General features: G+C 36.2%; 1 protein-coding gene, 1 long non-coding RNA gene and 1 other non-coding gene across 6 annotated transcripts in view; 1 reads left to right on the forward strand and 2 right to left on the reverse strand.

The window, feature by feature from the left end:
• The window catches only part of LOC116420651, a 13,832-nt gene extending 6,009 nt beyond the window's left edge, over window positions 1-7,823 (reverse strand). Inside the window, exons 1-3 of one of the 2 annotated variants that reach the window (XR_004231037.1) lie at window positions 7,789-7,823; window positions 2,939-3,031; window positions 2,149-2,352 (exon numbers count right to left, since the gene is read on the reverse strand). This is a non-coding gene — a long non-coding RNA (uncharacterized LOC116420651). Of the gene's footprint in view, window positions 1-2,148; window positions 2,353-2,938; window positions 3,032-5,678; window positions 6,216-7,788 lie in introns of those variants that run through there. The other variant, XR_004231038.1, reaches the window with a different exon arrangement.
• Window positions 7,824-37,378: 29,555 nt separating this feature from the next.
• On the forward strand, window positions 37,379-91,039 carry PXDC1 (PX domain containing 1). 3 transcript variants are annotated; one of them, XM_012541689.3, is made up of 6 exons: window positions 37,379-37,482; window positions 38,586-38,904; window positions 70,534-70,625; window positions 71,808-71,925; window positions 84,462-84,573; window positions 89,672-91,039. In XM_012541689.3, exons 2-6 carry the CDS (start codon window positions 38,649-38,651, stop codon window positions 89,787-89,789), a joined length of 696 nt encoding a protein of 231 aa, XP_012397143.1. In that variant the 5' UTR covers window positions 37,379-37,482; window positions 38,586-38,648; the 3' UTR covers window positions 89,790-91,039. The 3 variants fall into 3 exon arrangements, with proteins under 3 accessions (XP_012397143.1, XP_012397144.1, XP_003760264.1); XM_012541690.3 differs by lacking the exon at window positions 37,379-37,482 and adding an exon at window positions 37,607-37,876; XM_003760216.4 differs by lacking the exon at window positions 37,379-37,482 and having other exon boundaries at window positions 37,887-38,904.
• Window positions 85,695-85,798, reverse strand: LOC111719108. The gene has a single exon (XR_002769398.1). It is a non-coding gene; the product is annotated as a U6 spliceosomal RNA (small nuclear RNA).
• Window positions 91,040-144,179: the final 53,140 nt, after the last annotated feature.

Consider the following 144,179-nt stretch of genomic DNA (forward strand, 5'->3'; position numbering starts at 1 on the left):
AAACTGAGAGAGGAAGAAAACATGCCAATTTCATCAACAGCAGGATGAAGCTTGGGGAAAAATCATCAAATATATGCTTCCTAATAAATGCCTAGCATTGCCCCTTCCATTAATATCTCCTGGAGAGTAGAGTTGGGGGGTTGGTGGCTATAAAATTGGAGGTGCTGAAGGTAAACACTATGATACAAATGCATATAAAACTGAACCATTGAGAAAACATAGTAATAAGCCATCTGCTATTGCCAGTAGTGGGGAGAGGAAGCTCATTATAGTGATTACTCTTTCTTGGTTAATTGCACAAAACTTTTCTCATTTTTAGTACCACATTTTTCTCTAAAGATCACAGCAAGCTAGTTAGTTACATTACCAACTAAGATGAGAAGTGAGAGCAGTGTGATAGAATGAATTTGAGGTTGGAAGTCATAGAGCGTAGATTTAAATACTGCCTGCTTCTTCCTATTCATATAAATTTAGACAAATCACAACTTTTCAGGTCATCAATTTCCATGACTGGGAAATAAAGGGGTATGAATTGATGATTTCCACGTTTCCTTTTAGCCCTAAGTTGAACTAATTTTTTATGTTGCAGTTCGAGAGGTGCTGTGACCATCTCTGAAACCTAATAAGTACCAAGTACTGTCAATTAAAAGGGCAGCAAAGTGGTGCAAGGAAGACTCATCTTCTTGAGTTCAAATCTGGCCTCAAAACATGTATTATCTGTGTGACCCTGAGCAAGTCACTTAACTCTGTTTGCCTCAGTTTCCTCATCTGTAAAGTGAGCTGGAGAAAGAAATATCAAACCACTCCAGTATTTTTGACAACAAACTCCAAATGAGATCACAGTCAGACAAGACTGAAACAATGGAACAACAATGACTAAATGGGACAACTGAAGCAGACCAAAATTCCAGATTTATTTCTTGAAGTTTCAAGGTCTATAAAGAGTTGAGGGGAACAGGATGAAGGAGACCTTCATTTCTTGGACATAATCAGAAAAAAAGACTGTCCCTATCCAGTAATTTTAAAGACATAGACCCTTCCAGTTGCACAGCTAATGGAAAGAAATTTTTTCCATCCTTTGGTAGAGGAACACAGAGCATCTTCTGGAGGCATGTCCCAAGCATCTCCCACATAGTTGCTTCCATCTTAGACATGAGACCAATTAAATAATACCAATGTGCCCAACATGGGCATTGCCCCTCTCAAACTATAGAGTTCTCTTAAAACTAAGCAGCAACTTCTCCATCTGGCAGGCAAGCTCTGACCATACCAACTCCCCTTACAGCTGCTTAAAAGCCCTGACACCTTTTTCTACTCACAGTAAAAATCTCTGAGTGGGTCCAGGTCCACTGTTTTGGAATGGTAGAGGAATTCAATGTATTTCTGGTGGTTTTTCTTAAAGGTTGTCTGCTCTACAGGCAGACTGAATTTAATGGTTAGTAGCACAGTAGAAAAAGTCAGGAACTCCCAACTTCAAATCTGGCCTCCAACATTTACTAGCTGTATGAGTCTTGGCAAGTTGCTTAACTTCTGTATGCCTTGGTTTCTTCAAATATTAAATGGTGATAATAATAATAACACCTACCTTCCAGAGATGTTGTGATGGTAAAATGAGATAATAATTGTAAAGTGCATTGTTTGGTATGTAGTAGGTGCTTAATAAATGCTTATTCCCTCTTTCTCTTACTCTTTGTTATTCCAGTGGTTACTGTCTCCAGGTTTTTTTCAGTGGCCCTCATTTAGTTGAGCCTCTGATTTTCTCACTCCAACAAATGTAAGATAAGGGAATTTTCCCTTTCAGCACATGATGGCAATCTTTAGTCCTGTCCAAAGAGCCCAAGAGGAATTTCCCCATCTCCTTCTTCACATTCCAGATTAATGATCCTAGGAAGTGAAAGATTCTTTCTCTAGCATGAACACTGTTCTTATCCTTTAGTCAGACACACAGTTATAGCAATCCGGTGATCACTGAGATCAGGCATTAACCCAAATATTGCCAAAGACAGAGGCAATGAAGAACAGATTTTTCTTTTACTGTTGGTCTGGATTTCTGATTTCATCTCTGTGGGGTGTTAACACCATTGTAGAAATTCCTCCTACTTATATAGATTAGTAACTTGTCTGTAATTTAAAATATTAAAGAATTACCTGGAATAACTTGGCTACCTGGAGAGAGGTTAAGTGACTTGACCATTGTTACACAGGCTCAAAGACAAGATTTAGACTCAGGTGTTGACTCCAGGGCTGACCTTTTATTCACTATGCCACTTTGCCTCTCATAGAAACAAAAACACTCATTGCTCCTTCGTGGTAAGTATTGCCACTGACATGATATTGCCATTTTGGAAAATCCTAGAAAGAGGAACATCTGTGAGAAAATGGATTTATGCTAAACAATAATTTGAAAGCAGAAAAGAAACAAAGGTTTTATATGGTGATGAGAAGAAAAAAATACCCTCTTGAAAACTGCAACAAAGGCACCCACCAGGAAAGATCATTTCAATCCTCCAATTTATATATACGTGAACCCTAAGGATAACCTTAGAGAGTAATCTAGTGCTTGTAAACATAAATGATGAACAAAGCACAGGGCAGAGCTCACTATGCACTGATATGTGTAAGACATCTCAGCCATGTCAAAAGCTACTGAGCAGGGATGAACTTTTAACATCTCAAGTCACCTACTAGTTCACATTAAAACTGTCCTTGAAAAACAGCAGCCAATGAACACTAAATGAGAGACATATTTTATAGCATCAGACAATAGAAAGAAAATTGTCAGAGAAGTAGAAATCAACACATGTGTTTGATTACTGAGACATTCCCTTCTGCTCAGAATGTTTTAAACAACAAAAAAATTGCACTAGGAAGGCTTTAAACAAAATGCTCAAATCAGCTTCAAAATTAGTCAGGAAGAGAGAGGGAGTGAAGGCACTACCTTTTTAATGCAGATGGGACTTGATCCTTTCAGAGTGTCCAGTTGCCCAGACCTTTAAATCAATTCTGACTTGCTCTGGCTGGAGTCATCGAACTACAGAGATGCAGAATTACAGTATCTTAGGCTTGTAAGAGACTTTAAAGGTGATTTATTCCAATCTTTCAACTTCTATAGGAAATTGCCTTAGATCATCAATCAATCAATTTATTAATGTTCATTTATTAAATAACTTCTATATGTCAGATCCTATACTAGGCATGGAATATACAAAGATATAAATGAAATGGTTCAAAAGGAGCTTATATTCTATACATTCTACATCATTCCTGACCATTGGTATTTCAACTTGTTTTAAGACTTCTGGTAATAGGAACTCACTTTGACAAAGCAGATTAAAATATTTTTTTCTTTATTATGGTGCTCCTCTGACATATACCCCAAATTTACAATATCTTTTTATTATTGAATTTTTTTAGGAAAATTTCTAGACATCTTTTTTAGACATGCTTTACTCAGCCAAAATTTGCTTCTCTACAATTTCTACCTTTAAGAACTTTAACAACTAAGTTTAAGTTCTATTTCCCCATGCATCTCTTACAGATAATAAATTAGAAGATCATAGAATTTCAGAATTAGAACTGACCATGTATGAGAAGGAACATTCTCAGCAAGTGGCTTTACAGACTTTGCTTAAATTTCTCCAGTAATGACAAAATCACTATTTTCCAAAGTAGTTTACTCAACTTTGAGACTTAAAAATTGGCACATATTTTGGGCCTTAGTGTAGTACTAAATCATATATGATATGATATAAAGAATCATGCTATGATAATTATTGAAATATATAGAGAGGAATTGCACATGTTTAACATATATTGGATTACTTGCTCTCTAGGGGAGAGGGTTGGAGGAAGGCAGGGAGAAAAAATTTGGAACACAAGGTTTTCCAAGGGTAAATGTTGAAAACTATCTTTGCATATGTTTTGAAAATAAAAAGCTATTTTTTTTAAAAGGAAGCATGCTAATTGCTTCTAAATGATGGAGCTGAACATCCTGATATACCATATATTAAAATGACATATAACTAATTAAAACTACTGAGTTGTCTATGGAATTGATTTCAGGATCATTGAATATGTTAATGTTATGGATTGTTATCCAGAATTATTTTTTAAATATATAAAACCTCATATATTATTAGTAAACTTTGAGATTTGTAAAAAGAACTTTCCCACAACAACGCAGAATGAGGGCATTACTAACCCCATTTTACAGATGTAGACACTAAGGCTCAAAGAGATTAAGTGACTTGGGATCTTTCATTCAGTCATCATCAAGAAGAACATAGACCTAGAGACGTGTGCAATAGATAAAGCATTGGGATTGGAATCAGAAAGATTTATTGTCAGGGGTTTAAATCCAGCCTCCTACACTTACTAGCCATGTGATCCTGGGCAAGTCACTTAACCATGTTTGCCTCCATTTCATCATCCATAAAATGAGCTAGAGAAGAAAATGGCAAACCATTTTTACAAATGAGGAAACTGAGGCTCAGGGAAGTTGTTTAAGGTTGCAAAAGTGGCAAACCATTTTTACAAATGAGGAAACTGAGGCTCAGGGAAGTTGTTTAAGGTTGCAAAAGTAGAAAATTTGAACCCATATCTTCTGTCTTTGGAACCAGAGGTTTTTTCCAATGTATTATATCACTTTCTAGTTTATATTCTACTGGAGGAGGACACAATATGAATGACAGTGAATTTGAAGAAGGCCTGAGGCCATTCCTTGCCACTGACAGAGGTAGTATTTTTTTTTTTTCTGAGGCAATTGGAGTTAAATGACTTGCCCAGGGTAGGAAGTCTTGAATGTCTAAAGCCAGATTTGAACTCGAACTCGGGAATTCCTGACTTCAGGGCTGGTGCTCTAGCCACTGTGCCACCTAGCTGCCCCAGAAGTAGTATTAAATTTGGGATTGAACCTATGTTTTCTGACCCTGGAATCAATATGCTTTCCAAGACGGCTTTAAAGGAAATTAATAAACCTGAGGAACTCTTTGCTCAACTGTTCCATGAAACTCAGTACTTTCAATTTAATGTACCTTAATTCACAAATATTGGAAGAAGGTTATGAAGAATATTGTCCAAAGGAAATTTGCAGGTTTCTGAATGGAACTCACTTCATAGCTCATTTTCTTAGCTTTATACTGCACCCTGAGCATCCACACTGGCTGAGTCTTGGTGCCAGGCTTAGAATGCCAATGATGACAGACCGTGGGTTAGTTTTCTGTAGAATATGGAAACACTTAGATCTCATAAATCATGGGAATGGTAGATAAGTGGGAAGCCAGAAATAACCACATGCTCAGAAAATCTAAGCTCTGATTTCGTCACAGAGCACATTTAAAAGAAGAATAAACATAAAGAGGTTTAATACCAGATGGAGTTGAGTTTTGAAATCTCCAGGAAAATAAAAAGCCTGACAGCATGTGTTTCATCACTAAGATATGTGGGATAGACCACCAATGGTGCAGCATCAGTTGTTATTCCAGTTTATTAGAAATTAGAAATCTAGAGCTGCAAATGATATGAATAGCACATCACGGTAGAGAGGAGAGATGAGAGAAAGCAGTTTAATAAAAGCTCTCAATTAGTTGGCAGGAATAGTGGGGTGGAAGATTAGGTAGGAAATAAATGCACACACTCAGGGCTTACTAGGACATGTCACTGATGATTCTGTACCATACCTCCTTCATACTCTTCCAGTATCTTTTAATGTATTCGTGTGGGCCAACATTCACAAGCAACCAGTTAGCAAACACCCCTTCCTCTGAATCAGGGATGGATATATTTCAAGAAGCAGGTCTGGGGATAGAGTAGAAGAAAATTTTCTAATTTTCTGCTCTCATTAGGTCTAGATGTTACGCTCTGTGGAGGAAGGCATAGAGAATCGGGTGAAAGATGTATTATATTAGAAATGTTTAAATCCTAGGATAAATCTTATGTCTTGATCAGTTAACCCAGGAATACAGGATAAATGAGGCCACATTCATAATTTGATCCCATTGTGAGCCAGTGACCTCTACTGTGGAGTGAGCCCTGAGAAAAAGTCGACCAGAGAAAGGGAGGGCTAGTACTCTTATATATACATACATACACATATATAAACATATATATGTACATGTGTGAGTGTTCCCCTAAACTCTATCAGCCATTATCCTGCAAGTGGTCGGTTAAGGGGAAACAGATGAAAAAAGTATAATCAAATCTGTGAAAACCTCTCACTATCATTAGAAAACTAACTTAAACCATATATTTACTACTAGTGAATAAATATTTTCTCTATGTAATGAGAAAGAAAGGAAGTTAGTTAAGACATGGTTCTAAAGAAGCTTATAATCAAATAAGAGTACCAGACAACTATAATATATAATATTTACAATTTGAGTTATAAAAGAAAGTTCTATGTAAAGTCTGAGGGAATAGATCTTTACAAGGAAGAATTAGTTGGTCTTTGTGGAGGGTAGATTTTTAAAGGATGGAAAGAAATTTTTAAAAAAAAAGATGAAGGAGGTCATTCTAGGAAATTAAGTTTAACAGGAATTTATTAACTTTTTATGTACAAGGCAATGTGCTAGTCACATTATGTGTGTATTTGTGTAATATGCATATATGCACATGTCTGTATATACAGAGGTATTCATGTACATACATATAGCATATGTATAGCAATTACCTTAAAAGGAGCTTTATTTTGAATGGGGAGAAGAGAGAAAGAAATGTAACATTTGCTCAGATAAACATTTGCTCATTTTGAGAGTACAGAATACAAACAATTAGATAGATCAGGAAAAATCTGATGTACTAAGGGGTCTCAGAAACAGAAATAAATCAGTCAATAAAAATTTATGAAGTACTTATTCTAGGCACTTGTACTAAGCAGTGAGAATACAAAGAATACAAAGAAACAGACAATCTCTGTTCTTAAGAAGCTCACAGTCTAATGGGGAGGAAAATGGAACAGTTATGTACAAACTCTATACAAGAAAGTGGGAAGTAATTAGCAGGGTGAAGGCACCAGAATTAAGCCTATAGAAGGTGGGATTTTAACCGGTAAGGAAGGAGAGTATTACAGATTACAGAATCATTGCTTTAGACCTAGAATCTTAAAGAACATCACATCTCATTTTTCTCCTGCCCTCCCCCATTTTATAGTTGAAGAAACCAAGGCATAAAAAATTTAAGGACAGACTCATGGTCATATAACTAGGAAATGTCCAAGGAAAATTTGAACACAGATCTTCCTGACTCCGAGTCCAGTGTTTTATCAATCCACTGCATCATATTGCCTTTAAGGTATGGGGGGGGGGGGGGTTAGTCTGTACAAAGATGTATGAGGTAGGAAATGGAACATTCTCTAACAGTGACAGAAGGCAGGCTGGTTTAGCTAGAAAATTGAGTGTGTAAGGGCAAATGAAAGGGTATGTTCAAAAAGGTAGGCTGGAACTAGGTTGTGATGATCTTTAAATATAGAAGAGAGGTAATAGGGAGTCATTAAGTTTCTTGAGTAGAAGAGTGGCATATTTATTTATTTGTTTGTTTTTTTTTAGATAGTATTGCATTTTTCCAAATATATTCAAAAATAATTTTCAACATCTTTGCAAAATCTTGCATTCCAAATTTTTTTTCTCTCTCCTCCTCAAGATAGCAAGCAATTCTATATAAGTTAAATATATGCTTTTCTTCTAAACATATTTATATATTTGCCATGCTGCACAAGAAAAATCAGATCAAAAGAGAAAAAACATGAGAAAGAAAAAAAAGGCAAATAACAATAACAAAAGGTGAAAATAGTACCCTCTGATCCATATTCAGTCTTCACAATTCTCTCTCTGGATTCAGATGTACTTTCCATCACAAGTCTATTGGAATTGCCTTGAATCACCCCATTGTTGAATAGAGCCAAGTCCATCACAGTTGATCATCGCATAATGTTGTTACTTTATTCAATGTTCTCTTGGTTCTGGAAAGCACCATATTTAAACTTGTACTTTCTGAATATCAGTTTGGGATATCTAGATTAAAGAGGGGTGATGCTTAAAAAAAAAACGAAAAGAAAAGAAAGGAAATCAGGTGGGGGAACATTATAATAGCCCAGGACAGAGATTGTGAAAGCCTAAATGAGTTGACTGAACAAAGTGGAAAAGAAAAGGTAAGGAACAGTGTGGACCAAGGGATGGGAGGACAAAGTGGAGACTCAAATTTGGCTCAAACAATTACTAGCTGTATGACTGTGGACAAGTCATTTAATGCTGTTTCTTTCAATCCATTGGAGAAGAAAATAGCAAACTACTACCGTATCTTTATCAAGAATTATGGTCACAAAAACCAGACATACCTGTTCTTTCTTAATAACAGCTGACATTTACTTTAAAGGTTAATAAAGTATTCTACGTACAATGGTCCATTTGATTCTCACAACAACCCTAAGAGACAGCTATCAGAGGTATTTCTATACCTTTTTTACTGATAAGAAAACTGAAAATCAGACCTTGTATGAAGAAAGATCTTTGCAAGTCATAAAGTCCTATGTGATTGTGCATGATTACAAAGTGATTTGTCCATGCTAGCACATGTCAAGGGCAGGATTTAAACCCAGGTTTTTAACCTGATTCCAGATCAAACATTCTTTCCATTATGCCACACTGCTCCTCCCTACTTTTGCTGGAACTTTCAGTCGGTGTCAGGTTTATTTTCCACTCATTCAAAGAGACTGAGGGAAAATAGCTAATGGAAAACTTGGGAGGTAAAAGACAATTAAGTGCCTACTCTCAGTATTTGCTGTTCTGGTTTTGTGCTGAGACAAGGCTGAATTTAAGACTTGTAAAAAATGCCCTTTTCTAATGTTCACAAATACGGCCAGTGGCCTAGTCTACCACATGATGGGCAAAATGCTGAGTTGGGGCAATTAAATGAGGAACAATTTTTCTAGCCGTCTGTTGAGCTGTTTGGGGATTTCTTAGGTCAAATCTTAGGACCAGCTGGGGAAATGAACAATTTGCAGACAGACAAGGAGATTGCAAGAGTAATTGCAAAATTAAATGACCAAGACGCATCCATCGGCACTATTTCTGCAGTTGGTGAAGAAAGTCAAATGGTTGGAGTGATTGATATATCTTACAGACAAAAAGATAAGGTGGAATAAGTTTTGGAAATATGTTACTTGACCTTGGGCAATTAACTCTCTCTGGGTCTCAGTTCCTCATCCATAAAATAAGGGAATTGGGCTGGACTCAGTGGACTCTGAGGTCCCCTGTAGCTCAAAATCTCTGCTCCTATGATCCTATGATGTTTATATGACTCCTTACTGAAGGATTTTGGTTCTAGCAGATGAAACAGCAGCATGTTGGCTTATGTTTGACCTCACATTTTCCTCTGGGATTGTCTTTAGTCTTCTAAGTATTCCTTTATTTTTTTTTTTACTTCCTTAATAATTAAACATTGATTTTTTTCTCCATTCCTCTTTCCCTAAGCCACAAAAAAAAGAAAAAAATAGAAATGTGAAACTTGTATATCACAGAAGCACAGAGAAGCAAAATGTATTTATTTTTTGTATTAGTCATGTCCCCAACTCATTTTCTATTCTGCATATTAGCCTTCATCTCTCTGTCATGTTTGCTATTTCCTTCTCCAGTGTATTAAGGCAAATAGAGTTAAGTGACTTGCCCAGGTTTACTAGCAAGCTAAAAAGCATCTGAGGGCAGCTTTAAACTCAGATCTTTTTGGTTCCAGGAGCAAAGTTCTATCCACTGAGGCACCTAGCACAATCCTATATGAGAACAAAGAATAGACGAGTCAGGAGATGGTCAGCACTTTTTGTCAGTCCTCAGAAATTATGGTTGAAGGGAGAAGCTAGGCTAGAGCACCAGTCCTGAAGTCAGAAGGACTTAAGTTCAATTTTGTCTCCAACACATATTAATTGTGTGACTCTGGGCAAGTCACTTAATCCCAATTGCTTCTAAAGAAGAGACAGAGACAGACAATCAGACAGACACACACACAGAAACAGAAAAGAGAGAGAGAGAAGAAAGAAAGAAAGAAAGAAAGAAAGAAAGAAAGAAAGAAAGAAAGAAAGAAAGAAAGAAAGAAAAAAAGAAAGAAAGAAAGATAGAAAGGAAGGAAGGAAAGAAGGAGGGAGGAAGGAAGGAAGGAAGGAAGGAAGAAAGGAAGGAAGGAAGGAAGGAAGGAAGGATCATTTAACTGATTAGTATTGTCTTTCAAAATGTTTTCTTTTTAAAATAATATTAATATAATCTAAGATATGTATACATATTATAATATCAACTGTTTTAATTCTCTCACTTTACTCTATCAGTTCACACAGATTTCTTCCATTTCTCTTTGAATTTGACTTTTTCCTCTTTTCTTATAGCACAATGGTACTGCATTACATTCTTATGCCACCATAATTTATTGAGCCACTCCCTAATTAATAGGCAATACCTTAGTTTCCAGGGCTCATTTCTCCCTCTGAGTATTCCTTGTGAGAGTTACCAGTGACATTGCATGTCATTCAACTCCCAAAGGGAGTTGACCCTCCAAAGATCAATGAATCTCTCAGGCTGTATTACTATGATCCGGGGTCTTTTTGAAAAAGTTCTAAGAGGAGCAGAAGGTGCCAGTTGAAAGCATTTTACTTTGTTAGTTGTAACAAGTAGAAGCAAAAATTAAAAAAAATATATCAAAAGTGATGGTAGTATAAAAAAGGTGCCTAGCTTTTCTTGTTCCAGGCTATTTCAGCTCTAAACATACCTCCCTTTCCTCCTTTTCTGGAATCTCCTTCTTTGACTAGAGCTTTCCATGGTAGAAACTTCAATCTCTGATGCAACTTCATTAGAGTGTCACCCTACCATAATAACAGAGGTGGGAAGCTAACTGGGTAGAACTAACATGATGGATAAAATCCGAACTAACTGCAAGATTCTAAGCATATAGATTTATCAAGCAATGAATACCAATTATATAACAAATCAGGTGCAGTGCTCCTCAGTTTGACATTGGACCTCAAATGCAGGGGGAGACAGATTTTTGTGCATTAAAAGATAAGAATAAGCAGGATACAAAAATTGGTGCGTAATTAGAGAAATCTGATTTTTAATTGGAGGAAATATTAGGAGCTTTCTGATTTGGGAGGCAGAGAGAGAATATGTGCGATTCTCTGAAGTCAGAAAAAGAGATGTCCTACATCCCCTAAATATCTATATTTAATACATAATAACATAAAAATAATATAACAAGGAAACAGTAACTAATTGACCAGTACAGAGTCAGGTTTCAGATAAAACATAAAGGTTGCTTGAGATATATCATTATAAGAAAACTGCATCAATCATTCAATATGATTGGTTTCTGGTTAACATAACCTTAGTTAAATCTCTAAGCGATGAATAGGGGTGGTCCACCTTCCCAGCCATGCAAGGCTAGAAACAATGCGGTTATATTTTCTCACAATTCCCATAATTAAATAAAGTTTTCTCACCAGACAGAAATTGCACTAGATTCATAATTGAATAGAAAGGGAGTTAGCTCCAGAATTGAGTCACAAGATGGAATAAGTGTGGTTCACTCAGTTCTCATAATTTCCACATTCAGTTCTTTTTATATATACCCTATTCCTTTTCATTATTCCTGAGCTGAACAGATACACGGGTTGGAGCCAGGAATGTGCTGGACAAGTCAGTTAATCCCAATTTTTTTCTAAAGGAAAAAGAGAGAGAGAGATGGAGAGAGAGAAATCGATAGAAGGAGACTCCAATTGTCTCAAGAGACCTGATTGTTAAGTTTTCAGTGGGAGCTCTTACATTTTGGAAATCAGCAAATGCTTTAATCTAGGAGCGATCTATCGTCTTGTTGATTATCTAGATTTAAGAAAGTGACGGAGAAAAACGTTAATAATGCAGATTAAATCTAAAAGTGTGTTGTGAGTATTTTCTTCCCCTCCCTAAAAGTCAACATTTTCTAGGATACTCCTGATAGGACCTTCTATCTATTATGAACATATAGTAATTTTCACATTAGAATAAGACAGAACGCTGCATTTTTGTCTCTTTTATATTTCCAATTTGTGTCTTTAGCACTTAATACAGTAGCTGGCACATAGCAATTGCTTACTAAATGTTTGTTGACTTACTGACCCAGAATGGTCACTCTCTAATGTTGAAGGCATGATAAAAGTCTGGTATCAGAGTGCACTGTGGCCTTGGCATATGTTCTCAAAGGACTTCGTCTTCTTTCCATAGCCTAAAGATCACAGCAGAGTTTTTGATTCCTGGTTATGTTCCTTTTCTCCCTTTTCTGTCCCATTTTTGGAAAAGTCTGCAGGCTGCAGTGTTGTGGGGGTGGGGATAGGGTGGAGGTTTATTGCTGTCAAGATTCAAGTCCAGGACCTCTGATTCCATATCCAATTCTCTCCCCATTAAACACAAAGCCCATATTTCATCCGGAGCTTACAAATGTTCTTCCATTATGACATCTACCCAAGAACAAGAACATCATGATGAGTCCATGATAAAGGGAAAGATAGAGAGAATGTATGACTAGGATTGGCACCAAGTTATAATTTAATAGATTTAGAACTGAAAAGGACCTTAGAGACAATGTAGCCCAAGACCCTCATTTTTATTTATTTATTTTTATTAAAGCTTTTTATTTTCGAAATATATGCATGGAAAATTTTCAACATTTACCCTTACAAAACTTTATGCTCCAATTTTTTCCCTCCCTTTCCCCCATCCCCTCCCCAAGATGGCAAATAATCCAATATATATTAAACATGTGCTATTCTTCTATACATATTCCCACAAATATCATGTTGCACAAGAAAAATCAGATCAAAAAAAAAAAAAAAAAAAAAAAGAGAGAAAAAAACAAACAAAAAGCAACAACAAAAAAAAGTGAAAATACTATGTTGTGATCCACCCTCAGCTCCTTCAGTCTTCTCTCTGGGTAAAGATGGCTCTCTTCCTCACATGATCACTGGAACTAGCTTAAACCATCTCATTGTTGAAGAGAGCCACATTCATCAGAATTGATCATCGTATCATCTTGCTCTTACTTCTAACACCCTTACTTTATAAATGATGATGGGGGGGGGGGGAAGTTGGGCTGGGGAAAGCTGAGTACCTTTCCAGAGTTATCAGGGTGATAAGTAACAGAACTTGTTCTTTCCAGAAAAAATTTGGAGGTGGAATTGGAGAGTTGGTGTTTGGGTCCCTTCCTCCTACAAACTCCTTCAGTATATCAAGTCACATATGCTTTTAAAATGGAATCAAACATAGCTGAAATTTTCATCAAATACAGTCAACATTGCAACACATGAAATAAAAACTGGCATTCAAAGAGTGCTTCAAGGTATGTGAAGTTCTTTATATTTGCATATTATCTCATTTAATCCTCAGAATAGCCAGTGAGTGAAGGGCTTTAGCTATTCTTGTGTTCATTTTAAAGATGAAGAAACTGAAGTTGATGGAAGTCAGATGAATTGGGCACACACATTACCTCTGTGTCTTCTCCTGTTCTCTTCACATTTGGAATTTTGTTCATCCTAGCCTTCAGCTCTTAGAACTCTATTTCTCTTTATTCCTTTTTTTTTTTTTTTTTTTTTTAAAGGCAATGAGGAGGTCAGATTTGAATTCATATATTGTAATACCAAGTGTTCTATCCATTGTACCACCTAGCTCCAAGTAATATTTTTAGTGCTATTCCCTTCCTTGGAAATCCCTTTTTTATTTATTTAGTGGATTATAATCTCCTAATGGATTGCTTTTTATTTATTTTTGTATTATATAAGTGTCCTGGCAGGGGTTGTTTTGCTGTCTCTGGATCTTTGGCACACAAACCCTTGCCCGGTGCACAGCAGGAACTTAAGAAATAGTCACTGAGTTCAAATAATGAGGTAGAATATGAGCCCCAGATTTTTCTACCTCCAAGAGTAAAACTCTTCATACTATAATAGAGGGAGTTAAACTGTAGCTAATAACCAGACAAATAGAAGGGATGGGGGGAGGAGAAGTCCTTGATGACTCCCTATAATTATAATAAATGCATAGGTTACAAGCAAAACAGAAACCAAGTGAGCCTTTTGCTTAAGCTCTACCACTGGGGTAGACGGTGGTTCACTATACAATTACACTGTGCAGACACCATGAATGGCTGGGGCTGGTTTCGACATGCAGGGCTCCTAACAGCAAGCATCATAGGGCATCTAGAAGGGAGGCTGTGGGATTAGCTATGACATGAGTCACAGCAATTTTTCAGATGCTGCAATATTGACTTTGGGGCTAATTTTTAAAGGGGAGAGAGAAAGGGCCAAGGGTTAGTTTTTTGTATCCTATAGCTATGGGGATGGGGAAAGGAATACTTACACAGCTCAGGGGTCATCTCCACAGGCAACAGAAATATTCATACCTCGGTTTAGAATCAGTTTTCCCAAATCTGGGTCTGCATCTGTGGAGGTCTTTTGTCCTTACAGTGCCCACCTCTGTGAAAGGTCTATATGATCAGAACTCTCAGTCTAATTCATAGGAGGACTTTGCTAGCTACCAGTAGACAAACAAACAAACAAACAAAAAAAGAGAGAGAGAGAGAGAGAGAGAGAGAGAGAGAGAGAGAGAGAGAGAGAGAGAGAGAGAAAGAGAGAGAGAGAGACACTTTGAGAGATAGGGCCAAAAACTCTCCTGATGGACTTTATTAATAAAGGCACATATACCAAGAAAGTTGCTGTCACCGTGCATTCAAGAGTGGTTGCAAAGTCTATACAGGAATAAGGGGACAAGAATGAAAACTAACTTGAGTATATAAAAAGCTGATTGACTGAAATTCATGTGGTTCTCTGGTTTAAATGAGTAAATAAACAAAAAGGCCTTGCATGTTTGGTTTTTTTTAAAGTATTCAATATATATTTATTGACTGATAGACACTGGAACATTAAAGTATGTCACATTGCCCAATTAAAGAAAATGAAAAAGAAACAAATGTAATAGAATCTGGAAAACAAAAGTGGATCAGAAATTCTAGATTCCCATTAATAATTAAAAGTAAAGGTCAAAAATGTTAAGACAAAGCAAAGAACAAAAATATTCAGTATCAACCAAAAGCTTTACTTTAGGCTCTGTAAAAACACATTAAGCATCTCCTTCTCGTGAAAACTTTCTCCAATGATATCAGAATGTCATTGGGACTCAAAAGGTATAATTTTTTTTTAAATAATAGCTTTTTATTTTCAAAATATATGCAAAGATAGTTTTCACATGTTTTTGTTCTAAATGTGCTCTCTTAGCTGGGATGTGCTTTGACTTTGGCCAAAGTGTATCCAGCTTTTAGCCATGCGTGTAGCTGCAGATCTCTGCAAATTCTCCTGGCAAGAACAAGAAGCTGCTGCACGAGATACACTCCAGCAATGGAAAAAACAAAGCACACAGTCAAAAAAAGCTTTCTGACTGGCTTCCCATTGGGGGAAAGCTCTCCTGTGGGAGGCTGAAAACCAGTACTGCCTTCTTTGCTGGCAATAGTCACTTATTGATCTATTTATTTTGAAGAAAAAAGACCCAGAGGAGAAAGATATTGGCTGAATCCCTTCAGCTTCCTTTGGGATTCAAGCACCCTCCCAGCAAGAGGCAAAATTCCATTAAGAGAATTCCGCCAGGCCATTCAAGGCCTATTCAAACCGACCACCCTACAGACTCATGAAAAAAAAATTCCAACTGCCAAGTCCTTTAATCCAGGGCAGCAATTCACCAAAAGGGAAGACCTTGTCATAGGCACAATTCAGCCTGGCCTAAACTCACAGCCCCCCAACCATCATTTGCATATGTCCCATAGGGAGCTCACAATAATGAACTGTTCAAGGAAGGCACTGGTCCACACTGCTTGCAGGTGTTCTCAGGAACCCAAGGCTTAGGGTGAAACTCATTATTCTCTTTTTATGGCTTCTTATCACTCCAAAAAAAAAAAAAAAAAAAAAGAGTTTTACACTCAAACATAGTCCAATGTATGAGGGATAAAGGTATTTGATTGCTGGGGAAGAAGGCCATGTAAAATTCTCTGTTCCCTTCCCCCTCCTTTCTCCTCAGTCCCACACTGTTAATGAGCACAACTGGGGAAATTTGGGATTGGCAATTAAGCCTCAAGTGAATGTGTTGGCTCTCCCACCCTGTCCTGTCTGAGTCTGTGGCTTCATTAAAAAAAAAAAAATTACTTCTTATTAAAGTGATATAGTCCCCTCATTAATATATATGTATATGTTGATATATTGATATGTGTTATATGTATATATCACATGTTATACTACATATATTGTTACATATATATTATATAAGTACATAAATACAAATATTTATATTTATATGCATTTGTCATATTATGTAAATTATATATGAAATCATATCATATTATAAAATTATATATTAATGTTGTTGTTATTCAGTCATGTTCAACTCACTGTGATCCCATTTGGGTTGTTGTTGTTGTTTTTAACAAAGATATAGGAGTGGTTTGCCATTTTCTTTTCCAATTTATTTTGCAGATGAGGAAACTGAGGCAAACAGGATTAAGTTTCTTGCCCAGGATCACATGCTTAGAAAATGTCTGAGGTCACATTTGAACTCATATCTTCCTGACTCTAGGCCAGGTGCTTTACTTATGCATATATAGGTGTCATATTTGTATATGAACATATAATATATAATTAATCAATTGAAATACTTTTATTTATAATATATAATTTAGGGCAGCCAAGTAGTATATGACCTGGAGTTAAGAAGACTCATTTTCTGAGTTCAAATTCTGATCTCATGTATTTACTAACTGTGTGACCTTGGGCAAATCACTTAACTCTGTTTGCCTCAGTTTCCTCATCTGTAAAATGAGCTTGAGAAGGAAAAGGCAACCCAGTGTAGCCTCTTTGGCAAAAAAAAAAAAAAAAAAAAATCCAAATGGGGTCATGAGGAGTCAGACATGACTGAAAAACAAACAAACAAAATTATATGTAATATACTACATACACACATAAATAGAACTATTTTTGTTTTCACAACACCCTCATTTTAAAATCTATTCCTGCCCCAAGGATTGATATCAACCCAAGAACTCCCAACCCAAGAACTATCCTTTACAGCAAAGAATAAAAAAGAATGAATTATAGATTTTAAAAGTGGGGAGGATTCTAAGAAGATGGAAGAGTAGGTTGGTAAATTTCAAGCTCTACCGATTTCCCCCACAAATAGAACAAATTTGCACCTCAGGGCAAACATAGACTGATGTTGGGGGAACTGGGGTCTTCCAGATACATCTGAGAAGATCTGAAGAAAGGCCTGGGGCTGGGAATTAACTTGTCTGAAGGGCAAACCTCCTGGCTACTTCACAGAAACTCCAAGCGAGGAACCCTACAGTGAACTAGTTGTGGCTGGAGCCTCAGCAGGAACCACAGAGACTTTCACCTCCCAGACTATGGAGTCGGGGGTCTGAGTTTGGGAAGATGAAGTGAACTTTACCTGATTGGGAATGCCAATCCCAGCTGCACTGTTGAGACCGGCCCTGGGAGAGAAGGAACTTAAGGAACTTACCCAGTAAGTGCAGGGGAAGTGGGACTGGGATGCTGCTGGCTATGGACACTTGTAGGAAGGCGAAGTTCTTGGTTTAGGGTTCCTGATCAGAGTGGAAAATTGAAGGGAAACTTGAGGCACCATCCCATATCCCACAAATAGAGGTGCGTAAAGTAATATCTCTTATTTAAAAAAAAAATGAACTGGCAAAGAAGAAAGAACTTTATCATTGAAACATTATGGAAATGGGGAAGATGAGGGTTCGTTTTGAGAGAACACTGAAATAAAAAAAGCTTCTACCCCAAAGAGTAACATGAAATTTATAGAACTCAAAAATGAATTTAAAAATCAAATGAGAAACATGGAGGAAAAACTAAAATAAATAAATGAAAATCAACCAAGAAAAACAAAATTATGAAAAAAAAGTTAACCAATTAGAAAAGAAGGTACAGTCTCAAAGGTGAAAATAATTCTTTGAAAATTAGAATTGGGCAAGGGGAAGCCAGTGAAGCTATGAAAGACCAAGAAATAACAAAACATTGTAAAGAATGAGAAAAAGAAAACCAACAGATCTGGAGAACAGATCAAGAAGAGAAAATATAAGAATTGGACTGCCAGAAAGTTGTGACCAAAAAAAGAACTTTGACACAATAATGCAGGAAATAATCCTAGAAAAGTGTCTGGGATGAAAGAAGTTGAGGGGAAAGTAGAAATAGAAAAAAATACACTAGTTACTACCTCAAAGAGATCTTTTGTAGAAAACACATAGGAATATTATTGCCAAAATTTAAAACTCCCAAATAAAAGAGAAAATTTTGCAAGAAACAGGAAAAAAATTCAAATATGCTGGAGCTACAATTAGAATTGTACAAGACTTATCAGCATCTACAATAAAAGACCATAGATCCTGAAATCATATCAACTGACAATCAAAAGAACAAGGTCTGTGGCCAAAAGTATCATATCCAGTAAAATTATCTATAATTCTGAATGAGAAAAAATGGACCTTCAACTAACTTGCAGATTTTCAGGACTTTCTATCAACTAAACCCAAACTTAACAGAAAAATTTAACATATAAGAGCCAATATCAAAGATCAATTTTAAGGAATTCAACAAGAACAAACTGCTTAAACATGGACAAATTGTTTATGTTATTATTAGATGAGTAATGTATATTATACATTTAAGATTCACATCAACATTAGGGTAGCTCAAAAGAAAGATTGTCAGAGTTAAGGTAAAAATAATAATCATTTTGTACAAATCAGATGCAGAGGAAGAATCGGCACAGAAGCTTTGTCGGGGAGAGAGTTGTAGCTAAAAATCTACTCACACAAGGAATGGGTTCAATAGGCAGCATTACATATATACCATGAAGGGTACAGCATCCTCCAAAACCTATAAAGAAAGAAGGGGGAGAGGTATGGGTAGATGGGGATGCAGAGGATGAGGGAAGAAGACAAGGGAGGGATCTTTGGGTGGGGGGAGATTAAGTTATAATTAGGCAAATTAGGGAGCAGAATTTAATTAAAGAGTCCCCAGAGTGGGGCAGCTAGTGGGGTAGTGGATAGAACACCAGCCCTGAAGTCAGGAAGAACTGAGTTCAAATTTAACCTCAGACTCTTAACACTTCCTAACTGTGTGACCCTGGACAAGTCACCTCAGGAAAAAAAAAAAAAAAGAGTTGGCAGGGATAGGAAAGACATGTGTGTATATATCTTTTCTTAACTAACTTGTTTGGGGGTGGTAGGAGGAATGAAAGGGGAAAAAGAATAAAGTAAATAAGGTACCCAATAGAGAAACAAAGAACAATTTACAAGGAAGTAAATAAAAAATGGATATTCATGAATATAATTTCTTCTACTAATTTATATATACTTTTCTGATCTGGTAATTTGTTGTTATATATTATCCTCCCTAATGTCCTGCTGGGCATATAGCAATATTCTCTTTTGTTTTGCTTTATTTTGTTTTGTATTCCTTTTCTGTTTTTCTGTTCTTTCTTTTTTTTTTTTTTTTTTTACTGTTTTTTCAAATTAAAAAAAAATTTTAAAGCAGTTGTACAAAATCAACCAATAAATCAATTGTGATAATACAAACTGCACATATCTCCATGATACCCCCCTCTGCAAAGAAAGGAGATAAAATTAAAAAACATTTCTTGTTTGGAATGAAGCTTTGGTTCCTACATTTTAAAGATAAAGAATCTGAGCACAATCTCATTGCCTGGGTTACAAAAGGAGTCAATTTTTTAAGGAAAGGGAGTGGAGGGCTGAGGTGATGGAGTAGGGAGAGGAGATGAGTGGGATGGATAATTTCTGAAATGGTCTTTCTTTAGTGATTATATGAAGCCATGTCAATGGGAAGGATCCATCATACAGAACAAAGATTCCCAACATTTTTCCATGTGAAGGGGAACTTCATTTTTCTTTAAAACTTTGAGATTATAGAATAACAGGCTAAGAGAGTCAGAACCTTGCAGATAGAAGAAATTTTAAAGATCATGGAGTCAAATCTTTACCTGAACAGGGATCTTATCAACATCCTTAGAAAATGATGATTCTGGTTTTTTGTAGAGATAGTGAATACAAGTTGAAGGTGAATAGGTGGGTGGGAAGTTCAATATAACCAGAGATAAGCTATTTCCTTCTGGGACAGCTCTAATTATTAGGAAGTTTATGCTTATGTTTGAGCTAAAATATCTGCTTCTCTGTATCTTCCACCCATTATTTCTACTTCCTTATGGATCAAGCAGACTCAATCTAATCCTTTTTCTTTATAATATGCTATTCAAGTTTTTGAAGATAGCCTGTCCTAAAAAGAGAGCTGAGAAAAGGCACCTCCCTCCATTCACTGCAGAAGTGGAGGACTGGGTGCGGTTGCACATACTGTCATATTCTGGTAATGTTGGTTAATTTTGCTGAATTGCTTTTTTTTCTCTTAAAAATATAAAGGATAGGCAGAGGAGAGAGTTATAAATCCAATAATAACAGTATGAAAACAAAATAAACTATAAAAACTTTTAAATTTTATGAAATGTAAAAAGATCCAAAGCAACCATCATGCTCATTAATATTACCTCATTAATTAATTAATATTATCCCTCATTAATATTACCCATTTTTTCTAAGTTAAACATCCTTCATTCCTTCGGCAAATACGTATATAACATGGTGTCTAATTCCTTCACCATTGAGGTTGTGCTCATCTGGACTTATCTAAGCACCTCAGAAAATGAAGTGCCTAGAACTGCAATACCTTAGGGATGGTATGATCAATATAAAATACAACAGGACTATGACCTGCGCTGATCTGTCCAGCAATTTGTGATTAGATAGTTTCAAGGAATGGTGAGCCTTACTGACAATCTTTCTGGCTCCAAATCCAAATGTTAAAACACTTCACCATGTGAAAGGGGAATTAAATCAAAGCTGATGACCAGACAGTAGAAGGGGGAAGGGAAATCATGATGAATCCCTAAAATTATGATAAATGTATATTTTCCTTCCCTCCATTTTTCTTTCTAGCCTTCCCCTCCCTCCCACCTTCCTTTCTCCCTTCTTCCTCTCTTCCTCCATTATTTCCTTCCTTTCCCCCTCTTTGCCACCCTCTCTCCTTCCCTCCCTCTTCCCTGCCTTCCTCTCTTCCTTCCCTCCTTTCCTTTCCTTCCTTCCCTCCTTCCCTCCCTCTTCCGTTCCTTCTTTCCTTCCTTCCTTCCTTCCTTCCTTCCTTCCTTCCTTCCTTCCTTCCTTCCTTCCTTTCTTCCTCCCTTCCTCTCTTCCTCCCTTCCTTTTTTCCTTTCTTCCTTCTTCTGTCCAATATGGTACACAATGTCCTCACTTTGATATTTTCTTCCAATTTTTAACCCTCCTCAAGGAAGCAGTTTCAGGTGTAGTGTGGAGTGTAGAGACTTGAGTTCAGCATTTAAATCTGAAATTCACTAATTTGTTTTATTGTAGTCAAGTTACTTCCCCTCTCTGAATTAGGGTTTCTTGCTTCTTTTGGAGTTTGACACTACTGACTTAGAGGTTATCTAACTTGTTGTTTTGCCCTCTGTTCTCAAAGAGGACCAATGACAACACAAAGGTGGATTAAGTGAGGTAGGGCTATGCAGAATCACCAATCTCACCTCTCCTCCAGAGTCATCAGAATCCAGTAGCAAGACATAGATCAGGATAACTGACAATGGACCTTACACAGTGGGGAGAACCTTCATTTTATAGATGAAGACACTGGAGTCCCAAAAGGTATATGATAAGTTGAACTTCCCAGAGTTAAAAAATAGAAGAGAAAGGATTTGAATCCAGGTCCTTTTATTCCAAATGCAGTTATCTTTTTACTATACCATGTCATCTTAATAGTGAGAATTATACTTCATCTTGTCTTGCCTTTTCATCTTCTCTATGTCCACCCATCATTCTTCCACAAAGGATACACTCAGTGTTCCAGTGGATGGAGGGGGTGAGGAGGAGACAGGAGAGGCTTATCTATACCTACAATCTCTATATAACATCTAGATTCAAATAGAGAGCCGAGCTGTTCACCATCGTTCACTTTCATTCCAGAATTGATTCCTTTCCCTGTCATACCTCTCTCTGATGAGGCTTTTTCCACTTCTCTGTCTTGATGTATGTTGTTTCACCATTTCCCCATTTTTCAACTTAATCAAGTTTTAAAAATGAGTTAGGTTTACAATTGTCAAAGGTGAATCTTCTCATTTTTATTATTCCTTCTAATTTGGTATTGGTTTAAATCTTACCTGATTTGGAAATAGAAAATACTCTTATAATCATTTCCCTTTTTGTGTCTACAGTAAGGTGAGAAAGATGGGTTGGGGCAAAATGCCTTCCATCTGTTTTTATGTATTATGAGTTGTCTCCCTCATTAAATTGTAAGCTACTTGAGGACAAAGATTTGTCTGTCTTTTGCCTCTTTTTGTATCCCTAGCACTTAGCACAGTCATAGGCATTTAATAAAAATTTATTGAATTGAATTGAAATTGGTGTTTGCCACATCTAATATTTATCAATTCTCTTCTACAAAACAATATTCTTGATATATAGATAGGAAACTTCTGCCTAATTCCATACACCTTATGTCTCTCTAGTTTTTTTTAAATTCTTAAACAATACTTTCCAGAATCTTTTGTCATCTTTCTCAATATATTAAATATATGTTGGTTTAATTTAGAGAGTCTTTTTAAATTTTCCATCAAATTTCTCTACCTTCTCTTTTTTTTTTTTTTGCAACAGATGTTGATACATAAGCCACAGTTAACTTTTTTTTTTTTGGTCTTTTTGCATATATTTATTAGGGTTGTTATGTGGATCAAATTAGACAGCATTTGTAAAGTGCTATATAAGTACTAGCTATTTTTATCTAAACAAACAAAATTGCAAATGATAATAATTAACATATATACATAGTGTATATATATACATATAGTTTGTATATATAAAACTTTTTATATTAAATTAAATTATTATTAAACTAAATGTTTATTATCTCATTTGATTCACGTTAACCTTGGAAGTTATGGGATATTATCATTCCCATTTTAAAGATGGTGAAACTGAGACAAACAAAGATCAAAGTTCAGTAACTTACCCAGAGTCATGCAGATAGAAAGTATCTGAACCCAAATTTGAAGTCAACTCTTCCTGCCTCCAGACCCAGAGCTGTATCCACTTTGCCACTTAAAGGATCAAAAGGATAGTTTAAAGATTTATGGTAAGTGTAAATAGGCTTGTCTTGCTCATAAAAATGGAATAAGTGACATCATCAAAGACATGTATGAATGGAAAAGTAAGTGGTCTAATCATGTAGTAAGACTGAAGAATGATCAATGAATAGCTCTAAATGTTGCACAGATATCTATGGAATATTAAAGGATGCAGAGGAAGCAGTGGGTTCTCTATGAAAGATTTATTAAGGACATGGACAGGAACCAAACAGAATGAGGACAAAACAACATATTATAATGTGTGTCATGACAGGACATGTTCATCCCAGAGAGATCATGGTTCATCCCAGAGAGATCATGGATTCATGGAAACATTAAATTGTAACATGATCAGGTTGTTAGATTCTTGGTAAATCGTGTTTCATTACGAGTAGGTTAAGTTTTATGAAGGTAGATGAGTATTATTCAGAAAGGAGGTCTTTATATTTTTTTAATTGTGGGGGAGGGATATATATACAATCTTTGTTACAGATCCTGACACAAAGAAATGGCTTCAGGCTTGGGGACTCAAGATAATATCTATGACTTGTTTCTCCACTGAGAACATCAGCATTTACCTCAAAGGTCCCTCAACTTCTACACAAACTCTAGAGCTAGGATCTGAACCAAGTTACAGAGCAAGTATATTAAAACAGAGGGGAAAGAGAGAATGTAAAGGGCAGGAGAGCCACCATGAAGGTCTCTATCTTGAAGTCTGTCCGAGTCCGAGAGCTTGAGCTCCAGCCTCCAGTCCTTTGTCTTCTCTCTCCCTGGGTGAGTTTGTCCCAGTTTATATACTCTATTACAATTACATCATTACAGTATACTGAGTATAAACCAATCATTATATCACTAGGGAACCATTATTTGTTGTAAGATTAAATCAATCATACTGAACTAGAGAACTATTAATCACCTGCTAACCTAGATGACCATTGTCTCATCAATTCCACTGAGTTAACAACTTGTAGGATTAAATCAGTCGTACTAAGTTTTAAGTATATTTCTCCAAAGTTCCTGTCTTTTACAAGAGAGAAAGAACCGAGACAGGGAGAGACAGAAAGGGGGGGAGAGAGAGAGGGAAGGAGAGAGAGGGACGGAGAAAAAAGAGACAAAGGCAGAGAGACAGAGAGCTATGTATCAGACCTTTAGCAAAGCACTTGGGAAAGTCTCTACTGGTGAGCTACATTTTCCCCCCAGACATTAAGCTCACTATTGCTTGCAAACTCACAGCACCAAATATTCCCTGCCTTGAAAGTAGAATTCTACACTTTAGACATGGCCCAAACCAGGATTTGCTTTGTTTAACCATACATAATTGTTACAAGAGTTCTTTTCCTTTTTTCAATTTGGGGAGAGAGTCCACTAGAAAGAGGTGGGAAGAAGTGAAAATAATGCTTTTTATTTGAAAAAGAAAAAAAAAACAATAAATCTTTTTTTAAAGAAGAAAATCCATTTGTGGCCTTGTACACATTCAGCACCTCTCCTTCACCTCTGCTGGGGGAGACCCCCTCTCTGGGGGTCACAGTCTTACAGAATGACACTGACATGCAGAAACTCTCTCGCTCTCTGCACACCTGGCCTCCCTCCTGGGCTCTTTCTCAGCTCAGCTTTCCATCTGCTTTGCAGGTGCCCCACCTCTCTTGTGTGGCCTCTCCAGCTGCTTCCCTCCTGCATGGTCACTGACCCAGAGGCTCCTGCTGGAGGCTTTCTCTGCACGTACCCATTCATCCCTGGGAAGGAGGGGAAAGGACTGGTACGATGCCTATCAATGTGTGCCTACTGTATGTGCATTAAGATTTTTATTTAATCCTTGTGGCAAAGTAATGAAGATAGAATTATTAGCCTGCTTCCATATTGGAGACCCAAAATATGAAGACTATGAAATAAATCAATGAAAGGAGATAGTGAAGCTGATAATTATAGCTAACATTTGTATAGCACCTATTATGTGCCAGGCACTGTGCTAAGTGTTTTACAATTATTGTCTCATTTGATCTCAAAACAATCCTGTGAGGTAGGTGCTATTATTATCTCCATTTTATAGATGAAGTAACTATCTGAGGTCAGATTTGAATTAGCTCTTCCTGATTCAAAGCCCAGAGCTCTAATTACTAAACTACCTAACTTTTCCCATATTAAGGAATATGGAATATGACTGACAAGATTTGAAGTTTTCAGATTTTACACAGAATAAAATACATATTCAAATGTTACTTTTACCTTCTACAGAACTGGATTGGGGAATAAATTTATTTTCCCATTTTCAAAAGGGAAATATCTTACCAACTTTCTTTTCTGTAAATATATTTTATACATTTCTTCAGGAAAGAAGTGAAAATGGAAAGGTATTTAATATAGCCCTCTCCTTTCTTTAAAGAAAAAGGAATTAAAGGTTCTTGATTGCTACTCAAGAAGACAACTTTTTTCTAAATCTCTGGCTGTTTTTAATATAAATTGTTGTCTCAAGAAGCCAAGAAAATGCAACCAATTCCTTTTCCATCATCTCTACTTAACAGAAAGATGCGAATACAATTCTAACAAAAGGGGAAAGTGAGGGAGAAAAGATGAAATTATTATTTTCATCTGTATCCCTTATGGTTAGACATGATTGCTTAAAGTTCATTGCTAGAGTTGACTGTGCTGTCAAAAATCTTTTTCATACACAACATTCTTTTGTGGTAGCAACCTAATTGTTTTTGTTTTGGTTGTTTTTGGTTGTTTTGTTTGTTTTTTGCTGAACATATTTCAGTAGAAATGTCTAAGTTGGAAACTTGACATATCATTATTTCTTTTTCAGACAGGAATAAGAATTAAAGTTTGTATAGTTGAAGAAACTGAGGCAAACAGATTAAATGGTTTGCCCTAGAGGACACGGCACCTAAACAATTGAAGTCATATTTGAAATTAAGTTTTCCTGACTCGTCCTAGAAGTCTCTTCATCCCATCACCAATTTCCTCTAATGACACACATTCCTAAGTTTCATCATGTTTTGAAAACACTGCACTGTTTAAAATTATCCCATGGATTTGTCTTAGCATGTAACTTGTGATCACCTGAGTATTTAGCACTAGAGTTAATAATCTTCCTGATTCCTGGAAAAACTCAGCAAATAGGGTAAATTGTAGAAATAGAGATATAAATTTCAAAGGCTATTATATATTTCTTACTAAGTTTCTCTTCTACTTAAAGATACAGGCAGAATTCAAAATTAATATATAGATAACAAAAATAATAGACTTCCAGAGTCTTATATTTCTTCTGTAGAATACCACTTCAGGGACAGCATTCATTCCCATTAGGCAATTAATTTAAATTGAAAAAGGTAAATGTACACAAGTAAGGACTTATTCATTCTTAAATTTCAAAGTATTGATAAAGACAAAGGCATATAAGAATCTTTAGCCCCTAAGTGGTCTAGTTTTCACTTATTCTGTCCTCTTTGGGAAGATAGAAAAAGCTTTTGCATGGATAAAGATAAGAATTGGATGGATAAGCATTACCAAATGGGTTTGCACACAAAAAAAGAACTGAAGGAATAAAAGTGTTTAGTTGAAGAAAAAAATAAAGTTCAGGCACCTGGATTTATAACTTTCAAATTAAAAAAAATTAAAGTATGCCAACTCCCTAAAAATAACTATGAAACTAACAGTGGCATTCAGAGACTTCATTTCCTTGGGATGGATGTTGTCATAGAAACTGGCATAAAAAAAGCATCCTAGTCATCTTCTTAGGGTTTTGTTGTCACATTGGAGAAATTGGGAGACCACCATGTACTGGAATTACAAAAGCTTTGCCCTTCCCCCTTCTTTTTTTTCCTAAGAACAAAAAGAACTCTGTTAAGTTCTTCCTTTGATACAAAGGTTCTTGTCAATCCCCTTTTCTTGAAAACACACTGAATATTCCCTCACAGCTAATAACCAACATAGAGGAAAAATCTAGCTGGACACGTGTATAATAAATCTTATGTAGTAAAGATGGAAAGGATGAGGAAGGAGGGTAGCAAATGCATATGCTTCTTGAATTGTAGTGTATACATTTTGAATATGCTATGTTATTTTGTTGTTTCTTCCATTTTTCTTTCATTGAGATGTCGGATCATGAATAATTTGGAGAGCACTGAGCCTAAGCCACATGCTCAAGGCTGTTTTCCTGTATATTCTTCTATGGTTCAGATAAAGATATTTCCAGGGAGATGGAAATCCCTCTTGCATCATTACTGTTTGCCATTTCAACTAGTTTTACTTTACAGTAATGTCAAACACTGATAGAGAAACCAAGTCATTTTAAAAAAAAATGTACCGTGAGAAGTCATACTCTAGAGGAAAACACTTTAAATTGTGAGAAGACTATTTTAGATTTCAAACAATTTTGGGGGAAAAACTTATAAAAATTACTTTTAAAGAAGGCAAAAGTCAAAAATTGTTCTAAAGATAAGATGCAGTTTGTATTTTATCCATAATGCTTTGCCAGGGCCTCTGAGGTCTAAAAAACATTTCATTGTCAGCCAGAGTTTAACTACATGGCATGTAGCTTCCAGTATAAAATATATGTATGTCATGAAAGTCTGTGCTGTCCAAAGCATACCCATAATCTCCCTTGGCAGACCTTCCATTTCATGGGGTGATGGTAAAGAGAAGAATCTTAAGATGTGGTTTTAAATGGAGCCTAAATGAACTAAACTATCCTCCGAGCCTGCGCTGTCCTTGGAAGGGCGTTGAACAAAGAGAACATTTTAAACTCACCATCTGGCAGGGCTTTTGCTGATTGAGTGTCCCAAACTCCTTAACCAAATACCATATCATATACAAGAGCTATCTCAGGCCACTGAAATTTAAAACAAGTCATTAACAAAAGCAAAAACAAAAAACCAACCAAACAAAAAAAAACTTGTCCAAGTAGCCTGCTTACTCAATTTCTGAGCCAGTTTTCTAACCTAACCCAGGTAAAAAGGCAGCAGCTACTGTTGACTGGACTCAAGAGAGTAGAGAACTCTGAATGGAAAACAGAAAGATGCAATCTTTCCCTAAAACATACACAAACATAAATAAAGCATGTCCAATCTCTTTCTTCTATTCTACTGTCAAGGCCCAATATGGCTAGCAATTTTCCGTTACTTGAAAAAAAATTGAATTTACCCTCTTTACAACCCTTCAATTTCTCTTCAAGTCATAGCCCAAATTGGAGGTTGTTTGAAATCCATACTGTCTCTCTGATCTTTTCAGGATTCCAAATGAGATACTCTTCTTGCCAAGCTTTAGTATACCAGTCTTTTTGAGGCTTAGGCAGAAACCAATTTTTTTTTTTTTAGATTTTGTTTGTTTGTGTGAGACCTCCACGAAGAAAAGTCCAATTTCTTCCCTCCTTCAAGATAGCTGTCAAAATAATTCATGTTGATACTGGAGGCAAAGTGTTAACAGTGTTACAAAAGCCACCTCTGTAGATGCTGACACTTACCTGGTGCTTTGCCCTGGGCTTTTTTCTTTTAGATGAACAAACACATGATGTTTGGATGAATTGAGCCTTACAGGTTAGGCCCTCACAACCAATGAGGGTGTACCTCTGTCTTCACATCCCACAAATTGTGCCTAATTGGAACCAAAATGGAATAATCCTAGTTTCTGCTCAGCAGAAAAGCATTTTCAGACTAGAATGAAAGAAACGGGGAGAAAGCAAGAGAAGTTTTTACTCATTTATGGGGTCCTAGATTCCTACTGGACAAGACCTCAAGGGTGACTTTGCAGAGAAAGAAGCTGAAGCCGTAAGAGGTTAAGTGACTTGCCCATAGTCCTTCATATATCTTATATCATATTATAGACAAGATTTGAATGCAGGCCTTTTGACTCCTGAGCTAAGTTGTATGATGCTTACTTCCATTTAGTTATATCATGTGTTTTCAGCAAATTTGATATAGGAAAATTTAGATTTAAAAGTAGATATATTAGAAAAAGAATGATTATTTGTTCTGTAAAGGAAATTACCAACTTAATTCCTTTAAAATTGTTAGTTATTGAAGTTCTCATAATTTTTTTCCATAAAGATAACAAGAACTCAAACTCCATTTATGTCCACCATCTTGTTTACTTAATACAAAACTTTCTGTTATCAGATCATTTATACAAGATGAAAAGATAAGAGAATTACCTACAAACATTTTAAAACATAAGAAACTGTTCAAGTCTTCCAATTTGACACCTATTGGAAGATAAACAACAGAATTAAATATCCCATAGATTTCTTTATTTATCTATTCATCTAATTGATTCATCAAACATCAACTGAGGCTGACTCTGTATGATGCACTACACTAAGTAATAGCAGGAGAATATAATATTTAAGATATTATCCTTGTCCTTAGGGACATGTAGTAATCAGCCAACAAGCATTTACTCAGCTCTTACTATGTGCTAAGCAATAATGATAAACACAATACAAATGCTAGCAATAAGAAAAAAGTCTCTGCCCTCAAGTTTACATTCTAGGGGGAAGATAATAAATTAAAAGGATGCTGAAAGGGGAGTTTGGAGGAAGGGGATCCAGTGGGGAAGTGATGGAGAAATATAGGGAAATATAGTTTGGTGGAAAAATGAAAAGATATACGACCTGGGCATTCTCTTTAAAAGAGGTTCTATGAGGAACTCTCCACTCTCCAGGTGAAGACTCTTTCAAGAGAAAGGACTCCAGAGAGTATTTCCCATGTGTGAGTAGAAGCATACACAATTATTTCATTACTTTAAGCACTCTTCATTTCATCCACATAGGTACTCCTACCAACTAAGAGATGACAATCTCTTCATGTTTGAGCTGTGGTTCTATTCTAGGTAAACTAAGAAATGCTATAGGTTCTTGAGGCTTTTTTTTTTCTTGTATGTTACTTCATACAAGGTAAAATTAGTGCTATGGTAGCATAAAAAGAAAATTCAAATGGTCATTCTGTGTATACTGAAAGAAGTGCATTTAGGGAAAGACCTGAGTCCTGGCTCCCCTTCTTACTACACATATGGCCACTGTCCAAGTGACCATGAATAAGGCATTTGACTTTTCTGATGCTCATTTACCCAGCTGTAAAATAAATATAACAGATTTTGTACCAGCTATCCCACAGAGTTGTTCTGAGAATAGCACTTTACAAAGTGTAAAGAATGAGACAAAAAAGAGAATGATAATTATTTTATTAATAGGTTACCAAGAAAGGCAATATGACATAGGAGATGGAGAGTTGGTGTTGGAGTGAAGATTCAAGCCCCATCTCTGATTCACAGTGCTTATGTGACCCTGGGCAGATCATTTGTCTTCTCAGGGTACCTAGTAAACTCTCTAGCACTATAAATTATAGAAAAGTTGGTATTGGAAAAAGGACTTTCCTCACATGGCTCTTCCTATACTCATGAAATCTTAATCAATTCTGCAAGCAATCAAGAGAAAGACCATTACTTACAAAGAAAAGGATATCCAAATAATACAATTCTATTCCTTAGGAGGAATACATGGAATATTATGGTAATGTAAGAAATAGAATTATCAATAAAAATTTATTTTAAAAAAACAAACTGATCCTGAACCCAAAGCCACCCTACAAATCAAATTTCTTGAGTTCATCTCCCATTCAGAGTTTACTTCAGAATTTACTTTAGCTTGTATTTCTTCACAGCTGGAAGGAAAAACTCCCTAGCTCCCAATATTGGCTCTGGGACTAACTGTATTTTATCACATAGAAAATACAAAAATACAAAGGAAGCACTGCAGCCCATAAACAGATAATAAAATTTCCAGTCTAAACTTGATGTTCTGATGAGTTTCCCCCTTTACTCCAGGGGATTAGTTAGGCAGACCTATCATCATACACTATTGCCCCTGGTACTCCCCCTTGGAAAGGAAACAAACTTGGGTGTTGTTAGAGTGTCAGTCCCACTTCAAGTAGACCTTCACTAGCTAAAGGAGTCCAGGTAATGTCAGAGCATTAAAATCAAGGTTTTTATTCCCTTCTATTCTGGTTCTCTCCTTTATTGCTGCTCTAGCTCCAGAGTCCCATGCTAATTCCTGTCTAGGAACTCTTGGAACACTAAAACACAATGTGGGAATTTGTTTTGATTAGCTATACATATTTGCTACAAAGTCTTCTCTCTCTCTCTCCCTTTCCCTCTTTCTCTTAGATGGAATAAGATAAGGGAAAGAAAGGAAAGAAGGAAGGAAGGAAAGAAAGAAGGAAGGAAGAAGGAAGAAAAGAAAGAAGAAAATAGGAAAGAAAAAGAGAGAAATAAAGGAGCAGGGAAGAAGAGAGAAGGGAGGAAGGAGGGAAGAATAGAGAGAAGAAAGGAAAGAAAAAAGGCAAGAAAGAAAGAAAGGAAGAAAAATGGGTATTGGAACATTTTTAATGTGGAAAAGAGAATAATAGATTAGAAAGAATAGTATGTATAGAAAGCTACATGTTGAATTTATTAAATTTGTAATAAATATTAAGTTTATAATAAACAATTTATTAATCTAATCCTCTTCAAATAGTCTACTATGTTTATAGAAACCTCAATTTTACTCGGTATTTGTTAAGTTCAGTATCTGGGTGTTGCTGGTTTTGAGTCAGGAATTCAACTCTCTATTCATAGGCCAGTAGTATCAAACTCAAATAAAAACAGAGGCCATTAATCCAGACATATGGAGCCCTAAGACCTGCATAATGACTTAGTTTTAAAATGTAATATTATCTGTGATTTGTTGCAATTTTATACATTTTACTGAATATTTTCAAATTACATTTTATTCTGGCTGGGGAGACACTTGGGAATGTTGTAGGCTGACAAGAATGTTGTGCTGACAAGAGTAGTGAATTTGATTTTTAATTCATGATCCATAAACCTCTAAGGTATCAGTAAATCTAAATGGGAAAAAAATCACAATTATCTCTAATTTTTATTTTCCTTTGTATATATTTATGCAAATCCTAGGGACAACTAGTTGGTAAAGTGGATTGAGTGCCAGGCCTGAAGCCTAGAAGAATCATCTTTCCTGAGTCCAAATCTGACCTCAAACACTTAACTAGCTATATATATGATCCTGGGCAAGTCAATTATCCTGATTACCTCAGTTTCCTCTTCTGTAAAATAAGCTAGAGAAAGAAATGGCTAATCACTCCCAGATCTTTAGGATCCAAACCCCAGGGAGATCACAAATAATGGGACATGATTGAAACAACAAAAATTGTCCTTATAAGTTGAACCCATAAAGTATTTACTATTGAGAAATATGATCGATATAAGAAAAAACTTCTCCCCTTGGTGAGGAATTGGAAAGTCTAGAATGATAAGCACCCCCCCACCCCCGCAATCCTAATCACTTTTATGGAATCATATGTGGGAAACTATGACCAAGAGGAAATGTAGCTCTGGGGAGAGTGACTACTAATAATTCTATTTTCTTTTATCCTCTGCTGGTGTGGGGATTGGGTAGGTGGGTAAGAAATTATTTATATTGGATCTCCCTCTAAACAAAAACCAAACCACATAGAGGCCCTGGATTTCTAGGCTCTTTACTGGTTCATTTACTAGATGGATTAGGTTTCAAAAGCTATTACCTCCAATGGAGAAGCCTTCTTAAGTACACCTTTGAAATTCTAAACCGGGGTTTGAATGATAAACTTGAGAGCTCGGCTTTGTTCTCAGTTTTCACTTTCTATTGTGCAGCCTTGGGCATTTGACTAATAAAACTAATTAAGTACATGAATATTCCAGTCCACACATCCCTATCCCAAATCCATTTTGTTTAGGGTGATAATCATTTATATAGCATACTTCTCTTCTTAGTGGTTTACTATGCCATCTCTAAAATAGTACCATGTGATTTGTCCTAATAATAGTGTTTGGTCTTTTTAACCCTATTATATAGAAAGAAAACCTGAGGAACTGAGAGAATAGAAATTTTGTCTGAGCGAAAACAGCTAGTGAATTGTGGAGCCTTGAATGACATCCAGGCTTCCTAATTTCTAATTCAGAGTTTCTTATATATTTCAGTCTTGTGGCTAATTTGAAAATACTAAACTTCTTATGCTTGAGCTTCATTCTCTCTCACAGAAGAAAAAGCCTTGCTATAGAAAAAAAATGTCACAGAGGTACTTAGAAAAGAATAGGGTAAGGAATGACCTAGTTACTCTCAAGATTACTTTACAAAGAAAAGGAATCTTAGAATCATCTCCCTAGAAAACTGGATCAATAAAACTGGATGATTTTAGCAGAAATGTTCTTAGTTGGGCAGTGTTAGGAGGAAGCTGTGAGGTGAGGAAAGAATGGAATGTGATTGATACCAATTCTGTCCACTAGAATGATAAAATTGATACTGTCTTTGCCTCAAAGTAGCTTACTTTTCTTTTCACTGGGATATTCCAATTCTGAAAAGGATACAAATAAGCAAATAAAGGGTTCTGAGAGTACCAAGAGATCAAATGAGATAATAACTTCAAGCACATTGTTATTGTTTGGTTGTTCTAGTCAAGTCCAACTCTTCAAGACTCCATTTAGAGTTTTCTTGGCAAAGATACTTGAGTAGTTGGTCTTTTCTTTCTCCAGATCATTTTGTTGATAAGGTAAGGGAGTGAAGTGACACAGCTAGTAAGTGTCTGAGGATGAATTTAAACTCAAAAAGATGAGTTTTCCTGACTTTGAGCTGGTACTCTGTATCTACTAGGATACCTAGTTGTCCTACCAAGCTATAGTAGATACTTAAATCCTAGTTTTCTCTCTTCTTTCTGATCCTCCCTCCCAACTTCTAAGTGAATTAAGGAAGTACTTGAGCTTTGAAAAAATAAGGTTACTGAAGGGCTGAAGTAAGAAATATGTTTCAAGCTTGGAAGTAGGATGGAGTATTCAGTTTGTTGAATAGGTAGTCCAAGCTGTAACAGGGAATGCATCAATGAGACATGAAATAAGGCTGGAGCCAGATTGTGGATGGTCTTAAATGCCAGGTGGTAGAGTTTGTGAAAATTCTGAAAAGGAACAGGAATCAACGATCATGAATAAGACAAACCTATCATCTTTCCCCAAAAAATCCACTCTCTTTTTTTCCTAATTTTCTCTGGTTTGCTGAGGCCACCTGGTCACCCAGGTTTGCAAACTAAGAGCTGTTTTAAGTGACTTAACTTTCTGAAACAACATTTAAAATCACTTCATGTCATATTTCCAGGATTAAGGTGTTAGAAGTTTATGACCTCATTTGAAGTTTTCTTGACAAAGATACTGAAGCAGTTTGCCATATCCTTCTCCAGTTCATTTTCAAAATAAGCTAAGTAGGTTTTTTGAGCTCTTTTGAGCCTCCTTACTGTGGTGACTACTTTCTGTTGGTGAAATTTGTGTGGGAAATTATGTTAATCAAGTCCAGTAGCACAGTTCCTAGAACATAATAAATGCTGATTAAATGATTTTTTATTTATTTAATATCTTTAGCATCTTTCATTTGTGACTTTGTGATGTCAACATTATGCTTGGATAGATCAGATTAAAGTTACACTAGATTGTAAACTCTTTGGGAACAGGAATTCTCTTTTGCTCCTTTCTGTATCCCCAGCATTTATCACAGAGCTGACACATAATGACTAATTGACTTGAAAAAGGTTAGGTTATAGATTTAATTGTATGGGGTCAAAGCTCAGAACTCCCTCATGACCCCTATATTTCAGTACTTTTGTGATATCCATTAAACATTTTTGTTACTATAAATGGTTAATAGCTGTCATCTCTTCTTCCTTCTGCCCACAATTCCCTAAAGCACCAAGCTATAAAGTGTGTTAAGTGGGTACCATGATGTTTCTGGGACTAACTCCCAAATTATGAAGTAATCACTCGGAATTATCTTCCAATTACTTTCAGCATGGAGCTTTGGAGGGAGGGGTGAAGTAGGAAAGGAGGAGCAAAATACAAGTTATTGTGACCCAGAACTGTGTAAGTTTTCAGTTTGGACAATTTTCTTCATTTTTACTTGTTTCCTGATTTTCTTCCTACCAGATGATTTTACCTTTTCAGTCTTTGTTGCACAATCATCATTCATGCCACCTAGGTGAGTGACAGAGGATTAGAGTGATGGACCTCATGGATAAAAACCAGATTTCAAATCCTGTTACTAGTTATTTGAGCTTGAACATTCAATCTTCTGTTTCTTCAACTCTAAAATGGGTTGATAATAACACCTATCTCATAGAGTTGTTATGGAGGAAATGATGTTTGTAATCTTTGCAAAAAGAGCTATGTTTTTATAAATAAAAGTCAATAGTGTTTATTTACATAATGATTTTTAAAAAAATTTACAGAGTATTCATTTATTAGAGGGCAGTTAGGTTTGAAGTAGATACAGCACCAGACCTGGAATCAGGAATATTTAAGTTCAAATCCAGAACTTCATTACCTACTAGCTGTGTGACTGGACAAATCACTTAATCCTGTTTGCCTAAATTTCCTCATCTGTAAAATAAGCTGGAGCAGGAAGTGCCAAATAACCTCAGTATCTTTGCCAAGGAAACCCCAAATAGAATCACAAAAAGTATGAAATGACTGAACAATAACATTACTATATGCTAAGTACTTTGTGATGAGCAAACTAAGGCAAATGACATTCAAGTGATTTGCCCAAGTTTTCACAGATAATAAGTATGTAAGGCCAGTTTTGAACTTCAGGCCCAAGGATCTATCCATTGGATCAAGTAGCTATTATTGTTGTTATAACTCATAAGCTCAGTAAACCTTAAGGCTCTTTAATGTGTGCAGGTTGTTTTCTCAGGCAGTATTCCCTTAATAATTGCTTATTGAATTGAATCCTACAATTCCTTGCCAGCTCATTTGGGGAATGTGTGTGTGTGTGTGTGTGTGTGTGTGTGTGTATACTTAAAGACAAAAAAAATTTAATTTTCAAATCAAACTTTTTATTAAGTATGCCTGAGAACACAAGGACAAAAACAGTCCTTGCTTCTAAGGTACTTTTGGCTACTAGGGAATCCATGCACAAAGACAGACAGATAGAAAGAAGGGAGGGAGAGAGGGAGTGAGGAAAGAAGAAGGAAAGGAGGGAGAAAAGAAGGAAGAAAAGGAGAGAAGAAGGAAGGAAGGGAGTAAGGAAGGGACAAAAGAAGGAAGGGAGGAAGAAAAAAGAAGGAAGAAAAGAAGAGAGGAAAGAAGGAAGGAAGAAAAGAAGGAAGGGAGGGAGGGAAGAAAGGAGGTCACTTGAGAAAGAGTCATTAGGCCCCTGCCTAATTTTAGTTTTGAGAAGTGGCACTTGAGCTGAACCTTGAAGGATTGAGAAAAGTGAAGAGATGAGAAGAGAGCAAATTCATGTCTCTGGGAAGATGAGTGCTAGTAAGAAGCAGTTGCACTGCTTAATGTGGGGAAATTCGCAGGTCATCTTGGCAGCCAATTACAATTAGTGAAGGTAGGAAGATAATTTGGAGCCATATTGTAGAATTTTTTAAAAAGTAGTCTTAGAAATTTATTGTTTCCCTTTCCCCCAATTTGTCCTTCTGTAATAGTTCTTAATTTGCCAAGAAAATTGTTTGTTTGGACATTACTGAATCCTAAATTCTGTTCGGCTGGGAAGCTTGTTCCTGATGTAAAAACTACTTCGGCCACACCCACAAGCCCCAGTCATTGTTATTATTTGGGTTATTCCGGGTGGCTTTGTCCAAGGAATTAAAGCATGATCGGAATGTGCCACAACAGAAGCCACGAGCCATCCTTACCAAGTACCGGGGCAGGGACACACGCAGCCTATTCATCTCCGCAGGTCAGGAGAGGTGACAAGTTGCTTCTGCTCGCTTTCTTGGCTCTTCTCACCTTCTCTGTCTCGGGCGCTGGATCCACGTGAACCCTACCTGGCATTATTTTTCCTCCGGGTCTTATTTCTTGCTGATGTACCTTATCAGTAGAAGGCTCGGGTTAGTGCCTTTGGTGTTTTAACTGTAGACTAGAGGAAAAGAAGCTAAGGAGTAAAAAAAAAAAAAAAAACAAACCCTGCAGGCGTTTGCAATGTGTTCCAAACTCCTCCTCTCCCGGAGGATCGGGAGGAATTCTTGGCACTCGAGGCAGCAGAATTTTTTTTTCCAAAGGGGGGAAAAATAAAACTCTATTTTCCCTCCCTACCGAGACTCCCGCCCACCCTTACTTCACCCCCATACGACGCACAGTCTGTCCCAGAAGGAGCCAGAGACTGGAGCCCCCTCCTAAGGGGCGGAGGTCTAAGGAGGGTAGAAAGAAAAAAGTAAGATTTGCAATGTCTTGTGAAGTCTAGCGAGTGGCGGGCGCGCCTCCCACCGAAGTCTCGGTTACTTCCTAGATTTCAAAAAGAAAAAGAGAAGGGGTGTATGAAATGGGGTGGGGATGGGGGGTGTCTCCTTCCTCAGGACTCTTCTTCCTTGCTGGCCCAATCACCATCTCGGCCAGGAGGGACGGGACCCGGAGGCTAAAGGCATGAGACTGGAGGGAGAGGGAGGTGGTCTAAGGGGAAGGCTTGTAGCTTAACCAGTGCATGCATCAGCTGGGAGGGCGGTAGCAGCATCAGCCCACTAGCCCAGAGGAGGAGGAGGAGGAGGAAAAGGAAAAGGAGGAGTGTGTTCTCGTTGCACCCCTAGTTTGGCACTTCCCGCGGAGTCTAGGTAGACCGGGGGAATTCAGGTTTTGCGCAGGCTTCTCCCACTCCCCACACATTCGGGGAAGAGAGGAGTTCGGCTAGACTTTATTCAGTTGCTTCAGCTCGCCTCTCCCGAAGCGCGGGGGTGGGACGGCGGGGCGGTGGGGCGGTCCCTCCCCGGGAGTCTCGGGGCGAAGGGGCAGAGGCTACGGCGCCGACTGCTGCTTCCCGGAGCCCAGGGATTTACCCTCAGGAAACTCCTCTACTTAAGCGGAGGCGGGGGCCAGGGGGAATCCCGGCACCCCGGATCTTGCCACCTCGGCTTTTAGAGGTACAGGGCGAGTGGGCGTCAACTGCTGAGGCGAGTCTGGAGCCAGAACTAACCCTTGAACCCCTAGGCTAACTTTTCCCTAGGCCACTCGAAAGCGGGAGGTAGTTTGCGGAGCCTTGCAGGCAGTCTAACCTCCCCAAAGCCACTTCCTCTGCGGCCGGGGGGCCGGGAACGGTCTGCCAGAAGAGAAGAGGGGGAAGGGCTTCCCTCACACCCGGCAACGTAGACGTAGACAACAGCAACCCGTGATGAAAAGTTTCCTTAAAAGCCAGCGTCTTTGAGCGAGCGCAGAAGGAAGCAACCGCCGTTTCTCCTGTTGGGATCCTGGGAGCTCCAGGACCCAGCCCGAGGCGCAGTGTCCTCAAGCAAGCCCACTCCTCATCCCCTTCTGTTTCTCCTCCAGCTCTCGGGGCGCGGCTAGACGGGGCGCCCTCCCGCGTCCGGGGCATGTGCGGGCATTGCGGGCATGGCATCTGCGGTATTTGAGGGCACGTCGCTAGTGAACATGTTCGTGCGGGGCTGCTGGGTGAATGGCATCCGGAGACTGATCATCAACCGGCGGGGCGACGAGGAGGAGTTCTTCGAGATCCGTACTGAGTGGTCGGACCGTAACGTCCTGTATTTGCATCGAAGCTATTCGGACCTGGGACGCCTTTTCCAACGGCTCCGGGACTCCTTTCCAGAAGACCGACCCGAGCTGTCACGGTCCCCGCTCCTGCAAGGTTGGTTGGAGACACCTCCCTTTCTCCCCTTTTCTGTCCTCCTATACCCTTTGTGGCTTGTCCACTTGGCATATTTGGGAGGAGGGAAGAATCAATTGAAGGACATGATTAAGTGAAGAACTTGCGAGATAATTTTGAATAATGAAGTGCCTGGAACTGGAAGGCACTTAATAAATGCTTATTGACTCAGTTTGAAGTAAGGGGTCTGGAGGGAAAGAGGAAAGGTGAAGAAATTCCTGAAGCCCTAAATATTATGTCTCTTCCTCTTTTGCTAAGGGACCAAGAGAGAAAAAAAAAAAAAAAAAAAAAGGAAACGTCCGTTTCATGCTCTGCTATGTCCACTGGGGCTGGCCTTATGCAGATGGGGGTGGGGGGGGGGGAGGAAAGGAGATATAAATTAAGACTACCCACTGTTTAGTTGGAACTTGGAAGTGAACTTGGCCACACGTTGTCACCGCCTATTTCCTAATATTAGACATCAAGAGAGAAGGGTTAAGGAGATTTAAGGATAATTGATGTGGAGCTAGAAGGTTCCTCACAAGCCATGAAGTCTAGTTCCTTCATTTTACAAATTAGGAAATTGAGGCCCAGAGGTTGATCTTACAGATTGTTAGGTCAGTCAGGAAAGGGAATTGAGGAAAATCCTGGGAGGAGAAAGTTGACAGTTTAATGATAAGGAAAATTTTGAGATTTTCCCATGAGACAGAGCATGAAGATTAGGTAGGTAACATGTTTCTATTTGTTGGTTACATCGCCACACAGTTTGAAGATTTACCTGTTTTAAGGTATCGAGGGCGATGCTGCTCTACTTACCCTCCCCCCCCCCAGGGAAAAAAACCCACCACCACCACCAAGAACCACTAATTCTACCAACATCTACCATCCCATAGAAGAAGATAAATAAGTGCTTGGTGACATCGCTGGCTTGGTGGATAAAGCATCGGTTTCTGTCCTTTGAAACAATTTCATTTACGCTATCCCTCCATCTCTATCCCTGTCCCACCCCAATACTTGCAACTCTATTAAAGAGAAGGGAAAAAGAGGGATGGGGTCTAGCTGGAGAAAACAAGTACATGGTTTTAGAAACATCAGAGTGACTACTGGCAAGGATGGAGATAAGGCGTCTTTGAACTGGTTTTTTTTTTTTTTTTTTTTTGGTTTTTGTTTTGGTTTGTTTTGATTTGGTTTGGTTTTTCTTGCGGTTCTTCAGACTCGCGGTAGGAGATAATGAGGACAAAATAAATACCGTAAAGTTATCTGGAGAAATCTGTCATTTCTTCTGCTGCTTTGTGAAATAGTTCCCCAGAGAGACTTGGTTCATTGGCAGAGGACTTTGGCTTCTCTCGATCAATCGATGACAAAACTCGTGATGCAAGATGCCACGCAGTCCTTTAGTAATTCAGCCCTGTGGGGAGTGGAGGGAGGAGGGTTGGCTTCGACTTTCTTCCCAGTGCCGTGTAGTAGCATATGTCCTGCCCCCAGCTCCTTGTCAAAACATGTGGATTTTATTAACCATGCCACCTCTTTCTCTTGAACCCGTGACTGATGATCCTGGCTCCCTGGGAAGCCTTCTTATGCTTAGAAAAATAGTTATTTTTTCCGTCGTAACCACCTCGTTTGTGCCCTTTCTCACACTATTGGGGTCAGGAGAGTGGGTAGAAGAAAAGAAAGAGAGAATGGAGAAAAGGGGCAGGAGAAAGAAATAGAAAGAAGGAAAAAAATGGAGGAAACATGGGAGAAGAGAAGGAGGAGTTAAGCTGAGAAAAATGAAGGGGAAGCTGAGAAAAATGAAAAGGCTTGAATAGGAAAGACAGGAAAGAGAAGAGAAGCTCAAAAGAAGGAAAGATAAAAATCAAGAGAAAAAAAAAGGGAGAACTATGAACCAGAATCGGAAACCAGTCCTAAGATAGCTAGAGGGCATGACTTTTTGTAGCCCTAGGGAATGAAAGATTCATGATCTGCCAAAATCAGTGAAATGGGGAGGGGCACCCCCCAATCATCTCTTGCTCTCCTTCTACAGAGAATGCTGTAGCAGATAGCACCCATCCTGTGCCAGGCACTGTGCTAAGGTCTTTACTTAGAAATTTTGATCTTAAAAAAAAGTTTTCTGAATAATATTTAACTTGAAGGGCTCAGACACATGTGACAAGACAAAGTGAATTTGATGCAGAAAGTCATTGTCTTGGGACAAACTTCCCTTCATGATAAAGTTTTTATTTGTTTGAAGTTATCCAGATAATTGAGGCAGACAGATGTCTTAAACCTTTTCCACTTATGACCTCTTTTCACTGGAGAAATTTTCATGTATATAAAATAGGCATACAAATCAAACATTAACTGATCATAAATCATTTTGAGATCCCTATATTCAGTTAGGAGACCTCCTTTGGGGTTCTGAACCACAGTTTAAGAAACTATGATATAATCAACCTTTTTGCCTCAGTTTCTTCATCCATAAAGTGGGGGAAATAATAGGAGCTACCTACTAGGGCTGTTATGAGGCTCAAAGAAAATAATATTTGTAAAGAGCTATATAAAAGTTATTATTATTATTAGTCAGAGATTTATTCTGGCTTTATAGATGCATCCTGACAAATGGAATCATTTGGGATCATCCCAGAAAGCTTCCCTTGCCTTGATGGTTAAGCCTGGTTCTCTGATGAAAGTTCTGATGATAGTTTCAGATTATTTCTTTTTTAATTTAATTTTTTTTCTTGGTATTCTACACTGTCTCTCCAAATATTTTGGATTATATAGAACATAGAATATTTTCATGTGTTTTATAGGCTTAAGGTTTTCAAAGGCTATGTGTATATATACATATATATAGATGAAAGTATATTTTAATTGAGTCTTTTTCTTTTCTTTTTTTTCTCAATAGTATTTTATTTTTCCAAGCACATGCAAAGATAGATTTTTCTCCTTCTCCCCCTTACTTGCCCCTTCCCCAAGGCAGTAATCAATCAGATTATATCTTGATAATTTTTCTTGGATTTCCTTTTTGGATATGTTTTCTTTTTTATCTTGATAAATTAATGTCTAAGTGAGAAAATTTCAGATGAAGGAAAAATCAGATTACAGCAGATCACTGATATGAAGAACTCCAAGGGAATGGAATTTTTCTAACCTATTTTGAACTCAGGAAGGTGGTGACCAAGAACCATGGCTGAAAGATAAACTCATTTACCCCTAGCTAACACAATTTGGTTGACAAGTTGTATTGTTTCATTAACCTTGGGTTATAATAATAATAATAACTAGTATTTATGTTGTACTTACTATGTGTCAGATGCCTTATAAATATTATCTCCTTTAATCCTCATTGCAAATCTTAAGAAATATGTGCTATACTCCCCATTTTACAATTGGCCAAATTCATAACAAGGAAATTGGCCAAGGTCACAGAGTTGGTGTCTTGCAACTGGGCTTGAATTCAAGTCTTCCTGATTCCAGGCCCAGCATTTACCTATTATACTTTTTAGCTGGGCCTCTTGTTCCAGAACAGAAAAGAGGTGGTGGTAAGGATGTCAAATTTGTTGATCATGTGACCTTTATCCTGCTGCCTTCAGTCATTGTCTGGTGTACAGATGCCTGTGTTTGCCTATATTATGTCCACAGTCAGTCCTTTCTATGAAGACTCTCTAAAAAAAGCAATCTGGTAATGATCTTCTTGAGGGCAGACACTATTTCTTATTAATCTCTGACTCCCAATAAATTGCCCAGTTTATGGATTACATGAGAGAAGAAATATATTATAATCTGTATATTTATAATCTCTTTATGTGCTAGCTGTTATCACTATTATTACTAGATGCTTAATAAACACATGTTGACTGATAAGTAAATATGCCAGGTTCCCAAAAGAATTCTGATCCTTGTAAAATAAAGAGAAGGGTCAGCACAGTGACTATCAGGAAGACGAGTTCAATAGTGTGGCTCTGGGCAAATCATTTAAACCCGATTGCCTTCCCTCTCCCCAAAAAAGGGGGAAAGATATTTTCCTCTGTTGTAACTTTAAATTAGTGAAGAATAATATCAAAATGTTAGAAAAAGATTTCATTTTCTCCTTCTGATTTAATACTTCAAAAATTTTCAATCCACCAACATAAGTACCCCTGCTACAACAGATTTAGCAGACAATCTGGTGGGTGATGAACCTCTCCCAGCCTTACATAGGCTAATCCTAAATGACCAACATATATACGTTTAGTCTATTGCTAAGCAGCTTTTCCAAGTTTGGTAGGACCTGCCAAAGCTGGGCTCTGCTAGAGAGCCTAGGGTTTCCTCAAAGCTACAAAGTATCAGAGTAAGGGAATAAAAATTGTTGCTGAAAAGAAAGATTTTACTCATTTCTATGTAACCTAATCTTGATCTAACACAGGTGTCTAGCTATAGATTTGATTCGAAGGAACTTCTGATAGAAACTAATTAGACCCCTGTTTTTACAGATGAGGAAACTGAGGCACAGGGAATCGGTGCGCTTAAGTTCACAAAGCTATTTAGTGGCAGTTAGGTTCCTGTTGCAGAACTTCTTGTTCTGTGCAACATGGGCTGTCTAGCCAAACTGTAACACACAAAAGATATGTGTGTTTAATGAAAATACATGTTTGTTTTCAGTCATGTTTTTCATCACAGACTTAATTTTATTGAAATAATTTCTGTAATGTTATATTTGCCCTCTGATATAATGAAAACTCTTCAAAGCTTTAGGAGAAAAACAGATTGCTTGGTTTCAGAATTGAAATTGGCAGCAGGTTGTAAATTTCTAGAAATGTGTGATTGAACCCCCTCAGAACAGTGTGATCACCTTGGCTCCTCACGTTTTAAAATTTACATAAAATTAAAGGGCTGTGGAGTCTAATTCAGTCCCCTAGAGTACTGGGGCTGAAGCAAGGAAGAGAATGTTTATATAGGAACTGGAAGAGAATGCTGTCTATCCCCTTGTCTACACTCTGGAGTTATTCTTGGCTGCCATGAAATTCTTTGTGTCTGGCAGGGAGTATAAAGGCACATAGAGTTCACAAGACCCAGGGTGGCCATGGATGTAGGCTTTGACAGAGGAGTCAGGAATCCATAGTCTTTAAGAAGTATGACCATTTGGGGAGAACCACTAAACTCTGACCTCATGAGGACTTTTTGGTATTGTTCTCATTTTCTCCCTTTTTTGATTTGTTGTCTTATTCTGTCATTCTAACTCATTTATGTTATCTAAGCTAGGAAAGTGACAATTTGACTTTTCCCTATCTAGTCTTCACTTTGGTAAAATATTCTCTCCTCAGAGATCATTTTAAAAATACCTTTCTGATTTTATCCTCAGTCTTCCTTGTCATTGCTTGATGGATTGACACTTTGGTTAGGGTTTAATTGACTTAAACAGGCTAGCCTTGGTTCTTAATTTCACAACTCTCTGTGTATATATCCCATTTTACTCTTTGCTCATAGATCATATATTCTTTTTTTGACAAATCAATGCAACAACAATTCATAATTTTCATGATAACTAGGTAGTATAGTGGACAGCGTTCTGGCCTTGGAGTCAAAAAGACAAGAATTTGAGTCCTATTCCACACAAGTTGCTACTTGTGTGGCTGTAAGAGTGTGGGCAAGTATAGACTTGGGTAGACAAGTCACTTACTTTCCTTTAACTTTGGGTTCCTTATTTGCAAAATGGGTTTATTGTAAAGAACAAATGAGATTCTTTTATACAAGATATATGTTATACTATAGCACATTATATTACATTATATTTTATTTAGAGAAATGTGGTATTCTCTTCTTTTTTATAATATATGATCGTTCTCTGTGGGAGCAGGTTTCTTGGGGAGGTTTTCTGGAGGCAGCCTTAGTTTCAGTTCCGAGTAATAATCACCTCAAATGCAGCCAGCTGTTAAAATCCAAACGTTTATTTTCTCCTTCTAAGTCTTGTCTCTTTCCTTGAGCCCGGGTAGCTTTCTTAGAGGCCTATCTCTCTCCTTGGTTCCAAGAGCTCTTGCAGCTTGTCTTTTAACTCTTCCAGCTTCTGCCTCTAGGTCAATTCTGACTTGTGGCTTCTCAATCTCCAACTGATGCTCCCCTCTCCATCTTTTCAACTCAACGCTCCTGATTGAGCTCAGCTGTTTTTATGCTCTTTTAGAGGTGTAAACTCAAAGATTGACTCCTCCTCTGAGAGTGGGATTATGGGAGGTGTGAATTTGGATATCTCATACTGAACCCTGAAATCTTCCAAACATGTGAACTAATGTGTGAGCTAATGTGTGAACTCTCAAAGGTGTTAACTTAAGCATTGTTTCTATCAATTCCATTATCACCTTGTTTCAAGTTCTGGCTCATAACAGAGAAAGCATTTTGCCAACCTTGAAATGCACATAAATAATAGCTGTTATAAGTATTGTTATAAGGTATATGTTATAGTGATATATTATAAGGGATATAGTATAGTGACATAAATATTTACAAGTATATATAAGTTTTAGGTAGATATTATGTAAGTATATATAAGTATTATGGGTTTATATCAATATACCATTAATCACTTGATAGGAATTAACCTATTACAAAAATCAGTGAAATCACTATCCTGAATTTAAGATATGACTTGAGGTCCAACTTGTAATTAGGAAATTCAAGTGCATCCTTCAGACAGGTACTTGCTATATGGCACTGGGCAAGTTGTTTAATCTGTTGGTATCCAAGGCATTTCTTTGAGTTGTGGATTTTTACATTGGTTTCCCAGACCATAATCATTGAGGCTAGGCAATCAGTCAATCAAGAGTTTTATTAATCACCTACTCTGTGCCATGAATTGGGAATATGAATAGAAAAATGAGACAGTCTTTTTGTTGGTGGTTTTACCCTTTGTCTAGGGGAATACATTATGTTTACAGGTAGATGGACAGTAGTACCCAGTTACTAGAGGAATTAAGAAAAATCTCTTGAAAGAAATAGTCTTCGTACTTAGCCTTGAAGGGAGTGAACGAGACTATTGTAGAAATCAGCAAAGGCATAGAAGATGGAAGATGAAGAGAAGCAAATAGGCCAGTTTGAAAAACATAGTATTCCTGAGGACAGGAAATATTGTGTGATCAGCCTGGACTAGATAATCTGTAGCCAGATTATGAAGGGCTTTAAATGCCAAATAGAAGTTCCTATGTTATCATAAGGCATGGAGAGTGGAGGATGAATTGGAGGGTTATGAGAGGGGACACTGGTTACAAGGAGACCGATTAGTAAGCTATTGCAATAGTCCATGCCAGTGATGGAAAGGAGCTTGAATTAGAGTAATTGTGATATGAGTAAAAGAGAAGGGGATATCATCAGATATTGAAAAGAATAGGGAATGATGGATTTGGAAAGGGAAGACAAATTGTGTGTGTGTGTGTGTGTGTGTGTGTGTGTGTGTTATGTGTATGTGTATGTGTATGTGTATGTGGCAATTGGATTAAATGATTTGCCCAGGGTCACACAGCTAGTAAGCATTAAGTTTCCGATTTGAACTCAGGTCCTCCTGACTCCAGGGTCAGTACTCTATCCTCTGTGCCATCTAGCTCCTTCATGGAAAAATAAGTTCCTATTGGATGTCTTGTCCTTGAGGTGCTTATGGGACATTCAGGTGGAGATGTCAAGCAGACAGTTGGAAATTAAGGACTGGAGTTTAGGAGAGCGATAAGAACCAATAATAAATAAGAGAGAGCCAGAAAGGATGGTTGAATTACAAAACAGATCAACATACATTTTTAAGATGGTAATATATGTCAAAAGTTGTGAGTTTTTTGGTTTTCTGTTAATGGGGACTGCATCTCATTTATGTTAAGGAGGGAAAAGGATGTGTGTGGAAGAGATGGGATTTTGTTATTTCCTCATTATTGAAGAGGGGAAAAAAAATCTGACCAAGACAGCAGATTCCTAGCCATAGTAGTCAGTTCCCTCTTGGTGCAAGTGGCTGAAAAAGGGGCAAAATCATATTTAATTACTCGTTATAGCTCCCCAGGTAGAGGCCCGAAGAATTATCAGAACTAGTTTTATTCAACCTCATCAGTTTACAGTAAGGATTGATGACTATGTTGTGCTTTAAGGTTTACAAACATTTTTACATACTGTTTCATTTGATTTGTCAGTGTCTCTGGTGGAGCCATAACTGGTCTTATTTTACAGGAAAATAGAGACTCAATGAAGTTAAATGATCAAACTCAATGGTGTCTATGGATATTTAGTTAGTATATATCAAAGATGGGATTTTAATCTAGCCCTCCTCTTATTCCAGAGTCAGTGTTTCCATTACCTCAAAGTGCCTCTCAGAGCAGTTTCATGTTTAGATATTTACAGGATGTCCTGGGGCATAATGATGTTGCCTTCTGCCCTTCCCCCCCCCCCCCCCCCCCTTCCTATCTTGTCCTTAGCTTTTGGGATATATAACTGTTTTATTTATTTATTTTCATAATTATAACTTTTTATTGACAGAACCCATGCCTGGTAATTTTTTTTTTTTTTTACAACATTATCCCTTGCACTCACTTCTGTTCCAACTTTTCCCCTCCTTCCCTCTACCCCCTCTCCCAGATGGCAAGCAGTCCTATACATATTAAATAGATTACAGTATATCCTAGATACAATATATGTGTGCAGAACCGAATAGTTCTCTTGTTGCACAGGAAGAATTGGATTCAGAAAGTAAAAACAACCCAGGAAGAAAAACAAAAATGCAAACAGTTTACATTCATTTTCTAGAGTTCTTTCTTTGGGTGTAGCTGCTTCTGTCCATCATTGATCAATTGAAACTGAGTTATAGCTCTTTGTTGAAGAAATCCACTTCCACCAGAATATATCTTCCTACAGTATCGCTGTTGAGGTATATAATGATCTCCTGGTTTTGCTCATTTCACTTAGCATCAGTTCATGTAAGTCTCTCCAAGCCTCTCTGTATTCATCCTGCTGGTCATTTCTTACAGAACAATAATATTCCATAATATTCATATACCACAATTTACCCAACCATTCTCCAATTGATGGGCATCCATTCATTTTCCAATTTCTGGCCACTACAAACAGGGCTGCCACAAACATTCTTGCACATACAGGTCCCTTTCCCTTCTTTAGTATCTCTTTGGCGTATAAGCCCAGTAGTAGCGCTGCTGGATCAAAGGGTATGCACAGTTTGATAACTTTTTGGGCATAGTTCCAAATTGCTCTCCAGAATGGCTGGATGTATTCACAATTCCACCAACAGTGTATAAGTGTCCCTGTTTCCCCACATCCCCTCCAACATTCTGCATTATCTTTCCCTGTCATTCTAGCCAGTCTGACAGGTGTGTAGGGGAATCTCAGAGCTGTCTTAATTTGCATTTCTCTGATTAATAATGATTTGGAACATCTTTTCATATGGCTAGAAATAGTTTCAATTTCTTCATCTGAGAATTGTCTGTTCATATCCTTTGACCATTTATCAATTGGAGAATGGCTTGATTTCTTATAAATTAGAGTCAATTCTCTATATATTTTGGAAATGAGGCCTTTATCAGAACCTTTAACTGTAAAAATGTTTTCCCAGTTTATTGCTTCCCTTCTAATCTTGTCTGCGGGATATATAACTCTTAACCAGTAACCAACATTTACTTAAATTTTAAAAGTTTTCAAGACGTTTTGCAATATTATTGCAAATATATTGTATATATTTGATCCTCAGATAACCTTGTGAAGTAAGTGTTATCATCTCTATTTTACCATTGAGAAAACAGGCTGTTTTATTCGCTCAAGGTGACAGTAAGTGTCTGGAGTTGGAATCTGAGTTTAGATTTTCCTGATTTCAAGTCACTCAGTCCATTATTCCTTGGATTGTAAATGCGTGAGAACCAGATTCAGTTTTTGCTTTTAATAAACATTCTACCTTTCATTCTGCTCAGAATTTATAATGATTTAATTATGGTCACCTATTGGTTTTATTTTTTTTTCCCTAGCAGTTCTTGAATATATTCCATATTTCCACAAAAGTTCTTTGCTTGTTGGCTGAACTAGCAACTCTTAATGCTTGTCACTCAAGTGACATAGGGACATTACTTTCTTTCTTTTTTATTTACAAGATATATGCATGGGTGATTTTACAGCATTGGCAATTGCCAAACGTTTTGTTCCAATTTTTCCCCTCCTCCCCACCCCCTCCCCAAGATGGCAGGTTGACCAATACATGTTAAATATGCTAAAGTATAAATTAATGCAATATAAAATATACATGTCCAAACAGTTATTTTGATGTACAAAAAGAGTTGGACTTTGAAATAGTGTACTATTAGCCTGTGAAGGAAATCAAAAATGCAGGTGGACAAAAATATAGGGATTGGGAATTCTATGTAATGGTTCATAGTCATCTTCCAGAGTTCTTTTGCTGAGTGTAGCTGGTTCAGTTCATTACTGCTCTATTGGAACTGATTTGGTTCATCTCATTGTTGAAGAGGGCCACGTCCATCAGAATTGATCATCATATAGTATTCTTGTTGAAGTAAGTAATGATCTCCTGGTCCTGCTCATTTCACTCAGCATCAGTACAGAGACATTACTTTCAATGTCTTCTTTTGTTCAGGGTTACCTTTCTAGAATCAGCATGTTCAAATCCTTGGAAGTAATCTATTCTGAACGATTGTGCCCAATAAAACTAACTGCCATGCTCCTTTCTTTCCATTTTCTTTAATCTCTTCTCTTGTCCTTGATTTCCTTTAATCACTTCCTCTATATCTTTTTCTGTGCTGTCTTCCTCTATATTAAGTTTATTTCTCCTCTGCCCTATCCAGCTGAAAGTAATCTGTCCTTTCCCTTAATTTCTTGTAGAACATTTTGCTTATTTCTTTTTACCTTTTCCCTTGTATCGTATTTATATTCTGGTTAAATCCCCACATTCGATTGTAAACTCTTTGAGGGCTATGAGGATGTCCCATCCTCTATCTAGTTCCTAATCCTAGCAGAGAGCTTTCACAGAGTAGTGAGTTTTTTCTTTTTTGCATTCCTGAAGCTCATACCTGAATTTATAACCAACTAAAGCTGACCCATTAGATATTCCAGGACACCCTTTGGAGCAGAACATAAATTTAAATTTCAGATTAATGAAGTGGCCCTAGAGGGAATGGATTAAGAAATTTGCATAAGACTACCCCGAAGGCTTCAGATTAGTCCTACTTCTTTAAAACAGAGATAATGGTAATACTTCAGGGAGCTGTCAAGAGGATCAGATAAGTTGTTTGTAAAGTTCTTAGCATACCTTAAAGGAGCTCATAAAAAGCCATCTCTCATTGTCACCATTGTTATGATTATTATTATGACTCAGGGTTGGGCTTTGGCTATTGCTAGGACTGTTGTCAGAAGAATCCATTTTTTTTGTTTCTGTCTGTTGAGTCTCATTTAACCACATCTCCACATAGGTGATTTTTTTTTTTTTAAATATGATGTTAGGTACAGATAGAAATTAGTCAAATCAAAAAACATTTATTAAATATCTTCTGTGTGTAGGGTACTTTTCTAAGTGCTGGGTATATAAAGGGGACCTGTCCTCAAGATCACATCTCATGGGAAAACCCATAGCATGCAGACAACATGCAAACTACTTTATAAATATATAGGATAAATTTTAGATACTCTTTTTTTTTAAAAAAAATTATATTTTCTGTTGCTCAGGTAGCTTTTATTTCCTTCTCTCTGAAATGAATAGTATTTTTCCATTTGTAAAGAGAGTTTTCAACATTTATTTATTTTTATTAAATCTTTTTATTTTCAAAACATGCGTGATAATTTTCAAATTCACTCCTGCAAAATCTCGTGTTCTAAATTTTTTCCTTCTCTTCTCTCCTCTACTTCCTCCCTTAGATGGCAAGTAATCCATGTTAAATATGTGCAATTCTATATTTATTTCCACAAATATCATCATTTACTTTTATAAGATTTTGATTTCAATTTTTTTCTCCCTTCCCTGCCTTCTCTCCAGGACAGCAATCAATCTGATAAGTTATATATGTACAGTCATATTAAGCATTTCCACCTTAGCCATGTGAAAGAAGAATCAGAATAATGGGAAAAACCACAAGAAAAAAAAAAGGAAAAAGTGATCTACATGCAGCCTATGAAGTCTCTGGATGTGGATAGTATTTTCCATCATGAGTCTTGAAATTGCTTTAGGTCATTGTACTGCTGAAAAGAGCAGTGTATCAATGTTGATCATCAGTGTTGCTGTTACTGTGTACAATGTTATACTGATTCTGCTCACTTCACTCAGCATCTGTTCGAATAAGTCTTTCCAACTTTTTCTGAAATCTCCCTGTTCACCATTTCTTATAGAACTGTAGTATTCTATTATATTCATATACCACAATTTTTTTCAGCTATTTTCCATTTGGTGGACTTCTATCTGATTTAATTGTTTGCCATCACAAAGAGAACTGTTATAAACATTTGTGTACACATGGATTCTTTTCCCTTTTTGAGGATTAGATATACTCTCTGAGGGAAGACACTAGCATTGAGAGGAGGATAGGGAAGGATTTATTGTTGTAGAGTTGTTTTAGTTATGTCTGACTCTTTATGACCCTATTTTGGGATTTTCTTGGCAAACGATACTGCAGTGATTTGCCATTTTTTCTCCAACTCATTTTATAGATGAAGAAACTGAGGTAAACTAAGGGTTATTGATTTACCTTCTAGGTAAGACTTGAAGGAATTAAAGAGAAGCCAAAAGATTGAGATGAAGAGAAATAGCATTCTATGCATGGGATATGGATTGTCTTATGGAAAGAACAGTAAAGGGGCCAGTATCCCCCATCAGAGTACATGATGATGAATCATATGTAGGTGTAAGGTGTAGGAAGACTGGATAAGTAGGAATGGGACCAAGTTTTGAAGAACTTTAGAAGCCAAACTGGATTTTATATATTTTATGTAATATATGTTTTTTGTAATATATATATTATATACATTTTTAAAGGAATTTATTGAATAGCAGTGTGACATGGTCAGGCTTGACCTTTTGGAAGATTGCTTCCTTAGCTAAGTGTATAGTGAATTGTAGCAGTTTGGGGACATTTAAAACTAATGGCATCAAAACAAATAAAACAAATGATTTTATAATTTCTCCATGACTTTCATCTCAGAATTTAGTAAATACATATAAAATTGCTCTTAAGAGGATATGGGATAGGCAGACGGTAGGCTACAGCCTCTTGGCTTGCACGCTGTCATCAATAATCGACATCCTTGTGTTCTTCTCATAAAGCCAGAAGGGAGTTGGTTTTTGTTCAGGGCTTTCTGTGGGAGCCGCAGCTGTCCCTGTGCTGGGAAGACACCAATAAATACACTGCTTCCTTTGTGCCTCTTCTCATTGTTGACAATGTCAACAGTTCATTAATGGGAGGTTGCCTGAGCATCTGGGAGACAATGAGCACAGCTCTTCATTATCTGTCATTCAGCCCTGTTATCTAACCAAAATCATAGTTTTTATTTGTCTTTGTATTTATCTTTGACTTCCTACCAGGAGCCCCTTTTTTTCATTTCAGAATTGTTGCCTCTGCCCTCCCCCAATTATTTGGTCCTTTTAGTCAAGCTCTTTCATTGATAATATTGCTGTTCTGTGAAACAAACTGAGTCAAAGAGACTCTTACTTTCATCCATTCTTTTCTGTACTGGCTGGAGGCTGCATTAATCACAATGTCAGTTTAGATTGAGCGGAAATGTCACTTCCAAGCAAATGAGCCATGTGCTTGTTATAATTTTCTGTAGAATAGACAACTTCCCTTCCATCCTTTCATTTTTCATCCCCCTCCTTTCAAATAGATGGCGGCTGACAGGGCTCCCATATCAATTATAGTGGTTTGGGCCACCCATTTCTACTCTAATCTAGGTTTCCTTTAAGCAAAATAAGTGCTTTTGATGGTTTGTTTGATACAATACAGTTATTTCTGGACATATTACTTATATTGTTCCCCAATTCCCAACCATTGATCTCTCCTAACCAAAATAGAAAGACCAGAGAAGTTTCAATATTTGTCTTCACTTCTGATCCGTACAGAATTTTTAATAGCTGAATTTCCTTTTGGTGATCTTTTCATTCATGCTATGGTCTTTGTGTATATGTTTCTCTGAATTACTCAAATTCATCATTTCCTAATGTACCATGATATCCTTTACATTTATATGCAATTATCCTGCTATTCTTTCAGTCCTTACTTTTGTTTCCAGTTCTTTGCTGCTACAGAAAGAGATGCTGGGAATGTTTCTGTTATGTATTGGACCTTTCTTTTCATTTCTGACCTCCTTGAGATACTTGCCTAGGAGATTTTTATAGTTTCTTATATAAGGTTTTCCTTTTATTTCCAAATTGTTTTCCAGAATGATTGGACTAATTTGCATTAAGAGATATGGTGCCTTTTTTGTCTCCTTACAGGCTAGTTTTAAATCTATTAAGCTCTTATTATATTTTGGAATAACATTGATGTGTTTCCTAGGTATCTAAGATTCTGAGATCTTCACCATGGTATCTTAATATCATAAAATATCATAGTGATATAATAGTAAGCCCTGATTATGTGTCAGCGATGTGTTCCTTTGATTCAGGGCATCAGTCTAAGGTGTTAAGATTCTGGCAGCAGAGCAGTAAGGATAGAAAAGTTCTTCCAAAATGAATCCATTCTAGAATCGGATTCAGAATAGTAGAAATATTAAGAGTGTTAAAAGTCAGGAAGACCTGGGTTCACATGTACACTTTAACATTTACTAGCTGTATGATCTTGGACACTTATTCTGATCTTCATTTTCCTCTGTGGAATGAGAGGGTTGGACTCTGGCTCCTAAGGTCCTTAAGGATTTTAGATCTAAGACTAACTTCTCTAAAGTGATTCTTTAAGCACTATGTGAGACTAGATGCCTGTTGTCTGAAGCAGAAATGATAAATAAGTGTACTCTAAGGGATCTCTGTCCCTAGAAACATAGGTTGCTGGCAGTATAGAGTAACAAGAAGGTGATAATTTAAGAGGATTTTTAGCTGTCTGTCTAAATCAGAGTGCATATATCTTGAATCCCTAACATTTATTATTGTTTGTTTTATTAGCTTTTTTTTAGTTTGTCTGACTCTTTGTGACTCCATTTTGGGGTTTTCTTGGCAAAGATACTGAAGTGGTTTGCCATTTCCTTCTCAAAGTCTTTTTTCTTTTTTGAACATAGCATATGTTGATTTTTAAAAATAACCTTTTATTTTCAAAATATATGCAAAGATCGTTTTCAACATTCACCCATGCAAACCTTCTTTCATTTTTCTCCTTCCCTTTCCTCCACCCCCCCTCCTAGACAGCAATATATTCCAACTCATTTTATAGATGAAGAAACTGAGGTGAACTGAGGGCTTAGTGACTTGCCTAGGGTCACACAGCTAGTAAGTATTTGAGACCAGATTTGAACTTGGGAAGTGGGTCCTTCAACATATTTCAATATTTCCTGTGTGTGATGACATGAGCAGTTCCTTCCTAGAAATTATAAATCAAAGGATAAATGTTGTTGGATGTCAGAATAATGAGTTCTATGAGAAATTGGAAATAGAGAAAACCACTTTGGGCTGGGGGTACTCACCAGCAAGACTCTTTGGATCTAATGAAGTTAAGTCTTCCATCTTTCAAGTCTAACATAAAGTTATACATTTGGTTCTTTCAGTATAATTCTTTTATGACAGAGAGATGAAATCCTCCTTAGGTACTTGAATCTCTTGAATATGACCCCTTTCTCCTCTGATACTGCTACCATCTCAGTATAAACTCTCACTTCACATCTTATTATTTCCATGCCTGCTGGTGAATCTGTCTGCCTCAAATCTATCCTCCGTTGAGCCCCAAAGTGACTTTTCTACAGGACAGACTTGACCATGTCATTCTCTTATTCAGTAAACTCTAGTGGCTCCTTATCCCCTGTAGTGTCAAATATAAGCCTCCTTCCTGTCTTCTTATACTTACTTTATTCTTCAATGCAGTGGCACTGGCCTCCTGGCTGTTTCATGAACAAGACACTCTCTCTCAATTCTGGGAATGTTCTCTGACCGTCTCTCAATCATGGAATGATTTTCCTCCTCATTTCTACTTACTGCCTTCCCTACCTTCCTTTAAGTCCAAACTAAAATCCTATCCTGTACAAGAAGCTTTTCCTAATCCTTCTTAATACAGGACCTTTTCTTAATTACTACCCATTTTCTCCTGCATATAGCTTGTACAAATTTATTTGCTTCTCTGCTCCATTAGATTGCGAGTTCCTTATGGGCAGGAACTGCTTTTTGCCATTTTTTCCCGGAGTGCTTACAGTGCCTAGCACATATTAGGTGCTTAAAAAATATTTATTGACAGTCCTACTGACAGATTTATCTAGGTATATATATAATTTGTCTTTAATATACCTATGTAAATATGTCTTTGTTTTGCTTTTACCCAGTAAGTGAATTTTCTTCACTTTAGCTGCCCCTAAGCATAAGCTGTTAGTGTTCCAGGTCCTTGGAAGGAGAGAATTAGGCTGATTATTAGGTAATTTTCTTTTTCTTTTTTAGAATAACAATAGCTTTTTATTTTTCAAATACATGCAAAGATAATTTTCAATATTTACTCTTGAAAAATCTTGTGTTTCAAGTTTTTTTCTCATTTTCTGGTTTCACATCCCTTCCCCACCCTCACCCAGCAAGCAATTCAATATAGTATAACATGTGCAATTCTTCTAAATATATTTCCACATTTATCATGCAAGAAAAATCATATCAAAAGGGGAAGAAAATGAGAAAGGAAAAAACAAGCAAGCAAATAATACAAACAACAAAAAAGGTGAAAATACTATGTATAATCCACACTCAGTCCTTATACTCTTTTTTCCCCCTGAGGCAATTGGGGTCAAATGACTTGCCCAGGATCACATGGCTAGGAAGTTAAGTGTCTGAGATCAGATTTGAACTCCGGTCCTCCCAACTTCAGGGCTGGTGCTCTATCAGTCCCTATACTCTTGCTGGACTCTTGTCTGGACACAGATGGCTCTTTCCATTGGAATTGGCCTGAATCATCATTTTTGAAAAGAGTCCATCACAATTGATCATCACATAATCTTGTTGCAATATTCTCTTGGTTCTACTTACCTTCACTTAGCATCAGTTCATGTAAGTCTCTCACTTACATGTCAGCTAATTATCTTTAAAATTTTGTACTTCTAATACTATATTGTCTTTTAAAAATTTAACTAATGATGCTCAGATCAATTTCTTTCTGATTTACCTTTAATATCAGAGGCCAGTGAACTTAATTTCCTTATCACTTTGCAAAATGTTCTTTTGTCTAGTTAGATTTATTGCATAATAGGCTATTGCATAAACTTATCTTGGTGTAATTAATTTATTCTAGGTTGAACAAAATAGTGAAGCTATTTAATAAAATATATTTTTAGTCATTAGTTGTCTTTTGAAAGAAGCAAAGACTCATAATGTTTTGACAAGATCTAAGTGAAAGCCAAAAATAGGGTTGTCTAGGATGGCCAGTGAATACCTAGCATTACTTTAAAGTGAAGACTAATCTATTTTAATGATATTCCTAAGTGTTTAATGCTTATCTTTAGTTCTCTTTTGTTTCATAGAGAATTCAAAAGTGAAAAAATGGGAGTTTTAGTAGGGGATACTGGAGAGAAAAATCCAGAATCATGAAATAAAAGTAGAATGAGTATTGGATTTGGAGGGGGAAGATCTGCCTGCCTTCAAGTCCACTCAGATTCCAAGTATGTTTTCTTCATCTATAAAACAAAGTGGTTCAACTAGATGTCTTTTGAGGTTCCTTCTACACCTGAATACTACATATTTGACTTTTTTTTTTTTTTTCATTTTAGAGTTTTCTCATCTGGAACAAAGGGAGTAAACCTGTATTTTTTTTTTTTATTGGTTTATTGTTGTTGTTCAATCATTTTCAATCTTGTCTGATTCTTTGTGACCCCATTTGTGATTTTCTTGGCCAAGCTTGGCTCTATCCATTGTACTACCTAATTGCCCAATAGCATAGATTTTTTAAAAAGATTTTTATTTTCAAAACATGCATAAGATGGTTGTTAACATTTACCCTTGCAAAACCTTATGTTTCAAATTTTTTTCCCTCCCTTCTTCCCACCTCCCCCCTTAAATAGCAAATAATTCAATATATATTAAATGTGCAATTCTTCCATACATATTTCCACAGTTATCATGCTGTACAAGAAAAATCAGGTCAAAAAGGAAAAAAATGAGAAAGAAAACAAAAAGCAAGCAAACAACAGCAATAAAAGTGAAAATACTATGTTGTGATCCACACTCAGTCCCCATAGTACTCTTTCTGGGTACAAATGGCTCTTTCTATGACAAGTCTATTGGAATTACTCTCAATTACCTCACTGTTGGAAAAGAGCTAACCATCAGAACTGAAGATCATATAATCTTGTTGTTGAGATGTACAATGTTCTCTTGTTTCTACTCACTTCACTCAGCATCAGTTCTCTCTCTAGGCTTCTCTGAAATCATCTTATTGATTGTTTATTATAGAACAATAATATTCCATTACATTCATATACCATAACTTATTTAGCCATTTCCCAACTAAAGGACATCTACTCAGTTTTCAGCCATTTCCTAACTGAAGGACAGCTGCAAACATTTTGTTTACGTAGATCCTTTTCCCTTTTTTATGGTCTTTTTGGGATACAGACTCAGTAGAGACAATGGGTGGATCAAAGGTCATCTTTAATTCTTTAGAAATTACCAAAAAACCTTCAAAAATGGAGGTGACTATGATTGTTATTATGCAAGAGTTATTATTAACTGGATCAATATAGTATATATTATTTTTGTTCAGTTATGTCTCTTTCCTGATCCTATTTGGGGTTTTCTTAGCAAAAATACTAGTCATTTGTTATTTCCTTCTCCAGCTCATTTTACAGATGAGCAAACTAAGGCATAAATGTTTTGCTTGGAGTCACACAGTTAGTAAATGTCTGGTGATTTGAACTCAAGAATAGTCTTCCTAACTGCCTAACTCTAGTTACAGCACTCTATCCACTGCATCACCTAGCAATCCATACAGATGCTAGCTATTAATGTGTTGGTGGTAGGTCTTGGACCCAGGTCTTCACAAAGCTTAGCACAGTACCTGGCATGCTGGTCCAGACTTGATTCTATGCCTCCAAGACCAAACCGCTATGAAGTAAGCCATACTTCCACCTCTGAACAAATTTTCCTAAGCAACAGAACTTTACTTGTATGTGGGGAGTGTTCCCAATTCTTCTTCCACTTCTGTGAAAGATTGCCTAATTGTGCCAGTATGGATTCCAGCTCCCTGCCAAGTATTACAGCCAGTGTTTCTTGGGGAGTTAGCCTTTAGTGGGAAGTTTGACTGTAACTAACACAGAACAAAAGCAAAGGGAGCTAGCTGTGCCTGGATTTGTTACCCAGGCACTCCAGAGCTAAGATTGATTTTGTTTGAGTAAATTGGTTTCCAAGCTATAAGACTGCTTGCTCCCAAACCTGTCATTATTCCCTTCACTTCCTAAAACCCAAACAATACAAATAGGTATAGCCTGGATTTATAAACAGAAAAATTAGGTGATTATCACTGTGAATCTAAAAGAGGATATGTTTGTGCGTTAATCCCACACCATTCTCCTTGCACCCAAACTAAATGCCCCTCCTTCTCCACTCAACCCTATATGACCAGAAATCAATGAAGGAAAACCACCTAAAAGAATGATTGAGACTGATTTATTCATGACCCTTTTCTATTTCTGTAGTTAATTGTTGTTCACTGTATTTGACCTGAGTTTGATAGACTTTATTTAAATTATCATAATTATTGCATATATCATTCTTTTGGTCTTTCTTTACCCTTCATCACCTTATATCAATCTGCCTTTGATGCTTCACTTCAAATTTCAGATACTTACTAGCTGTATGATCTTGTTTAATCTGTTTGCCTCAGTTTCCTCTTCTGTAAAACGAGCTGGAGAAGAAAATGACAAATCATTCCAATATCTTTGCTAAGAATATTCCAAATGGGTCATGAAGAGTTGAACACAATTTAACAATACACATTTGACTCAGTGGTTCCCCGGTGATGGGTATAAAGTTTGCTTCCAACGTTTTATTGTGACACATTGTGCTTCTATGGAGATGATTGTACATGTGGGTCTTTTATAGCTATTTTTAATTGACCTGGTGTATAAATGCAATGCCTTTTATACATCATGAATTATAATCTCCTTTCTTCCTATTCTCTGGACTTCAGGCTTTCTTTAATAGTTTCAAATTAAGCCAAATCGAATTAACAAACATTAAATAAATACCAAGTATGTTCAAGTTAGTTGGAGCAATGATCCAAGTTGAAATCTTGCCCCAAATACTTATTAGCTCAGTGATCCTGGGCAAGTCACTTAAACTGCTTCTTCACATGTAAAATGGGACATAATAATGGTACCTACCTCCTAAGTTTGTTATGAAAACCAAATGAAATAATTGTAAAGCACTTAGCAGAGTGCCTGACATACAAGAGGTACTTAAACAATGGGTAGCTGGGGTTTTGGAAAGAGTAGTCTTCCTGAGTTCAAATCTGGCCTCTGCATTCTTATTAGCTTTTGCCTCCAGGCAAGTCAATTAACCATGTTTGCCTCAGTTTCCTTCTCTGTAAAAAGAGCTGGAGAAGGAAATAGCAAATGACTTAGGATCTTTGCCAAGAAAACTCCCAAAATTGGGTCACAAAGAATTGGACACAACTGTAACAGCTCAATAACAATAAATGCAATGGTGGTGTGGGTGGAGTGCTGGCCCCAGAGTCAGGAAAACTAAATTGAAATCCAGCTTCTGACACTTAATTTCTGTGTGAACCTGGACAAATCACTTAAACCTTGTTTACTTCAGTTTCTATATCTATAAAGTGGAGATAATAATAATACCTCCCAGGGTTGTTATAAGAATCAGATGAGATAATGATTGTAAAATGCTTAGTATAATGTCTGGCACTTAGTGAGTGGTATATAAATGTTAGCTATTATTATTGTTGTACCCTTTCCTTCGTTTGTCTGTGACTTATAGTATATTTGTAGTAAAAGTGTTAAAATTTGTATAAAAGTATATTTGTAATAGAAAATCCAAAAATGGAGATAATTATAGCAAAAAATTAGATTTATTAAGCAGCTAGGAATATAAAGAGGCAAAAATAGTCCCTATCCTCAAAGAGGTTACATTCTAATGAGAGAGACATTATGCAAACAACTATGGACATACAACATATAAATGGAGCAAACTGGAGGCAGTCTCAGCAGGAATGCACACCTTAGTGGAGGAGAGAGGGGAGATTTTAACTAAAGCCTAAAAGAAACCTGGGAAGCCTAAAGACAGAGCTGGGAGGAGAGGATCGGGGACATATAGTGTAGGGGCATGTGGAAAGGAGATGCAGTAATAGTGGGAGCAGAGAAGAAGATGTAACTACTAATGTTTACTAGACCTTAAGATTGAGGAAACTTAATCTGTCACTGCTGCTGAATATACAATTTATAAGTTTAGAGAGTTGACGCCAATATTTAAAGATTAAGTGACTTATTTAGGATCCAGTAGCCAGAATATGCAAAGAGACTGGAGTTCTTCCAGACTCTATAGCTCAGTGATGTTAAATTCATATATTTGAGTCAGAATTCCTGAGGGCTGCATATTGAATTAATTTTAAGATGTAATATTAACCACATTTTATTGCATTTTTAGGCTTGGTGGATAGGACATCAGGACTTGTAGTGAGGAAGATTCACCTGAGTTCAAATCCGACCTCAAACAATTACTAGTTGTGACCCTGGACAAGTCACTTGACCCATTTTGCCCCAGTTTCCTCTTCTGTAAAATTAATGGGAGAAGGAAATAGCAAACCACTTCAGGATCTTTTGCTCCCTCCTCCCCTGCCCCCAACCCCAAATGGAGGCATGGAGAATAAATGTGACAGAACATTGCATTTTTATTTATTTTGTCAAATATTTTCCAATTTTAATCTGGTTTTGTTATGCTAAGGGCCACATACAGACCATGTGTTTGACATCTCAGCTATCACTGGCTAGCTCTCTGAAAATTATTTGTCTTCTCTAGCAATTCACTAAAGACATCATCATTTGGTTATATTAGGATATGTTAAGACTTAGTCACACAAAACAGGTTTCTGAATGTAGAAGGTGGAGGGGTAATAATCTGCTTAATTTATGTCTCAAATCTCTTCTGAAACCCTGTACAGATCCTTCAACATTGACTTGAGGTGATATCCTGAATTTTCTTTCTTTTTTTTTTTTTTGCTGAGGCAATTGGGGGGTTAAGTGACTTGCCCAGGGTCACACAGCCAGGAAAGTGTTAAATGCCTAAGACTAGGTTTGAACTCAGGTCCTCCTGACTTCAGGGCAGGTGCTCTATCCACTGTGCTACCTAGCTATCCTGATACCCTGGATTTTTAAAGGCTTTATCCCCTCCCAAATACAAGTTCTGGCTAGCCTAAGAAACTAAGTAAGGCTTCAAGTATAGGTGTGTCTGTAATCCTAGGATTGTGGATCATCCAATGTGGCTCATTTGAGAGAGACTTACCAAAAGGGATGAGGATGCAAAAGGAAATTAAATGTCTCATTGAATAGCGTCCTAGGCCTGAAGTCAAGAAGATTCATCTTCCTAATTCAGTTCTAGGATCAGACACTTAATAGCTATATGATTTTGGGCAAGTCACTTAATCTTGTTTGCTTTAATTTCCCTATCTGTAAAATGATTTGGAGAGAGAAATGGCAAGCCACTCCAATATTTTTATCTAGAAAACCCCAATGAGGTCACAAAGAGTCAGATATAACTGAAAAGTGACTAAACATAGTGATAATCAAAGAACAGGGTTTTTTTCCTTTTCCTTTTTTGCCACAGCAGCTCATGAAGGCAGGGAGGCATCTCAAACCACAGGCAGTGAAGGATCCTTGTCAATGAGAGAGTTAGAAGGAGCTCTAAAGTTTCCCTCCATCTGTAAATCTTCAAGATCATTTCCAATCCTGAAATTTTAGGGAGTGATAACTCATCTTCAGTGATTCTTATGTTTTCCTAAAGTCATCTATTTTGGTCCACAGAATTAAATCAAGCACTTGCATGTGCATAAAGAAATTTAACAGGAAATTAACTGCAAAACAGATTCTTTATGAGTAGATTTCAGGGATGGAGCCAGTTTAGGAGAGAAGAGCACTCACTGCTCATGGCAATTCATTCCCCATAAGAGTGTGGAATTGGCAACCTGCTGTGAAGAGGGTATTATCGCCAAGTTTCTATTTCTAACTTCCAGATGCTTGGAGCAAAGATGAATACAACCCTTTGTACCACCAGTGTATATGATGTAAAATTGAAAGTCAAATAGATGCTAAGTGAATGTATTTGAGCAGAAATTAGGGAAATTGCCAGGGCATGCACTATTTTCTGTATCAGTTCCCTGAGAGCAATTCTTTAATGAGGCTGTTGGACTTCTTTCCAAGTGAGATCTTTGCCTTCTAATAGAAAGAACCTTTGATGCACACATGGAATGTTAGGGCCCCCTTCTGCTCAGTCTCCAGAATGGCAGTCCATCTTTTTTGAGTCCTGTTCTCTAAGCTAGTATTCTGCAACCTTTTTGGTCTCAGGATCCCTTGACAATCCTAAAAGTTGAGGATTCCTTTGTTTTATGTAGGTTATATCTGTTGATATTTATCATTAAAAATGGATATATTTAAAATATTTAAAAAAATAACTATTAATCCATTACATGTTAAGATAAATAACATTTTATAAATGAAAAGTTGTATTTTCAAAAAAAAGGAGCACAATTATTTTTAGCATTTTTTTTAATGTCCTCATTATCAAAACTTCAAAATTATCTGGGTGATCAATTCTTCTACATTCAACTTGCTGTGGCTTGCTGTTTTAGTTGAAGTATATGAAGAAAATCCAGTCTCAGAGAGAGGGCAGCTTGAAAAGGAGGAATATTTTAATAGGTAAATAACATTTTAATATTAGGAAAATAGTTTGTGAAGTCTTGTTAGATTGTTAACTCTTTAGGGGCAGGGGCTGTCCTTTGGCTCCTTTTTGTATCCCCAGCACTTAGCACAGTGCTTGGCACATAATTAGGCACTTAATAAATGTTAATTTACTGATCTTGTAGACATCCTGAGGGATGCAGAATGCATTTTGAGAACTTTTGCTATAAGGTTTTGTTTTGGAGTGATAGAACATTTTTCTTTGTGTTCTGCCATTGTAGACATGAACATAAATCTCACTAATGCAAAACTTTATCCTCTCATCATCAGGCATCAGAAAAATAAGTAAATGAAGCAAAAATCCTTGTCCAGGTACCATCTTGTCTTGATTGTTTATATGACCTTTTTACCTCTTAAGCTCTGGGCTCTCTATAAAATGAGGGGCTTGGACTATTTGGTCTCTTAAGGCCCCTTGGATCTGTGATTTTCAAATTCACTTCTAAACAAGTAGGCAGGCAGATTTTTTTAAAAAGGCTAAACTAATCATTTAATTAGTAGGTGAGTCTTGAAAAAGCAATGATAAGAAATTATAAAATTGAAGAGGAACATGTGTGGACAATTAAGCTCTTGGATAAGCTGTGCTTTTTGGATATGCTTATTAAATCTATTCCTCCTGGACCAGAACATAAAATTTCACAATTCAAATGGACCTCAGTGACCATGTAGTTTAATTCTATACAAGAACAGAATATTTCTATTACAGTATACTTACTTTAAAATGATTAATAATGCTGTTGTGAAGATTTTTGTTGTTTTTTTTCTCACCAGCCTTTTTTTTTTGAGTCTTGCCCAGACTAGAAATATATTGAATGCTTATAAATCAAAGCCCATCAGTGACTGACATGGAAACTTTAACTTGCTCCATTTTCAGCCCATTCTTTGGCAGCTTGGTCTCCCTGTGTCTGGGAGCTTACCATATATGTCAGATTTAGTGGGGATATTGGACCTGCTTTAAGTCAAGGAAACTCAGAACTCTAGAGCTCAAGTAACCAAACTCAACCTCTCCAATATCAGTGCTATATCATTTAAGTTTTGCAAAGTGCTTTATATTAACTCACTAGATTCTCACCACAATCCTGGGAGATAGATGCTATTGTTATCTCCTATTTTACAATTGAGGAAATTGAGGCAATTTCATACTGCCAGTGTCATTCTTTTCTTATGGTATTTAACAAAATTCTTTAGAATATAGTCTCAAATGTAATGCCTGGATCAAAAGAGATGAACAATAATTGTTTAAATCATGTCTAAGTTCCACTTCCCAGGAAACACATATGTAATCAAAATGTTATTTTTCTACTTAAGGGAGACAGTATGGAATAGGGCAAAGAGGCTTTTTCCTCTGAATTTAGGAGATCTGTTTAGATGTCAATAATAAAGCCATTTGTAGCATAACGAATATTTGTTGAATTAGATGAAACGTGGGCAGATCTGTACCTTAACTTTCTTGTCTTGGGCTAGAGTTTTCTGAAGTAAGTTCTAAAATAACTGGAATTCTGCTGAGAAATGGAGATTCATATTTGAAGCTCTGAGCTTTGTATTTCCTTTCAGTAGGATACAACTTCTTAGATATTAACACCCTGGATAGCCTAATTTTGAGACTGAGGTTGAGTTGGCTGACAAAGAATCAAGTTGGTACCTAGGATTCTGAATATGATCCCATTCACTTATTAGCTGTATGACACTAGCTGCATGAAACTGCCTCAGTTTTCTCAACTGTAAAGTGGAGATAATAATAGCATCTATCTTCCAGGATTGTGGTGAGGATCTAATGAGTTAATATAAAGCACTTTGTAAAACTTAAAACACTCTGATCATCTAGTCTAATCCTTTCTCAAAGTGTTTTTTTGTTTTGTTTTGTTTTGTTTTTTAAATAATTATAACTTTTTATTGACGGAACCCATGCCTGGGTAATTTTTTACAACATTACTTGCACTCACTTCTGTTCCGACTTTTCCCCTCCCTACCTCCACCCCCTCCCCCAAATGGTAAGCAGTCCTATACATGTTAAATATGTCACAGTATATCCTAGGTACAATATATGTGTCTCACAGAGTTTTAGTAGAAATAACTCTGTTCTTTTTTTTTTTTTCAGTGCTGGAGATTGAGCATTTCCTCTCTTTTCTTGTCAAGCCTCATCCCTGTTTCCCTTCCTTTTTTTTTCTTGGAATACATTGAAGAACAAAGGAAGTATGTCCAATGACTTGAATATCGTAGCTACTTACCAAGTACTTATTGAGTGGATGACTGTCTATAAAGCATTCTTCTGTTCACAGGATTATATATTTAGAGCTGGGAGAGATTGAAAAATTATTCAGACCATTTCCTTCATTTTATAGATAAGGAAATTGAGGCAATTTCATAATCTAGTGTCACACAATTAGTGATTGAGATGACATTTGAGCTCAGGACTTTCAGGATTTCAAATTGAGAACCCTAGGCAATACCTGTATGTCTTACTTGCTCACATAGGTAGTATCAAAGGCAGGATTTGAACCCAGACTCTCTGATTCTGGAGCTTTCCCAATTGATACAACTTTCAGGCTTTGATGGAGTCTCTTCCCTTCTATTCAGCAAATAGAAAAACACTGAAATGGAGAACTAGATTTAGATTCTGTACATTTCCATGTACACAATACACAAAACAGTTAGCCAGCTGGCTGTTCTCACTGCATTAAATGTCTCCCCACTCCATTATCCTTCACCCAGCTGTTGAATTGATCCCTCTAAAATGGAAGTCTGACTGTATCATCCTCCTATTTGATAAATTCTCATGATGCCCTGTTACCTTAAGGAGCAAATATAAAATCCTCTGGCTTCCAAAACCTTTTGTACTCTGGCTTCTTCCTCCTAACTCCAGCACTTGCAATTCAGTTACAGTGGCTTCTCTCTGTTCCCCACACATGACACTCCATCTCTCTGGACATTTTCACTGATTATCCCTCGGTCTCTACTTCTGACTTTCCTGACTTCCTTCAAATCTAAGCTAAAGTCTTACCTTTTTCAAGAAGTCCCCCTCAGTCCTTCTCAATCTTCATGCCTTCCCTATGAGACTACCCCTAATTTATCTTGTAAATAAACACTTTGTACTGAGTTATTTGTGCCTTGTCCCTTCTCTTAGAATGTAAGCTCCTTAAGGGCAGGGACTGATTTTGTTCCTTTTTGATTTTCTTTGAATCCCCAGTAGGTAGCATAGTGCCTAGCATTTAGTAAGCATTTAATAAATACTTCTTAACTGACTAAGCTTGACACAAAGAGGAAGACACAAGAATCAGGAAGGGAAGTGTCATTAATTAATAGAGCCCTGAACTTGTGCTACATTAAACTCCCAGTTTTAATATTTAACATCACCACCTTGACTTTTCGGGTTCGCATCTGTTAAATGGGGATGCTAAGAGCAATTACAGTGTCTGCTTGGCTTGTGTAGTTGTCCTGAATATTATGCGAGACAGTGATGAGATTCACTTGCTAATAGTGAAGTGCATTAAGACTCCTTGTCAGCTCTTATCATCCACAATAATGACTCACAGTGACTCAATGGAAGTCAAATGGACTTGGTGGGTCAGACCTTCTCCCTGTGATCGGAAGCAACTGACACTTATTTACTGAGGAGTGCTCACAATGTCTGGAAGACATGGTCACTGGCAGGGCCAAGTATGATGCCCCAAAGGAGATCACAGGTGCCTGTTCTCAGTTAGACAAGGCATAAACACATAAAAAGACAATAGTGTGATAAATGAGACATTATGGGAAAGCAGGAAACGTTCCTGGGCTTGGAGACAAGCCTAGATCTGACATTTGTCAGCTTTGTGTACCGGAGGGGTGACTCTGGACTCAATCATAGCAGCTAAGAAGCAGCTTTAGGGACCATGCAGACCAATGACTACATCTCAGAGTCATAACGAGATTTTCTTCTCATCGGGAACCTTTCCTCCTCCTCCTAAGGCTTGTCCCCACTATAGAGATAACAAGATAACTTGTTTTAGCTCTGGGATGTTCTGTCCCTGCTGGAAGACATTCTGTGAGGAGGAACCTGCTACCATCTAGTGGTGAATATGGGAAGATGTTAGAGAAAGTAAAAACAGAATTATTGCAAAGTCAATGGAAAGATTAAGGAGAGATGCTTTAATTGAAAAAGAAACACTTGAATTGTGCTTTAGTTAGGATAATAATTCATCAGACAAAGAGAAAGAAGGAAGACAGGACAGTAAAGAGAACAGAATGAATAATGGCTGGGGTGGGGGAGCCCAGGTATGTATATTCAGGAGACAGTTTGGTTTGGGTTATACATGTGGGGGAATATTAAGAGAAAATGTGGAAAATGGAATATAGGATTAATTTTGGAAGGTGAAACTTGGAGGTGGGTGGGGGAAAGTAGAGAAGAGAAGAGTAAATCAAACAGGAGCTTTTCTACTTCCGATGCTTAACATAATGTCTGGCGCATAATAGGCATTAAATAAATGTTGATTTATTGATTGACTGATTTTGTTTTGGCCTTGACCTATTAGGAGAAAACCATAAAAATTCCCATAATGCACATGTTCAAAGAAATGAGCATTTCTTTTCTGAAATAAAACTGGGGTGAGGGCATCCTGTTATTGAATGATAGTTCATAATATTTTTTATAATGACTTTTTAAAAGTCATTATTAATTAAATCATTAAATAATAATTTTTTAAAGCATCTATTTAAATACTTACTAAGTTCACTTTGCTAAGCAGTGGAAATTCAAACAGAAAAGCAAGACAGTCCTTGCTCTATGGAGGTCACTTTTTCATAGAGAGAGACAACACATTGATAGCAAGTTAGATAGAAAGTCCCTGTGGTCTTTGGGATATATCAGCAAAGCAGAGGTTGCTAATGCATCTTCTAAAATGACATATCCATTGATAAAACCACATTCATTTCTTATATTGAAACATGTGATCTCTGGCAAGGACTTAAGAACTGTCTTTTCCAGGTCTTCACTAGGTAGCTCAAGGCAGGTTTGTTTTGAATCTAAGAAATATGTCAGAAATATAGGAGCCAACTGAATCTTTCAGTTTTTAGGGAAAGGAATATGGGTAGTTTGTTCCTGAGCTCATTGGTTTCCATCAAGTCTGTACTCAAATTAAGATAGTTTAAAGGGACTACGGAAAGATCTTGACAGAACTGGAAAATAGCAAAGGGAGGCAATGGGGAAGAGGGCAAAAAATAATAGCTCTGGACTCATAGGACCTCTCTAATGCCTGTGACTTTTATGTTCTTAGGCAATCAAACTATACAGACCATGTCTGTATAGTGAGATAGTTAAGCTTAATGGTCTCCGAGGTCCTTTCTACTTCTAGATTCTGTGATCTTGGAGAGCTGAGCATTTCAGGCCAGAATTCTTCAGCCATGGGAAGGGTAGGTAGAATCCCCAGTGAGTGCCTCCTACCAATCCTGTACCTTCCATATCCCCATTCCCCATGCATCGTGGGACTGGTACCCAAATCAAGACAAGGTACATTGACAGCTGAAACAGGCTATGGGATTCCCTAAGGAGTCCCAATGCTGTTTTCATCTCGTGACCTTGTCTGGTGCTGTGGGTGTCTCCTTGAGTTAATGGGAGTCTAATGAGAAGTGGAGTATACTTCTGTGGTTTCATCTAAGCAGCCACTGAAAGTACCAGGTGCTGTGATGGGATTCCTGAGCATCATGAGCCTTGCAAAACAAATCTGGATTTTCTGGCGCCCTGATACAGTCACAGCTCCCTTATTTACATTGGGGGAAACTAAGGCAAAGAGTGATTTTTTTTTGCTCTGGCCAAGCACTAGAATCCAGATTGTGGCTTTTGTAATACAGTACAGTTCTGGATAAATCTAGGTTCTGTTCCCATGTTTCCCACTTCCACTCCCTCATTTTCCTCATCTGTAAAAAGGGGAATCATGAATATAGGATCATAGACACAATCAGGAGTACGCTATAATATTGCCCTGAATGCTGCAGAGACACTGGTGTAAAAAAGACAGCTAGTGGGATTGGAGTCAGAGCCCAAATCAGAACCCAGCTACCTGCAAGTTATTCCATCATCTTTGCCAAGAAAACCCCAATGGGGTCATGAAGAGTCAGGGCACTACTGAAAAATGAATTGACAACAACAATAGTTATATAGTTTGTGATTTTGTGATTTGTGACAACAGTTCTTGTATGGAGAAGTTTCTAATATACATAGGAGTCTTCTTTTCTTACTTGAGAAAATTGATTTCTAGGTGCTTTAGAATAGTGAGTGGTATCAAACTCAAAAAGAAATAGTCACTAAATCATAGGCAAATATCCCTCTGGGCCATATGTTAACTTAGAAAACTACATATTGACACTATCTCTATTATTGTATTTTTATTTACTTTGTTAAATACCTCCAATTCCATTTTAATCTGCTTTAGCAGAAGTACTGTGGGCCTGCAAACCTGCTATTTTAAGCAGTTCTCTTAAGAGCTTAAGTTGAGAAAGCCAATAAGTTGTAGAGGCCAGCTTTATTCTAGGAAGTTACTCACTGGGAGTTCCCTATAATTCAACTAAAATTACAGGTCCGGTTGCTCTGCAGTCATAATTATTTAAGTAAAGTCACTGAACACAAATCAATAGAATTTTCAGATACTCATGAGTTTTGAGTTGAGTTTATTATAACTCTTTCTTACATAGAAACTTTAGAATTTCTGGTCACTGCTACAGAGAGATAGTTCAAGTAGTTCTTGGAAAGATCCTATGACTCATATCCAATTTAGTTTTCTTAGAGCAAAGTGGAATCATTTCCCCTCTAAATTCAGTATTTAAATAAATGTTTAATACAAGCTTTTTCCAACAGGATCTGTGGATTGATGAAGATCTGAGGCCCTCTAGTGACAGGCTACTATAGCTACATAATTAGGAAGAAAGCTTTGTGGGTGAATTAGATTTGAAGTTTTTTCTCATCTTCCCCTGCAGCCCATCTCAGCTGAGGGATGCTTAAGCACGGTTAGTAATATTCTAGAGTTGAGCTTTGTAGTTCTGGCTCCTTCCTGCCCTGGGTCTGTGGGTCTTAATCCAGATTTTTCAGAAAAAGCAAAGATTTTATCCTGCTATTGGCTTCACTTTTCTTGTGAAAAGTTCATTGTGTCCAATTCATGATCCTGTGACCCAAAGTGTGCCAGGCCAATCTCTTGAAGACTCTCCAAGTTTATATTCATTGTTTCTGTGACACTATCCATCTCATCCTCTGCCAACTTTTTTTCCTTTTGCCTTCAATCTTTTCCAATATCAGGAAATCCCATCTTGTAATAATATGGCTTCACTTTTCCCCATCATCAAATAACTCTTCTTCCAAAGGTAGCCAAGCTACTCAAAGCAGTTCACTATGTCATCAGTGGGAATAGTAAAAGCTGAGATCAAGGGTTTCTGAAATTCTATTATAAATTTCTAGGATTAAGTGTTCAGTATAAACATTAGAAATGGTAAAATATGCCCTTTCTGTACATTTCAGGACAATGTTACAAGTTTTAGTAGGACAACCATTGTCTTTGTTTGAAAAGTCTCCTTTCCTGGGATTTTTCTTTTAACAGGATTTTCTGTCTTCATTCCTAGGGCTAATTGCAATAAAGGATGCTCATGATATAGAAGCCAGACTTAATGAAGTGGAGAAACTCCTAAAAACTATTATTAGCATGCCGTGCAAAGTAAGTATCATTATCTTTGCATTTTAGTTGATAGAAAAAGAGTGATATCAGGGTGGCAGGATGAAGAAAAAAAAGAAAGAAGAAAAGGGGGGGGAGGAAGAGAGGGAAGTCCACTTTATTGTAAGTGGACTTATTTGGCACCGGGTAGGGAATGACAGCAAAGCTAAATAAAAACAGTCAAATCAATTCTTAGGTTGAAATGTGCCCTGGCAGCAAAGGAATCTGAAGTTGGTCAGTTCCTTTTATGTTAAATTAATTTTGGTGGGATATGTGGGCACTTTGATTTTGGGTAATCTTTAGATAATTTAGCTCAAATGAAATGGATTGAATGAGTGCAATCTTGTCAGAGCCTAGCCTTTTTTTTTTTTTTTTTAAATTCCTGGAATTATCCATAACTTCCTTATGCCCTTTAATATTATAAATGTGACACAGAAGGAAATGGAAACTCAGATGAAGTGTATTTCTCCAAGGTCACGCAAATAGCAAGGTGCAGAGGTAGGATGCAAACCCAGTTGATGAATTAAATCAGTTTGCCACCATAGCACACAAAACATCAGTGTTGGCTAGGTTTCTTTATTTTTTTGTTGGTTTTTCTTAAGTAAGCCTGGATTCTAATTCATCCATTTATCCTTAACTAGTTATGACATTGGACAGGTCTCCTAGTAATGACTCATTCATAAAGAGTTTTCAAAATATTTTCTCCAACAACCCTTTGAGAGGGCAGCTGGAGATACAGTGAATAAAGGATGGACCCTAGAGTGAGGAGAACCTGAGTTAAAATTCAGTTGCTTTGGGCCAAGGCAAGTCACTTAACTTGATTGCTTCCAAAGCAGAAAAATAACAACAGCCATTTGAAGTACAGAGTACAAGTATCTCCATTTTGCAGCTGAGAAAACCAAGGTTCAGGGTGAAGTGATTTACTTAGATCATTCAGCTATAGAGTCAGAGGTTGGATTTGAATGTGTAAGCCTTATTTCTATCATTCATTCTATACTCTGGACTTTAGTTCCCTTAGCTATAAAATTAAAAAGGTTGAATTTAATGATGTCCAAATGCTAACATTTTGAGATTCTAGAGTCCTTTTTCCAGTCTGAAATTCTATGAAATTCTGAAAACACCCAAAACTATGGGAAAATTAAAGAAAATTAAAATAAGCCTGAATTCTATCCTCTTTCTTTCCAGTATTCTAGGTCAGAAGTGGTGCTTACCTTCTTTGAAAGATCCCCTTTAGATCAAGTATTAAAGAATGATAATGTACATAAAATTCAACCAAGTTTTCAGAGTCCAGTCAAAATATCAGGTAAGAAAAAAACACATTCATTTTGATTGCTCATACTCTTAAAAACATTCTTCTTTGTTGAACTCAGAAGGAAAAAAGGTGAGGAAAGGATTTTGGAGTGGTCACTTATTCTATTCGCTCCCACTTAGCCCTGAGAAAAAAATTTACTGGAATTAAGTAGAAAGAATGGCATAGGTGTCATCAAAGAGATGTAACATTTCATTTTTATTAAAAAAAAATTACATACTAATTGATTTGGGATTTATACCCTTACAGTTCTAAAGGATTTGAGGCAATTTAGTAAATTGACCATAATGCAAAATGAAACTTTGGGGTTTGAGTTGGTTTCTTTTAAAAGGAGCATGGAGAGTAGAGATTATCAAGATGACAACTCCAAATGCTTACTTGATATCTCCCTTCTTTGGAATTCCCCTTTAAGTTGCCAAGAAAAAAAGCCTCTAAAAGATTAAACTGGGTCACATAGTTTTAATCATTTGTTAGTCAACAAAAGAAAGTATTTGCATATATAGGGGATATTATTTTTTGTCCCCCTAGAACTAAACAAAGAAAAATTCAGTTTTTTTCAGTTTAATTGTTGAACTGGTCAGTGGATAAATTGCACTGGGAAAAATACTTCCATTATGATTTGGGAGAAGCTGCAGGTGCATTCAGACAGCTATTTTCGGTATTGAGCCTCTTAAAAGCCTGAGGGCATAATAATGAATTGTAAGTTAGTGAAGGCATTTTTGCAGGGGACTGACTGGGTTAATGTGGTTTAAATAGTTTGTTTTCTAATTAACTGGGAATAAAATCTGAAAAATTTAGAATAGTAGAGTGGTTTTTCCACTGTTACTTTCATATTTTAGGTATCTTAAATTTAAAAAACTCTGGAAAGAACTGGATCATAGTTGATTAATGATTAAGTCTTTGTTGCTGATTAAAATGAAGATCACATACTTTAGCTAGTAGGCTTTGTGTTTGTTTATGTGTGTAGAAGTTTTAAGAATCAGATTGTGGTTTTGCTCAGAGAGAGGGCCAGCACAGTTTTTTATGGACGTGGGCATTGGTTAAATGGAGCCAAAGTTTGCCTTCCAAAAGAGCACTGGATATTTTAAAGTACTTGGACAAGTACTTTTTCAGATGCCAAAGTTCAAAAGTCAAATGATCATATTTGTTTTAAATAACGACACGACATGTGCTTGAATTTTTTTCCCCTCAGTCACGTCAATCAATAAATTGATAATGCTATCAGAATAATAGGACTATAATACTATAACGACATACCCCATTTGGGGTTTTCCTGGCAAAGATACTGGAGTGCTTTTCCATTTCCTTCTCCAGCTCATTTTACAAATGAGAAAATTGAGGCAAACAGGTCACATAGCTAATAAGTATCAGGCTAGATGTGAATTTACAAAGATGAGCCTTTTTGTTTCTAGATCCCACACTCTCACCTACTTTGCCAACTGGCTGCTCCTAATAGGTACTTAATTAAAGCTTAGTCCCTTTATATCATGCAGTATCATAGCTAAGGTAATTTATTTTTGCTTGAAAAGTATAAGTCAGGTCTGATTAGTTGATCTCTCCCTATATCAATTTAAAGCAGTGGTTCTCAAACTTTTGTTTTCAGTATCTTTATCCTATTAAAAATTGTTGAGGATCTCTCCAAAACATTTTTGTTTATCTGGATTATCTTTATAGACATTTGCCATATTGGAAATAAAAACTATTTTTGAATTTGTAGACCCTCTAAAAGGATTTCAGAGATCCCCAGATTCTCTAGACCATACTTTGAGAACCACTGAGAACCACTGGATTCTGAAAGGAGAATAGAATTGGAACTAAAAGAAACTCTTTAGTCATCCAATTCTTATTTTTACAGACAGGAAAACTGAAACCCAGAGGAATGAAGTGACTTGCCCAATTGTGCATAGATAATAAGTCACCAAGATTAAAAATAAGGTGTATGGTCCCTAGTTCACCACTCTTCCCACTGCACTGAACTACCTCTCACCCTCATTAGAATCATTTGACTGCCAAATGTATTTCCCCAAGACAGCGAATGAATTGTTCTTGGATGGAGTTATCGAAGACTCACTGTGTAAATGCTGGTTAATGGCCACTAAATGCACCATTTCTGAGTTCTGATATAATTGATGTTCAGTTGGCAGTAATTAAGTATCCATGCACTTCTTCATGATTCTTGGTCAAATATGATTACTATATCAGCACCAAGGCTTGGCTTCTTTTTTTGCATAAATACACTTAATTGTATTAAGGAAATAAGATAAACAATGTTATTTCTGTTGAAGGCTATGCCATTAAAATATTATCTTTTTGTAAGAAATTATACAGTGGGACAGTGGGGCTGGTGTACATCTTCTGCCTCAATTAAATCCAGTTCGCTTGAAAGTTAAGATGTCCCTTTCTTGATATAGCTGATCTTCTTCCAGAACAAAGGACAGACAATGATTTGTAAATAGTAGTAGCTGTCCCCAAGTTCCAGTTAGACAACTTCTTTCCTTCCTTCTGTCCTTCCTTCCTCTCTCTCTCTCTCTCTCTCTCTTCCTTCCTTCCTTCTTTTCTTCCTCCCTTCCTTCTTCCCTTCCTTCCTCCCTTCTCTCCTCCCTTCCCTCCTTCCTTCTGTCCTTGCTTTCTATCTTCTGTCCTTTCTTCCTTCCTTCCTTCCTTCTCTGACCACACAAGGAATACTACCTTACCTGAATGTACTGTGCCAAAAGAATATAAAATGACTGAACCTCTTAAGATATCTTGGGGTTTATGGGCTATATTTATTTTTTAAGGACCATGCCTTAAATCCAAATCCCTCTTTATTAATAAATTGATAATGTTATCAGAGTAATAGGACTATAATACTATAATGACATACCAAAGACATTTCATTTAAATGAAAGTATGGCTCTTAGATTCTTCTCTAAAAGGCAAATAAAATCGATGGTGAAAATGATTTCATTGTATCCCCCAAGGCAATAAAAAAATGTCATTTCAGAAACACTTAGAGAACTCTTTGTGCTTATAGTAATTTAATTTTTTACATTTCATTAAATAAAATTAGCTGTTTATGATTTGATGTTCGTCAGTCCCCAAACTCATAATCCTGAACCATTAATTCATATTAATAACAGGTAAATTAAAAATAATTAATTTACATAAAATGATTTTAAATAAAATGAATTTTGAAAATTATTTGTAAATTTATAGAAGAATCTGGATTTGGTTGGTTTCAGCTGACTCCCTTTTGTGGTGTTATTGTAATTTTGTTAGATCCTTTCCTTTTCCTTTTCCTTTCTTTCATTTCTTCTCTTCTCCCCTCTCTTTCTTCCTTTCTTCTCTCCTTCCTTCTTCCTTTCCCTTTCTCTACCATTTCTTCATTTTTTTCTCCCTTCCTTCCCTCCCTCCTTCTCTCCCTCATACCAATTTTCTTACTAGCCCAAAGACAGTAAAATCTGGATTAAGGATTTCAATATGCTATCTGCTGATATGCCATTAAGGAGAAATTGTCTCTCGGAAGATAGGAAAAGTCAAATTCTACACAATGTTTAGACTTCTGGAGGTTAATCAAAGAACGGGATGAGAATTCATTCCTTATATCTTCATCACCCAATTCTCTAAAAATAGATGGAGGAGGGTAATACAGAATATGTAAATAAGTCCAAGGGAAAAGAATACATTTTCCACATTATCTAAATATATATAGGTCAAGATAAATTTCAATCTAGGGTTAGAGGGAGAACTGATTGACCTAACACCTTATTTAGAGAAGTGTATATAATTAGACTTGGTGATTATCAGAGAACTGTGAGCTCAGCATCTAGAGTTATGCAGCTGAAGGGAATTCAAAAGAATTTAAAGATATCTATTAGATATGGCTGGATAGAATATGTATGTATATGAATAAATAGGTAGAGAACTCTGTCACACTTATTTCATCAAGCTTACTGTGGTCCAATGCCTACACATATATGTTCGTAATATGTTATATATTATATAATTATATACACACACACACACACACACATATATATATTTATTATGTGTAGCCAAATATTTCCAGTTACATTAAAAAATTTGATATTCATTTAGGTGCCATTATTATCCCCATTTTACAGCTGACAGAACTGAGGCAGGCAGAGGTTATGTCTAAGATCACGTAGCTAGTAAGTGTCAAAGGCTGGATTTGAACTCAGTTCTTCCTATTTCCAACACTATTCACTGTACCACTGAGTTGCCTGCCTCCTAGTTTTGTCAATTGCTCATTCCACTAATATCCAGACCCAGATATGAGTATAGGCAAGAACAATGACAAGCAACTCATAAATTTTACTTTGTGAATCTAACGATACTATAGAAAATATCAATTAATATTTGGGGGAGAGGCGTGTGAAAGACAATTAGCAACAATGAAATAATGTCAAAGATGTGACTATGATGGAGCTTTCAGACTTCAGAAAATCATTTCATCTGTAGTCCTCAGGTCTGTTTTTAATTCAGTAAATAATAATTATAATGAGGGGAAAGAAATAATCATTTATATAGCACCTATGTTTTACTGAATTGAGATAAACATACTGGGAGGTTGGCACATTGTTTGGCATTTATTCATTAAGCAGCCAGGCTTATTTTGACTAGAATTGTCATTAATTTGCTAGCTTTCCATGATTAGTATAGCTGGGTTCTGTACAAAAAAATTTGAGTGAACAATAGTAGGTCCACTAGGTGGTGCTAATTGTTAATTTGTGAAAAATAGCTTACACTGGGAGAATTGTTATAAAATTTTAGGACAATAATTTAGGACAGTGTCAAGGACAAATGGAATAAATACTGTAGCATCCCAGGTTGATGTCTGCCATGTTTGTATTTAGTGATTCCTTACTAAAATAAATTCTGAGAAGAAAACCCTTTAAGTGGAAACGGTCTTGGAGTTTCAAGGCATGGGTTCAAATCCCACTTTTGACAAATCCATGTGACTTTGATTAAGTCACTTATCTCCTTCTGTTTCTGATTCCTTATCTGTAGATGAAGGGGATGATAATATATATATATATATATATAACCAGGAGTTAATTTTTATTAAACCTTTTTATTAAAGTTTAAAATATAGCACAAAATAAATGATAATTATCTACATAATATATATATATATATATAATACACACACACACACACACACACACATATATATAATGATATATATAGAGGATATATGATCCTGTAACAAATAGAAGAGTGCCCAGTTGTTAGCATTGTGCTTATCCTTCTAAACCTCAGAGAGAAATGAAGATAATCATTTACCTGATTGATTATTGTAGAGTGTAGACTACTACTCTCCTGAATGTTCATATATACTTCTGTTAAATTATGTAGATAATTATCATTTATTTTGTGCTATATTTTAAACTTTAATAAAAAGGTTTAATAAAAATTAACTCCTGGTTAATAGAGTAATTCCAAACTGAAGTTCATATGTGAAACTGGGCATAGTAAAATGAGAATCTGGAAAAGGCAATTTTAAGCAAAAGTATTTTCAAATCATTTCAAAAACTTCTGGAAATACAAAGACAAAAGCAGAAAAGTAATCTTTACTCTCAGGACTTTAAATAGGAGTAGAGAGAAGGGTTGCAACATAGTCAAGTAACTAGAAGATAATTTGAGAAAGGAAAGAGGGTTTACACCTGGAGAGTTCCAGAAAGACTGCCTGTAGGAAGAGGCAAGTGAATTAAGGTGGAGGTGACTGGCATCTACAAAAAGGTACAGAGATGGAGTCTCACATTGAGGAATTAGCAAAGAATTCAGCTTGCCTGGAATGTGTTAGGAAGCAGTAATGTGGGTAAGTCTGACAAGGTAGATGATGAAACAAGACTTTTTTGGTTGAGATTATTTTTATATTTGTATTATATTTATTTTATATATATATATATTATATTATTATTATAATATATATATTATATATGATATATAATATATTATATTATTATATATATCTATTTATATTATATACAAATGTCAATAGCTTGAAAATCCAAATGCATTTTAAATCAGTCCTTTTTCTGCACTAAGAAAAATCATAGCTACCTATTTCAAAAAAGGAAGTTTTTACTTTTCCTCTTCAAATTGTGTTTTTGAAAGCAGATATTTAGATTGAGATGACTGCCCAATTTAGCCAATTTGATTTGATTGATTTTAGCCCCAATAAACCAACCATATTTTCAATTAAAAGATGAATCTGAATAACTGAAAAACCACTGAAGGTCTTGAAGAATTGATAATGAAACATGAATCAATAAAGATTCTTCTTCATGACAAAGAGGTGACAAAATATTATTTGCTTAACTAAATATATTGGGTATTTTTGCTTTGTTATTTGTCTTTGTCACAAAGGAAGATACACTTTGAAGGGGTTAGGAAATGACTCTAAAGACAATCACCTATTTTTAAAAAAAAAAAAGTTTTAAAAATATAGGCTGACTCAAAAAAATACTAGTATTGGGACAAATCCTGGGTGAACTGGAGGACCATTCTCTCATGTCTTTACAAGAAGGACATGAATACATTTGCTCTATGATTCTGAACCTAGATAGAATCTAAAACCTTACCTGCTATAAGGATTCCTATTTGTGGCACTTTCTTCACAATTCTCTGAAGGAGGTAGCTCAAACACCTCCATTTTATAAATAAGGAAACTCAGGCTCAAAGATGTCAGATAAAAAGCAGCACATGCACACAGGTCTTTTGATTCTAAAATCAAGGTTGGTCATTTATTACATTTATTTAGTGACTATTATATGTAAGGCCCTATCCTGGGAATACAAAGATGAAAAATGTTTCCATTTATAAAATAATTGTGGGGCTACAACATGCTCATGAGACACGAATGCCTCAGGACAAAATGCAATAAGGGCCAAGGAGAGCCCTAAGTGATGTGCTGTGAGAAATTTGAGGAGAGAAGAGAACGCTTCACCTGGAGATATCAGGAGAGAACAATTTCAAAAAGTGGGGGTGTGAAGAGAGAATGTTACAGGCCAGTCTGTGGGTGTTCAGAATGGGAGAGGATGAGATCACGGATTAGAGGGCTGGGCTAGAGACTAGATGAAAGAGTATGAAATAAGCTTGAATAAGTTGCAATCAGATTTTAGACGAACTCTAGATTTCCAGTTTGATTTTATTGTGTATACATTGGAAAATCCTGGAGGCTTAAGAATAAGAGACTGATTTGATTTAAGGAATGGTCTGAAAAGGTAATTTAGGTAGCATTGGCAGGGATGAATTGGTTAAGGGAGAAGTTCCAGGAAGGAAGACCCAATTAGAAGTTCATTAGAATAGTCTTATTGAGAGCATCCAAGAGATGTACTAAGAAGAAAAGTTAGGCAACAATGAGAAGGATAAATGGGCGAAGGGAAAGGCTTAAAGCAGAAAGATCAATCACAAGTCCATTAAAATAGTACCCCTAAGAAGAAGTTTTATTAGGGCTTGAATTAGAGACTGAGTTGGAATAGAAATATGGATTCAATAGATACTGTGGGGGCAGAAACAACAGAATTTGAGTTATTTGTCAGAGAAAAGCAAGGATCAAATATGACTGAGGTTTTATGTCTCCATGGCTGAGAGGCTTGTGGTATCCTCAGCATAAATAGGGAAGTTTGGGAGTGATTTGGGTTTAGGAAAGAGAATGATGAGCTCAGTTTTGGATCTGTTGAGCTGGAAATGACGATGTGATCAAGATGAAAGGTTAAATAGGATGTGGGAAATGAAAGGGAAGCTTGGGGATAGAGATTTGGACTTGGGTGAGAGATTTGAGACTCATTTGACATAAGATTGATCCTTGGAGGAAAAAGAAAGCTGAGAATAGAGCTTTGGGGGACACCTTCCATAAGAGGAAGAGATGAACCAGAACCTGGCTCAGTTTCTCCAGTTTTAATGAGCATCCACATCCTTTAATTAGCCTTACTTTCATTTCAGTCAGGTTAGTGTAAATATCCTGAAAAAATTAAGATAGTTGATATGCTGTCTTCCATGTCTTTATTGGTAGTGATAACAATAATAGCTGAGATTTATGTAATACTTTAAGGTTTACAAAAATCTTAATATATTATCTCATTTGAGTCTCACAACAATCTTGTGAGGGAAGTGCTATCATTTTCCTCATTTTACAGATGAGGAAACAGGTTGAGTGACATGCTCTGTTTTTCAGGGTTATACAGCTAAACAGTATAATATAAAAATTTTTTTAACCTGAGGTTCCAGCCAGGTATTGATATCTCCTTTTTGTGTATACATTAAATTCATTTTTAGAAGATTTAGAAAATTTGCCTCAATTTAAATTTATTTGTGGGAAGGATTGCATTTTTCTAGAGTTGTTTTAAGAAAAATCTTTTTCAGGTTTTTCAGCTAGGTGGCAGAGTACCAGCCCTATTAGGAGGACCTGAGTTCAAATATGACCTCAGACACTTAACACTTCCTAGCCGTGTGACCCCTGGGCAAGTCACTTAATCCCAATAGCCTCAGCAAAAAAATAAAATAAAATAAAAATAAAAAACCTACCTTTTCAGATGTTTACTCAGGAGCATTGTGTAGTGATGGTTTTTGTCACTTGTTAATTTTTTTTTTTAAATCCTCTGGTGTAGGGAGAAATTGTTAATTTACAGAATTATGGTTGTTAAAAGAATAAGTTTATCAAAATGAAAAAGAAGTTTGTTGTTTTTAAACATGATTATATATCTTTTTTTGGGTCTTTTTTTTTTTGGTTTTCCTATTAGGGTAAAATTTAATAATTTTCACATAATCAGGTTCAAGAAGGGGGAACAAGAAATCTTGAAACTGTGGAATTTGGCCCTAGAGAATCATGTACTTATTTCTTTTTTGCACTTAGAAGTAGAGTTGATCCCTGAGATTTTAAAAAACCCTCAAGTTTCAGTTTACCTCTTATGCCCTTTCACATGACATGAATAACTCCAGCACCAAATACAGGATGTGTTGTTTCTGGCATTGGGAAGGCAGAGGGCCAGAGGAACGTTGTAGGAGTATAGGATGTCAGTACTGCTTGCTGGCCAGAGACCTGTGAAACGAGACCTGTAGCTTCACCAGATAGTCATACAAGAAAATTAAGCAATTGCCTGGGCCATGAGACTAGCCTGTGTCATCCAGACGAGTGTATTCATGATTTAACTTCATGATTTAACTATTTCACATTTGTCCTTGTCTACCCTACATATAATATAGTACCTGGCACTTAGTAGGTGTTCAAGAAATGTTTGTTGAATTGAAACTGTATCAGTACTTCATTTGTTCTCCTGAAAGGCCATAGATAACCTGGAACTTTTTTAAAAAAATTAATAAGTATAAAATAATAAACATACAAAATAACACTTAATAAATTATAATTGTGTCATATTACATAAACATAATGTTAGTTATAACAGAAATAGAAATTATAATTAAATATTCAATAAAAAGAATCAAATATGAAACTCTTCATTTTATTGCTAAATCCCTTTACAACTTGATCCATATTAATTATTTTTAAAATTTATTTTTCCTATTTACATGTAAAAATTTTTATTATTCATTAAAAAACTTTTTTTGAGTTTCAAATTTTTTCCCTCCCTCTACTTTTTTGCCTAAAATAGCAAGCAATTTCATATAGATTATACATGTGCAGTCATGCAGAATATTTTCATATTAGTCACATTGTAAAAGAAAACATAGGATCCCCTTATTCCCAAAAAACATGAAAAAAAAATTAAGTGAAAAATAGAATTGATCTGCTTTTGCCATCAGTTCTTTCTCTGGAGGTAGGTAGCATTTTCCATCAAGAATCCTTGTATTGTATTGTTCAAAAGAGCTGTCTTTCATAGCTGGTTATTGTTACTGTTGTTGTGTCCATATTGATATTACTGTATACAATGTTTTCTTGGTTCTGTTCACTTTACCCAGCATTTAGTCTTCCTAGATTTTTTTGAAATATGTTCATTTTTTATAGCACAATAGTATTTTATCATATCATATCTTGTTCAGCCATTCCCCAATTGATGGGCATCCCCTTGATTTCCACCACAAAAGAGATTTGCTATAAATATTTTTGTACAAATTTACTCTTTTCTCTTTTAAAAAATCTCTTTGGGAAACACACTAATAGTGGTATTATTGGATCAAAAGGATTTGCAGTTTTATAGACCTTTAGGCAAGCTGATCCATTCTTACCTCTATGATCACCTTCCATCTTCTCTGTGTACTCTGTGATCCAGTGACATTGTCCTTCTTGGGATTCCTTGAACATAGCTCTCCATCTCCTAAATCCAAATACTTGTTCTAGTCCTCTATGCCTAGAATGCCTCCTTTCCTCACCTTCCCAAGCTTTCTTCAAGGCTTGCCTCAAAATTCTACCTTCTATAAGAGGCTTTTCCTGTTCCCTATCCCTTACCTCTTCTTCCCCTTAGTGCCTTCCTGAGATGAGCTTCCATTTATATTATACATTTATGTATATGTGTGTATGTATGTACACAATTGTTCACTTATTGTCTCCTTCTTTAGATTGTGAACTCCTTGAGCGGAGGGATTATTTTTGCCTTTTTTGTGTATCCTTAGAATTTAGTACTGTAGTAAATATCTAGTAAAGGCTTAACTAATAGCTTATTGCTTGGCCAAAAAAAAAATCATAAGCTGATTTAGATGATAACAACACAGGCTGAGAGGTAGAGGGAAATAAAACAAATCTTGGAAAGGCAGAAGGGGGGAAAATCTTTTAAAATGCCCAAGCCTTTAAAGGCTCAATGTGATTGTGGACATCTTAACTAGATTCTCATTTGCCCCATGAGGTGCCAACAACACCATCAGAGGCTATTTTAATCTATATGCTGCCATGCTTTAGATCTTGAACAAGGAAGTGAGACTTCTCTAAAGTTGTTGAGAATATGCCAAGAATTTTGATTTTTTTTTATAGCATAAATGTTCCTTTTAAGATTGGTAAGAGAAAAAACAATTATTGATAAGTGAATAGGGGCCTAGCTGGAGGGCAATTAGGGATTAGGGGGTATGCCAAGGTTTACAGATAATTGAATCATGTGTATAAACACCAAGGAGGAGAGAGAGCTATTAATGTTCATCCAATCTATTGTTAGATTGTGGTGTGACCTTGCAGGGGAAGTGAAAGCATCTTCACTTGGAAAAGATAAAATTGGCAGAACCAAATGTGAGAAAGTGTACTGTGGCACTGCCATGTTTGACCCTTAGATGGATAGATGACATAGAATTAAAAAAAAAAAAGTCCAAGTTCAGAGAGGTCTAGAAATCACCCAGTTCTCTCATTATGCATATGAGGAAGCTGCAGCTCAAACAACACAGCCAAGTTGTAAGTAGAGCCAGGATTAGAAACTCTTCTGACATTTAGGTCCATTGAGTTTTCTGTCGTACCACCCTGATTGTCTCTTTGTTAGAAACACCAAGCTTTAGGGGATTGCCTTTGTAAGCTACAATGTTAAATCCCCCCCCCCCAATACATGTAAAAGTAGTTTTCAACATTCACCTTTACAAAACCTTGTATTCCAAATTTTTCTCCCTTCTCTCTCTTCTTCACCTCTCCTCAAGATAGCAGGCAATCTGATATAAGTTAAATGTGCAATTCTTCTAAAAATATTTTCATATTTGTCATGTTGTGAAAGAAAAGACCAAAGGGAAAAAAAGCAAACAAACAATAACAAAAGGTGAAAATACTATGTTGTGATCCACATTCAGTTCTCACAATTCTCTTTCTGGACGCAAATGGCTCTCTCCATCACAGGTCTTTTGGAATTAACCTGAATCACCTCATTGTTGAGAACAGTCAAGTCCTTCACAGTTGATCATCACATAATCTTGTTGTTATTGTGTATAATATTCTCTTGTTTCTGCAGAGAAGGGTTCTTAAGCTGGGTTCTGTGAACTTTTTTTTTTTTTTTTTTGATAACTATTCAGTTGTTTTTCAGTTTTGTTATGACCTTTCTGTGTTCCCATATGGGGTTTTCTTGGCAGAGATGTTAAGTGATTTGTAATTTCCTTTTCCACTTTATTTTACAAATGAAGAAAGGAGGCAAACTTAATGACTTGTCTAGAGTCACACAGCTAGTAAGTGTCTGAAGCCAGATTTGAACTCACAAAGATGAGTTTTCTGACTTGGAGGCCTGGCATTGATACTGCATCATTGATTTCCTTTGTGATGCTATGATTTTTAGTTTGTGCATTTTATCTGAGAAGGGCTCCATAGGTCTTACCAGATTTAAAAGCAAGGTGCATGACGTAAGAAAAGTTAAAAACTTTTGGATTAAGTAAAAAAAAAATGAAAAAAATCGAAAAATTTTGGATTAAGTTGGCAGATTAATGGACGATTATATCTTACCAATGCCTTCTTGAGCTTCAAGAAGAAAAGTGAGTTAAATAGTTTAAAAATTAACCTATTAAATATCCTCCATACTTATGAAATTCATCTCCTTGATTTTGATTTTATCCAAGAGGCATACATCCTGCAATGAATTCTGGTTAATCAATCCTGTTATCTTTCTTTTCAGAAATCATGAGGTCTAATGGATTTTGTTTAGCAAATACTGAGACGATAGTTATTGATCACAGTATACCAAATGGAAAAGACAATCACTTGGATGTGGATTCAACAGAACATTTGTAAGTATTTTGTTTTGAATTTTGGTTACGTCGAAAAAAGCAATGTAATTCTTGATGGAGTGCTTCAGTTCAGCAAACATTTATGAGGCCTTCCAAATTGGACATCATAGTGCTAGGGACAGGAAAATAAGTGATAACAGAGCAATGCGTTCTTTTCCATAGGCCTGGAATGCTCGCTCTCCTGCTAAATCTTTACCCATAATTTAAAACCCTACCCATGGTGGTGCAATGTTTAGAATGCTAAGCCTGAAGTTTGGCAATCCTGAGTTCAAATCTAGATTTTAATTCATTAGCTGTGTGACTTTGGACAGGTCACAATCTCTTCCTGCTTTCATTTCCTCATCTGTAAAAGTGGAATAGTAACATCTATTTCTCAGGGTTGTTTTGAGGAGGAAGTGCTATAATATTTGTAAAGTACTCTGCAGATCTTAAAGTGTATAAAAATGCTCGTTTTCATCACTATTATCATCATATTATTATCATGCCCTTCTCCCAGTTTCTCTTTTGTCAAACAACATTTCTTTTGTGACACACTTCTTTAATTCATATTATCATATATGAAGCTACCTGTGTTTATAATTTCCTATTCTCCTAAATTATAATCTCAAGGGTAAGACTATTTTCTAACTAAACTAATCTCGTCCATCATTGAAATAAAGGTTTGATCACAGCAAGGATTTAATATTCATATTGTTTGTTGAATTAATAAGAAATAAAAAAATTACATAGTCCACCACTCTAAAGAAGCTCCTAAGGATGGATTTTTCTTTTTGGGGGAATATACTTTTATTAATTTTTTATTGTTTTTTTTTTTTACATCACCTAGATTTATCACTGTATACTATTTTAAAGAATAGAAAAAGGAAAAAAAAACCCACTAAAACCAATCAACATATTGGGGGAAAAAATCTGCATTATAAACAGTGTTCCATATTCATGAATTCCACCTCTGCATAGGAGCAGAGGGAGGTATTTTCTCTTTGGGACTAGTCTTATTCTTTATAAGTTTGCAACTTTCTTTTTTATTGTTATTTTTTTACATTTATATTATTTTTGGTCAGTGCATTTCTTTTTCTTGGCTGTGCTTGCTTCACTTTACATCAGTTTCATGTCTTTTCATGATTCTCTATGTTTATTGTGCATATTTGCATGGCATCCTTGAGCAGAGACCATGCTAATCTCTGTATTATTCCAGTTTTAGTATGTGTGCTGCCAAAGCAAGCACAAATTGTGCATATTGTGTCTTAGAGCACAGTAATATTTAAAGATGGATTTTTTATTGTCCACAAGGAAATTTGAGTTCATAAGGGTGAGGAAAGCCAAAACTCTTTAGACACTCTATAAAGTATTATCATGGGGAGGGATCTCAGAGCTTGTGTGGTCTAATTCTTGTCTAAAGTATGAAACCTTTGGATACCATCCTTAATAAGTAGTTATTTAGTCTTTGCTATAACCCTTCAGGCCAGAGAACTCATCATTCTTTGAGACAGCTCATTTTACTTTTGCATAGAATTCTTATCATTGGGAAAATTTTCCTTTTATGAAGCCAAAATCTGTCTTCCTTTAGCTCCTGCTTTTTAGTCCTGGTTTTTCCTTTATGCCCAAGTAGTACAAGTCAAATCTCTTCTTCCACAGAACAGCCCTTAAATGTGTGAAGACAGAAGTCATATAAAAGGAAGTATTTCTCCCACTCCCACACTCTGACTAACTCCAAACTCTTCTTCACCCTAGGAAGTGGCATGTTTTGGAGTATTTTCACCATCCTGGTTGCCTGCTTCTATCATCAATTATTAAACTAGTTAATTTAAGTGTTGACCTTGCAGTGTTCTCTATACACTCAGAAGATCTTTACTATTATCAAAGAGTTCCTTTCCATCAATGCTTTGAGCATGAAAATCGCTCACCCCAAAACTTTAAAATTAGAAGGTTTCTTCCTCAATGAGTTGAGCGGAGATATTTGACAGATTGTGAATTTGGGGACTTAGAAATCCTGTGGAAAGAGAAGGCAAAGACTTTGATATTATATGATGGATCTGGTCTTTATTTTGTTTAGGAAAAATACTGGACATTAAAAATATAGCTGCCCCCTATGTACTAAATATTTATAGCCAGTATATTTTGTCATGGCAAAGAATCGTTTAGATAAAAGTTGGTGCCTATGGATGAGGGAATGGTTAACCTGATTGTGATTCATGAACAATAATGGGTTGTGACTGTGCCACAAAAAATATCAATTTTGATAAGGTATGAAAAGGTTTATGAACTGATACAAAGAAAGTATGTTAGGCCAATTAAACAATATACACAATGATGATGATGACAAGATAAATTTCAAAGACATTGATCACAAAGCAATTGAAACTGAATGTTGCAAGATCATTAGCCCCAAACAATAGGGACACTCTTTACCCTACTGCTGTATGTGTTTGGGGATGGAGTGGTGTGGTGCCAAATAATGCATATATTATCAGGATTTTTCAATTTTTTTCTTTTTAACTAAAAATGGTGGGATGGTTCTCTGGGAAGGAAGAGCATGGGATATTCAAAGAAATGTTTAAGCTATGTAAAAAAAAAAAACAAAAGATACCAATAAAAGTATTATTCAAAAAAGTACAGAAAACCTCTTGGACAGTGGGAGATAGAAAGCCTAGCTTTAAATGACTCTTATCTGAATAGTCTCACCTCCAGAAGTCTGGTAATTCAAGTAAGCATTTAAAAGGAATACTGTCTATAAACTTCTGTCTGCCCCTTTCAGGAGAAATATTTCTTTGATATATGGAATCCAGGAAAGAATTGCTGTTCTGACCTTGGGGAACAGTCTGTTTATTAATTTCAGACAAGTTGCCAGTCAAGGGGCGAAGGATGGGGTTGGTGAGAGATGATGTTTTGATTTATTGGAGGTTTTAACCCTCAGGCTGTCTCCCTACATTAAAGTTTGTCCTCAACTCCACTAAGGTTTAACCACTTGGACTTGTGCCCATGAATCAGATGATAGCAGGCACATTGCTAGGACATGAGATCGAGTTTATTTCTGACAGTGTAGTTTCTGTGGTGTCACAGCATAAAGACAGTGGATGCCTGAGACTTTAAATAACAATAACTCAACATGGAATGATTGTGTTTTGATTGAAATATGCTATATCTGTTGTGTCTGTATATGAGCCCATGAAAGAACAGAAAAAGAGAACCAGCTGTCCCTTTTTGCCTTGTTTGGCTGAAAGAGATACCAAACTTCCAACCTCAGAGCAAAAATTAAACAAGTCATTCTAGCCTCCTCAAACCAGTTTCAAGAACTGAGGTATTTGACATGACTGCCAGAGGCCGTGTGAATTCAGTAGTAAAAGCCATGACCTCAGCATCCTGACTCATTTTCCCAGGGTTTCCTTCCTTCCTTCCTTCTCTATCACTCCTGGACAGGATTAATTAATCCTGGTGGAATGAGGGAGGTGCAGCACATGGATAGGAAAATATTCAGCAGGAAATTTTGCACCTTGGCAGATGCTTTATCCATGTCATTTTCAAGTTCATAGGTTTGTTCCAAGTCACTGTGAACATGTTTTCATAAAAGCAAAAGCAAGCTGTTTCTTTGTTTTTTTTTTTTTTTCCATCATCAAATGATAATATCTGGTATCTATAAAGTGCTTTTAAAGTTTAGAAAGTGCTTTACAAATATTATCATATTTTATTCTGACCACAACTTTGCAAAATAAGTACTATTCTTATTATCTCTGTTTTACAATAAGAAAACTGAGGCAGACAGAGATTAAGTGATTTGCCTAAGGTAATTGTCTGAGAGGGGACTATGAATTCAAATCTCTCTTGACAGAGTTACTGAATCATGCTTTTAAATGATTTTGTATTTTAATAATCATAACATGCATTTATGCAAAATAGTAACAAATATGTTTAATGCATTGTTTTTTCAATCTACAGAAGGTATGCTTTCTTGATTAATATGCTGAATATTGACTCTTATTTTGTTGGAGTTATAGCTTGTTGGATGACCATTTGGGTAGCAAAAGAACCCTTCCAAGGATCTTTTACCCTTGGTCTTTTACCGACCTTTATAGGTCAGAAACCACCAGAAACTGCTGCTCTGAGACTGGATTTCCAGAAATTCTTTCTGTAGAGTTATGGTGACATTCTGTTAGGTCAATTAGAAGTTATGTCTTTTTTTATTGCTGTGCAACATGATCTGTGAGCCCTTCTTTCAAACCTCATCTGCCAAAAGTCTAAGGAAGCTCACCAGGCATTTCCAGTTATTCCTCTCTTCTGTGGTGTGTTTTGTTTAGTCTTGCTTCTTTCTTTAAAAAGATTTTTAAAGCTATATTATTCACTGTTCTTCTAATGAATAGCTTTTGTCCCACATACTAGAATTTTGATCAAGGGACTATTCAAAAGAAGAGATTTGAATTGTAATTATTGTGGAGGAATAAAGCTTCAAGTCCCAAATCCTCTCTTTGTGTGTCTGAACTAGGGGTTACTTCTTGTATTTGATACCTAATATGTTTACTAGTTTTTTAGGCCAGCTTTAAAAAAAAAAAATCCTTAGAATTGATTATAGTTTTTAAAAGATCTGAATTGGTTGTAGGTCAGTATAGTAAGATGAAAACAGAATTTAATGTGAAATCTGAGTTCAAATTCCATTCTCACATATCACCTCTGTTACATATTAGTCATAGTTCCTATCTGGGACAAAGTTTACTTATGAGTATTAAAAAATAAGACTGTTAAACTAGATGACCTCTGAAATCTCTTCCAGTTCTAAAACTATACTTCTAGTTATTTCTGTCTTTAGAAGGCCATTTTTAGATTGGAAATTGGTGTCATGGGAGTGATTACTAAAGCTAGAAGGATATATTTCACCAAGGTGTACCTTTGAGTAGCTCTTGTTGCTTTTTATAAACATGGGCACTGATTAGGACTATTTTCCTGGAACACATTTCCTTGAAAGGGCTATTATCCAAGGATCCCAGTGGAGGGAATGGGTGTCGCTTAATGAGTGCCTTTCCATAAAGTTCTTTGAAAGCAGAGGGGGGGCCTATGAATAGGTTCTCATCTCTATTTGTTGTTTATTTGTTTTGTTTTTTGGTTTCAGGTTTGAGAATGGCAGTGAGTTTACCTCAGAGCTGGAGGACAGTGAAGACCCAGCAGCTTATGTTACCAACCTGTCCTACTATCACCTGGTCCCTTTTGAGACGGACATTTTGGACTGATCTTCCAGTAGCCCATTCACCAACCCTCTGGCCTTTTATTACTGACTTAAGCTGCTGTTCCATAGCCCTCAACCACTTAGACCTGAAGGTGGTCATCTAACCCCAGATATGAGACGGGCCCTGTAGTGGCTCAGATCATCAGTGGATCTCTACACACTTCCTAAGGTACAAGTTTTTGGAAGTCAGTGGAAACAGGGAAAGAGGACTCACATCAAGATGGAATCTGATATCAGGGAAAGGTCTATAGCAAAGTTTGCAGCAGCCACAGAAGCCTCAGGACCACCTATATGACAAAGCATCTCCATGGACATTCCTTTTCCTTTCAGTAAAACCAGACTGTTTCCTCATTACCTGAGAAGCTCACACATCACACCTGGTGCATGGATAATCACCTAGTGCCTACGGAGGAGACATACTGTGAGGACTGCAACTCCATTTAGCTCTGACAGATCTGTATTATTTCCTGAAGAGGAGTATCCCACTTTCTCCTTAAAGTCACTTGAGCACCCCCTTCCCCATCCTGCTCTTTTCCACTCTCACACATGGATGTGAGTCACATGTTAAGTTGAGAAAACACTTGGAATGATTGTGAACCATTGCCAAGTTCTGGGGACAGGAAGGGAAAGTTGAGTCAACCAGCCAGGTCATGAGTAGTTACAGGATTTCCCTGGGAACCAGGATATGTGTTTGTTGTTTTCGGCTCACATTTGGACGAGCAGGCTCTGCTAAAGCTTGCTCTCACTGTTTTTACTGGAGGCTAATAACCAATATTGTCTGCAGAGCAAGGGGAGACCATGGAGGATCAGGCTTCTCCCTGGATAAGCTCAGACTGATTTAATGATAGGCTTTGGGAGATCAGGCCAAAAGGAAAAGAATCTGTTCTGGGCTAACAGCTCTTCAGTGTAGGAGTAATGAGTCTCTTTATTACCACCCAGCAGTCAGAGGTTTGACCTCACTTGCTGTTTGTCAAGTATTTAATGAAATAATTACCATGCTTAATCTGAAAGGATGGGCAACAGGAAGAAAGCTATTTCTGAGTTGGTTACCTCTCCAGTGGTGGTTTTCTTAGCCTGGGAGTACCTCTGGGTGCTTTGCCTTACAATCTCCTGATAAACTTTCCATCGCTAAGTGTCTACTAACCACAAACATTTGCTAATGTAAATAATAGTAAATTATTGAGAATCCTAATTCTTTTACACAGTCTGTTTTAAAATCTATTTTAATGAAATAAAAATATATTACTCTCCTTAAATCTATTTAAAATGGCTCTGTTTTAATATGCTTCTTCCCCACCCCCTGCCCCGTTTTATGTATTTATTTATGAGAGAATCAGTGGCCAGAGTGAAGCTGTACCTTCTGTATCCCAGATGTGCATCCCTCTTTCTCTGTGTTGTAGGAAATGTACGTGTTTTCAGAAGCTCGTACCCCTCAGGTATAATCTGTGGGCTTTAAAAAACCAATAGTCATAATGGATTTTTGGAGTTTGGATCCTTCTCTCCTCTCCCCAGTTCAGAGAGCTGATTGTCCCTGTTCTCTGAGGGAAGAAAATTCAAGTTATGTTCATGGAAAAAGGTTTTTGGCTTACCATTTCAGTCTAGAGAAGACCAACCTATTGACCACCTCTTGGAGTTAGAACTCTGAAAGAGAAATTAAGATTAAGTTATACTTCTGGATCAAGGTATGGGTCAAGATCAATGGGAAGCTGATCTTTTCTAAACCAGAGATAGGAGGCCTTATTTCTCTATGAAAAAGAAGCCATTTGAATAGCCAGTAATGGAGAACTCATGGGAAAAAATTGTCAGTAGCCTTCACACCTGTGTCATCCCATGACTGTTGTGGTACCTCCTTATAGCCTTCTGTCCTGGATTTTCCTTCCATCCTGGGGTCCTTTCCATTTTAGCAAGGTTCTTCCTCACTAAAGACTAGGATAAAAAAGTCCATCTCTTTGACCAAGCATTGATTCACCCCAACAACCTTTGGTGATTGTTACCTACTCTCTTTACCTACTCTGTGCTGAGAAATTCCACCAACTTCTTGAAGATACCAAGAATCAAAAGTACAAGCCTAGATGAAACCTTTCTGGATAGGTGAAGCCAAAGTTCAAGGTAGGGAGAGAATTACATCCCTTCCTCATTACTTAGTAACTTTACATCATTTTATTTCCCACAACATATACAATACACTCCCTTATCCTGAGAGAAACACCAGTTGTTGATAAAGTATAACAATCAACTTCTAGGCATCCATTCATTTCCTATTCTCATTAAGTTCTCCAAAGAGAAAGTGCTTAGGTAATTTTAGGACTTTCTTCTTTATTATTTAATGTGCTATTTTTATTTTTTTAAGTTATTTGAAAATTTTTAAATTTAATTTCTTTTCAAATAGAAACTTTTTTATGCTCCCACTTTCCAAACTCTTCCCCCCTCTCCCACTCCACCTCCCTGAATTAGGGGAAAAAGGACAAAACCCTTGTAACAAATATGTATGGCTAAGCAAAACATTCTTGTATTGGTCATGTCTAAAACACATGTCTTAAGAGCTAGGCAGCATAGTGGAATCACTGGCATTGGAGTCAGAAATTCAGCTTCAGAAACTTGACACTTATTAGCTGTGTGACTCTGGACAAGTCACTATGGTTGCCTTGCAAAACAGAAAAAAGTAAAAATAAGACACGTTTTATTTTTCATCCTGAGTCCAACCTGTCAAAGGGTAGGTCCCTCTGTGGACCTTGTGGAATTGATCAGAGTTCTTAGGTATTTTAAATTGTTTGATTTTACATTATTGTATAAATTGTTCTAGTTTTATTCTTTACTCTGCATTAGTTCTTACAAGTCTTTCTAAGTTTCTCTTAAGTTGTTCCTTTTAGACAAATACTTTCTCAATCCCTTTTTAAAATTTCACTCTCAAGAAAAATTTCCCCCTTTTTTCTAGGAACTTCTTTTGTACCAAAGAACTATAATTAAGCCAAACAAATGAACAGATTAGTCAAGCTTCACAACAATGCTTCATTACCTACTTGTCATCAACCATCTCTGTATTGAGAGGAGGGAGAAATGCTTTATCACCAATCTTGAGGTCAAGGATAATCTTAGATTGACCAGAACTGTGATCAATCATTAAACATTTATTAGGTGCCTCTATGTTCCAGATACATGCTAATCCCCTGGGATATAAAGAAAGGCAAAAGGCAGTCCTGCCTTCCAGGTGCTCACATTAAAACAAACTATAAAGGGAAAGAGGAAAGGAAGGAATATTGGATTTCCAGAGTCAGGGGGATTTCACCCTCCATCCTTTCCAATTGGAGGGATGTAAGTGGTTTGAGTTCCAGGTTTGACATGATTTTGCATTCCAGAAGAGGACTGCCAGGTCTTAATAACTGGATGATGAGTAGACAGGAATACCTCAATAGATCCACTTTACGCAGTACATGTATTTTGAAAAGTTATTTATAAATGGGATTTTGGCAAGCTGCATGACTTTAAATACACTAAGGAGCACTCACTATTTAAAACAGTAGTGTCAAACTCTAATAGAAATAAGACCATTAAATTGCACACAAGGTTTCCTGCAGGCCACGTATTGACCTGAAAAACCACATATTAACATTAAACATGCTCTGTTGCATATTGTTATTTATTTTGTTAAATACTTCTCAATTATATTTCTGGTTGGGACAGTATTGCTTATATATCTTTTTTTTTTTTTAATTTCTTATATTGAGTTACATTTTGAGTTATAAACTGGAGCAAATTCTTTGTTAACTACTTATCATAGAGATAACCACCAGTCCCTTAGCTGAGTGTTTCTCTTCTGCTCCCACTATTCTTTTTGAGGTAATCACTGAGCTGAAAGTTAATATTGGCCCTTTTATTGAGAATGATTGTTACCTTTTAAGCTTACAACTTTGAAAATGTGTTCAATTTGTTTACACACATGTAGTCATCAGGAAACAAGTATTCATTAAGTACCTACTTCATCAGCAGCTGTGTTAAATAGCATAGAGGTACAGTTATCCCTTCCACATCTTTCCCCACAGATTTTGATATATCACAAGTAGGCTTAAGAAATTAAACTGAAATTTGGTGGGGGTTTTGTGGAAACTGTAGAAAACAGGTAGAGACCATCAAATGACACAAAATCTATGACCAAATACTTAATCTAAAATTTACAATAAGATACTGTAAATAAAAACCCCATGAAAGCAAAAAGAAAAAATTCAAACTTTTCTGGGAGGACCAAAAAGTTTTACATGGATTTTCCAGATTGTAAGGGGCTCCATGCCCCTAACTTCATGATGTGGAAGAAATAACCATTATCGAAATTCCCAGAAGGTGTCATAAAAAATCAGACATGACAAAAATGACTCAACATTAACTAAACTGTGATGTGATTTCCATTTTCTGATTCCTACTCCACGATGTAGAATCTTGTTACATCTTTGTTTTAGAGGGCATCTTTAAGCCTAATTTTAATAGGAAATCTTGAGAATAATCTTTTTTCGCCCCTGAGGCAATTGGGGTTAAGTGACTTGCCCAGGGTCACACAGCTAGGAAGTGTTAAGTGTCTGAGGCCTGATTTAAACTCAGGTCCTCTTGACTTTAGGGCTGGTGGTTATCCCCTCCGCCACCTAGCCACCTCTTGAGTATAAATCTTTTTAAAATATTTTTATTGATGCTTTGTGGTCTTTTCCATCACTCTCTCTCCAGTGATACTCCCCACATCCCTGATTTGTAACAAAAAAAACTATTAAGCTAAACAAACTGATACATCTGCCAGCGACTGTAAATCTTGACTGAATTTCTGTTCTAGCTCAGGTTATTTTGCTGTGCCACCTGTTCCTCAGAATTCTATTCCATCCATATTGATTGAGTCCTTTAATCTATTGTGGCTGATTTAGTAGGTCATCTAATATGTATGATTTTTATCTCCTATGGGTATTTAAAAAAAAATCAAGTAAACCATTTCTCTAGTCCCTAGTTTTCCCAGTGACTAAAACTTGCACTCAGATAAGGATTTTCAAAAAGGATATTGTTTTAGCATCTTGTATTGTCCAATAAGCAGTGTGATTCTTTTTTTATTCTTTATTCTTTATAGTTCTTTAGAATAAGGCCACCAGACTCCGCCTGTTTGTATTACTTGAACATCAAGTATGGATAGATGACTTATTTAATAAGGTCAGCATGTTAATCTTGCTTAGAAGTTCTCTTCCTTGGATATATGGAGTTTTTTTTTTTAACTAATAGAATGTTATGAGTGAAATTATCAGATGAATTAATGATGATCTAATGCTCTCCTCTCATAGGAAGGGGCTGAGCAAAGGGTGCATAGGTACTTATATTTAAGGGTAGCTCAAAATGTCAATGGTGTCTGGTGCAGTACACTCTATATAGGACCTTTGCTGCTGTTTATTGATTACTCCATAAATATAAAGGCCAGAAGATTTCTCCTGTGCTTTTTGCCATGTGTAACTGTAATCCAGGATTTTATAAATTGTAATTGGGATAGGAAATAAGCATTTATTAAAGCTATCTGCCAGGGACTGTATTGCACACTTAACAAAGATTATTTTGTTTGATCTTCACAGCAACACTGGGACATAGATATTATTATTATTGTCATTTTGTAGTTGAGGAAACTGAGAGAGACATTAATTTATAATTCCACAGTCACACAGCTAGGAAGTTTCTGAGGTCAGATTTGAACTTGGGTCTCCTTGACTCCAGACCTGTTGTTCCATCCACTGTACCACCTCATTGCTTATTGTGGTACCAAGATGCAATAGTATCATGAATAAAGCTACAACATTTTGACTTGGTATCAGGAAGAATTTAATTTGAACCTTACTTCCATCATGCCTTTTAGTACATGCTCTTCTCCATGTTTGGAATGCTTTTTCTCTTCTCCCTCATTAAATTCTTTAATTCATGTTGCCATGTAATAATAAATGTAACATATTATAAATAATAATATAACATTATTATATATAATATGTTATATATATATAGAATAATAAATAAAAAATAATAAATGTAATAATAAAGCTACTTGCCTACTAAATTATAGTCTCAAGGACAAGACTATTTCCTAATTTCTTCCATCATGACAGAAGGGACTTAGATGGCTCAATAAACAGAGCAGCAGGCCTGGAGTCAGGAAGTCTCATCTTTTGGAGTTCAAATCTGGTCTCAGGTTCTTACTGGCTGTGTGACCCTGGGCAAAGCACTTAACCTTATTTGCCTCAGCTTCCTCATCTGAAAAATGAGAAGGAAATGGCAAACCACTCCAATATCTCTGCCAAGAAAACCTCAAATAGGGTCATGAAGAATTGGATATGATTGAAATGACTAAACAACAAAGAAGACAGTTCTAGAATCTTTATGGAGGAGTGGTGAAAGATAGTTTGAAAAAGTGAAATGGTAAATGAATGAGAACCTTGGAAGCTAAGGTGGAAAAGAAAATGTATTGCACTGAAAAATAATCAGCACTGAAAGGATAGCTATTTAAACATTGTAATACTTTATCATATATTCTCTCGGCCTCTTATAATCTGGTTTTGATCATTCAGACTCTATCAAAAGTCAGTAGTGACTTCCTAATCACTGAGTATGACTTTTTTTTTTTTCATTCCACATCCTCTTTGATTTTCTTAAGCATTTGATCCAACTGACCAATTCCTCCCTTTGGATATTCATACTTCTTGTAGCTTTTGGAAACATCATACTCTTCTGGATATCCTCTTATCTAGTGGTTTTTTATCTTTCTTCTTTGTTGAGCCTTAGTCCTGATCCCTCCTTGCTATGCTCTGGGGTTGCCTGGATTAAATAGTTATCCTTTCCACACAGGGAGATTAGGGGTGCTGCTGCAATCTGGAAGGTCTGCATAAAAATTTTTGACCCTCCCTTTGTTTGAGAGAAGTCTGAATTTTTTTCTTTTTTTCTTTTATGAGGTATTTATAGCACCTTATTACAAAATTTGGGTATATTTGTGGTATTAATATAGGTTGATATATAATACACTACATATATTTTATGCATTTTTGAGTTTCTAAAATTTTCTTGTGTCATTTGCTGGCCTTTGCATGCTGTCTGCAGCTTCTGTAAAACTCCCCCCTAATTCCCATTTAATTTCTTATGCCAGCCCACAATATATTGAAACTGTAATGGAGAAAGTCACAAGGGATCACTGTATCTTTTGCGCTCCAAAGTTGTACCAGGATACTGCTGTCTACAACATCAGGAACATTTCATTATATGTAGAACTGAATGAAATGAAGCCAAACTATTGTGTCTATCTGATTTTTCTAAAAGGTCAACCTCACCCCAGACTCATTTCCAACTCAGAAAGTAAATAAGAAAAGTTAATCTATTCCTGCAACTTAAGCATAGGTATGATGCTTCAAATTAGACTTTTATTTTACACATTATTGTTTGACTCTTAAAGTGAAAGAATAGTCTTGAAAGGGGGACAGAAGATCCCAAGAAAAATAGTCAAGTGCAGTGTGAAGAGCACTGGATTCATCTCTGCTACTCATCTTCAGCAAATTCTCTTAGATTCACTTTCCCTATCTATGGAACAGATCTCTAAGATCTGTTTTAACCAGACCCTTGACTTGGTGTTATGTGACTCATCTCTTTCCCAGGAAGGTTTATTTTTTTGTTTTTTTTTTTTGCTAAGAAGATGCAGAATTAGTGATAGGAGGACTGCATATATACAAGACAGACTTGTTCTTTATGAAGCAAGATTCCTGATCTTTTTGGCTCTCAAAGAAGATTTGGTTTGTTTGTTATTTTTTGGAGAGTTTCTTAGTTTTTCGTCTTTGTTTCTCGCTGTCAAATACCTTGCACTATAACGTTTTCTTTTAGTTGAAAAAGAACTGCCTGACTGGGCATCCCTATAGCTTGCTTAAGTGCCTGACTGGGCATCCCTATAGCTTGCTTAAGATAACTTTTTCCCTAGAAGAATAGGTTTGGTTATTTTTTTTTAATTCAGCTAAATTTAAATGGATTTGGAAATCATGGTCCTTGAAATCAAGACTCCCTGAAACATGCTTAAATGAAAAATTGGATGATTTTATTGTCTTCAAAAACCACATCAGTGACTATACTTAAGGGTATTATCATCCTGGTTCATTTAAAACCCCACGTCTATATACACTTCTCCCTTTATGTTTAGGTTTCTTGAATAACAGCTATGATGAATGTGCTTTTATCTTTGGCATGCACCCCCAAGGTTCAACTTTCTGTGGAGATGAGACCTTGAGAATCAGCCCTTTCCATTTTTCCACGTCCAGTTGGGATGAGTGTCTGACATATACTGACCCTATATCACAACCACAGCTGGTTCAAGGTGTGGTCACTGTTTTTACCTTAGGCTAAGTTTAAAAGATATAATTTTTATATACAAAAATATATACAATTTCCCCTTGTGTATATATGGTCTATCAGAGACTTTCAATCTTCATTCAATTATAAGCACCTTGATATCATAAAAGAAATACCTATAAACACTGGAGGGGTAAATTCTCTAGAATTAAAAATATGTACATTTATTAAAAGTAGTATCAAGTCCTGTCTCTGCTACTTATCTTAGGCAAATTATCTGAGACTCACTTTCTTTAGCTATGGAACAGATCTCTAAGAATATTCCCAACACTGAAGTCTATTGGTAGATTCTCAACATTTGTTTCCGGCTACCTTGTAGGAACAGCTAGTTTTACCAGACCTTTGGCTTAGTGCTATGTGACTTTCTGACGGTCACTCTCACTCAGGAAATGACTCACCCACTCTAAAATAGAACAGCAGGGGGCAATGTCGGGACAGCATTGCCTGATAGACATGCCTTGGAGACTCTTGATAGCAAAAGTGCTTTTCTAGATGTTGTATAGTGTCCAGAAGATACTTGAGGGTACAGTTTCTACTTTGCTCCACTGGGAACTGATCTTTCACCTGTATGTTATCATCTATATACCTGAGGGTCTTCCCCTCCAGATTCACTTATTTATTTAGATTTTTTTTGGAGGAGATTCTTTGTCTCAATTGGTAACTAGCCTTAATCATTAAATGGGTTCAGTGTCAGTCAAGCTGAGAGCTATTTAAGACTTTAGCTTAAAAAGGCCAAGGTCTCCCACTGCATCAGGACATGTCCAGTCGTCTTGATCTGAGTTTGGCCACCGGACCCAGGTGTCTCTGGAGGGGAAAGTGAGGCAGATGACCTTGCACAATCCTCCCTCGATTAAATCCAATTCACTTGCATGTCATGGTATCACTTCCCTTATGTCATGGTCTTGGAGAAGGAGGAGGACAAACAATAACAACTGATCTATATAATAGAGAGACAGCAAAGGGGTGCAGTGAATAAGATAGTGGAGTTAGTCAAGAAAAAACAAAATAAAATCCTAATCCAGACACTTACTAGTTATGTGTGTCTAAGAAAATCACTTAATCTCTCTTTATCTCAGTTTTTCCAGCTATAAAGTGAGGAAATTAATGATACCTTATCTCACAGGATTGTATGAGGACTAAATGAAATAACATAAAAATGTTTTTAATTGTTTTTTGCTAAATCTTAAATGGCATATAAATGCTAGTTATTGTTATTTTATTATTATTATATCTTCCTCAGACCAGTGGCAAAAAAATGGACTCCTGGGTTAAGTCCCAGGTCTGCCACTAAATGTTGAGGATATAATAATAATAATAATAGGTATTATATATTTGAGCTGCAGTTTCCTCATCCTTAAAGTGAAGGTTCAATTGAATAAGTCCCTGAATCCCTTCCAGCTCTAGCAATTCTGTAATACAAATTTTAAACTGGGATAGGAACTTGTATGAATTAAATAACATAATTATTTTGAGAATATACAGCAGAGAAACAATCTCAGAATTGGTCATAGATTTAGAGCCAGAATTAGAAATTATGTAGTTTACTCCGCTTTCCCATTTTATAGATGAGGAAACTGAGGCCCAGTGACTTGCTCATGGTCATAAAGATTCTATTGTAGCAGAGCTTAGAATTTGAAAGCCCCTAACTTCAAATCTTCTTGTTATTTTCCTTGTACCTCCCCATCAGTGCCAATTTTACACAGAATAAAGTATCTCTGCTGTCCATTTCTATGACCTGAAGCTGATTTAGAGAGGCTGCTAGTCTGAAAATGTCTTCTTCATCCAGGTGTCCTATGCCTGAAATTCTATCTTTAGAGATTAATTTCAAAATGCAAATGACACGTGAAGGCACAAACACTTTCCTCAAGAATGGATTTTCCAGTCCCCTTTGGTAAAGCATAAGTTGACTGAAGTTAGGGAACTGTAATTGCATCTAGGGAAAATGAGTAGGAGAGGAAAGGGGAAGTGGAAGACTACAAAGATAAGCCTTGACTATTTTTCGCAATTTTTACTTAGGCTAGTTTTGCCTTTTTTTTTTTTTTTTTTTTGTCATACCTAAAACCCTGAGGTAGTTTTTCCAATTAAGAAAACAAAGACCTTGTTTGAATGTTGGCACTTGTTTGAATGTTTCTGCAGAAAGACAAGGAAGCAAGGTAAATATTAAATTTGTCAGCAGTATTAAGCTTTGAATTTAATAGAGAGGAAAACTTGAAGGGCAAAATATGATTTTATTTCCCTACAAGCATACCCTAAGGCATTGCTTTTGTCAGTATCATTTAACTTAATGATTCACTTAACACTTTACATATATATATATTTTTTTTTCATGAAGAGTCCACTCACAGAGAAGATTCTGGGAAGAATGGGTCAGGCTCTCCACAGATGTAATGTAGAGCAGCCGAAATAAACAAAAATCAAGGTAAAATACTTGTTCTCCTAAGACAACCTAAGAAGACCCCAAAAAATGAGAGCTCCTGGGGCAGAGGCTCAACCTTGGTGAAATGAATCAACAAACAAGCAGCCCTGGAGATAGAAAGAGTTGGGAGTCAGCCTTAAAAACTGTCATTTTCAGGACTGTGTGGGGTCTGGCATCTGAGTAGAAGATTGAAGCACTTTCCACTGTGGCGTAACACCAAACACAGATGTGCTGACCAGACTCATCCCTGGCTGACCTGCCTTTGCAGGGGAGAAGGAGCTACTTACACATCTGGTAAGTACAGAACAGAAGGGCAAGGACTATGCTCGCTGTAAGTACTTGCAGAAGAGCAGAATCCAGGTCCAGAGAAGAGAGGGCAGCTGCAGTTTGCAGCCACCATAGAAATAAGATCATTTGCAGGACAATGTGGCTGGGAGCTCTGAGGAGAACGCAAAGTTGAGACCCAGGACACATCACAGAAAATAACACTAAGAAGGTCCTGAGGCTTGGGGCATAATTCCTCAAACCTTCGGACTCCAACTTAATTGTGCCAAATAGCTGCTTAAAAATAAAACTAAATAAATAAATAAAAATGAGCAACTAAAGGAAAAAAAAAAAAACTGAACCATAGATAGCTACTATGGAGATAGAGAAGATAAGAGTTCATATTCAGAGGAGGATAATGGAGCTTTAAAAAGCTGCATTATTATCTACTGCACCACCTTTTTCAATGAAAAATGTGAAATGATAGTAAGCACAAAAAGATTTCTTAGAAGAAATTAAAAAAGGCTTAAAAAGTCAAAAAGAGAGAGAGCTTATCAGAAAATTAGGGAAAAATTAAAAGCAATACAGGAAAAATCAAGAAACTTATGAAAAGACAATCAACCAACTTGAAATAGATACCAAAAATTTAAGGAAAGAAATAATTCCTTGAAAACTATAATTGGATAAAGGGAAGCTATGGACTTTCTAAGACACAAAGAAATAATAAAACAAAATCAAAAGAATGAAAAAATAGAAGAGAATGGGAAACATCTTATCAGAAAAACAACTGATCTGGAGAACAGATTGAGAAGAAATAACAAGAATAGTTGGACTACCTGAAAATTATGATTTATAAAGGATTCTTCATAGAATCTCTTCAAGAAATTATCAAGAAAAATTGCCCTGAAATAGGACAAGAAAGTAAGACAGAAATAAGAAAAAAAAAAATCTTCCAATCACCACTTGAAGAGAACTCCCAGGAGGAAAACATACAGAAATATCATAATCAATTTTCAAAACTCCTAGATTAAAGAGAAAATATTAGAAGTAACAAGAAAAAAAAAGCAATTTAAATATCATGGAACTACAATAAAGATAACTAAAAATCTATTAGCTGTATATATATATATATATATATATATAAATAAAATATCAGATAATATACTGTTTTGTGTGTGTATATATATATATATTAAAGACCATAGATAGTCAGAACAAAAGAACTGAGCTTACAATTAAGGATAATTTACCCAATAAAATATAATCCTAAATGAAAAAAAAAATAGACATTTAACAAACTGAAAGACTTTCAGATATCTGTGACAAAATAGCAGAATTTAAGAGAGAATTTGACCTATAACATCCAGGAGAAACACAAAGTAAACATCAAGGACCAATTATAAGGGACTAATAAGATCAAACATTTATTTTGTATATATGAAAACATCAGTTCTTTAATGACTATCATTTTTATTTGAGTAGTTTGAGAGAAAGACTTGGACTGAGCTGAGTATAATGAGATGATTCCATATATGTATTTGTATATTAATATATATATATATTTATATATGTATATATACCCCCACAATACACTGTTCAGGGAGAGATAAAAAAAAGAAGCAATTATCTCATGCAAGTGAGGCAAAAAAAAAAAAAAAAAGAAAGAAAAAAGATAGAAGAGAAGTTAGTGGGGGGGGTTTCAGCAGTTAGTACTGGAACTTACTGTCATTAAGAAAGGATTAAAGAGGGAACAACACAGATATCTGGAAGGGTAGAAAATTCTTCTAAATTCAGAAAGAAATAATAAAGCAAGGGGATAGGGTGGAGGGAGGGGATAAAGGAGGAATTCTTGGAGGGGGAGTAGGGTGAAGGGAATAAAAGTCTTCTAAAGTTTTAAAGAAATGAGAGATTAAGAGAATAGGATAAGGGAGAGGATATAGAAGGGTGTGTAGATGAACAGGCATGGGACAAAGAAGGAACAATATACATATACATATATATGTATGTATATTTCTTTTCTTAGTAAGCAATTGGAGTTATTATGACTTGCCCAGGTTCGTAGAGCTAGTAAGTGATAAGTGTCTGAGGCTGGATTTGAATTTAGGACCTCTTGCCTTCAGGGCTGATGTACAAATCTACTGCACCACCTAGCTACCTCTTAACATATATGTTTTGAAGAGTATATAAGTCTTCTAAATTCAAATAGAAACAAGAGGACAAGGGGACGGTATGGCATGAGAAGATAAAGAAAGAATTTGTGGAGGGGAGTAAGTTAAGTAATAGGAGGATCGGGTGAAGTAAAGTAGGAGATTCAGGAGGGAATAGAATGAGAAGGATGTGAGGAAAAAAGGAAAGAGGAAAATAAAGAAGTAATTAATTATAGCTTAGAATGTGAATTGGATGAATTCATCCATGAAATGGAAACAGATAGTAGATTAAAAATTTGAACTCAATAATATATTGCTTTCAGAAAATGTTACTAAAATGAGAAATACACATAAACATAAAGATCAGGAATAGAATTTATTATATAAAAAAGCAGGAATAGTAATCATGATCTCAAACTTAAAGTTAAAATAGATTTAATCAAAATGTTTAAAAAGGAGAACTAAACTTTATTTAAAATAATTAGATAGTATGAAGTTGAAATGTTGCTGTGGTGTAGGAAATGATAAGCTGGTGGATTTATAAAAGTATGGAAAGATTTGGACAAATGAAGGAAGACTCCATCTACTGCAGAGAAATATGACAAGTGAAAGTAAGCATAGTATGATCTTACATATATGTGGATGAATGTATTTATGTGTACATGTGTATGATCATAGATATCTATGTATATGCATGCATGTGTGTATATATATTTGTATGTGTATGTGTAATGTATACATGTGTATGTATGTGTGTGTCTATCCATACTTAATTATAGCATTCCTGGGGAGGTAGAAAAGAAAGGAAAAAAAAAGTAAAAGTATATGGCAGAGTACCAAAAGAAATTTATAAAGAAGCAAAGATGGACATCTCTGAAAACAATGTGAGGTATTTATTATATAGCTTTTTTTGAAATGGAAATTTAGTACTGTTATGTTTTGTATTTTACGTTCTGCTCTGCACGACAATTTTTTTTATTTCTTTTGTTATTTGGTATTTAAATTGGAAAGAAGAAAAAGAAAAAAGAAAAGATTATATTTTTAAAAAAGATTCCATTCTCCCTCCCATTTTCCTCTTGTAGAGAAAGCAAAAGAAATAATACTTTTTTAATAAACATAAATAATTAAGCAAAACAAATATTAAAATAGTTTAAATCTCTCCCCAAAATGTCTCAGTTTGCACTCTGAGTCATCTCCCCATCAGGAAGTGGGTAAGATATTTCATTATGATTTCTTTTGTTCATCAAAGTTCCTAAGTCTTTCAGAGTTATCTTTAACAATGTTGTTGTGATATATTGTTCTTTTAACTCTGCTCACTACACTCTACATCAGTTTTTGAAAGTCTTAGGTTTCTCTGAAACCATTCTCTTTATCATTTCCCACAAAACAATAGCATTCTATCATATACCATAACTTGCTTGGCCATTCCCCAGTTGATGGACACTCCCTTGATTGCTAGTACAAAATGAGCTGCTATAAATATTTCTGTACACATGCATCCTTTCCTCGATCTCTTTGGGATCAAAATAGTCCTCCAAGGCAAATCAACCAAACTCTGAGAGACACATTCTTACAAGTACAGATGGCTAAATCCAACTTGAGAATGCAACTTTTAACAACTCTTAAGATTAAAAGTAGCAAGCACACCATTTAGCTTGAAGGCAGGCAACAAGGTTTGTCAGTTCACTTTTGACTACCCTAAAAAATTTGGGAGGGTATATAATGGGCTGTTTGACTTCTTGGCATGGGCTGGTTTGTTCCTCAAACTCTGTCACTCATTTTTCCACTAACCTGTGTTTAGATGGTTTATTTGTTTGTTTGTTTTTGATATTATAGCTTAAAGGTCATGTAAGTTACTAAAAAACTAATGGATCCATGATTTTCTTAAAGTGAGCACTCCTTCCATAGATGCAGGTTGAAACCTGTCCATGGTTTCTCATTCTATTTGCTTTTGTACATGTTTCTGAAAATCAGAGGAGCCACCCATTGAATTACAGGCTTTTCTTGGTTCTTTCAATATTTCATGGCTACCTGTCCAGCCCTTCAGTTGCTCATTTGTTCTCTCTTACTCTTGCTACATGACTGACCCACTTTCTCCAGCCATATGTGACCATGATGCTCTCTTTTATGCCATTCATGGCATGCAGGTCACCTTCTCATTGGAAAGAAAAGCTGACCTTTCCAAATGGGCTTCACTATTCATAAAACTCCATTTTTATGTCCTGATCAAATATTTACATCAGTATCATACTCATAAAAATTAGGTCTCTGCAGCTCTAGGTGGTCCTCTAAGAGTGAGGATAATCTGAGACATCCAAGGTGAGAGATATAGCTTCTAGTTGACTAGTACATGGAAAGCTTCATGTCTGATAAAGTATGTTTCATTTTGTACTATCTTTCTGTCAAGTGACAAGAGGCAAATCTCATTGTCAGTGCCTAACATTCCTAAGGGTTACTAAGATAGGAAAAACAGAGAAATACCTTTGTCAGTGATTTTAGCAACGTAGTCATATCCTTTCCAAACCCCAAAGTCTTCCTTGGGTCTGAGCTGCTCTCTGCAAGCATGTGAATCTGCCACGAGATTCCATGATAATGGTCAATATGTTACTATAGACTGACTTTTCTCCTGCTCTTTCAATGTTTATGACTACCAACATAACTTTCATGTTGTCTATCTGTTCTCTTTAGTATATTCTGTCAGTATATTCCATTCTTTCTTTTAAATCACCCCACTTCAAATTTGTCCTTTGGCAAGAAAAGAGCACAAAGTCTGGGCTGTGTTATATGATTATTTTAGATATTTTGGGAAAGATGGGAACCTCAAAAAAGTGAATTTGTGGTTAAGTAAGACCATCTTTAAACCACTAATAGAACATAGATTTCATATTCTTCCTTGCCTGGGGTTGATCTAGCTTGCTGCTTCAAATCAAGTAAAATTAATCCACATGGAGGCTACATAGTCTGTTGTCTTCTCAGCTTGCCTACTCCATGCTTGTTTTGCTCCTACTTCACTAAGGTTAGTATTTACTGCGAATTTGCTATACCTTCAAGACATAATTCGAGAGACATAGACTCCAGGAAATAGTGAACTTTTCTAGGCTAGACTGTATCATGCTGTTCTTGGAAAGCTTTGTCATCAAAATATATGAATTTAGGTGTGCCCTGTTTCTTAAATCCATAATTAATGGGGAAAAAAAAGATTTTAAGCCAATTATCCAAGATATTTTAGAATCTTCCTTAATTTACATTAATTGTAGTATGATATAAACTCCATTTATATTTATCCTTTGAATAAACAAGTCAGAATCCAACTTCCAGATCCTGAAAAAAAATTTTTTTTTCCTTAGCAGGAATAAAATCAATTGTGCTTTCAGGAATGTAACATGTCAGCATAGACACTGTTGATGACCCTATATATGCAATGGCTTATGGGCAGTATGTGCCTATAAGCAGTAAAACCTTTTCTGAAGCTTTCTATATGCATTAGAAATCTATGGATGCTGAAAGGTTTTAGAAAATACCTCATTTTGGAGGGTGCCAAATGGCTACATGGGATCAACTGACATGCTTGAGACATGATCATCCCTACCTGAGAACAGTAATATCCTGGGAAAGAAAATAAATTCATGGGGTTCTTTGGGAATTATTTTTCAATAAATAAAAATCTATTTTTCTCCCTTTATTCCCTTTGAAGAAAGAGTAATTAAACTCATAACAAATATGCAAAACAAATTCTTGCATTAGCCATAGCCAAAAAATACATTTTAACCTGTACTTGAGTCTATCTTCTTTGTATTGGGACTTTTTCATTAGTTCTTGAGACTCATGATTGGTCATTTCATTGATCAATATTCAAAAATCTTTCAAAGTTGTTTTTATAATGTTAGAGTCATTGGATAAATTGTTCTCTTAGTTCTGCTTACTTCATTCAGCATCAGTTCATATAAGCCTTCTCAGGTTTTTCTAAAACAATCACTTTCATTGCTTCTTATAGTACAATAACAATATTATATTACATTCATAAACCATAATTTGTAGAGCTAATCCCAATCTTCCTTGGTTTCTTGTTCTTTATCACCACAAAAGAGCTTCTAAAATTATATCTGTACATATGGGTCCTTTTCCTCTGTCTTTGATCTCCTTGGGAGATAAGTAGGCCTAATAGTGGCAATTTTGGGTCAAACCCTATTTACAGTTTAGTAACTTTTGGCTTAGAATTCCAAATTGTTTTCTAGAATACCTGAGATATTTAAAACCTCCAGAAACAATATATTTGTATGCCTTTTTTCCACAATGCCTCTAACATTTGTCATTTTCCTTTTTTGAACCACTCAATACCAGTCTAATGAATGTGAGATGGAATCTCAGAATTGCTTTAATTAGCATTTTCCCTAATTATTAATGATTTAGAACATTCTTTATTTGATTGTGACCAGCTTAGATGACTAAATCTGTTCTAAAAACAGTTTTGGTTTATAACCTTTATGGAAGAGGAGCTACTAATGATTTCCATTTGAATCTCTTCATAAATTGGTCTTGGTATTATTAACATAAAACCCCCTGTGATAGCCCAATTTCAAACACCATTGTTCGCGTGATCTGTGATAATCACAGCAGTAGTTTTAGCTTCTATCCCTGCCAGTTTTAGCAGCCAGTATCACAATACTCTTAACAGACTGCAATCTTAATACAACATTTTTTGACCCTGCTGGTGGAGGAGACCCAATCCTATATCAACATCTATTCTGATGTTGATTAGTCTTAGTCTGTAGTCTTAATTAGTATTAGTCTTAAACATAATTCCAGATGTCTCATGCCAAGTCAGGCCATCCACAATGCAACAGGGTTTTTTTTTTATCACCTCAGCAATAATAGAGCTCACTCGGCCATAGATTTAGAGCTTGAAAGAACTTTGAGAAGCCATCTAATCTGACTTCCTTACTTTACAGATGAAAACTGAAACCAGGAGAAAGTGACTGACCAAAAGCCACACACAAGTGGAAGAGGAAGGTCATCAAACTTCAAACCAAGCTCTTTCTACCATATTCTGGCTCTCTCTGTTCTTCTACAATAACTACCCTTCCAGGATGTTTTTCTGTAATTCCAAGGGTCAACACTCTCATCCTCTTCTAGCTCCTTTATAAACCTCTCCCAACAAAACATATGATCTTCCCCATTCAGTTAGCTTAATTGCCAAAGCTATGGTCAGAAAACCTTTCCTGGGAGGTATTTGTCGGCCTAGAGGTTTGGAAATAACACAGTATAAACAAAGACTAAGCATTGCCCTGGTGATCCTTCCCTCTCCCCCATTTCTTCAGGACTCTCCTCCCTTCAGTTACTTTTTTTCTATGCTAAGGAACCACATTGAACTGGCCCTTCTCTTATACAAGCCCATCACAGGACTGAATGATAAAACATATTACTCCTGCCTTAAGAAACCAAATGGCCCTCTAATTAATCTTTTAATTCTGCTTAACTAAATCTTTCCTTGAACACTGTCTCTCTTCAATCTAGAATCGCTTTTCACTGTTAAAATTCATTAAGACAGGAAACTAGTGACTGGCATTTTGTTCTAATACTACCACTATGGGATCCTTAAGTCACATTTCTGAATGGCAACCCTAATGCCTTTGAGAACTTATCTTTAAAGCACTTCTTAGGAGCTGCTTCTCTGCTACCTGGGGGAACTGCCTGTTCAACAGAAGCTCTACCCAGTTTCCTTATTATTCCAAGACCTGAATCATCATAAATCAATTAATGAGCAAATCTTTATTAAGTGGCTTAGACCCTGTGTTAAATGCTGAGTTTACAAAGAAAAAAATTGAAAATGGTCTCTGACCCTGAAAGAGTTTCATTCCAATGAAGGAGAAAGTCATAAAAGGTTCATAAAGCTATAGCCGAAATGGATAGGAGTGATCTTCTAAGCCAGTTCTCTCATTTGACAGATGAAAAAACTGAGGCCTCAGGAAATTAAATGAAATGCCCAATGTCACTTTATTAGTAGGTTATAGAGACAGTCTTCAATCCAAAGTATCTGACTGGAGCAAAGCATTGACAAATTCAATATTGTTTTTACCATAAAAGCAGCAGACTGTATCTTAAATGCTGCTTAATCTTGAGACTGTTTGAAAGTAGCTGACACTAGCAAAAGTATAGTTTCAGGAATGGACACAATGAGTAAAATGGAGACCATTCATCCTCTACAGCTCATGCAGCTGTTCCCCTAGTCTGTGAACTATTTGTGCCTGACACTCAGTGGGACAAGAAAAGGAGGAATGGGCTTCATGATATCCATGGTATATTTCAAACACATCTCATGGTTGGTGAGAAAGAATTTTAGACAAGTGCCATATCATAGATATAGCCTGAACTGTCTCAGGTGGTGTAGACTATCTCATTACAGATTCTCTTCTACCAAAAATATTAGTTCTTAGCCAGCTCGGTGTCACCAAGAACACAGGACTGCACCCCAAGGTGTCCAATTTTCCAAGGGCTAATGTACCAGAACAACACAAAAAGAATGTTTACAAAAGGCTCTTGGGGAGCCGAAGTACACATATGGACATACCCTTCTGAAACTTCAAAGATTTTCTGTGACCCGAATCATTTTTTACATGCAATTGCTCTATGATAGCAGCCAATATATTATCAAAAGTAAAAGTTCTGCTCATTTTACTCAGCATCAGTTCATGTAAGTCTCTCCAGACCTTTCTGAAATCATCCTGCTGGTCATTTCTTACAGAACATATACCATTCTTATACCTAACTTACTTTGCCATTCTCCAATTGATGAGCATCCACTCAGTTTCCAGTTTCTGGCCACTACAAACAGGGCCATCACAAACATTTTGGTGCATATGGGTCCCTTTCCTTTCTTTAAGATCTCTTTGGGATATAAGCACAGTAGTGACACTGCTGGATCAAAGGGTATGCACAGTTTGATAACTTTGGATAGTTCCAAATTGCTCTCCAGAATGGTTGGATCAGTTCACAATTCCAAAACTATGTATCAGTGTCCCAGTTTTCCCGCATCCCCTCCAACATTAGTCATTATCTTTTCCTGTCATCTTAGCCAAACTGAGAGGTGAGTAATGGTATCTCAGAGTTGATTTAATTTGCATTTCTCTGAGCAGTAGTGATTTGGAGCACCTTTTCATATGGCTACAAATAGTTTCAATTTCTGTTGGAATACACAGGAACCACCTGACAGTGGCTTCTGGAGATCCAACCCAAACCTGCAGAATGGAACTCTTCTTGTGAGAGTATGATACAAGGAGACTGAGAGGCAGTTGCTGTTCTCTGACCTCTTTGACTGACTGAGAGGCCATTGCATTGTCTGACCTCTCTCCTGTTCTCTCTGCCTTCAATTTATCTCATTCTCAGTCTGCAACACCTGTGTCAGCAAAGGCTGCCTTGCAACTCCTTCAGATACTATGATCCATAGCTATGGAGGCTCTTGAAGAATTGATCTGTCTCTTAACAAATTTCTTCATCTGAAAATTGTCTGTTCATATCCTTTGACCATTTATCAACTAGAGAATGGCTTGAAGTATTATAAATTTGAGTCAATTCTCTATATATTTTAGAAATGAGGCCTTTATCAGATCCTTTGGATGTAAAAATGTTTTCCCAATTTATTGCTTCCTTTCTAATCTTGTCCGCATTCAAACTGTTATTTCTAAATCATAGTACTGATCACTTAAGTAGAAGTTCCTACTTAAGTAGAAGTTCCAATGGCTTCCTCTTCCTTCTAGGATCAAATATAAACCCTTCTGCTTTACATGTAAAGAACTTCACAATCTGCTCTTACCTTCCTTTTTCAAAAAAAAATTATTTTTTGGAGGTAATCAGGGTTGTGATTTGCTCACTATCACATAACTACTGTCTGTCTGATACCAAAAGGTTTTTTTGACTTGAGGGCTGGTGTTCTATTCATTGAGCCACCTAGAAAACTTTTCTAGATTTATTGTGTACCACTCAATCTACTTTCTGGACAAACTAGCTTATTCACTTTTTCCTATACACAATATTTTACCTCCTGTTTCCATGTATTGTCACATCTGGAATGCACTTCCTCTTCCTTTTCTTCTCTTAGAATCCTTAACTTCCTTCAGAGATCAGTTCAATTATCTCCTTCTTACTTGATACCTCAGCTGCTAGTGCCACCCTGGAATACCTCATCCCATTCCCACCCCCCAAATAGTTTGTATAGAGCATGTATGCTTGACATGCATACATGACATTTCCCCTGATGGAAGATAAGCTCTTTCAGCTCAAGGATGTTTCTGTTTGTGGTTTTGTATTCCCAGTGTATGCTTGACATAGAGTAGGTGCTTATTAAATGTAAAGAAAATTCTTCTAGTCAAAGAATCATAGATTTAGTTAGAAGAGGTCTCTCAGTCTGAATTTCTTATTTTATAAATGAGGAAACTGAGTGTCTGAAAGGTTGAATGTGCTCAAAGCCATACCAATAGAGATATAGCATTGCCAGAATTTGAACTCTGATCTCCTGATTCACACTTTTTAATTATCCTCTGTAAATCCTAATCAGTGAGATTCCAGGTCTGTCATCTTCGTCTCTTCAAACAGTCCCTTATTTCATCCTCTCTAGAATTATGTACCGCTGGGCCTTCAGAATTTTATCCTCCTGCCTGTCTTGTACCAATTTTTCTTTTAGAAACTTTGGCCAAGGGAACCACATTATTCTTTTTCTCAACTCTTTGAAAGTAGCTTTTCTAAAGTCTAGGGTACAAGTTGTTGTTTGTCCGTCTTTCTCCAAGAATACCATGACATCAGGGAGTTGATGCCATGACTTGCAAGTGAATTGGATTAAGTTTGGGTAGGCTGTGCAAAGTCACCAGCCTCACTTTCTGCTCTCAAGCCATCTGAAGTCAAGTGAGGATACATACCAGATAATATCAGAATTCCCCTCCTTAGTGATCATTAACTCTAATTCAATTCAGTATGGTCACTGGCTTCCAAGGTTCCTGTCATTTCTAATTTACTCTCCAGTTTCTTCTCATGATTCAGAATTGAGTCTAGAACAGTCTAATTCCCTGCCTCTGTCTTCTGGTATTCAGTTATTCCTGAGTCAGACCGGAGTAAAGCAGGAAGAGGGAAGATATAAAAGGTCTTTAATATGCTGTACTTTCCTAAGGGGAGAGACAAACTTTGTATTTTAACCTTAGTCTGAGTAAAGTTGCTAACTTTGCTGTATTCTCCTTTAATTCTATGGGAAACTTTTCAATTAACAGTTTTCAACTGTAGCCTTTAAGTACAAACCAGATTTTACCTTGAAATGGGCAGTAACACATATTTGTTACTCATATCTATTCTGAAGATATCCAGCTGGCTGTTTTTTGACAGTCAGGGTCAAAATGTTGATGGACTACTTTCTTCAGATACAGAATCCTCTACTATTCAGTTTTTATCCAGGGAATAAAGTAGGCAAGCTGCAAGATATTAACTCTTTAATCTCTGCAAACATTCTTAAACTGGGGAATATGAACTTGATTTTTAAAAATATATTTCAATATAATTGGTTTCCTTTTTAATCCTATGTATTTTGTGCATTTAAAAACATTCTGAAAAGGGGGCCAGAAGTTTCACTAGACTACTAAGATGGCTACATCACCAAAAAAAAAAAAAAAAAAAAAAAGATTTAAGAATTTTTTCTTTAAGGTAACTTGGGTATACTGTTCACATTATTTCAGCATAATAATTGTGGTATAAAAGGGTTAATACAGTTTTCCAAATTCTCAGTTCTTCCTCTGCTTACCTCTTCTCTCCTACAGCAAAACTTGAGTTCTGAACTGGTTCATCATGCCTTTTGAAACTCCCAAGGTAAGGAAGGATATTGAGGTTAAACCATCCAAATTCATCTGAAAGCAAGTAAGAAAAAGGGATGATGTGTGTGCATTGTTTTTGTTGTTTTCCCAGGGTTCTAATTACCTGTCCTAGAAGAAGCAGAGCATGATATATTGAAAGAATGTTCAATGTAATTTAGACCTAGTTTTGAATCATAGATCTATCTTTGACTACCTGAGTACCTTGGACAAGGTCCACACTGATCCTCATTGATAAAATAAGAGGACTAGATTAGCTCAATGGATCTTGATTGTTTTTTGTGTCTTGAATCCCTCTGGCAATTAGGTGAAGTCCATGAATAGTGTATTTAAAAGCACAAAATAAAATTTATTGGATTACAAAGGAAACTATACTGAAATAAAGATGCAATTTTTTTCTTCCTTCTAAGTTCACAGACCACTGCTGTATTCAAGATAAGATCCAAAAGATTCACTAGACTAAACAGACAATCTAGATGGGGCAGGGAATAGAGTGTTAGACCTGGAGTCAAGACCACCTGAATTTAAAATCAGCCAAAGACCTTTATTAGCTGTAACCTAAGCAAGTCACTTAATCTCTGTCTTCTTCAGTTTCCTCTTCTATAAAGTGAAGATAATAATGATTCTTATCTCCCAAGATTGTTGTGAAGATAAAATGAAATAATATTTGTAAAGTATTGTGTGTACCTTAAAGCTCTTTATAAGTGCCAGCTCTTATTATAAACCTTCAGGTTCCTTCCAGCATAAAAGCCATGATTCTCTATGTTAAATCAATGGGCCATGAATTAGTGTTGATCAGTATCCTGGGAATTCCTTTTTAGAGATTTGAATAATAACATACGTTATATGTAGCACTTCCAGGTTTTCAAAGCATTTTTCCCCCCATGACCACTTTGTTAGTTAAATAAAGGCTATTCTCCCTTTTTTATGTATAAAGCAAAACAAAACAAAGCAAAACAAAAAAACCCGAGACACTAAATCCAACTCATTGGATTCTATACATCTGCCATCCTTTCTGCTACATTTTGCCTATTCTCATATTCTTTTGGTCTCAAAGAGAGAAGTTCATTCAGGGAAAATTTCTCAGCTTATGCAAAGTTCCTTCAAATAGTGGTTTTAAACATATGATAAGGTGGCAAATCCCATGCTATGGACCCCAAAGTCTACTTGCCCCTTTCTTGTGGCATGTCACTGTCAAAGCTCATCACAATTGATAGGAAGACCATGGCTACTTTGGATCAGTGAAGAAAAAAATCAGATATAAATGATTCACTTATCTCAGAAATAAAATATAGTCTTGGACATGTAATGAATGGCTGCTGTGGGTGTGTATGACATGTAAGTCATCCACCAATGACCCTGAACCACACTTTGAGAACCAAAGTACTGATATACATTCGCTTCAGTAAAGGGTGGAATAGCCCGGATATGAGTTGATGATGAGACAGAATGGTGTCTCTTTAAGAAAAATACCCACATTTGACCAAGTAAACAAAAAACTATAGGCTAGGGGTACAGGGAGTAGATTTTTAAAAAAAGAACAAAAGCAACTACAAGAGTGTGCCATTTTTTGAAGGAGGGAAAGCCTCCAGGCTGAGCTTTTTTGGGAAGAACTGAGCAGAACATTGAAGAATTTATTGATTTCTGAAGGGGGAATAGAATAAATGAAAGCAGACATTTTCATCCCAAATAATAATTTCTCATAATGTATTCTATAACATTTCCTCTAGTACAGTACTTTAATACACAGTTTTCAAATATAAAATCACTTTCTTTCCAACTATGATATCTCTTTTCTGTCTTTTGTTATTGTGTGGTTGTTTTTCAGTCATGTCTGACTCTTTATGACCCATTTGGGGATTTCTTGTCAAAGATATTAGAGTGATTTGCCTTTTCCTTCTCCAGCTCATTTTACAGCTGAGGAAACGGAGGTCATTAGGGTTAAGTGACTTGCACAGAATCACACAATCAGTGTCTGAGGCTGAATTTGAACTCAGGAAAATGAGTTTTACAGAATCCAGGTTGAGCATTCTATCCACTGTACCATATAGCTGTATCAGATATAGGAGGATCTTGTGAGTCAAATTCGTCAGAGTAGCTCAAAAACTGGAAATCAATTCTGAACCAGAGTACACACTACAAGAGGGGGAAAATTGAGGCAGTTACTGTGGTACAAGGGAAAGAGCATGCTTGTAGGTTCATGCTTACAATCTATGAGACCTTTGAGACCTTGAAGAGTTACCTTAATTTCCTTATGCATAAAAGGAAGATGTTAAGACTAAATAGCTTCTAGGGACTCTTCTAGGTTTGGATCCATTATCTTCTGACCTTATCTATTAAATAGAAGAGAGAAGAAATAAGCATCTATTAAATGCCTATTATGTTCTGAGCATTGTGTTAAGCACTTTACTATTCTCTCATTTGATCCTTATAACAACCTTGGGAGGGAAGTAATCTTATTATCCCCATTTTGCAGTTGGGGAAACTGAGGGAGCTAGCTGTTAAGTGACTTGTCCAGAGCTACAATCAAGTCTTCCTGATTCCAAACCCAGAGCTCTATTTATTATGTTACCTGGCTACCTTTTATTTTGGTGGAAGGTTGGATTGGAGTGGGATGACACTTGAGACAGAGAGATCAGTTAAGAAGCTACCATAATAGTCCAGATGGGAAGTAATGAAGAGAGGGAATATGTATATGAGTGATGTTGTAAAAGTAGAAATCACAAACATTTACAATTGACAATTTACAATAGGGGAAGAAAAGAAAAGGGCCTAGAAAAGACTCTTAGAGGAAAACCACAATTAGTAGTTGTGAACTGAAGAAGGATCCAGCAAAGGAGATTGAGAAAGAGTAATCAAATAGGCATGCACAGGACAAGGACAGAGCAGTCAGAAAAACCTGAACAGAGAGAGTATCCAGAAGAAAATACAGCTATGCTTCCTATATTGAGATTTTCCCCATTACAATTTTGATATATCATGGTTCAGCATAAGAAATTACTGTAAAAGGGAATTTTGGGGGAGTTTTGCAGAAGCCACAGATGACATGCAAAGGTTAGCAGATGACACAGAAAAAAAGTTTAGAAACTCAGAAATGTTTAACTCAAATTTTACAATAAGGTATTATAAATACCCCATAAAATAAAATAAAAATACAGACTTCTTCTCTGGAACAAAGGAAAGGTCAAAAAATTTTATATGGATTCACCAGATCTCAGGGAACACTATGCCCTTAAATCCTGGGATGTGAAAGGGATAACTGTAATTCATTGTGTTGAAGCTCTCTCACTTAAAAACAAAATGACTATATAGCTCATTAGTTCAGGACAAGTAGGTGGTACAGTGCATAAAGTGCCAGACCCGGAGTCAGCAAGACTCATCTTCTAAATTAAAATCTGGCCTCAGATGCTTACCAGCTGTGTGACCCTGGGTAAGTCCTTTAATCTTATTTGCCTCAGTTTCCTCATCTGTAAACTGAGCTGGAGAAAGAGATGGTGGTCTTCCATCTCTGTGCCAAGAAAACTCCAAATGCGGTCATAAAGAATTCATAACTAAAAAAAGGTCAAATAACACCAAATCAGTTCTCCAAACCTCAGTTCTTTCATATTTATATCTCAAAAAAAGCAAGTTATAACCCATAAAATACTGTAAAAAATATTAGCTACTACTACTGCCAACATTATTTTTTAGATTAACTGTAGTTTTATTCTGAAATTAAACACCAAGAAAAGATCATTTCTGTATTTACAGCAGAACACAGAGGATTGTATATGGAACTACGACTTTCCATTTCATGCTACTTGCTTTAAATAAAAAGGCATATGATGAATTCCTAAGTTACTTCAAAACTAGAAGCTTGTCTGGGTTTCTTTTTGAACTTTCTTCTTTTTTGTGTATGTTAAAAAATGTTTCAATGTCCCTTTTTTGGTAACACTATTCCTTCCTCCCCTTCTTCTCCACCATTAATAAAAAATAAAACAGACCCCCCAAAAAAAACCTCATTATAACAAATAAACAGAGGTAAGAAAAATAAAATCCATACAGTGACCATGTCAAAAAAAAACACACACACACACAACTCTGTATAGAGTCTATCACCTATCAAAAGGTAAGTGACATATTTCATTCTAGGTCCTCTGGAGACACAGTTGATCATTATATTACTCAGAATTTTTGTCTTTCAAAGTTCTTTTTCTTTAAAATGTTGTGGTTCCTGTATGTGCACGAATGTTTGTGGCAGCCCTTTTTGTAGTGGCTAAAAACTGGAAACTGAATGGATGTCCATCAGTTGGAGAATGACTGAATAAATTGTGGTATATGAATATTATGGAATATTACTGTTCTGTAAGAAATGACCAACAGGATAATTTCAGAAAGGCCTGGAGAGACTTACACGAACTGATGCTGAGTGAAATGAGCAGGACCAGGAGATCATTATATACTTCAACAACAATACTATATGATGACCAGTTCTGATGGACCAGGCCATCCTCAGCAACAGATCAACCAAATCATTTCCAATGGAGCAGTAATGAACTGAACCAGCTATGCCAGAAAAAGAACTCTGGGAGATGACTAAAAACCATTAGCATTGAATTCTAATCCCTATATTTATGCCCACCTGCATTTTTGATTTCCTTCACAAGCTAATTGTACAATATTTCGGAGTCTGATTCTTTTGTACAGCAAAATAACGTTTTGGTCATGTATACTTATTGTGTATCTAATTTATATTTTAATATATTTAACATCTACTGGTCATCCTGCCATCTAGGGAGGGGTGGGGGGTAAGAGGTGAAAAATTGGAACAAGAGGTTTGGCAATTGTTAATGCTGTAAAGTTACCCATGCATATATCCTGTAAATAAAAGGCTATTAAATAAAAATAAATAAATAAATAAATAAATAAAATGTTGTGGTCCTTGTGCAAATAGTTTCCCTGGTTCTGTTCACTTCATTATATATTTTATTCATACTACCCAAGATTCACTGAAATAATCTCTTTAGTCATTTCTTACAGCCTGATATTATTGCATTGTATTTATAATCTTTCCACTATCTCTAACCTCTATTCCTAATTGTTTTTCCATTTGAATTTGATCTACTTCCACACAAACTTCTCTCTCCTCTTTTTCTGTTTCTCTCTGTCTCTGTTCTCTCTGTCTCTGTCTCTCTGTCTTTCTTTCTGTCTCTGTCTCTCTCTTTATCTCTGTGTGTGTCTCTCTCTCTGTTTCTCTCTCTCTCTCTCTCTTTCTCTTTCTCTGTGTCTCTTTCTCTCTCTCTGTCTCTCTCCCCTCTCTGTATATGTGTGCATGTGTCCGTGTATCTGTGTATGTGCTTGCATGTTCAATCTACTTTTGTCCATTTTTGATACAACCGAATTTGTGGCGTTTCTTAAAACATTTGATCCTGAAACTGCCATTTGCTCAGTGATTCACATGCCCTATAATTGTATTCATAGGTAATCCACATATGCAACTATAGTTTAGGAAGCATATGAAGAATGGAAACAAATCTTTGTGATCTTTTATATTTCTCCAACAAAAAACAGTTTCAGAAGCACTGGTTTGTAAGATGATTAGAACTTGAAATTCTTTTTATTTCCTTAACAGAAAATTTAGCAGGTAGCCTGTTGCTACACCTTGCTTTTAATGATTTTGAAATACCCTGGTGTTACCCTTTTGGTTGTTCTGTTGCACTGTGTAAAACAATTTTTTATTTTATCAGAGGAAATTGAAAGTGTTAGCCAACTGTAGGATTACTAGACTATAATTGGGACTTAATTATTTATGTGACTTGAATTAATTATTTAAGATGATAAAGTCGCATGGGAGAAAGGGTGTGAAATGTAGACTTGTGTGAATAAGGTTTGGTCCTCTGCCTCAGAGCCACTTTCCCTTAATGATTTAATTTATATATTGGCGCAGGTTGTTCATTTGATAATGACCTGTTCTTGCCTCCAATGTCTGAAAGCTTTGTGCTGGTGTGTTTGTTTGTCAGCTCTGAAAATACAGAGTAGGGAGAAGATATCTCGCTATTTTCCGCCATCCTTGGTTCGGCTTTCTGAGGCTACATTATTTTGGTTTCCAATCTGTTGTTGTATTGCCAAGATTTTATATTTGCTTCATCCGTGTGAATTGTGTGTGCTTAATGGAGCTCATTAATAAATATGAAACCATTTTCTCAATGGGAGGTAGGAGGAAGAGAAGGTAGATCTTTGTGAAAAGAAAAGAAAATTTAATTTAAAAATATGAAAGTCTTTGGTATGGATACATGCTGAGGTGAACACTACTGAAAGGGAAGTTTGCATTTACTTTTATCATTCAGCCACCAAACTAAGCAGAGAAGTGAGCTTAAAATCGGAGTTATATCCTCTTTGCTCCACAACTAACATGGTTCATTGGGCATATTTCTTTGTGGGTCTGTGAAATGTCATTGAGAAGGTTTCAGATCAGTATGTTAAGAGATATCTTAAAAACCTCAAATGGATTCCTTAGGTGTCTGTGAACCCCAAATTAAGAGAGAGGTTATGATCTATAAATGAAGAAATACTCATGCACATATGTAGCACAGAGTACTAAGCCTTCAGTCAGGAAGACAAGTTCAAATTCAGCCTCATATATTAGCTGCATCATCCTGGACATGTCACTTAACTGCTACTGCCTCAGTTTCCTCATCTTCAAAAATAATAAATCTACTTCTCAGAATCAAAGCGGCAATGATTGTAGAGTTCTGGCAGATAGTGTTATATAAATGTTAACAATAATTATTATTATACTGATGAAGTTATGGATCCTTGAAGTATTGAAATATATTATAATTATTACTTTCCATGTGTAGGGGTTAGGGTCAAAGAGCACTTGTGATCTGGAAAATCCATCTTCTTACCAGAGAAGGTGGGGTTTTTGTTTATTTGTTTTGCTTTGTTTTATGGGGTATTTATTGTGCTTTTTTGTAAAATTTGGGTTAAGTGTTTGGTCAGTGGCTTTGTGTCATCTGCTGGCCTTTGTGTGTCATCTGTGGCTTCCACAAAATTCCCCCAAAATTCCCATTTAAAATCTTGTGTTGACCCAAGATATATTGAAACCAATGTAGAAGGGATAATTGTAAATCCAAATCAAAATAGCAAGGCCAGATAATCAGCTTCTACAGGATATTTAGATTCCACATTTCCATTTCTAGAAAAGTAGAAGCAATCAACTAAGCCATATCTTTCGAGGATTTTCATTCTTGTTTCTCCTTATGGCATAAATCAGTGATACTTAATAGGGAGTGGTCACATGGCTTCAGTCTACATAACAATAAAGTTGGGATAAAAAAAAGACTGAGAAACACTGCAAATGGACAATATCCAAAAACTGAAAGCTTTGTTAAAAGTAATATGGTGCCTGTATTTTACTGGCCTTTATTAAAGTCATTTATTTCCATCTAAATTTCCTTCCACATAAAGTTGGTTGTTATCACACCATTTATTCCTGTAAGCTGTCAGCACTAGAAATCTTAACTCTTTGAAGAGTTGTACAAAAATGTGTCTGTTTAAAAAAATAGATTTCTCTTCATTTCCATCTTAACTCTGTGTTTCATGCAATTCCAATGGATTTGTGTCATCTGTACCCAAAGAGAACACTACAGAGACTGAATATGGATCAAAACATAGTATTTTTACCTTTTTGTTGTTGTTCTTTGCATGTTTTTTTTTTTAATTTCTTATTTTCTTTACTTTTTAGATCTATTTTTTCTTGTTCAGCTTGACAAATATGGAAATACATTTAGAAGATTTGCATGTTTAATCTATATTGAATTGCTTGTTGTCTAGGGGAAGGGGAAGAAGAAGAAAGAGGGAGAAAATTTTGGAATACAAGTTTTGCAAATGTGAATATTGAAAACTATCTTTGCATGTAGTTGGAAAAAATGAAAGGCTATTATCAAAAAAAGAGAGATACCATGTTGAATCTCTCTCAAAATCTTTAAAAGAAAAACAAAGCAAACAAAACAAAAAGGCAGCAAAATGAACTAGTGATCTGAGTGTCTTGTTTGCTATTTCATAGGAAACAGATACTTAAAGAGTGCAGGTTTTTCTTGTCTGATTGCTACCTTCTGCTCAATCAGGCTCAAGGTCGTATCCCCTGGTATGGCATCCTTTGACTGAAAGCTCAGCATCTTTGTAAATTATAGAGAAGATTCACAAAAATTCCTTTATAAAAGGAGTTTACTTCATTCCAAATCAGTGTTATCAGAAAGACTGGAAAATTTGTACTGTTGATGTTCCTTCTGCCCAAAGGAGGAGTAAAGAGACTTAATTACTTTTTTTTTTATTCTTCACAACTACAGACACATGAATAAAGTCCCCATCTCCATCCCTACTTCTGCTTCCAGCACCACCACCACTGGATTGGTCTATGTCTCTACCATCATAGTAGACACATGCTGCTGAGGGGAACTTCTGAGGGGTCCATATTCTAAGGAGAGTTATATCAGGGATTGGTGGTACCCCAAATGATGTCATTGGAAGCAGGTTTTAACAGTTGTATGTTGGTTTCTGTGCCCCAGTGAAAATCCCAGGCTAATCTGCATACCATCATTTCAACACTCAAAAACATTTGGAATCATCTGACCTGAATTCCCACATTCTGTGGCATTGTTGAAGTATCAGATATACAGACTAGTTGAAATCTTGGTTCCTCAGTCAGTAGAGATAGGAAAGGTTCTGAGTTTTCGTGGATTTCCTTTAGTAAGAAACTTTTCATCATCAGTGAAAGAGAGCACTAGAAGCAACTACAATATTTATATTTATGTAGCATTTTGTGCTTTCTAGCCACTCATCAACTATTTCTGGAGAGGTTCCTAGACATAACTAGCAAGGGGCTAGAGGGACTTTGTCCCCACAGTGCTAATATTTAAAGGGGCATGCTTCCTTGGTCTTCCTCAACACTCTCCCTATACTTGCTTCATGGTCTCCCACCAGCTCATGATACTGTTCTGTAACATTCCCTCTGTGGGTCCACTTCCTGTACAATACTCAGAGAAAGTACTAGACTATTCCCTCTTGGGGTAATTGTATACATGATCTTATTAACTGTCCCTACTGGCCAAGCCCTTACTGTTGCTACCCTATTCAGAATTTTTGTTACTGGCCTCACTTATCTAATCTGCCTTTAGAACTTTCTGTCCTGCTTTTTAAAATTAAAATCCTACTCAGATTTCTCATTGTAGTGTGGCTATTTGCAAAATCTTGGATTTGGAAGAGATCTCAGAGACCATTTAGTTCAACCCAAAGCTGAATGAAAACAACGGTTCTCAAACTCATAAAAAACTAAAGCTTTTTCCCCCATGATCTGAAAGCCTCTTTTCTGGGGTTGTTTTTCTGTTCTTTTTTTTAAAAATAGTATTTAATTTTTCCAAATAAATGTAAAGACAGTTTTCAACATTCATTTTTGTAAGACTTTATGTTCTATAATTATTTTCCCTCCTTTCCCTCCTGCTTCCCTGAGATAGGAAGAAATCTGATAATAGATTAAAAATATGCAATTCTTTTAAATATATTTCCACATTTGTCATGTTGTGCAAGAAAAATCAGACCAAAAGGGAAAAAAAAAACATAAGAAACAAACAAATAAGCAAAAAGGTGTAAATATTATGTTTCAATCCACTTTCAGTCTCCATAATTCTCTTTCTGGAGTTGATTGTCATTTTCATCCCAAAGCTTTTGGAATTGCCTTGAATTACTGCATTGTTGAGAAGAGCTAAATTCATTACAGTTGATCATCACATAATCTTGTTGTTATTGTGTACAATATTCTCGTTTTTGTTCACTTCACTCAGCATCAGTTCATATTGTCTTTCTAGGCTTTTCTGAACAATGATATTCATTACCTCCACATACTATAACTTATTCATCCATTTCCCCAACTGATGGGCATCCACTTAATTTCTGGGTTTTTTTTTTGGTTTTTTTTTTTGCCACTAGATAAAAAGCTGCTACAAACATTTTTGCACGTGTGGGTCCTTTAACCTTTTTTTTTTTTTTTAATTATCTTTTTGGGATAGAGACCTAGTAATGAAACTGCTAGATCAAAGGATATGCATAGTTTTATGGCCCTTTGGACATAGTTCCAAATTGCTTTCCAGAATGGTTGGATCATTTCACAACTCTTCCAACAATGAATTAGTATTCCAGTTTCTACATCCCCTCTAACATTTATCATTACCTTTTCCTGACACTAAGAGCTTTTTAAAATGTGAGTTATAGCTATTGATAAAGGAAGGATAGGGAAGAGAATAAGCATTTGCTAGCATCTACTATGTTACGATGCTAGTAAATGCTTATATTTTATATTTTTTCAAATTACATGCAAAAACTGTTAAACTTTTATTTTTTTTTTAATTTTGACTTTCAAATTTTTTCCCTTTCTCTCTCCTTCCCCCTAAGATGACAAGTAATTAGATATAGAATGCACATGTGTAATCATGTAAAATACATTTCCATATGAGTCATGTTGCAAAAGGGGAAAAAAGAAAAGTAAAGAAAGGTTTTGTTTGTTTGTTTTTCAAATATGTTTTGTTCTACATCCAGACTCCATCAGTTCTTTCATTGGAGATGGATAGCCTTTTTCATTATAAGTCTTTTTTTTTTTTTTTTTTTTAAATTTATTTTTTTTTATTTAATAGCCTTTTATTTACAGGATATATACATAGGTAACTTTACAGCATTAACAATTGCCAAACCTCTTGTTCCAATTTTTCACCTCTTACCCCCCCCACCCCCTCCCCTAAATGTCAGGACATTATAAGTCTTTCTGAATTATCTCGAATTATTGTATTCATTGAGAAAAGCTAAATTCTCATTTACAATTCATCATTTTACAATATTGCTATTACTATGTATGATGTTCTCCTGGTTCTGCTCACTTCACTCTGCATCAATTCATAGAAATCTTTCCAGGTTTTTCTGAAATCATCCTGCTCATTATTTCTAATACCACAGTAGTATTCCATTAAGATCATTTATTACAACTTTTCAGCCATTCTCCTACTGATCACCTAGCTTTTTTTGGAAGACCTTTAGTGAGATAGGTCCACTACCTCTTTACACAGCCCACTTTGTATAGCACTCATTGTTAAGATTTTCTTTACTCAAATCAAAAATATACTTCTCTGAACTTTCCCTCTATTGCTCGTTGGGACTTGTCATAGCAAATCTAAACTCTCTTCCATGTGAAAGAGTCCTTCAAATGCTTGGGGACATTTTGAGCTCTGCCAATTACTCTATATCTGCAAATTAAGGCAATGTGAGAAAAGTGCCCAATTTTTACTCAGAGGACTTGGATCCAAATCTCTACTATCTTGAGTAGCATCCTCAACATCCTCAATAGTTGTTGAGACAGCAGAGTGTCTGGCTGACACATCTACTATGTGCTATATGCTATCTATCTATCTATCTATGTTATCTCTTATTATTACTAAATAAGTAAACTTATTTGGCCAGAGCACAGGGATGCTTGTCTGAAAGGGAATCTTGGGGGGAAAGATCAGATTGTGGAGGTTGTAAATGCCCATTAAATAAATCTTTTAAAAAAAGGACTTTTATGAATATTATCTCAGTATCTCTTCAAATAATTTATGGAAAGATAGCTAAAATCCCCTGAGGATCAGGTCACTGCCTCAATAAAAGCACTTCAACTTCAACCCAATCTAGAGAGGGTGGGAATTCAAAGGGCTGGGTGATGACTCAACAATTACATTTAAAGAGTGTGAACTCATCTTTCCTTTGAAGGGGAAAGGGTACAGAAATAGAATGTGTAATAAGATTTGGCTTCCTCATGCTTAACAGTCTGGGAAATGATAAAAGATGAGAGCTGTAGGCTATTAGATATTTAAGTGAAAAAAGAAAAGGATTGGCCTCTAATAGATGTAAACAGATAGATGGAGGAGGAAGAAAGCAATATAAATGCTGGAGGATGGGTACTCCAGGAGTGCATAATGAAGACTTTGAGGTTTGAGTGGCTTGACCTAAGTCAGAAAATGCATTTTACTTCTCCATCAAGCTAGACAGGATTGAGTGAATCAAAGCCACCAGGTTAAACTATCAGCAGGAAAGTTGGCAGGACAGGGGAGCAAATGGATAGAATGGACAAGAGGTTATTTTCCAAAAGCTTGCAATAGGGGTAAATATAACAGCCGAGTGACTCAGACATCTTAGTGGGATGTGGAGCTCCTTTCAGTCTTTGTAGGTGAAGCTCTACAACTTCCACTGTCCCTCACTAATAGAGTTGAGGGAATATCAATAAAGTGATGTATAGACTCAATGTCTACCCAGTGTAAGAGGAGGTAGAAAACACTTAGCAAGAAAATTCACCCTGGATAGACAGATCATCTAGATCAAAGGATCCTGACTTTTTTGTGGGTTTCTAAAGGGCCCTTTTGGTTGTCTATTGAAACCTATGGGCCGCTTCTCAAAATGATGTTTGTTGTTTATGTTCATAATTGAAGGAATGTACATTTCAATTAGAGGCTAGTGAAAATAAAGATGTAATTTTTTTCTCCATCCAAGTTCATGGACTCCCTGAAATTTATTCACAGATCCCAGGTTAAGAATTTTCAATTATAGATAATTCAGATCTTCAATTTTTTTTTCTTTTTATAACTGGGACTCAAGACTTCCCTGAAGGGAAGAATAGGATGAAATTATTCAGGTAATTTTCTCAAATTTCCATTTGACTTTAGTTGTGTAGATATCACACTAGGCATCATAGAATCAAAAACTCCTAAAATATTAGAGCTGGAGAGGACCTAGCCTAGGAAGCCACCTAATCCATCAAGGTATCTCCAATAGTACTATACACCAAATCTCCTAGGAAGATGGATATTTGTTAGAATAACAATTTACAAATATATAATATGTTAGAGATTACAAAGCTTTTTGCATGGTTCTGAAGGTTTGTTTCTTTTTTGTTTTTGTTTTTGAGAGGGGAGGATTAAAAAACTGTGAATTAAAGGGAATTGTGATACAGGGGAAAGAATGCTGACTTTTGAAATAATACAACCTGGGTTCAGAATCTGAGATTTGCCATTTGCTATGGACAGGTTGATTTACTTGTCTGGGATGAGGGAAAATGAGAGATCTGAACTGGATGAACTCTCAAATTCCTTCTAATTCTACAATCTATGATTCTGTCTTCACTGAATCAAGGATTTTTAGATGAAAATATCCTCCAATACTCATTTCCAATGCAGATAGGCAACTCATCTGCAATTTATTGAAGAGTTTGCCTAGGGCATAGAGCTTTGAAATGACTTGCCCACAAAGGATAGGCAGAAGGTTTTCCTGGGCACACTTTTTTTTTTTTTTTAAACAGGATAAGCCCTAATCAAGAAATGAGGGAAGCTAGAGAGTTAGTTAAAGAGTGGATTCATTAGTGTGAAAAAGAGTGGATAAAGAAAGGGTGTCCTCTGCTCAGGAAAACTCTAGGTGAAACTTCATATCTGAAATTTTCACACTAATGAATTTTAAATTATTTTGTATTGTCTATATATTACTGCCATCACCCCTAACCATAAATGTAATTAAATAAGAGTTTATTATAAAATGGGACATTTTTTCATACTTTGGCCAAGTACTTTATTGTGTTTTAGTCTATCTCCTACTGTCATTTTATGGATTTGACTTAGTAAGAACAACTCTAGAAAGCTACTAATTTTAACTCCACTTAAGATATTATCTATTATTTAATATTGCTTTAGTTATGGTCTCATAATCCCAGCTACTAGGTTTCTCCCTTGGTATGGTAACTGAGAGAGAATGGTATGCTTCATCTCTCAATTATGGTTCCCTAAAATAAAAACAAAACTCTTAAAAATAGCTAAGCACCCTTTTTTTTCCCTTAAGCCTCCCACAGTATCCTTCCCTTACCCTCTCAGCTAAGGACCTGGTCTTATACTTTATTTTTAAAAATAAAGGTATTTTTTCCTGAGCTTCTTTTTTATCTCTTATCTTAAAACCCCTAGATTTTGTCTCCTCCCTCACTATTCCTTCTTTTACTCCAGTATCTGATGATTAGTTGGTTCTTTCTCTCCCCAAAGCCAAACTTTCTACTTGTACCTTTGATCTCAATCCATCCTATCTTTCCTAGATTTGCCTCAAAATCTTTTACCCATTTCATCCCACTAATTTTTATTCTCTTTCAACATATTCTTTTTCTCCTGTCTACAAACATGTCTAGGTTTCCCCTCTAACCCCCTTAAAAATCCCCATAAAACTAGACAATCCAGACAGCTCATGGTGTAAAGGATATAATACTGGGTTTGTAGTTAAGAAGATCTGATCTCAAGTGTTAGTTTGGATATTTGTTATTTGATTAAGGCAAGTTACTTAGCCTCTCTGTGTCTCAGTTTCCTCTTCTGTAAACTGAGGGGAATTGGACTTAATGACTTTAAAGTCCTATGATTTTTTGACTTTCTCAAACTCTTTGAGAATGTTGCCTACAGTTGATGCCTCCGCCTCTTCTTACTCTCTTATAACCTTCAATAATCCAGTTTCTAATGGTTTTTTATTGTTGGCTTCCCATTGCTTTTGGATATCCTTGCCCCTCTGGATTTCTGTAACCCAGATCTCTCCTGGTTCTCTTATTTGTCTGGCAGCTCTTTGTCACTCTCCTTGTGAGATCATTGTCCATGTTATGCCCACTAACTATGATTGTGCTCAAAGATTCTATCCTGGTCCTTCTCTATTGTTATCCTCAAATACTTTCAATCAGTTGCCAAATCTTGTCCACCTCCATAATTTCTTTCATATTTGCCTCCTTTTCTACTTATCACTTTTCTCCTAGATCATTGCAATGTCATGCTTTCATCTCCCAAAATGATTTTCCTAAAAAGCAGGTCCTGACACATCATTCTCTAAACTCCAGTAGTTCTCTAATTTGCTACTTGTCCACTCCCTACCTTTCTTTGCTTTCTTTTTTGTTATAGGATTAATTTTATTCAAACAAGGTAATTATTAGTGGATCCCTACGTTAAAATTTAAGAGAAGAAATATTATTCCCAAGATACAAATGTAAGAAACTAAATCTCTTGCCATGAAGTCCACTGATTTACTGATGAATGCAGGAAAGATTTATTTCACATTCTTGCAAGAATGGATGCCTAGTTGAGGTGACACACCTTTGAAACTCCAAAGGCAGAATTTTATTTCCTATCCTGAAGCACAAGTCCTTCCTGTGATTACAGAATCTGTAACAGATGTTATAGAAGTTACATGACAGGAATCTCTTTTTTTTTTTTAATTTATTTTTTTATTTAATAGCCTTTTATTTACAGGTTACATGCATGGGTAACTTTACAGCATTAACAAATGCCAAACCTCTTGTTCCAATTTTTCACCTCTTACCCCCCACCCCCTCCCCCAGATGGCAGGATGACCAGTAGATGTTAAATATATTAATATATAAATTAGATATACAATAAGTATACATGACCAAAACATTATTTTGCTGTATAAAAAGAATCAGACTCTGAAATATTGTACAATTAGCTTGTGAAGGAAATCAAAAATGCAGGTGGGCATAAATATAGGGATTGGGAATTCAATGTAATGGTTTTTAGTCATCTCCCAGAGTTCTTTCTCTGGGTGTAGCTGGTTCAGTTCATTACTGCTCCATTGGAAATGATTTGGTTGATCTCGTTGCTGAGGATGGCCAGGTCCATCAGAACTGGTCATCATATAGTATTGTTGTTGAAGTATATAATGATCTCCTGGTCCTACTCATTTCACTCAGCATCAGTTCGTGTAAGTCTCTCCAGGCCTTTCTGAAATCATCCTGTTGGTCATTTCTTACAGAACAGTAATATTCCATAATATTCATATACCACAATTTATTCAGCCATTCTCCAACTGATGGACATCCATTCAGTTTCCAGTTTCTAGCCACTACAAAAAGGGCTGCCACAAACATTCGTGCACATACAGGTCCCTTTCCCTTCTTTATAATCTCTTTGGGATATAAGCCCAGTAGTAACACTGCTGGATCAAAGGGTATGCACAGTTTGATAACTTTTTGAGCATAATTCCAAACTACTCTCCAAAATGGCTGGATTCGTTCACAACTCCACCAACAATGCACATGACAGAAATCTCTATCCCTTATTATATAGCCAGTTTCTACTCCCAAGGATCTTCTATTCTAGAAGGGGGAAGATAATAGAGATGGGCTAAGGGCAAAAAACAAAAGATTCTTTTCAAATCTCAGGCCATCACTGCTGATTACAGAAGTCAGTCCCTGCCCCCAAGGAGCCTGCATTCTTTTGGGGAAAGATAACCTCCATCCTTGATTATTCCTTGATGTCCTTGTGGGTTTCCATTTTCTAATTTAAGTTTCATTTCTCCAATTTAATTTTCATAATGGTGGAAATTAAATGCCCATCTATTTCTGACAATTTCTTCTTTTTCTTTTTTAATAATTTGGTTTTTACATTCTTTTCTATCTCCTCAGTTTTGGCTGATACTTTTTTACAACCCACTTCATGTAAGTCTATTAACCCCTGCATATATCTCTTTACACAGGATGAATAATTAGTCCCTGGATTCTCTGCTAATTCTTCTAACAGGGCTGTAGTAGGAATGAAACTACCTCCAATTGTAACACGTTTCCTCCTTTTTGCCAATAATCTATCCAGAGTCATTCTATTTTCCCATGCCATTTTGCTAGTGGCATTGAACTACTCTGCTATTCCCTTCACTGCCTTTCTGGTGTAACTTATCTAATAATATTTACCCACCAGAATAGGAATGACCTAAATCTAGAAGTAACTGGATTTCTAGCCTTAAATTCATCAGATACTATCCTTGACTTAATTCTTCATGATTCAGTCTTACTTTCTTCTTCAAATGCCAGAGTAAAAGGAATAGCCAATTGAGTCAGTGCACAGGTGCCCATTCGGTTCTCAGGCAAAGCAGGTTTGAGATGGCTGCTTCTGCAATGTCACCTAAGGTTTGCTTGGAATATGCTCATCCCTGAGAAATTGCCATAGCTACTCTCAGTTACATTCCAGACTGGGGTATATGCCATTACAGTCCCTAGATTTTGGAATTTCTCACACTGACATGAGAGGTAAACCGACAGATTTTCAGAGCTAAGGAGCTAATATAACCTGGTTTATTCCCTCATCGAAGGAAAATACTTCCTACCTTTCTGCTTTACTTGCATATTACTCCCCTTCACTTCTAGTATCTAGTATTACTGGCTTACTTGTTGATGTTCCAACTTCCATCTCTGTTATACTAGCTGTTCATCATGTCCATGATTGCCTTCCTTCTTCACTCCTCACTCTTGGAGTCCTTGACATCCTTCCAGTCTGAGTTCAGGAATCATTTTCTGCAGGAAACCTTTGCTTGTTCCCCATCCCCAACTGTTTCTTGTTTCAATTTTGTATATATATATATATATATATATATATATATATATATATATATATATATGTCAATATATAGACATCTTTTGTGTGTATATCAATAAACATCATTGAGCATCTATTATTTTCCATGCACTGTGCTAAGCATTGGGGATATAAAAAGAGATAAAAATCAATCCTTTCCCTTAAAAAGTCCACAGTCTATAGACAAACCACCAAACAACCAAATATGTATAAGCAAGCTAAATTCAGGATAAATTGGAAATAATTAGTAGAGGGAGGACACTGGAATTAAGAGGAATTAAGAAGGGTTAGGAAAGATTTCTTGTAAAACAGTGATGTCAAATTCAAATAGAAAAGGATCCTTGCAGGCTGCATATTGATTTAGGAAAACACAAATAACCTTAGCTATGTTGTAGTGTATTTTTGTTTTTGCTGGTGGGCCTTGAGTTTTGCCATTTCTGCTGTAGAAGATAAACTTTAATTGGGACTTAAAGGAAGCCACGGAAGGCAATAGATGGTAAGGAGGAGAGAGGGAATTCTAGGCACAGGAGACAATCAGAGAAAGCACCAAGATATTGAGTGGTTTTTTTTATAGAGCAGGGAACCAGTGTCAATGGACCAAAAAGAACATGGTGGTGAGTAAGGCATAAGAAAACTGGAAAGGTAAGAGGGGCTACATTATGAAGGGCTTTGAATTTTGTTTTTGATCTTGGAGGCAATAGGAATCCACTAGAGTTTATTGAAAAGAGTGGTAACCTGGTTGTATTTGTGCTGTAGAAAAATCAATTTTAGTAGCAGAATGGAGGATGGATTGCATTGGAGAGAGACTTGAGACAGGTAGATCCACTTGCAGGCCATTGCAACAGTCCAGATGTGAGATGATAAGAGCCCTCTACCAGAGTAGTAACTGTTTCTGAGGAGAGAAAGAGGTATATTTGGAAAGTGCTGCAAAAATGAAATCTTCAGACTTTGACAACTGATTGTACACGGAAATGAGAGAGACAAGTTGGGGATCAAGATTTTGATCAAAACTTAAGATTTTGAGTTGGACATTGATAAAGAGGAGACCCTGTACAGTAATAGGCAAGGTAGGAAGTGAGAGGGTTTAGAAGGAAAAATAATGAGTTCTGTTTTAGACCAATTGTATCCAAAATACCAACTGGACATCTAATTTGATGTCTGAAAGGCAGTTGGATACGAGATAATGGAAGTCACAAGAGAGTTTAGGGTAGAATAAGTAAAATTGAGAATCATCAGCATAGGGATAGTAATTAAATCCATGGGAGCTAATGAATAATTCAGTGATGCAGTATAGAGAAACAAAAGAAGAGAAAACAGTAGAGAATGCTGTGGAGCGCTAATGGTTAGAGATGTGGAAGAGGATCCAGCATAGGACACTGGTCAGATAGGGAAGAGGAGAACCAGGACAAAATGCTATCCTCAAAACAAAGAGTATCAAGGAGAGGAAGGTGATCAACAGCATAGAGGATTTCAAAGAGGTAAGGATGAGGGTTGAGAAAAGGACACTGGATGAGTCAGTTAAGAGATCGTTTCTAACTTTGGAGAAAGTAGTAGGGATGAAATAATAAGGCTGGAAGTCAGATTGTAAAAGGTAAAGAAGAGAGTGAGACCACAAGATTATATAATGATCAATTCTATTTTCAACAGCAAGATGATTCAGGCCAGTTCCAAAGGTCTTGTGATGAAAAGAGCCATCTGAACCCAGAGAGAGGAGTGTAGGGACTGAATGTGGACCACAGCCTAGTGTTTTTATTTTTTTTTTTGTTATTATTTGCTTGCATTTTGTTTTCTTTCTCATTTTTCCCCTTTTTGATTTGATTTTTCTTGTGCAGCATGATAATTGTGGAAATATGTATAGAAGAATTGCACATGTTTAACATATATTGGATTACTTGCCATCTAGGGAAGAGGGTGTGGGGAAGGAAGGGAGAAAAAATTTGGAACACAAGGTTTTGCAAAAGTGAATGTTAAAAATTATCTATGCATATGTTTTGAAAATAAAAAAAAACTTTAATAAAAGTTTAAAAAATGCACCACAAAAAAGATTTTATTCTTTTTTTTTCTTTTCAGAATACACATTCTGACTTCTTGTGTGTCGGAAAACCAGATACTCCTGTGTGGTTTCTTTAAAGAAAAAAAAGAGGAGAGTGAAAGAAGAGAAAGTAGAGGCTATTATTGTAGATGGACTTTATAAATTTAAAAAGAGATTATAGGTTTATAGCAGGGATGGAAGGATTAAATGGGGATTTTTTGAGCATGGAAACATGGACATATTTGTGCAGTAGGGAAGAGAGATAGAAAATAGAAAAGGAGAGACAGAATGAGAATGACAGGGTACAATATGATGGAAGATACAGGATGTAATGGGATCTCTTGAACAAGTGATTGCCATTAGCCTTGGTAAGGAGTAAGATCATTTCATCATGTGAGCCAGAGATGAAGGAGAAGATTGTAGCATCTGAGTGATAGGAAATAAGGAAGATAGGAGAAAAGAGGGCTCATGATGAATGACCTCAATTTTTGTAAAATATGAGGCAAAGTTCTCAGCTGGGAGAGTGGGAGAGGGCTTCCTATGGCCCTTCATGGGAAGTTTGGGTATGGATGAAAAGTTTTGGAGGAGCCTCTGTGGAGAGTACAATAGTGAGTTGATGCGGGATTACTTGACATATTGATAAATTGATTGGTTGATTAGGGATATTAGCATTGCCTGTAGTGAGGATGCAGTTGAGGCTGTATAACATAAATTTCTAGTGAATCCAGTGAGAATGGTTGCATGATTTTCTCCATTTTTCTTCAGAAGCACATGTGTAGGAGTGAAGTGGCAAATGGTGGGAGATGATCCAAAGCTAAGACTTGTCTGGGTGCAATCAATGATATTGATAAGGAGGCTAAGGCTTCAAAAAACAAGCATCATATGGAATTGAATGGCTTCATCAAGGAATCAAGAAGGGAAAAAGAAGAAAGAGTAGTTAGTGTAAATGGAACATCTTGGGAGAGAAATGGTGAAGAATTGTTTCACTTTGAACTTTATATCACAGGACCTGGCACCTAGTAAGTGCTTAATAATTATTATTGATTAATAATAATATGAAACTGATTTCAAAAGATGATGTGTAATTAAAAGTGCTAAAGAGCTAAAAAAAAAATAAAAAAAAAAAACCCTTTAGCCACAATTAAGTACATTACTGGCTAATCTTAACTGCAATCAATCCTAACATTGGTTTTCCATAATTAAACTTCCCAGACGTGTCTGAAGTTTCAGCAACTTCAGTGAATTCCAGAGCCCCAGTAGCTTTTATTTGCAATATATTTTATCTGGAGAGAGATTAAGAAACATAGAATTTTCAGACTTTTCCCTTTAGTCAGTGGTATGCAGCCTTCTCCTAATTTAAGGAAAAAAACTTCCTTTCTTATTCCTGTGAGTCCCTAAAGAGAAAGATTAATCACCCAAACCTCTTGTGTTATTTCTTATCATAGTACTCCCAGCCTCAGAGGCCACTTCGTTTTGAAGTCTTTCCAGATCCTCAATATTAGTATTTTCTCCCTTTTTTGATTATCTTGTATTTTTGACTGATCTCCTCATCTCTTCTCAAGGACAGAGACTAATCTTGCTGCTTTGTTTTCCAGTCCCCAGGGAGATTTGTGCTAGGACACAATATCTTACATATACTAGATGCTTGATGAATGCTTCTTGAATTGGATTGAACCAGAAAGTTTCTATCCAGAAAAACATCTTTCCAACTTTCCTTTTAAAAAGGGGTTGGGGTTTGGAGGTAGATTGCCCTAAATTTCTCTCTTCCTCCAGATCAATAGCTTAGGTGAGCTACATATGAACTAATTTTGCATTCAATTGTTTCCATAGCAACTGTCACCTGCAAGGTCAGATAGATACCTTAGCACTCTAATATATCTGCTTTCTTTGCCAATTTGGGGTTACAAAACCAATTTTCATCAGAATTTAATCTTCAAAATATATTTTTAAAGACACAGAAGATTTTATAACAGGTATGTATAACAGGTATGAGATATATTACCATATCTCCATAGGCTTAGAAGTTTTTTGATCCTAGATACATGGTTTTAGAATATGCCTTCACAATGGGAAAGAAAAAAGAAACAAATATTGATCCTCTTACTCTCTTCTTCTCATCTCTTCTTTTGTCCCACCTTCCTTCCCAAAAAGAAAGGCACTTCCGAATAACTGCTATCCTACAGAAGTAATGGAATAAAATTAAACTTGTAAGAATACCTAGAGTTGAAAGGGTATATAGCACATTTCCTGGCTTTAGATAAATTCAGATTATCAGGCCAATTGGAATAAAAGACATTTTGGCAATTCCCTGATTGGCCTGGATATTTTCTGTTTTCAATGGTATATATCTGGGAAAAGTCTTTTCTTTAGTATTAGTGTTTTTAAATTCTAAGTTTGTAATGAGGCATTGAAAATGCCCAGAGAAGAAGCAATTTGGGTTTCAAAATGTCTGAAGCCAATTGTTATTCTAGACATTTTTTCTATATGTAATCTTGGATTTTTTTTAAACTTTGAATTATACTTTTATACTGATGTGGAATCTAAAAGGAGGACATTAGTTTATGCAATCCCCAAATTGAAGAGAACCTTGAGAGCTCACGTGGGCTGTCTAGCAAAATAATTCCTAAAGACTGAGAAATAGTTTTAAACAGCTGCAAAAGGTCTTTTGGGAGATTTTAGAGAGAATTTCCTGAATTTAAGAATCTTGAGGAACCCTCTCCTGTGTTCTTAGATCTTTTATACATGATGAGAATGTTTCCAACTGAATTGGTTTTACATGAAGCGTGTTGATACATTCTGTTCTTTCTAATATGAAATGGATAAGCACAGAAAGACGACTTTCAACTCTGTCTTCATATAATAATGTCCTCTACTGGTACAACAATCTTTCTCCTGAGTATCTGAAAAGACTTATTTAATATTCAGAGCAGATCCAAGGAGAGGGAAGAGTAGGCAAAAATATTTATAGAATTCTGGAATGTCAGTATAGGGGAGAATGAGAAGAATATTGGGACTCAGAGGTGGAAGAGAGACAGGGATGTGCTACAATTTGAATGGGAGAGCTCAATAGTTAGATTTTCAGTGTAATTGTATACATCTTGGAAACTATCAAACACTACAAACCTGGGCTGGAGGTATTGTTTTGTTAATTGTCTGGACTAAAGAAAGCAATGGAGAAAATGTTAATGCAAATTAAACTTAAAAGTGTATTGGGGGCATATGTACATGTGTTTATTTTTTTCCCCCCTTAAAGAGAGAGTTGTTAAACATTTACAGCATGCTACAAGAGACCCGATGAAGCATCCTCAATAAGAGGCTGTCCAAAGAGGATTCATTGGGTCCTGGCTCCTAATAAAAGCTGTCAGTTTGACTGCCTTTCTGCTTCTTCCTGAGATGACCATCATCAGGATGTTTAAGGAAAATGGATGTGGAAACAGAAGGTTTATTTTTAGAGAACTGACCTTGTTTTTTTTCTGTGAGTTTATTTGTGTGTGAATCTAGAGCAAGAGAGGATGTAGGTAGAATTTTCAAGAGTATTCTCGAGAGCAATTTGAAACTATGCCCAAAAGGCTATAAAATCATGTATACCCTTTGATTCAGTAATGTCTCTACTGTGTCTGTCTCCCAAAAAAATCATAAAAAAGGGAATAGTACTTCCCAGGTACATGAGCAAAAATGTTTGTAGCCGCCCTTTTTGTACTGACAAGGAATTGGAAATTGAATGGATGAATAAGTTATGGTATATGAAGGTAATGGAATATTGTTCTATAATAAATAATGAGCAGGATGATTGTAGAAAAGCCTGGAAAGACTTACATGAATCGATGCTAAGTGAAGTGAGTAGAACCAAAAGAATATTGTACACAGTTACAAGATTATGTGATGATCAACTGTGATGGACTTGGCTCTTTTCAACAATGAGGTAATTTAATGCAATTCCAATAAACGTGTGATGGAGAGAACCATTCACATACAGGGAGAGAATGATGGACACTGAATGTGGATCACAACATAATATTTTCACCTTTTTGTTGTCATTATTTGCTTTTTTTTTTCTTTCTCATTTTTTCTTTTTTTGAGCTGATTTTTCTTCTTTCTAGCATGATGAATATGGAAATATGTTTAGAAGAATTGTACACATTTAACCTATATTGGATTGGTTGCTGTTTTAGGGAGAGGGGGAAGGGGAGGAAAAGAAGGAGAAAAAATTTGGAACAAATGGTTTTGCTGAATGCTGAATGTTGAAAATTCTTTGTATGTATTTGGAAAAATAATAAACTATTAAAATATTTTGGTAAGTGCAAAAGAAAAAGTACTTCTTGCTTTCCCTCCCCCCTAATGTAATCAAGATGTTTACATAATAAAAAAGTTTTATCTACATTATTAAAAAAAAAAAGAATTTTCAGGTGTGATTTGAGATCCAAGAGCCCATAGTCAGGGATGTTGGGTGTTTATACCTCTGTGTATTTCTCCTCTTTATCCTCCCAAATTGTTCTACCTTTAGGTATGGCATCAAGAGAGTTGTGTTGTCCACATCCCTGAGATAGTCTCTCTCTCTCTCTCTCTCTCTCTCTCTCTCTCTCTCTCTCTCTCTGTGTGTGTGTGTGTGTGTGTGTTTGTGGCCTTTGATGTCTGTGGTCCCAAACCTGGGAAGTGTGATTCACCAGTTTCAGCCTCTCTGGTGGCTGGAATTACAAATGTTTACACCAGGTCTAACTGAACTTAAACTGGAAAGACCTAAGGAGGTGGAAGAGTATTACCTGCAGCAGTTTCTACTATAGATAACATTGTTATAATAAAGAAGAGGCAAAAATTCTCTTTCTACGATGTCCTGATAATAATTTTTCTGATTTAGAAAATCTTGGAATTTGTGTTTGTGTTTGTTTTGCTTGTTTAGGTTCCTTAATGGTGGAACCATTTCTTTTTCTATCCTAGGCCTTTTTTATTTTTTATTTATTTATTTTTGCTGAGGCAATTGGGGTTAAGTGACTTGCCCAGAGTCACACAGCTAGGAGGTGTTACATGTCTGAGGTCAAATTTGAACTCAGGTCCGCCTGATGCTTTATCTTGGCCCCTTTTTGCCCCCTCCTTAGACAACTGGAGTAATTTCTTCTTCTGGGAGCTCAGCAAATTGGGTGCCTGATCAATTCTGATCCCACTATTACTCAAACTCCCAAACTCCAGTGATTCACCAGCTTCAGTCTCTCTAGTGGCTGGGATTACAAATGTTTACATCAGGTCTAACTGAACTTAAAACTGGAAAGACCTAACGAGATGGAAGGGTTCTCTGACTAATGAATGATTTAATCCCCTTTATAGCACTCCTGACAGATGGCATAATCTATGCTTGAACACTTCTAGTGATGAGAAATTAAATACCTAGAGAGGCAGCTATTTCTGTTTTTTGGACAGTTTTGTATAAATGTTAGCTGTTATATTATTATTTTCTCCAAGCTAAACACTCCTAGTCCTTTTTCTTTTTTCTTCTAATAATTCTTTCATATCCTTTAACCATTTATCAAATAGAGACCTATAGTTTGTTTGTTTGGTTGGTTTTTCAAATGATCATTACAGGACATAGTTACAAGTCCCCTCATCATCCTAATCCCTCTACTCTGAATGTGTTCCAGTTTGTCCATTTCTCGTTAGAGAACTGATCCCAGGCAGTGACTTGAAATCAATATTCAGGTGTGGGCTAACCAGGACAGAGAACACTTTTGCTTTGAATAATGCTGATATTGATGTAGGTTGAGATTGTGTTAGTTTTTTGGTTTCCACGTCACTTTTTTGACTCCCATTGAAAACTTCCAGTCCATTAAAGTCCAATATTTTGCTCATAAAAGACTTGCTGTCAAGTTTTATCTCCCACAAGATGTGACAGAGAATTCAACTTGACCTGCCCAAAGCCGCAAATCAATAGGGAGGCACGGAAGCAAACTCAAGTTACCTTCTCACGGACTGATTTTCTATACCCTGAGCCACCTAATTTCTTTTTCATAAAATTCAGGGTTCTTTATAATTTAGATGGAATTAAAAAAAATCTGCAACTAACAAGACCAGATAAATGACAGTATTTTTCACCTAGGCATAAAATGAAACACGATTTCCTCAATATTGGTTTGACTTATGTATTTTAATTTTAAGCTACTATTTGAAGCTATTCTGCCCCCCCCCCCCAGCATAATTATGAAATGATGATGAACCCATTTTTTTTTTTTTTTGTAAAGTGAAAATGGTCTTTATATTCTCTGTTCTAAATCTCCTTAAATTTTATTTCCTTTTGTGGCACTTGTACTTGAGTGAAATTTACTGCTGAGCGGTTGCCATGGTAACCAGGAACTGGTTGAGTGGTCAAACAGATCCATTCCAAATAAATAAACAAATTGGGGAGTAAGAAATATGTCTTCTGTGTATATAATATCATTAGTAGTAAACCACCATATTTTGAAATCACAGCAATATTTTTAATACCATAAGTATACAATATTTGTGATTTCATTGGCATAGTGAACTCCAAGGTGAGAAAACTCTCTCCACCAATATTGGAATTTTTTTTGGTAACTACTACTCTTGAGAGAACTATTTAGGTAACTTAGAGGTTAAATGCCTTGCCCAGGGTAACAAATCCATCATGTGCCATGTCTTGGACTTTAACCAGGTTTCTTTGGATCCTCTATCACACTGTTTCTGAAACTGTATAATATAGTCTTATTGTCAAATTTGAAAGACAGGATGACCAGAGAAAGGTAGTTAATTAGATGATTCAGATAAAAAATTATTTATATTATTCATGATTACTAAGCTATAAAGAATTAAAATATAATTGTGTGTGTATATACATTTAATATTGGGCATGTACTTCATCTTCCTTTGATGATTCATAATATGTATCAGCAATTTTCCTAGTATCATCATACTAAATATTATTTGTAACTGTATGGAAAGAGAATGGGAAAAATAGAGGAGACTGAGTATTGTTAAGTTATCCAGTCTCCTTTCCTACCCTTCTGAGACAAAAATCCCACCTTTCCACTTTCTCAATTGATCATATATTTTGTCTGGACCATGTAACAAAGAGGTCATACATCTTATTGTTAAGCACATTCTGGCTCCTAGATCCCCTACCATGATGACTATTCAGGGGGAAGAATTTTATGGCAAGGCCAGAAGCTTGGGGAAATCACTTTCATTTCTCAATCATGTCTCTCAGCTTCCATATTCTTTATTTTCACACAAAACACACTCCAATGTCAAAGTCTCTTACTATTTCTTTGTTCTTATAGTAAAACATAGACCATAAATCCACACTCAACACAACCGCTGATTAACCTTCTATACTAATACAGTTACAAGATTCAGAGTGACTTTTATCTAACTACTCCAGTGCCACAGATACACACCTTTGACAAGTTCCGATACCTGTAATCATCCTACATAGAATTCACCTTTCTAGTCATTCCTGTAGTAGCCAGAATGGTGGGGAAGGCGTCTTCCTACATCTGTCCTCTCCCCTCTTTCTTCTCTCCCCCCCCCCCCCCCCCCCATGTCCCATAGAATGGAATCTATATTCTTTCTTAAATAGTGCATGACTGGCTCAAGCGACCATTTAATGTTAATGTTTCTGAAATATTTGTCTCTAATGAAGCAAAACTAAGTTCTAGGGAAGCATGGGTGCTCTGTTTTGAAGCATCTGGAGATAATGGTCATTCCAGGTAGTATTTTAGGCAGAATGAGTCTTTATTATATCAAAGCAGATGTAAAAAGAAAAGAAAGAAAAAAATATTAAAAAGGATAGTGCCTCAGCAATTCTTTTTTTTTAAGTCTTCAAAATCAACTTGTTCATCTACAATAAATATAGAGTAAAAAAAAAAATATATATATATATATATATATATATATATATATAAATCAATCTAAAGGAAAGAAGGTCACTTAAGGGATTGTCTAGATTCCAGAGAAAGTTCATTTCATTCTCTTTCATCCCCTCTTATAGTTCAAAGGAATGATTCAGTAAAAAATGGGGTTCAATTCAATTTAATACGCATTTGTTAAGTGTCTACTATGTGCAAAACATTGTGTCAGATGATGGAGATACAAAGACAAATTGCATTTGTTGATTCATATAACCACCAGGTGGTGCTCCTAGCCACTAACCTGATCCTTTCCAAGAGGAAGAATCCTGTTTGGGCAAATCCTATGCTCACTCTAAAAGTTATAATTTTTCATTAGTTACCAGAAGTGCTAGAAGTGCTATGTCAGAGAGCAGACAACTTTCTATCCCTTGGAACTGACTATTTATCTAGCAGGTGTATATTAGTGTGGATTCCAATGATAATCACTCCAGGGAACTTTCCTATTGCAAATCTTTACTTCTTCCCAGAACTTATAATTCCCTGAGTCCCAGTTACATGGACTTGGTATATTGAAATCATAATCTTACAGGAAGAAATAAAACATGCTTAGTTGTATGTTGTGCTTTACTCTTGGCATAGGGTCAATAAAATCAGTAAAATACATAATAAAACACTATATGTTTTTATGCCCATATTTTCTCCCAAACAGGCAGTTTCCAGATAGTATATAATATATTCCATAGTACATAAGTCACTTCAATTCCTAGCATTCTAAGAAATGCATCAGTTTGCTTAGTGTGTAGTCACTCCTCCAATTAACAGGTAAAGAAATAAAGAAGATAAAAAGTTTATAATTGTTTATAATTGATGTTCAACTCACATATCCAGTATGTCCAATCTTTAGATGAAGAATCAGAAACTCTGGACCTGGGATTGTAGCACTTCCTCAAAACAAGGGCATAGACTTAGTATCTAACACTTTTGTATTCCTTGTCCTATCTCTGGATCTCTGACTTCTATTATTGTGGCTAACTCATCATTCCTAGGACAGGGGGAATGAATTGTAATAAGAAGTTGGCAATCATCATACCATCTTAGTATCTCTCTGCTTTTGCCATCTCCAGTTCCTGTTTCCATTTGCCAGGAGATATGTCCCTTTCCATCCTTCTCAGTTCTATTAACACATCCAGGACACCTCTTCTTTCCTGCCCATATCTCTTTTTTTTTACACACCAACTTTCTGGTTTCCCAGTTCCAGTAAAGGTTCTACTACTCTGAGCAGTGAAGGAAGGAAGGGGGTCATACTGATATCAAAGATGTTTTCTACACTGTATTATCTGAATCAGAGGGACTTAATTCTTTTTGAGAAGTAGTTGGTATCATAGAAAGACATGGATTTCAAATACTCTATCTGCTATTTATAATTTTTGTGACCTTTGACAAATTCCTGCTTGTTCAAGAGCCCTTTCTGGGTCTCAGTTTCCTTTACTGAAAAGTGAGAAAGTTGGATTAGATTGTGTTAATTGGTCCTATCTGCTTAAAACATTGTAGAATTTATTTTTTTATGTGACTTTCTTACAAAAGTAATGTTTTGTCCCTTAATTTTTTTGTGTTTTACTATTGGTTTTATAGGCTGTCAAAGCCATTCCAGCTAGTGAACATCTCACACCTCTCTATTGTCAAGTTGAGTTTGTCATGTTGAAATTTAAAAGTCACCTCTCTGTGAATCATGGTTAATCACTGACTACATTTCTTTCTTTCTTTCTTTCTTTTTCTTTTTTTTTTTTTTTTTTTTGTCCTTGAACATTCTTGTCTTCTGCTCAGGTATTACTTAGAATGTAGGTTGAGAATTGGAAGGGAACTTAGAAATCATCAAATGCAATTTCCTCATTTTACAAATGAGGAAGGTGAGGTTCAGCGAATTGCTGAAGTTCATAGACTTGATAAGTGGAGAAAGTAGGATTCCAGAATAGGTACTCTGATTTCTGATCTGATATTCTTCCCATTAGACCTTAGTTCTTGTGCCTCTTGCTTCTGTAAAATGTCAGTGTTAGAACTATCAGGGATTATGTATTATTAATTGCAAAAGATGTTAGGTCTCCTCAGAATGAAAGCTAGACTACTTGGAGAATTCCCCTGCAGGAGAAACCACCCCAAGGTTCTTGCAGATGACTAGGTCTACAGGATATGACAGTTTGGGGAGAGCTAGAAAATTGATTCTAAATATTTTGGTAATAAGATTTTGATCATTGTGAAAAGATACCAAAATTCATATGAATGTACAGACTTATCCAGACTCCAATGGACTAATGTAGAAACATACCTTTTTCCTTTCATAGAGAGATTGTGGACCACAGCTGTGGAAAGAGATATGTATTTTTAGATGTGGTCAAAGTTGCATTTTGTTTTATTTACTCTATTTCATTATATTGTTGTTGTTGTTGTTGTTCAATCATGTTTGGCTCTTCATGACCTCGTTTGGGGTTTTCTCAGCAAAGATATTGGAGTGGTTTGGCATTTCCTTCTTCAGCTCATTTTACAGATATGAAAACTGAGGCAAACAGAATTAAGTGACTTGTGTAGAGGCACACAGCTAGTAAGTGTCTGAGATGGGATTTAAACTCCTGCCTCCAGGTCCAGGACCTTATGTACTGTCACCCCTTTATTATTAAAGTATTAGAGAAATGACAGCAATGTGAAAAAGTTTAAAAAATTTAAACACAGATTTTATTCCTTATGCTTTACTCCTTTTCCATCTATTAAGTAACGGATTGGATGATTTTTGAGGTCCCACTCAGTTCTGACATTCTATGATCAGATCCTTTTAACATCTCCCTCCAAAACAAAGGTATCTTAATTAACAATAACAATGATAGTGATAATGACAATGATGATGATAATATATGAAAATCAAATCCTTTTTGAAAGTATCTCATGGGTCTGAAAAAAGTTTTTGATTTATAATTAAAATGATTAGAAAATTGGGGAGATTTTACCTTATATTTTGAAATGTCATTTCAAGCTGAGGTTTACATGTCAGAGATGAAATATCAAATCCATTCATTCATTCGACAAGCCTTTGTTAAAGACTTATCATTTTATTGCTTTTTATTTGCAGGGCACTGTGTTAAATTCTAGGGATATAAAAAAAGGTAAAAACAATCCCTGCTCCTTACATTATAATGAGAGCAGACAATAGCTAATTAACTAAGTACTTACTAGATCTATAGAAAATAAAAGGAAGGGAAGCTCAGAAGGGAAAGTACAAGCAATTGAGGGGTAGGGTGGAAGACCAGGACAATTCTCTTGCAGAAGGGAGGATTTAGATGAATCCAGAATTAAGGATGAAAACTATGAAGTAGAGTATGTATGTAGTCACTCCTCCAATTAGCAGGTAAAGAAATAAAAAAGATAAAAAGTTGTTTACAATTGATGAATTTAGGATTTAGATGAATCCAGAAGAAAGGATGAAAACTATGAAGTAGAGATGACTCTTAATTGAGGTAAGAGAACATTCCAACTATGGAAGATGGTCCATACAAAGGCACAGAGATGGGGGTTTGGATTTCATGTTAGAGGTACTGAAAATAGTACAAAAGAGGGAAAAATAAGAAAATAAGTATTCATATAATGCCATACTATATGTCAGGTACTGCATGAAGTGCTTTTAAAACATTATGTCATGCAATTTAGTGTATTTATAGTGTAGAGTTTATAGAAGAGAGAAAAGTTTAAGAAGACTAAAACAGCAGGAAGAAATTGGACTTTGAAGATTTTAAATATAAAACAGAGGAATTTATATTTGATCCTGGATGATAGGGAATTTATTGAGGAATAAATGACACAGTCACATCTGTGCTTTAGAAAAATAACTTTGCTAAATGGAGGATGGATTGAAGAGGGAAAAGCTTAGCATTTATGAATTACCTACTGTATACCAGACAGGCAAATTCTCAATACCTTACAAATACCGTATGTGAATGTTCACAACAACTCTGGGAGGTAGGTGCTAATTACAATTGA

Source organism: Sarcophilus harrisii, chromosome 1, assembly GCF_902635505.1.
Source record: "Sarcophilus harrisii chromosome 1, mSarHar1.11, whole genome shotgun sequence".
Taxonomy (NCBI): Eukaryota; Metazoa; Chordata; class Mammalia; order Dasyuromorphia; family Dasyuridae; genus Sarcophilus; species Sarcophilus harrisii.

Excerpts from the sequence above, each read along its gene's own strand:
- PXDC1 (XM_012541689.3), top strand. The coding sequence starts at position 38,649 with ATGGCATCTGCGGTATTTGAGGGCACGTCGCTAGTGAACATGTTCGTG. Across the intron at positions 71,926-84,461 it reads GAGTCCAGTCAAAATATCAG|AAATCATGAGGTCTAATGGA; the intron begins GTAAGAAAAAAA and ends CTTTCTTTTCAG. Across the intron at positions 84,574-89,671 it reads GTGGATTCAACAGAACATTT|GTTTGAGAATGGCAGTGAGT; the intron begins GTAAGTATTTTG and ends TTTTGGTTTCAG.